The sequence below is a fragment of the Diadema antillarum genome, unplaced genomic scaffold, assembly GCF_040938485.1.
Source record: "Diadema antillarum isolate AM-2024a unplaced genomic scaffold, OU_Dant_1.0 scf00000103, whole genome shotgun sequence".
In the NCBI taxonomy this organism is placed as follows: Eukaryota; Metazoa; Echinodermata; class Echinoidea; order Diadematoida; family Diadematidae; genus Diadema; species Diadema antillarum.
The window spans coordinates 118101-262279 of NW_027270992.1; the positions used below are offsets into that span (position 1 = coordinate 118101).

Sequence of the window (144179 nt, forward strand, 5' to 3'; positions counted from 1 at the left end):
AAACTGAATTCGGTTCGAAATTTAATTTCAGTTCCAGAGTACGATTTGGATGGATCAGCAGGTAATAATGAGTTAAATGCACCAATTGTAATTGATGAAGTCATTAAGATGGTTCAGAAGTTAAGGAACAATAAGGCATGTGGTATTGATTTGATTAGAAATGAATTTTTAAAACATTGTTCAAGTCGTGTTTTGGATTGCATTACAATGTACTTTAATATAATTTTGGAAAGTGGTTTAGTTCCAAAAGACTGGTGTCTCGGCACTATAGTACCAATTTTTAAGAAAAAGGGAAGGGATACAGACCCAGATAATTATCATGGAATAACACTTTTAAGCTGTTTGGGGAAGTTATTCACTTCTATTTTGAATCATAGGATAACAACTTACCTTAACAATCAAGGTATGCTTGGAGAAGAACAAGCTGGCTTTCGGGCTGGATATTCTACAATGGATCACGCCTTTGTTTTGAAAACTTTAATTGATATATATTTGTCTAAACGCAAACGAATTTATTTGTGCATTCATTGATTTTAAGAAAGCCTTTGATATGGTTGATAGGGTTTCACTTTGGCATAAAATGTTGAAGTCTGGGGTGGATGGTAAGGTGTTTACAGTTATAAAGAATATGTATGCTCAAGCCAAATCTTGTGTATTAGTAGATGGTCAACATTCTGAGGCCTTTCAGTGTAATGTTGGTGTACGGCAGGGTGAAAATTTATCGCCTCTGCTTTTTGCATTATATCTCAATGATTTTGAATCCTTTTTGAGTTGCCGTTTCAAGGGACTGCAGTTTTTGTTTGAAAAAGTTTGTGTTGATATTTTAGACAAAGAAGTCAATGAGGATCTTTTCATACATTTATATACATTGTTGTATGCAGACGACACTCTTATTTTAGCCGACAGTGCAGAAGAGCTTCAGTTGGCTTTGAATGCATTGCATGGATATTGTATAGATTGGAAGTTAAGTGTCAATACTACAAAAACTAAAGTCCTGATTTTCTCAAGAGGCAAAGTACGTAACTTTCCATTGTTCAGTTTTGGTGAAGACAAACTTGATGTAGTGGATGATTTTGTTTATTTAGGTATTCAATTTAATTACAATGGAAGTTTTAAGAAGGCTATTTCTAAACAGGTGACACAGGCAAGGAAAGCACTTTTTTCTATGTCACTAAAGGTTCAGAAACTCAAGCTTCCTGTGGATATTCAATGCGAACTGTTTGATCAGTTAGTGTTACCAATACTATTGTACGGGTGTGAAGTTTGGGATTTTATGGATTTGAGTCAAATCGAAATTTTTCATAGGAAATTCTTGAAATCGTTGTTATGTGTAAATAAATTCACACCAGATTGTATGGTATATGCAGAAACCGGGAGAACACGACTGGCTAATACTGTTAAATATCGTATGGTTAGCTTTTGGCTGAGGATCATAAAGGGTTCTTCTGCTAAATATTCATTCAGGTTTTATACACTCCAAAGATTAATAAGTCAACAGGACACGACTTTTGTATCTAAGTGGATATCTCATATTGAGGAAATTTTAAACAATGCTGGTCTTGGTGTTGTATGGTTAAGAAAAGGGGAAGGATTTAGTAATAACTGGATATTGAGCACCTTGAAGCTGAGATTAAGTGATATGTCTAAACAGGATTTGATGGCAAATGTTTGGTCAAAATTAATGGAGTATGTTTAAATTATAGGATTTTTAAGACGAATAGTCTCTTTGAATGGTACTTAGTCCAGTTGAGTAAGAGGGATAGAATTTCATTGAGCCGTTTTCGATGTAGGTCAAATCAGTTGCCAGCTAATAATAGAAGATTTGTACAGTCATTTGATGAAAGGGATGTTCAATGCCCTTGTTGTGATAGGCATGAAACGGGTGATGAATTTCACTATGTTTTCGTATGCCCCTTCTTTGAAAAGGAAAGGCAGTTATATTTAAGCAATCATTATTTGGTTAAACGTCCTTGCTCATTACACATGTCCAGATTATTTTCATGCTCGCATTTAGGACAGCTTAAAAGATTAGTGTTATTTGTAAGGCTGATCATGTCATATTTTGCAAATTTGCAGAAGCCTGAACAAGTTGAGTGTACTGTAGTCAGGAAAGAAAACATTGTAACTCGTAGTGGTAGAAAAATTAAGCATCCAGTGATACTCGATCTCTAGTACATATTTTGTAGTTGTATGTCACGATTGTTTGGTCGTATGGTTCATACGATTAGTTAACCTTGCTTGCCAATTTGTATATATCACTGTATATATGTTTAGTAGGTATAGACTATTTTATATACATCATTGTAATATATCACAAACATGTATTCTTTGATATTGTTATAACCATTATCTTGTATTTATGTGTTGTACTCTCATACCCCGGAATGGGGTCGGAAGAGTCGAATAAAATCTAATTCATTATCCTAATTCATTCAATTCATCACAAACAAAAAAGAACTGAGAGTAGGTCTATGTGATGTGGGGTATGATGTAATGAGGAGGGAAATTCAAAACTTTTCAACCACCGCTTTCTTCCTTCTTCCATGCAGTTTCTCCATACCCTGCCACATTTGTTTCACGGACATGGGAGCACTGGAACACAACAAAACAAAACAAAAACAAAAACATCTCACGTGCCACCCATTTCGCAGCCGCACTACACTTGTAGTCCGTAGTGTAGTCAGATTTGGCGGGAAAATTACAATCGGCTGCGGACCATCGGAACCCTCCTTCAATGCCCGGCCGACCCGAGCCCTGAGGATTTGTGCCATCAAACCCAACAAACTTGGGAGCCCAGACCACAGCCAGCTGAAGCAATATAAAGTGGATACTTCTTGCTGATTCTGCTGAGGCACTTGTGGAGAGAGTTATTGGTGGACGGACTTATACAGTTAAGATTCGGTTACTTAACCTCATTAGTTGAAGGCCAAGGTAAGCTTGTTATTGTTGGCAAACTCCTTCTGCACCATTCTACTAATAAAAGCCGTCACTAACAAAGTAAGCAACCTTTTTAGGCGGGAAAAAAATGAATCAAAAGTACATCTGAATATGTTTGCAGATGAAACCTCATCCAGCGGCGAAGAGGCCTACCATCAGGCCGCTATGGATGTGCGTAGTTCAATATCACCTAGACCTAGCAAGCATATTGAAATAGGAAAGGGAACAGAAGACAGCGAAGATGAAGACAATGGCTGGAGAGTAGAAAGGAGGAAGAGAAAAGTTAGACCTAGATCTAAATCCACAGTGGAGACTCAGGAGGAAAAAAGAATTAGAAAAGAAAGTGTGTGTAATGAGACAGATAGATCTACTTCTAAAATGGCAACTACAGAAACGGGACAAAATCAAAGATCAAATATGGCGGTAACCATAGTTGGATTAGGTGAGCAAAATGTTTGTCAGATCAGCCCCGTCAAACTAGTACAGCACTTACATAAACAAATCGGGGAAGTTGAAAAAATGTACAAAGTGAAAGAAAAGAGGGTACTGAAAATCGTATGTAAAGACGAAAAACAGATGAAGAAAGCCTTAGAAATGAGTGAGTTGGCAGGGGTATCTGTGAAAGTTGAAAGAATACAATCAAAAGTGGTGGGTAGCAAAGGAGTCATCCATAGAGTTGATGAGCAGATTACTGAAGAAGAGCTGCATTAATTGTTGAAGGACCAAGGAGTCATGCAAGTAAAGCGTTTCAAAAAAAGGGTCGAAGGAGTACTAGGCCCCACACCTTCTGTGCTACTGTTTTTTGACACGCAACAAATGCCCGCATCTATCACCTTTTTGTATCAAACATACAGAGTGCATGAATACGTAGCTCCCCTCACACGATGTTTCCAATGCCAACAATTCGGACACGTAAAAAGCCAGTGTAGGGGGAAAATAAGATGTGTGAGATGTGGTGATAACCACCACTTTGAGGAATGTCAAACAAAGGACAACCCAAAGTGCTTTAGATGTAAAGAAAAACATTCAGCGGCTTACCAGGGCTGCATCTACTACAAAGAAGCTAAAGAGATACAGACGCTCAAACTTGAGAACAAGGTGTCGTACGCACAAGCTGCAAAACAATATAAGTCGCAGCAGTCTATAAATGAATCGACAGAGTGTGTCGAACACCCAACCCTCACAACAAGTAGAGACGACACAACAGGCCAGTGAAAAAAAGCGACAGAATTTACCCCAAGAGAATGAAAAAAATAGGACCCCCCAAAGCACACAATCAAATACAGTTGAAAGTCCGCCTCTGAAACAGAGAATAATTATGGTACATCAAGGAACCCAAACGGAAAAAAGAGAACCTGCTGAGGAAAAAAAAGAGCAAACAGGGGAACCAGAACAACCAGCCGCGTCATCTCTCAATGTCAATGTTGATTTTTTGTCATTTGTCACTTTCATCATCAATAATCTGGATAAAGAAACAACTCATTCGAACAGAATTAGACTCGTGGTTGAAGCAGCCAAACGATGCTTAGATATACAAGATGTGTCACCCGAACTCATTCATGAACGTCTTCAATGAGTCAAAATACTCAAAGCGAACAGGATAGTTCCCGTCGCACATATCATGTATTTAATATCCTTCAATGGAATGCCCAGAGCATGAATGCTCATGGAACAGAATTTTACAAAAAGTTGATAGAAGGTAAAGAACGGACAAATTTACCAGATATTATATGTATACAAGAGAGTTGGTTTACAGATTATAATGTTTTCAATATACCTGATTACAACTCTGTTATTAAGAATAGAGGTTCAGGAGGTAGAGGCGGTTTGGTGATTTATATTCATAAATCTATCATTTTTCAAGAGATACAAACCCCATCTTCTGAAGAGTATCAACGAATAGATGTATTTTCTTTTAATAGACCAGTTTCAATTATAAATTATTATAATCCATGTAAAAAATTAGATATATGTAAATTGGAAGATATGATTCAAAATTGTTTTACCGATTTCATATTGTTCGGTGATTTCAATGCCCACAGCGTAGTGTGGGGTGGAAGAAAAGAGGACAGTAATGGAAAAGTGGTGGTTAAAGTTTTAGAAAAGTATAATTTGGTTTTATTAAATGATGGATCAGCAACTAGACTGGACCCGCATACGGGTCTTTGGTCATGTTTAGATCTGACCATTGCTTCGCAAAAGTTTGCGCATGAATTAAATTGGAAAGTATTGGAAAGTAATTTTGGTAGTGATCATTTGGTTTTAAAATGCTCATTGATTCGAAAATATTCTAATGTAAAAGGAACAGGAATTAATGAAAAGGTGTGGTCTTTTAAAAATGTTGATTGGAATTTATATAAGAAAAGAATTGCTGATAAATGTTTGCATTTGGATATATTACAAGTGATAGAAGATATGAGTATTCAAGAAAAATATAATTTGATTGTAAGTTTGATTAATGAGGTAGCAGAAGAAAATATTAAAAAGGTATATATAGGTGGAAGAAAAGGAAAGGATCCAGCGCCATGGTGGACAGAGAAATGTGAACAGGTGATCAGAGAGAGAAATCGGTATAGAAATAGAGTAGGAAGGCATTATAAGACAGAAGATTTGGTAAAGTATAAAGAAAAGAAAGCGTATGCTCAGAAAGTTATAAGAGAAGAAAAGTATAAATACTGGCTCAAATACTGCCAGTCGTTTAATCGAACGACGGATGTGGGTAAAGTTTGGAAAAAAGTGAAAGGATTACAGAAAAGTAAGGAGAATACTAGTTAGCAGTAATTTATTTGAGATGGATAAGATGGCACCGGTAATAGATATATCACAAAAAGCAAATCTTATTGCTATGGCGTTTCAGTTGATCGAAACAAATGATATATGTAATTCAAAAGAAGAAGAAAAAAGGACACATATTGAGAATGAAGTAATGAAAGTAAATTCATATGAGCAAGTTGATAGTCCTTTCAATGAGGAATTCACAATGAGAGAGTTAAAGAATGCGTTGAAAGAAATGAAAAGTACAGCGGCAGGTAAAGATGGTATTAATGCTATCATGGTACAATCGCTACCTGAAATTATGTATAAATGTTTATTACAATTGTATAATGATGTATGGATTAAAGCAATTTTTCCAGTTGAATGGTATCAATGTATACAAATTCCTGTGTTGAAACCGGGAAAAGACCCCACGAATCCTACGTCATATCGCCCGATTACTTTAATCTCAGTGATGTGTAAGATCATGGAAAGAATGGTGAAAAACAGATTAGTATGGTATTTGGAGAGGAAGGATATATTAAATCCGTTTCAAGCGGGTTTTAGAAAAAATAGAAGTACTATGGACCAGTTGGTGAGATTAGAATCTGATGTACAAAAGGAATGGCGAATAAAGAATATGTGGTTGTTGTGTTCTTAGATTTAACTAAGGCTTTCGATAAGATCTGGAGAAAAGGTTTACTTCAAAAGATTGAAGCGATTGGAATTAAAGATAGAATGTTAGGGTGGAGTGCTGCATTTTTGGGAAATAGACAATGTGTTGTAAAGTTAGATGGTATATATTCTGAAGAATATGTGCTGAAAAGGGGGACTCCCCAAGGAAGTGTTATGAGTCCAGTTTTGTTTAATGTTATGTTGAGTGATTTAAAATTGAAAGAAAATTGTGTTAAATTATCAGTATATGCTGATGATATAGCGTTATGGGGTATGAGTAGAAATTTATATTATTTGCAGAAGAAATTACAAAGAGCAATTGACGAAATTATGTCATGGTGTAGAGACTGGAAGATAGATGTTTCTGCCGATAAATCAGCTGTGATGGTATTTACTAATAAACGGAAAAATAATGTTAAATTATTTATTGAAGGATATGAAATTAAACAATATGTGGAATATAAGTTTTTAGGAATGTGGTTTGATCAGAAGTTAAACTGGAAAAAACATATTGATGTTATTAAAGACAAGGCTGTAAAGCGATTGAATTTGATGAGATATGTTGCTGGTACACCATGGGGCAGTAATGGACAAATATTACTGACGGTATATAAAGGTTTGATAAGATCAATTTTAGATTATGGATGTGAATTGTATGATGCTGCAAGTAGTAGCACAAAACGTAAACTTGATTGTATTCAATATCAGGCTTTGAGAATAGTTACTGGTGCAGTGCGTAAGACATCTCTTGAAGCTTTACAAGTAGAGTGTGGAGAGATGCCCTTAAAATTTCGCAGAAGTATATTTGTCGATAAGTATAGATTTTATTTAATGTCTTTTGAAAGGAAACGGCATTCTACAGTTGAAATATTACAGCCATGTTGGTATTACGACCGATTTCATTGGAAAACCGGTCAAGGCCCGCTTGTTATGAGGGCATGTACTTTGAATACAAAAGTTGAACAAATTTATGATTGTATATTAAAAGAACCGTACTGGTATTATGTACCTCCGAGAATATCATATTTTATTTTTGATAACATTAGGAAAAGAAGTGATACTGAGATAGAGGTAGCAAATTATGTAGAAGAAAGATTATTAATAAGATGGAAAGGGTATTTGAAAATATACACAGATGGATCAAGGCAAGACAATAACAATACTGGTGGTGCTTTTTATGTTGATCAGTATGATATAGGTAAAGTTTTTAGATTACCTTCAATATGTATTATGAGAGCAGAATTAACTGCAATTATAATGGCATTAGAATGGTTAGAGAATTTTCGTAGTATTTCAGTTGTTATTTTAACTGATTCTCTAGCTGCGTTACAGGCGCTAGAAAATTTGTTCTCTATTACTAATGTTTTAGTTGTAGAAATTTTAGAGAAATTGAAATGTTTACAATTACAGGATATAGATGTACATTTTGAATGGATACCCTCTCATAGAGGAGTGAAAGGTAATGAAATAGCTGATAATTTAGCAAAAAGGGGGTCTTTTAAAGAAAATATAAATGTAGATATTGCTCATACGAGACAAGAACTTACCAAATATATGGTGTCGTATTATAGAAATATTTGGCAAACAGAATGGGAAACATCAGAGAGAGGAAGAGATTTCTTCGGAATACAGTCACAGATATCTAAGGGAATACAGTTACAAGGAATGAGTAGAAAGGAAGAAGTGTTAGTACATCAAATTCGTCTGGGGAAATGTAGGTTGAATTATTATCTTTATGATATTAATTGTCACGAAAATGGATTATGTGATTCATGTCAAGTATTAGAAACAATAGAACATTATTTATTGGAATGTAAACGGTATAAAAATGAAAGAAAATTGATGCAAAAAATGTTGAAAATAAATGTATTGAATATTAGAAATATAATGAAGGTTAGTATAGAAGATAATTTTAGGGCTTTGTGTGTGTATCTAAATAATACAAAGCGTTTATAAAGATTGATCATTGTTATTGATATTGTTAGTATTTACTAGCAATACGCACACCTTGTGTGCTCGTATGTTTTGTTAAAAAATATACACACACAAAAGAGTATATTTATGTATATAGATGCACTGCACAAACTACACTATTAACGGTGGAGGGAAATATTGATCTCACACACTGCCACTTGACAGGTGAGCCGAAACCTAAAACAGAGTGAGTGTGACGTGGATCAACCGAACTGAGCTCATAGACTCTTTCATGGACTCCTACTATAGCATGGAGAAGACGTGGCGCAGATAATCAAATTGATTGAAAAGCGCCAATAAACACCACCACCAACCAACCAACCAGTGAGTACCTACATGTACTGTACGTCGCGTCGAGGTCTGCTGCTGTACTACAGAGTGTAGAGGCGCTTAGCTAGCTAACGCTGTAGAGCTAGAGTAGCATTCACTAGCGGATACAACAGGGGTTGAACAAAGGCCGTGAAAGCTCAGAAAAATAGTCACAACTGTACTGTATGCCGATCGATTCAGTAAGTTTGGCTGGTAGTACATCGTAGACCCAGCCACCATGAAATACGTAGGGACAAGAACTGATAAGTTCGGTAAATTCTCTTTCGAAGAGGCGATATTTACGCCGGGCTATCTGCCGGACGGTGGCTTGCTCATCCCCGAAGAAGTCCCGCAAGTCTCGCGGGGCACGCTGCTAGAATGGTCCAAGCTCTCGTATCCCGAATTGTGCAAAAGGATCTTCCCTTTGTTTGTGGGCGAGGATGAGGTACCACTGGCAAACTTGGAGGGTAATGGAACTTTCGTCTAGATCCGTCATATATACACTGTTATTGCCTGCTTTTTCTCATGTTGATAATGGGACAGAATGGAGATTGATCCCCATTTTTGTTGCCAATGTTGGTTTTCGATGATGATGATGATGATGATGATGATTGATGATGTAGCTGATGATGATGATGATGATGATATTTGTAAAAATGTGAATTAACCATAGACATACAGTGAGACAGTGACACTGTACTTATGCATGTATGACTAATGGAGGAAGCAGGGAGGTGCATTCATTCCCACCATTATGATTATGAAATGTGCTCCTCAATGTGTACACTGTAGCATGCCTCATGCAAATTCCTCTATGAATAATTTTTAAACAATTAAGTAATGAGTATCTCTGTGACTCTGGTTTCCACATCTAACATCTAGTAATGTTTGCTCCTCTATGCCGCCTCTATTATTCCAGTGTTGTTTTCTTAGCTATTCTTTTTCATGGGACCAAAACATGTCGAAAAATCTTGTAGAAAATACATAGATCTATACGGTACCGTATCACACATGAATTTGTTGATATTCAAGTTAGTTGTAAGTGCCCAGCGATTCAAGTGAGTGAATGTTGTATATTGTTGGTTCCCAATGTCATAAACTGAAAGGTCAAAAGGATGTGTTTAGAGGGATGCTGGCGTGCAAAAAAAGAATACCTCAGGAGCAGACTTGGGACATTTTTCTGTAACGTCATTTCAACAACAACAACTACAACAGCAACAACAACAAAACAAAAACCTCTGCTATGGCCAACCCTTCCCAGTAGAACGAGCACACAGTCTTGGAACAATGACAAGAAGAGTCAGGTGTACTGGTAAGTTCTCCAATCCGATGGACGGAGCATATGACACGAACTTGACGCATACTGTGGGGAAGGGGAAACTGCACATGGTTGGTAGGGTCAATGACCCCATCACCCCCCCCCCCCCCCCCCATTTGGGAAGAATCTTTGATGAGGCCCCTGATATTATCAGCCATGATACATTTTATTCCAGATATTGTGGATCGAGCCATGGCCAAGCTGAAGATCCCGGAGGTCCTGCGCGTGGCGAAACTCTCCAACAATCTCAACGTCATGGAGCTCTTCCACACCAAAACGCTCTCCTTCAAAGACCTGTCCATGGTGTCACTGGCCCAGTTCATGCAGTACTTCTTAGCAAAGAGAAAGAAGAATATCATCCTCATTGTTGGTGAATATTAATGTTCACATTTTGAGTTACTTTGTCATATTTTTTTAGTTATTACTGTAAACATTCAGTACACTGATTATCATTGTCATATTATGTTCAATGATTTGACTATTGATTAATTGGATACATACTGTATTATTATTATTGTTATCATTATGATTATGATGAGTAAGTTATTATCATTATCATTATCACCATCATCATCATTACCATTATCATCATCATCATCATTACCATCATTATTATTAATTATCTATTTCACCAGCAGGTAAATAGCATAGGATACATCCTTATTATGATAGTCAAACAATAGGATCTACAGTGATAATGGAATGCACATATGCTAATAGTATATTACAAATATACCAGGCCTGAGAGGCTCTGGTTGAAACTATGCGCATGAGGTGACTTCAGTAGCACTATTTTCTGAGGGGCGCAGCCCCGAAGAAAATAGTGCTACTGAAGTCACCGAAGGCACATAGTTTCAACCGGTGCCTCGAAAAATTGGCCTGGTATATTTGTTTTATATCCCTCCCAATGAATTTAAAAGTATTCGACTGCTGGTATTCTGTAATTTACCTCTTTTTAAAGGGCATCTTGCTTTACTTTTCAAGAAGATTGACTAGTCATTCACGCTCGGGAAAGCAGCTCAGCAGGAGGGCAGCGCGTACGCGTACTATGAAGAGACAACTGCGCGCTCAGCCGCTGAAGTGTACTCGGTGCATTGCTGTACAACGTACTGGTAAACATGCGCATATTGCAAAGTCACTACGCGCTTCATACATGCAATACGCCTATCCGATCTGTCAACAAGTACGTTCGGTTGCCAGTGCGGCGATGTGCGTGCTCGAGCTGATCAACGATGTGACTGTGAGCTGCAGTTGATTGTGTTTTCTGTCGTCTTTCGACCTAGCTGTCATGTCTGTACATGAATATGGACTATCATTTCCTGTTAAAATGCAAGTATACATTGTAAATTTGGGTAGCATTCAGTAACAGCGTATAAGGTTAGATTAGGCACTGGAAAAATTCTAGCAATTAAAGCATCGAGTGCCACTGTAAATTCGTGTGATTCGTATGGTGTTCTAACGTAAACAGTGAACAAGTTAGACTCTATAACTTACTCGTTAGACACTCTAAAAAATAATTACTAGTATTAGGAATGAGATTACGGGAAATAGGGCCGGAGTCTGAGTCTGTCTGTTAGACAGGTAGAACTAACGTTAGGCTTAACTAGCGCTAACGTTAGAGCAGGCCTACTATCTACTGCAGTTTCGTTTGTCAACATCTTTTGGGTGGGTCGCTCGAGTTTAATAGTGAACTGTGAGACCAACTTTCAAACGGCGAAGCATGAACTCCCCAAAGGCCTACGGTACGTCGAAGAACCCTAGCGTGCTTATTGTTGTCTAATTATAGATCTACGATATAGCCTACTCTGTTGTAACGTAGAATGAGGGCTTTATAAGAGTCTGAGTCTGAGTCTCTCTAACGTAACCCGTGTCGCATTGAGTGTATGCGTGCCTTGTGGTTCTCGCGAAGTGCAGTGATCTAAGGCGCCGCGATACCCATTCATTTGTACATGAAATCTCTCGCGAAGCGAAGGTGCTGCGATACCCATTCATTTACACGTGAAATATTTCGCGTCGCGACGCGAAGCAAAAAAGGCGCGAAAATCACCAGCGTGGTATAGTTTTTACCATTTCCCTAGGGAGTATAGTCTTTTTCGCGCACTTGTATGGTAGAATTATGTTTTGTTGTTTACAGTGCTCTCGACCAATCAGAGGACGAGATGCATTTTGTGAGGGATATAATAATAAATATTATATACCTCATAAGTGAGATTCGTATCACTGATTGGTCAAAAGTATATCATGTGACAAGGTGTAGTCCCGTCTATCTTGCCTTAGGGTTTTCATGTAAGTGATAGAAAGGCAAAACCCTCGTGATAGAAAGGCAAAACCCTCGTGATAGTAAGTTAAAACCCTCGTGATAGAATTCGTAAACCCTCCGCGACTTTTGTACACATAACAAGTACACTAGACTTCGCGCACGGTGTCCGCAACCCCTCCAAGGACGTTCACTACGCGCATCGTATACAACACATGCACAATCATCGCACTCAGTGAGCGCACAGCAGGCATGTTTCAACATGGCATGATGATCGAGCGATCTTCCGTGATTTGAAGTGAGCTGAATCAAAGATCGTACACTTTGTCTTTAGGATTTCTTAGGATCCCGAAGCAGAGACAAATCTCAGCATGTTTGAATTATCGAATTAAAACACGAGCGACGGGAAACTGGACATATACTGTAATCTTCTGCCAAGATTTTATGCAGGAGCTCGCCGAAGGCCGTGTGACTTACCCACTGTGAGTGATTACCGTGCGTTTTAGGTAGTCTACGAAATGCACGAAAACCATGCAAGCGAGCGCTGTGGCCTGATTTTAGGGCTAACGTTAGGCCTAACAGTTAGAATTTACTTCGTATTTGCCTAGCCCTAGATCTTGGTTAAGTCTTAAACGATGAGGTATATAAAACAAATATTAACTGCTCTGTATTCGGATGGTGGTGGAAATTATCACTCCCTCGGTGCTTTTCATACCGACCCCTCCATCACCCCTCGGCTAACGCCTCGGGGTGATAGAAGGGTCGGTATGAAAAGCACCTCGGGAATGATAATTTCCACCATCATCCTCATGAGCAGTCAATATTTGTATACTATATGTGAGCAATATCAATGTTCATGTGCATTATAAGTATTGGCTGCCAGGGTGGAAGAATGGCTTACTTGACCCTGTATGTGTCCAGGCACTTGCCAAGCTTTTATATTTGCATTCAGTGATACCTCCAAACTTTATACATGTATTGTAGATTAGGAAGCGTGCTCCAAGGTGTAGCAATGCACCTCGGTCCAGCAGAAAGGACATGGTGGGACAAGGTTGTCTCTATTCATTGATGATTATTGAAAGATGTATAAAATGAAATTAATTCACAAAGGGAGGTATTAACCCATTCCTCTAAGAGCCTTCAATGCCCCAACCGCGATTCTTTTTGCCCATCGACAGACTCTTTTGTTATGTTTACACAAAACGAGTCTTCTGAATGGGGTCAGTGAACACTTTAATATACTGAGCTCAGCCTTGATTGCTGTTTACATCTTCATACAAGTTTTATAGCCAAACAAGTGCAAACTACATCAGAAAAAAAAGTAAATGATACTGAGATATAGCAGTCTCATACAGAAAGAGAACAGATGCTCATAGAAGAAACTCTAATCTTTCTATTAAAGCCATATTATGTTGGCAGTATAACACAAACATGAATTTAGGCCACAAATGCAGGCACTCTTGTCTACATTTTGGGAACCTGGTATACCAGGTTCCCATCAAGAATGGGTTAAGAGGCGTATAGTGTGAAAAATAAAATATGAGACAAAATCCGTACTATATGCCTCTTATGGAAGATGGGAGGAATAATTTTTTTTCTTGATGATTTTTTTTACACACTCTTGTGGGAACTGTTTTTTCTTTCCTACTTTTGAGCCAAATCATCCCTATTTTTTAGTAAGAAAGGTTAGGAGTTTGTCGTGAGGTCAAATGGTACCAAGTTGTCTCCTCTACTAGGGGAGACGACTTGGTACCATTTGACCTGTAGAACTTCTGTCTGCTGCTTCAGACTGTGTCAGGACGGGTAGCTGGAGATTCAGTGCCCCAAGAAGAATCATGTCACTGATCACTTGTATCTTATTTCCTTTTCTTTCGCCACATCACATATAGTTTGGTCCCAGTAGCTCCCTCCCCCCCCCCCCCCCCCACTTCACTAATTCTGCTGCTATTCTTTCACACCTTTTTATACCCATCATCACTGTTTTGTTCCTGATAGTGTTTGATGTTGCCTCCCCATCCAGCTTTATCCTTTGCAGGTTGCCCACCCTTGAGCTTAGGGATCACCACTGGTCAAACAAAACTATTCCTTTGTGTTTACTCACTCCATCCAGTGTATTCCTTCTTCAATGTGGCTTCCTGCTTTTGACTTCCAAGCTACCGCCTTTTTGTGCACATTGTTTTGTATCCTTAGCCCCTTCCAGATAGTGAATTGTTATGTTGTTACTGTCTATATTTTAAGTGTTGGTTCAGTTTTTATGTTTGTTAGGTTGCCCCTGCCAAAGATTCTGCTAGGATAGGTACATGTAGCTCAGGCTCCATTTCACTCATTTTTACTCCATGCATTGCTTTGCTTTTATTGGATAAGCAGTTTTTAGCACCTTTTTTTTTTCTTAAAAGAATTGTATGTAAACACACACACACCATACACTTACACCATACACTCTCTGAAATATTTTGAAGATGGTGATTAATTTTGTTTGCAGAGGTCCAATTAACCAGCTTTAAGATTATAAATCAACAATGTCTGATAATCTCTCATGTACTTCTGATGTTCCTGAATGTAATTCTCAAACAGCTGTAGATGATCAAATGCATTCTGCAACCATGGAGCTACTACTTACACATGTAGCTCTATGCTGCATCAATAGTCAAATGATCCTTTACATGATACAATTTACTTTTTTTTTTTTTGGAGTGTCTCATGCTTTATATGTCTTGATTAGAATGCCCTTTTACATTTTTTTTTTTTGGGGGGGGGGCGGTTGTTGACTATACATTTCTATATTTATTTTGTGTGCTGTGTTAGATGTAGAAATATGTCTGGTCCTGTGTCGGAGAGTAAATGAGAATATTCCTATAACATACTGTCTATTCACAGGAACATCGGGTGATACTGGTAGTGCAGCCATAGAAGCTGTGAGAGGTCTCGACCACATAGACCTGGTCCTTCTTGTCCCTGAGTGTGCTAGGCTCCAGAAGCTCTCCATGTTCACCGCCATTGACAAGAACATCCATGTTTTCTCAGGTGAAGGGCAATGATGAGTGGATGTCGTCATCACAGCCATCTTTCCTTGCGTCATTTTATGTAAAATAATGAATGATTATTAGTGAATAACTTGAATAACTATTATTTAAAAGGGACTGGGCACTTTCTTGCAGTCATTCGTAAGCTCCGTATTGTATCCCCCGAACAGAGTTCGGAGGATACCGTACTATGGATTTGGCCTCGTCGCACCCCGTTCGCATCCGCCGCCGCCGCAGAGATTTCCCTGTGAGCACTCTTCCAGCTGCGTTTCTTTTCCGATCATCTTCAAATTTGAAGGTGTATTACAGTTAGACAAAGACGCCTATTGTTTTTGGTGTTGGCGCCCTTGCTTGTTCCATCTTTATACATGAAAAGGTAAATTCAATAGGGTCTGCTTGTGAGCACTCTACTGGCTGCAGTTCTTCTTCGATCATCTTCAAACTTGGCATGAAGGTGTATTATGGTAAGATGAAGAGGCCTATGGTTTTTGTTGATGTCGCCCTTGCTTGTTCCGTCTTTATACATGAAAAGATAAATTCAATAGGGTCTGCTTGTGAGCGCTCTACTGGCTGCAGTTCTTCTTCGATCATCTCCAAATTTGGCATGAAGGTGTAGTATGATAAGACAAAGATGCCTATGGTTTTTGGTGATGGCGCCCTCGCTTGTTCCATCTTTATACATGAAAAGGTAAATCCAATAGGGTCTGTTTGTGAGCGCTCTACTGGCTGCAGGTCTTCTTCGATCATCTTCAAATTTGGCATGAAGGTGTATTATGGTAAGATGAAGAGGCCTATGGTTTTTGTTGATGTCGCCCTCGCTTGTTCCGTCTTTATACATGAAAAGATAAATTCAATATGGTCTGCTTGTGAGCGCTCTACTGGCTGCAGTTCTTCTTCGATCATCTTCAAATTTGGCATGAAGGTGTATTATGGTAAGACAAAGATGGCTATTGTTTTTGGTTTGGGCGGAGACATCGTTGCCATGGTAACAAGAATTTTTGTGGAAATAGCAGAGATTTCCTTGTGAGCGCTCTACCAGCTGTGTTTCTTCTCCAATCATCTTCAAATTTGGCATCAAGGTCCATTATGGTAAAGCAAAGCCGCCTATTGTTTTTGGTTTGGGCGGAGACATCGTTGCCATGGTAACAAGAATTTTTGTGGAAATAGCAGAGATTTCCTTGTGAGCACTCTACTGGCTGCATTTCGTCTATGATCATCTTCAAATTTGCTTGAGCTCTGCAGAGTTACACCGCTGCATCATATTATTGTCATCAAATTTGGTACCCAGAGGCAAAATGTGAACAGGATCATTGTTGCCATGATAACTGTATTCATTTATGGAATTTCTGTATGAGCTCTATATATTGCGATGATGTATGATGCTGTGGGTTCGGGGGATACATGTGCTCGGCTGTGCGACCCGCCGAGCACCAATTTCTAGTTTTTTATCAAATTTCAACTAGAAATACGTTTTGTAGCACGGTGATGAAATTACTAGCTTATAGAAATGATACTGATGGACTCAGCCTAAGGGAAATATATATTCCTTAATATTTTTAGAAAAGTTTGTAGAATGCCTGCAGCACCTTTATTATATTTTGCTCTATAATTCAATGAAAATGTAGACTTGCTGAGCTGTACATTATTATGACTGTGAGTCTTGTGTTATAACATGCTTTCTTGGGAAGATGACCACATTACTGGGATATCTCTGATCTACAAGCAAGTGCTCATGCCAAAATCTGTCAACTCTAATCAAACTTTAGTTGATGGGACATCCGACGACACCGACGTGGTTATCAAACCCGTGTGCACAGATGTTCCGTTCAGGGACCGACATAACCTGGGAACGCTGAACTCCATCAACTGGGGTCGGGTCATGGGTCATATCATCCACTTCTTCTTTGGCTACTTCAATGTTTGCCCATCTTGTGACAAAGAGGTCGAAGTTGTCATCCCCACAGGGGCTGGAGGAAATATGACTGGTAAGTGGAAAATTTACAGAATTCATTTGAAGAGATCTCAGACTGTTCATGGTTGTCAGTCCGTTGGCAGTAGCTACTGTAAGCTGCTACTTTTGCGACGGTTTAATTTTCATGAATTTCGTGAATCACTGTTGGATCGCGAATTTAACAACATGCAAAAACATTGTTGTGAGCTAGGCTACAAGTAAAGTGGGTATCTCACCAGGCTTGAAAACTAGTTCGCGACTCTGGATTTTGCTAGTTGCAGAGACGTCTCCACGACGTCTCCGAGACGTCTCCTGAAAATTACAGAGTGTCCGATTAGTCCGCCAGTTAGTCACAAGAAATTTGAACATGTTCGATTTTTTGCGAAGTCTCCTCGACGTCTCCGAGACGTCTCATCAGTCGCGGAGACGTCGTGGAGACTAATCATATCCGCGACGTCTCTGAGACCTGCTGGAGACCAGAAAAACTGGTGAGAGGTCACGGAGACGTCTCCACGACGTCTCCGCAACTCTATTTGACGCAGTTTGACCTACTTAAAAACCATGTGACCTATCTGCGTGCTGACATCCTGCCTAGATCAAGTCAGGTGATCCTGCACCGGCTCCATTATATTTGAATTTTTTTGACACCTGCCATAACTCATCTCAGAGACGTCTCCTTGGTGAGACCGTAAGACATTTTTATGTTGGAGACGTCTCCGCGGACTGCTGCGACTGATAAGTTGGAGACGTCGCGGAGACGTCTCCGTTGGTGAGATACTAGCTTAAATGTATGTAGAGCCTCGTTGTCAATTCGCGAAAACAAAAGTCTCGTGGAAATGTCCTGTGACCTGCTCATTCGCAAAAATATCTGCACACGAAAATAACAGCTTATACAGTATGCTGCCTATATTATGTGTGAGAGGTACAAATAGGTTTTATGAAACCTATTTGTTCCTCTAACATTAGCAGTTACATAACTGTAATCTATCATGTCCCAGAGAATTATGTTGATATTTTGCTTGCTATTGTGTTTGTTTTTCTTCCCTGCTCTTTTATGTTTGTACATGCATTTTTTGTGAAGGGCCATGAGCACTGAAAGGTGGACCTGTACTTGTGTGAGCTGTATAAGTAGCCACTGTTAATTTGATATTGCGCAAGGCACTTTATCCTCACTGAATAGAAGTGCATAGAACTGAATAGAAGGATTTCACCAATTAATATATATTTTCTGTTGACAGATAATGTGCATTCAGTGAACCTTTTTCACTTAATCTGTGCATGAATATAAGTCATGCTATTCTTCAAGTTCTGATGCCTGGTATTTCATGGACCAAATCTAAATGGCAGTGTGCTCACAACCTGTATGTCTTATTTGCAATGTACTTTGATCCTGTAGCTGCTAGCATTGCTAAGCACATGGGTCTGCCTCTCAAGATTGTGTGTGCAGTCAACAGCAATGACATCGTGCACAGAACACTGAACAACAATGACTACTCCATGGGCAAGGTCGTCCAGACTCTCTCACCTGCCATCGACATCCAGGTAAAGTTCATTAACCCACCCAGAGCCACCTCTCAAATTTTGCCATCGACATTATATGCAGAGAACTTGCCAGTGAGTACAACAGGGTGAAAGTTGTCCTTGTACTTCCACATTGATGCCATCATGTTTCATTCCTGTCCATCTATCCAGCTTTTTCTTTTCTTTTTTGTAATCAATGTGAAATTTCAGTTGGTGTCATGCCCTTTTTCATCAGAGTTTTGCTTTGCTATTAAGGATGAAGTATGACAGGGCAAATTAGTGGCTGAAAAAAAAAGAAAGAAGGAGAAATAAGTCAACAATCGTTAGCATCAAAGTTTAAGGTCAAATATGAAATTTGCAATTTTGTGGGGCAAGTCTATGTGTGTATATTTATACACATGTGTGAGTCCATCAGCCTAATACACTATGTTTTGGAAATAGCCTACCCATTGTCCATTATGTCCAGGATCATGTAATTTACATATTAGTGAGTATGGTTCTGTGTAACACCTAGGATAATTACCCCTTTAAAAAGAGTTTCCTATCAACAACTTATCTGTATTTTGTAACTGCCCAACATAAATTGCATTTGGCGATCAAAGTCCACTGTCCATATTCATTCAATCTGTAGACTGAACTAGATTACAACCTGTTATGTAATGACACACATTCCTTGCCTGTCCCCTCACAAATTATGTCAGTGTACCACTTACATATACCCATCAGAGATAACTCAATAGACAGCAGCCGAGGGAACAACCTTAACCCATTCCATACTGAATTCTGAAATACCCATAGACTTTAATACACGGGCTACCAGGTTCTTGTATGGAATGGGTTGATATGATTACTGTAAAACCTGAAAATTTTGCAAGCATGAAACTTCACAAGGAGCCAAGATTCGTAAAAGTAAAATGCACACAAAAGTTTTTGTCTACACAATGCATTGAATGCCAGTTCGATCATACCAGGGAGGTGGAAATATATAAGGGATAATAATCTTGCCTTCAAGTTAGAACACATTGATTTTGCCCACATCATGCTGCAATAGTTGTGTCAGCATTTTCATTTCACTTTGCAGCTACCATACAACTGGGAGAGAGTATTGTGGTTGTATTCAGGCGGAGATGTGAACCACATCAATGATGTCATGAAGAGGTTTGAAGATGAAGGACACTCATCTATAGACACCAAGCTCTGGAAAAAGGTAGGCATGGTCTTCTCGGGGCAATGCATTGGCTTCTCCTTTCTTGACTTTTAACCCACATGAAACAAAACATCCCCAATTAGAAACAAAAACACAATAATATTATCAATTGTTTCATAATAGATTTGATATGATGATATATTTGACAAGGTTTAGTATAAGGATCTTCTCAGTCAACTGATCTACTGTAAAAGTGGAAATTTTTGCGGTGTGGAAATTTTCGCGCATTTGGCGCAACCAGAAGCTAGCGCGAAAATAAAAGCTCTCAAATATTTTTGTATACCACACGTTCCAGTTGTTAGTGTCCCAATTCTTCGGAATCAAAAACATGCGAAAATCATCTTACCTGTCGGAGCGCGAAAAATTACTCGCTTGAAAATATCCACCTTTAGGGTTTCCCAATTGCCCTGGACTCTATCTTGATACTTGTAATAGAATTATCAGTTAGCTCTCCTAGAGGGTCAGTGCTAGCTTGTTAGGTATGATGGCTTCAGCATTTAAGGTGATTCTGTATTCAGTGCGCCACATTAAACATGCCCAGTTCACAATAAAGTTCCTTTTGAGTGGTAGTTGTGAAGGAAATAGGAATGCCATACAGTTCATTCACTTTTGAATAGAAGTATGCATATTTGTTGCACATTTGAGAATTAATTGTTTGTGAAGATCAGCGTTTCAGAAATATGTGGCTGCTGCTATTGTGAAAGCATGCTTGTGCGTGAAAATTAAAGGATTTGAATCGCAAAGGTTTTCTTACAGCCTACTAGGTGTTGGAATAAAAAAAGTATGGAGGGGTGTTTTTGAAATTTATATCTCTGATGAATGCAAGAGAATATTAAGTGGAGGGATGAAGGTAGAGGTTTGAATTTTCTTCAGTTTGTTTCCCTCTAACTAAGGAAATTTGTAAAATTGCAACTGCTGATCTGTAATTTAACAAACCTGTCGGGGAAAAAATATCTACATCTCTCATGTTGTAATGAGCTGATATTGTGGATCATGGACATCAGTTCACGCTCTGTGTGCCTAGAGTGCCAGTTTGCACCGAAAACCGCATGGCATTGTACACACTCTCAAAAGTCCCCGGCCCAGAGAGGGTTGACCCTATTTTAAGGGCTATTTGTGACCAAGGTTTTACTGGGGGGTTTCAATTTGACCCCCCTTCAGATCTCGGTTGCCGATCGTGCGATCGCTGCAAAATTTTGCCTAAAGATAGAGCCGGATGTCAACTATAAGATTACATGGTCATAGAATAGAAAAATATTGGCTTTCTATTTTTAGTAAATCAATTATGCAAATGTATGCATGAAATCATATTTTCACCTATAACTCCATTAAAAGACTGAAGGATTGCTAAATTTTTTTGTCAGAGTTCCTCAAGACACATCAAACAATATTCTTGTAAAAAAATAACACAATCAAAATCAATTTCTTTTGTTTTTTATTGTTTTGTTAATTTCTTATGTATTTCATTGTTTTTTCGACCTTTTGTTTTCTATCGTTTTTTGCCAAAATTTGTTGCAGGCACTTTTTCAAGCTTATCTACACTAGAATCAATTAATTTGAATGGTTAAAAGTTGAAATAATCTAATTTGTATCAATTTAACCAAAAAACACAATTTGCATTGGATTTGTACACAATATCATGAATTTGAGCCGTTTTCGGGTTGACATGCATATGCAAAACATTACGTAACTTCAGAACGGTGTACCTGGACGTCGCAAATTTAGTCTCAAAATATGGGGGAGACTTCAATGAAAAAAGTCACAAAACGACCCGGCAAAATCTTTGCGCGTTGTGGAATCGTGGCGCAAAATGTCGAGGGGGGGGGGGTCAATTTGACCCCCCCCCCCCCCCCAGTTGAAATAGGGTTAAGCAGAAGAAGAGGCTGCACGACATAATTTACACACTTTCTCTGTATGTGCTTTCCTCTCCTAAGATAAGAGAGACAATCAGTTCGTATGCAGTGGATGACTCCGTGGTCCTGTCCACCATGCAGCGATGCTGGAAAGAGGACGCCTACTCACTCTGTCCGCACTCGGCTGTCGCTGTTTCGTACTACTTCAACAGGTGCAAAACTCAATATTATAGTTTACAAAGTTCATTCATGTATGATTGCTAGAAGCATTAGAAATACAAAGTTTAGACTCGTTTTGCAGTTTGATTTTTGTAGAGTATTCATATCGATATAATTCTTATACCAGTGACTTAAATTGAAGACATCCCTTTGTAGTGTGTCTCTTTATGTACATTACAAGAAAATGCAACTTATGTACTTCCTTGCTTTCACCCTGTCGACTCAGTAACTTAATTCAATTAACTGCTCAATGAAATGAAGACAAATAATGCTGTCTTGGTAAAAGATTGGCATGAAAGGAAACAAAAATCATGACACAAGAAAGCACATTTACTTTACACTGTCTTTTGCTAATCTCTGTAGGAGTGCACTTGTATTGCAGAATTAATCTGTACTGGTGCTAGGAACTCTGAAACATTAAAGTATTTTCCTCTTTGATGCAATTGTATGATGTTTTTTCTCTTCTCTTTTTCTGAAACAATAGACTTTCCAACCCCAGAGCAGACCTTCCACCCATCTCGCTCTGTGTGGCAACAGCCTCTCCTGCAAAGTTTCCCGAAGCAATGGGGGCAGCACACCTAGCGACAGTGCCGTCAGAGGAGGTAGACCGGTGGCTTTCGCTCCCAACCAGAGTCTCCAGGATGGACAAGGGTGAGGACTGGGACAAGGTCCTCAGAAATCGAGTCATCGCCATAACAACAGCAAGGGAGGCGGGCAACCGTGGCGACCTGTATGAGGGAGGTGTTATCCCTTTATGATTCCAGATTACTTATGGTGTTCACATTATGTCATAACCTGTCTTGATGCCTAGATGACATGATTGAAGACTCAAGTTAGCAAATTATACATCTGTTCTTCCGTGAGAAATTAAGTAAAAAATTATGCAAGCCACATCAGTAAAATATTTTCATGTGGATGAAGTTTTCTAGAAATTCCATGTGACTTTCATAGAGAAGATGTGATCATTCTTTATCACGGGAATATCTAAAGTTATTATGTAGTGTGAAGAGTTTATTATGATAAATACCTTGTGGAGTTTTATTCTCAAAAATTTTATAGACCCATTTTAAAAGCACTTTCACTCAAACTTGTGCCCTTATACAATATACAGTATTACAGCAGTTTGTCTTTTTGCATCATGTTCAGATTACAGGATGTGATTCAATGCCACATGATAAAAAGAGCTTGAATAGTTTTCAATGAGAACATTGAAAGTGAAGGTATTTTTACCATTGTAAAGCTGCCCCCACCCTAAGTTTCCAATGTTCTCAGGTAAGAGTCTGCAAGAATGCATGGAAGGTGAACTTGCAATACTCAAATGAGCGCGAGACCCCAGGTCTCTTGTTTAATTTGCATCAGTATATATTTTGATGTACTGAGGTTGGCAGCCATCTTGTGAGGGGAAGCAGAAATTGTATGACTAGCTTCAGCTCAACTGCCAAAAAGGGCTAGCAGAAATTATGAATAAGTGATGTGTCATCACATTAGCCTGATAAGCGACAGACATCAGAACTAAGAAGTATGAAATTTAAGGTGACTTAGTGTCAAAAGGAGGAATATAGTATGTATTTGTTCAAAGGTGATAAGTTTGACATTTTATATACCGCATTCACAAAGTCAGAGAATGCCTGAACTTTAAACTCCTCATCTATTTTGTCTTCGATGTATAAAGATTGCCAAAAAAATTGTGTGTTATTGGTGTCACTGCAGTTCACAAATTTGTAATATTAATGATATGTCAAAAAAGAGTACATTTAATCAAGTGCAATGACTCCAGTACTATATGATGAATCCAAAAGGATTTTACTTAAAATAATGAATGCTTCCTATACTGCCATGGCATGGGCTAGAACCCAAGGACTAATATATTGCTCCCTAAAGTATACGAGGCAATAGTCCTACTACATGAGATTCACTGTTGAGTTTTATGTCTAATTTTTTTTCACATGTTAGTAATATTACATACATTCCCCATCAGGGTAAGGTCTGTTCATGTAACTGTGACAAAATCAGTTGCAACATGAATCAAGTAATGAGTATTATTTGTTTCTCAAGGTGATACTGCTGCCACTATTTTCCAAACCCACGTGTAGGTTTAGAATCAATTATGCATGAGCTGTCATCTTGTTCAGAATTCTTACAGTTCCCCTATTCATCAATATGGTATATTTGTGTGTGTATGTGTGTGTGTGTGTGTGTGTGTGTGTGCATGTGTGTTTAATGTGTAATAGAATATGGATAAACTTATTCAATGAATGTAATGTCTTTATTTGAAATCTGATACCTTATCTGAGTTCTTTAGCAGAATTGATCCAATGTGAGATGTTTGGAAGAATGCATTGCCTTGCCATATCAACATGAATAAAACCTTCTAATCATCAAATTATCATACATGATGCAACTTCTCTGGGTGTGTATTTCAAAACTTTGAAGTATATATGCACATTTTCTAAGTGCCTTCAAACACTGCCTAGTAGGAAGCACTTTGCCTTAAATCCCTATACACATATACCATGGATGTCGCCCAAAGAATGGCCAGTGTAGATATTTCTGGCTTTGCTGTGGAGAAATTATTCACACAGCACAGTATACTTGTGCCGGTCCCAGCTGTGTTTTCGTCTTAACCTCCATGTTATAAGATTGCAACACCAACACAATTTCCAGGAGAATAACTTTTGGCTAAAGAAACTTTGACTTGAAAAGCATGTTTAAAAAGCATGTGTGGAGGTGTTGCGGCCGAGTGGATCGATAAGAGCGCCCATTTGAACATTCCCACATGCAAATCAGGGAGATTCCACACAGCAATCAGGGAGATGATTATCTGTGTGTTAGATGCATTTCAGTGGGCGAAAATAATTCCCAAATCAGGGAGATTTTAATATTCTCTTATTCAGATATGAACAGATTTGGACATTTTCAGGGAGACTCCTGCACGCAGAGACTCCAACTCTCCTGTTTTCGACGGGAGATCTCCCGCCGAAAGCCCATTTTTGCACAAATCTCCCGTTCTCCCGTTTGAGATTTGATTTCTGCCGCCCTGGCTCTGTGTCTCCCAGTGGAAAGGATTTCGTACTTATTTCTATCGTATGTTGAAAAAATAAGCCTTAGATAGCACCAGAGAACATCTAGAATCCTAGGAACTTCGCGCTTCGCACACATCAACTTGGAGTCTCCCGTTTGCTAGGGGTTTCAGGCGGGAGAATCTCCAAATCAGAAGGTGCTTGGGGTTGGAGTCTAGGATCTCTGCTGCAGTATCAGGTAGATTTGATATGAATGACATGAGCGTGGTTTGGGTTCGTGGGTTCAAGCCCTGTGAAACCCTACACATTTGCCCTTCAGCAAGACACTTTGTCCACATAATTGCTGCTCTCCACCCAGGAGTATAAATGGGTAGCCAATAGGATGTGTGTGTCCACCGGATGGCGACTAGCTGGAATGTTCCCAGGGAGTGGAGAGTGGTTGGAAATAATCTAGGCCTATCCAGTGACCAGTATCCAGTGGTCTTAAGCACTCAACAGAGTGGATTTGGCGCAAAATAAGTCATATATATCATTATTATTATTATCTATGATCATTATTATACATACGTAAGATCATTGAATCGTGTTGACAAAAAGAAGTAGGTGTTTAACGTGAAGAACCATGTGATGGAAGACAAAACACACTCACACAAAACCGTATGAAACTGATGCCAACTTTATTTCTTCTTGAGCTACATACACAAACAAAAAGAATATCGACTAAATGGGGATACGATCATCGGTTTCTTTGGGGGGTTTTTATACCCCCGCCAAACGAAGTTTGAAGGGGGTATATAGGAATCAGCGGACGGTCGGGCGGTCGGTCGGGCGGTCGGTCGGGCGATCGGTCCGTTGCAAATCTTGCGTCGCGAACTACTTCCTCAGTTTTCAACCGATTCCCATAAAACTTGGCACAGATGTGTGCCTTGGGTTGTAGATGTGCAAGACGTATTTTTTGACAGTACCCAAAAGTACGTTGCCATGGTAACGGCATATTATGGGCAAAAATGGGTACAAATCTTGCGTCGCGAACTCCTCCCACAGTTTTTGATCAATTTTTATGACATTAGGTACAGATGTTCATCTGAATATGTTAATGTGCAAGACACATATTTCCGCAGTGGCAAAAAGTGCGTTGCCATGGTAACGGCATGTTATTGGTAAAATATAGGGCAAAATGCTTCATGGCAAAATAGCTTCATCAGTGTTCTTCCAATTCTCATGGAATTCATATTGAATGTTTGTCTTAGGATATAGGTCAGCATGACACATTTCTTGACAGTGACAAAAAGTATGTTGCCATGGTAACAGCTCACATATTATGAGCCAAAATGATGGAAAATTTTGTGTTGCAAACTACTTCCTCAGTTTTTGCCCAATTTCCATGAAACTTGGTACAGATGTGTGCCTTTGGTTGTAGATGTGCAAGACGCATTTTTCGACAGTACCCGAAAGTACGTTGCCATGGTAACGGCATATTAATGGCAGAAGATCAAGGAAAGATCTTGCGGATTTAACTACTTCCTCAGTTTTTTGACCAAAGCTTATGAACTGTGGCACACACCTTGATCTTGGTGGGAAGATGTGGAAGACATATTTTTCGGACGTGTCGGAAGCTGCGTTGCCATGGTAACGGCATATAAATGGCAGAAGATCAAGGAAAGATCTTGCGGATTGAACTACTTCCTCTGTATTCGACTGAAGCTCATGAAATGTGGCACACACATTGGTCTTGGTGGGAAGATGTGCAAGACATATTTTTTGGACGTGTCGGAAGCTGCGTTGCCATGGTAACGGCATTTAATGGCGGAAGATCAAGGAAAGATCTTGTGGATTTAACTACTTCCTCAGTTTTTGACAAAAGCTTATGAAATGTGGCACACACAATAGTCTTGGTGGGAAGATGTGCAAGACATATTTTTCGGACGTGTCGGAAGCTGCGTTGCCATGGTAACGGCATTTAAGCTCTGAGAACAAGAATCAAAACTATTTTTGCAAGAGCCCTAGAAAAAATATGAGACACAAGCTCTCAAAATGGTGTCAAGATTTACAGAGATTCAAAGCCAAGCGGATAGAAAGAAGCCAGAAGCTTTCAAGAAAACATGAGCTCAAAAGGAGATAACAGGAATCATTAGACAGGCAATAAATGAATCAGGAATCAACTAGAAAGAAATCACCAGAATCAGTACATTGATCATCAAAAGCCAGAAACTGCTCCTCAATGTTGAAGCAAAAACTCTGGTAAGATTACAACTTTTTGAGGAGTACCTATACACATTAACCTCTGTTATTGCATATACACTATTCTGTTTTTGAAATAAGTTTTCTCAGTGTGTGTTATGCCATGTCATATACTGTCTTCAATGCATGTTTTCACCAAGTGCTGTAATTTCCTTGGGTAAGACTGTCGTCACGGGGCGGGGGTATTAATCACCTTCAGTGATATTTCTAGTTTAGTGTGGGAAAAAACGAGGATAAAAAGCAAAAAAAAAAGTTCATATCTGTATGATTCAAATATTGATGGTGTTTTTACTATCGCTTATATCATTTCCTTTTACATGTATTTTCCTCTCTCTCTTATTTCCATTACACATCGGATTCCTCTACTTTCTATTAAACAGTTTGTTTCCTTTTAAAACTGTCTCCGTGTTCTCGTCAGTTGTAACTGATATTGTAGGCCCTACTGGTTGGAAGAAGCTCTCATTTGCCAAACTTGTTCTTAGCTTATTCAGAAGAAGTTAGTCACTTGTACAGCAAAAACAACAGTAAGGTGGGGACAAGTGGTCTTCCAGTTATACAGTGTACATCATATCCATGACGATTTAGCCTAGTGAAAGAAAGAGGGGATGTACTGGCGTGGGTCACGTGAGTCTCCGTGATCCTTGCTCTCGCTGTCTCTGTCTCTGTTGGATTTGCTGGAAGAGAGAAACCACGCACAGCACGCACGACAGCTGGGAAAACAAACAAACAAACAATCATACAAACATAATGTAACTCTTTTGTAGCTAGTGAAAGTACAATCTAATACGATCACTGGCCATGTTACACTTTCCAGTACTCTCACCAAATCCGAGAATCCTGACACTTTTTATGCCTCCGCCACGAAGTGGTGCCAGAGGCATTATGTTTTTCGGGTTGTCCGTCCGTCCTTCCTTCCATCCGTCCGTAATGAATATTGTGGACAGTGTAACTCCCTGTGTTTGCTATCAAAACCTTATGAGGTATCCTAATAAAATTTGGCATGTATGTGTATTAGGGGGTGAAGTTGTGCCTATCAACTTTTGGGTGCACATGCTCAAGGTCAAAGGTCAAAAAGGTCAAGGTCAAATACATACAATTTCCACCATATCTATGCAATGCCTGAAGATATTTTCTTGAAACTTAGTGTATACATGTATTGCCCAATTAAGATTCTCTGGTGAAAGTTTGGGGTCATGACGTCAAAGGTCAAAGGTCAAAAGGTCAAGTAAAGATATTAAAACTTCACTTTTTTCTCCATACCTTGGAAATTGTTCAAGGTATCTTCATGGAACAAAGTATATATACATGTACTGACTGGCAGTGATTATCTAGAGAATTTAGGGTTCATAGGGTCAAAGGTCAGGGGTCAAAGGTCAAGGGCAACACTTCAAAATTTTACTATTTCGCTCATGTTTATGCAATGCCAGCAGGATTATTTTTTTTTACACTTGGTGTATGGATATATAACCTAATAGAGATTCTCTTGAAATTTTTTTTTATTTTTTATTTTTTTGCCTCAAAGGTAAAAAGGTCAAAGATCAAGTAAAAGTGCTGAACTAACTTTTTCCTCCATATCTTGGAAGTGCTTCAAGTTATCTTGAAACTTACTACATATTTATGCATGTTCTGCCTGACAGTGATTATCTTATGAATTTTAGGGTCAAATTCCAGATGAAAATGGTAACAATTTACTAGACTATTCAATACAGAAATTGCACTTTTTCTCCATACCTTGAAAATTACTCAATGCATTTTTATAAACGTATGAAAGGGTCAAAGTCAAGTTAAAGTCCTTAAATCCCCAAATAATGCTCTCCTATTCATCCAATTAAACCTAGGTCAAGGAAGGTGAACACTTATTCAACACATTTGTGACAAACGTGTCATTTTAATATTTTGCCAGTTTTGTGAAAATGTAATCACACATTGTCCACATGCACTAGACCTACTAGGAGAATCATGCATTATGGCGGAGGCATACCAGTCACCATAGCGACATTTCTAGTTTTTTATATGATCCTCAAATGTGAATGATGCCAATGCTAAACTCGGTACATGTACTCACTTCAAAGGTGTAATTTTCAACGTGTGCTCTTGAAGAAAAATAGGTAATGTAAAGATACAATCGAGAGCACTCCACACAATTTCCTTTCTTTTATTTTATTTTATTTTTTTTTTTTTGCTGTCGAAATCACTTCGTCAAACTCTTTGAATCTGATTTGTATCAAACTGCCATCTTTACAGATCTCACATGTTTTCATGCCAGTGTGATCAGTATATTTGGGGATTCAATATGGATGCAAATTTTCCAAGTGCTATTAATATTTTTGTCAGTGTCCCTGATGGCATTTACAGATGATCTAACATGTCTAATGTGAATGTTGTACTCATTGCTAGATGGATTTTAAGACGCTATTTTAAGCAAACAAAAAAGATAACAAGAACAGAAAGAACTAGCACTGAATTAAGGCAGTTGTTCAATGTGTCAATTCATGTTGGCAAGAACGTCAGCCACAAACAAGTACAGTCGTACTTACATCAATGAGTGTTGAAGTGATGTGAAAGGCAAGAGGCAAGACCAGCGATATGCCCATAATAGACATCTGCAGCTGAAAAAAAGAACAACAGCAAGAAAGAAATAAGAAGTAAGGTGAAGATTATTTTACGCAAAGAAATAAAAGATTAGACATCTATTCGTATAATCAAACATAAATGAAATAAGTCACTTTTTCCCTTAAAACCTACCAGTGATGGCATATACGATCAAGACATCTCAAAATAACCTGTGGAACAGACACATCATTTTCTCCGCTTATCCATGCTCATCATGATTAATTACTATTTTAGAAATGCAAACTGATCTCTTTTGAAACGATGCGTGATATGGCTACAATCAAACATAGATAATATAATGTTATTGTATTTTTTTTTTGAACTGAACCACTCAGCGCTGCCTAATAGAATTATGTTAAACTTGTGGAATATCGATAGCATTACGACTTGACATGTATGTGAACGCATAGATTGGTCTCTTTCGCCATCAATCATTTGACAAAAAGAATCAGGTGTTTAACCTGAAGAAGGTCTTTAACCTGATTGGTCTCTTTCGCCTTTCAATTTTATGCGGAATTCAATTTTAATTTCAGCCTTTCATTTTAGCTTCTTTTTTCTTTTAATTTTAGCTTCACGACCAACGATGATTGTTTTTGTCGAGCCCACCGGAGGTGCGGGGAGACTAAGGGATCGCCTGCGGCGTCTGTCCGTCCGTCGTCCGTCCGTCGTCCGTCCGTCCGTCGTTCGTCTGTCCGTAATGCTACAAAAACTTCAATAACTCTTTACTCTGGGCTTCAATTGCAATCAAACTTCGAGGGAAGAGGGGTCATACAAAGTTTCACATTTTACCATATATGAAGGTCACTTCAAGGTCAAAGCTCACAGGCAGGGGTCAATGAACTTTAGGGCCCAATGTTAAGTCTTTGTGGTGCGTTTCTATTATGGGTCATAACTTTTGATCCATAGGTCCGTTTGTCATCAAACTTGGATGGTAGATGTCCCTTGGGGAGTGGATGGTCACCACAAGGTCAAAGGTCACAGGCAGGGGTCAACAAACTTTTAGAGCCCAATGTTAAGTTTTTATGGCGCGCTTCTATTATGGGTCATAACTTTTGATCCATAACTCCATTTGTGACCAAACTTGGATGGTAGATGTCCCTTGGGGAGTGGATGGTCAGCACAAGGTCAAAGGTCACAGGCAGGGATCAACGAACTTTTAGAGCCCAATGTTAAGTTTTTATGGCACGTTTCTATTATGGGTCATAACTTTTGATCCATAACTCCATTTGTGACCGAACTTGGATGGTAGATGTCCCTTGGGGAGTGGATTGTCACCACAAGGTCAAAGGTCACAAGCATGGGTCAACGAACTTTTAGAGCCCAATTTTAAGTTTTTATGGCACGTTTCTTTTTTGCCATAAATTTTTACTCTTTTATATCTCTTTTTATCTGTTATATCTCTTTTTTTATTTGTTATATCCCATTCGCGTACAATTTCTTGTACGCGAATGGGCGAGACACATTATGGCACTTGCCTTGTTTTTTTTTACCATTGCGCCGAAGAGTTCGACGACGGTGATGAAGTGGAGAACGATAAGGCTGCATAGGACGATGAGGAACGAACGGTAAGAGCAGGAAGCGGTATCTCTGCAGTCAGAAGAAAGAGACACACCTCCTTTGTTGAAAGAACGTTGTATCCAAACTACAATTACGTCCCCAGCAGCATGATCACAATCACAACATCTCGTCCGCAATAGTAGATAAATCCTGATTCCGTGAAATTTGGGGTAATATTTAAGATGGATATTGCAGAGACGTATCCAGTTTGTTTTGTTTTGTGTGTGTGTTTGTGTGTGTTTGTTTGTTTGTTTGTTTGTTTGTTTGTTTTTTGGGGGGGTTGGTATGGGAAGTATATTTCCACCTGAGGTGGTCTTATTTTGGAGGTAAATGGGGAATTTACCCCAAATAGATATTTCAATGAAGATCAATTTCACTATTGTGCACTACAACTTGAAATTCTTCTGCATTCACTGACTCAACATGTATACTTGAGATATATTCGCATTTGGGCCTCCTGTATTATTAAGGCTTTCTTCTGTTCTGAAATTACGCAGTTCTCATCTCTTTATTGCACGACCACTCTCTTTCGGAAGTGAAGTGAATGTTGTATGATTCTTTTCTACAGTTTTTTTTCCCAATTCAATTCAATTCAATTGATTCACTTCATAAAATCACATTCAAAATATTTACAGAGATGTGTGAGTCAAAGGAGGAAATTACGCTAAAGCCTGAGGCTTGGAAATGGAGATTTCCTTTACAATATACACTATAGTTTATCCTTTACATACAGTTTACAAAACTGATGGCTATGAGTGTCCTTTTAGGGGTTGCAAAATAAAGAACAAAAGGAACCGAGGCGTCCTCCACAACTTGGTAAGATATGAAAGACAAGAACTTTATAGGACACGAGGAGATGGTTCACCTTGCACGATGCGAAAACCAGAAGGATGGAGTAAAGAAGGAAGAGACCAAAGAAGACCAGGGTGAAGATTCTGCCGTAATACTCGGTCCGCTGGGTGTCCTCAATCTCGCTGATGATATCTCCTGCAAGATAAAAAGTAAGTCAATATTGGCCAATGTGATATATTTAAATATCACATCTTTCTCGTAGAATATTTTCCTCGTCTTTTTGTCCATTGTGCTGATGCAGTGATCTATACACCTGTATCACCATCGCCAGTGATTGCAATTCCTTTGAGACAAGAAACGAACCGACTATACTGTAATATATACTCCTATTCTCAGAGCAGGGAAGATACCGTTAAATATCGCTTTGCAGCATCAGAAAATAAAAAGGAATTGCCTTAAAAATGCGGTGAAACCTTTTTTCATACATCATTCCACTAACCAATGCCATTTTTATGACAAAAATGTGTTTCATTGTGTAAAAACCTGGCACAAATAAAGTTGGGTCGAGTTGTCCAATTGCAAACCTGACCCTGGACAACTCGACCCGGTCGAGCTGTCCAGGGGTAGGGACGAGTTGTCCAGGGTCGGGTTATCCCGCGGTCGAGTTGTCCAACTAGTCCAGCGGATATAGAAAAAAATCATGCACTTAATGGTAAAAGCACCATACTTTGATGCCAATACAAGTCATTTCTGATATGGAAGCCACTCTGATTCTCCCTTTGGCGGCCGTGGCGGCCATTTTTCAAAATGGCCGCCATGTGATATAGCAATGCTGTGTATTTTGGAAACTATAAGTCCGATTGTCGTGATTCTCGTACCAAAGTATAGGTTTTGAGGGTAAAGGATTCCAATAAAATCATTTTTAAGAGGATAAAACCATGGCAACCTACTTATTGGCGGCCATTTTGAAAAAATATGGCCACCATGCTAGATATAACATATGCTTAAAACGTATGGACAAAGGGTCATGACTCTGGTACCAACTTATATATTTTTGGGGTCAAGGATTCCGATAAATTCAACTGTAAGTGAATATGAATCGTTTCATCCTACGTTTTGGCGGCCATTTTAATAAATATGGCTGCCATACAACAGATAATGAATATTGTATATCTTCGAACTCAAAAGATATATAATCACGATTCAAGTGTATAAGTATAGTTTTGTAGTGAAGGTTTTCAATATAATGATGTTTTAGCAAAGTGAATAGGTTCATCACATCCTTTGTTTTGGCGGCCATTTGATAAATATGGCCTCCCTCCAGTTATATAGCGTACTAGTGTTAAAAAAGCGGGATGCCCATTGTGGATTGATTCTGGTGTAAACGTTTGTTTTAGGGGTCAACAATTACTTGTTCACTCATGTTTAGTATTCTAATATGGAACATCTTGGCATAGTTAACTTTGTAAGCATTTTGGAAAATATGCTCAACTTCCTTTATAGGATTTCTGTGTGTACAGTGTATGTGAAAAACATGATCTTTACAATTTCATGTCTGAAGTACATATTAATCAAGATTATACATTTTCTAGAAAAATGGACTCTCGCTTTCTCTGGTCCCTGGACCATGGAATGAAAATCATAGTTTCCAACCAATATAGTACATCTGTTTTCTTTGGAAACATGACACTAAGTGTGAGAAAACTTCTAAAACTTCTTGGGTCACTTACATCAAATGTAAACACACTATTATGTATGTCTACAAAATCCATGATTGACCAGGCTGTTCTGATACTTACAACTACACTGAATCTTATACATCAAAGGATAAAGTAAATATAATAGGTATTATACAATACATCTTTACGTTTACATCTAATTGCCATTTGCAGCGTAGTGGGTAAAGAATCGACCTCATGAAAAGAAATCAGATCTTCTGCCAAAGTTTTGTATCCTATGCCAACATCATTTCTTTTAGACAAAGCTGGACATGATTGGTTTTTCGTGTCATCATGTTGACATATGATGCACTTGGTCCAATCCGTTTCTTTCCTGGGAGCTGGTTTCTCGGTTGAAATGTGCTTTACTTTTGAAGCCATGTTATCCTACAAATAAACCCAATTACCAATTACTTAAAAAGATAACATTTTATGTAAATGTGCTTAACAGAGGTAAAGCAAAAAACTTATGTGTACATTTTTTTTCTAGAAATGTGACAAACGTTTTCTTTAAATGGATTTGTGGTTGTGAATTTTACCTTTTGATGTACAATAATTTGTAAAGAACAAGAACTAGGAAAAATCAAATTATCTGTTTCTGTGTGTAGTTCTACTCTGAATACATTAGTTGTTAGGGTTGATCTATGCATTAATTTTTATCAATGATTTTAGCCTCTTGAACTGAATTTCACCCTACCCTAACCCCAAAGAAATTATACAAACATATATTTGATGCATTTGCCATTCTCTTGTGGAATAAGGATTAAGGTTTCATAATTCAAAAGCAACTTCTACAGGTAAATGGACAGTGGGCATTTCAACACAATTTTATAACGTAACAGCGCCCATCCAAAATATTAACTACAAGAAAAATTATGCTATAAGAATGAATTTAAGGAAAACCTCAAAGAAATACAAATCTTTAGGTTCATGGATAATTATTGGAAGATAAAACTGCAGAATAAAATATTCAGTAAATCGATCATACTTACCGGCACCAGTAGAAACACTGAAGACGTTCTCTAAAGCGCACCTGCATCTATGCATTCACGTTCATCACCGCTCATCAATGGATGATCAGGAACAATAATTGTTTTGGATTGTCAGAGCTCATTCGATTCCATCATACAATGTCATATGATTCCTTATAATTTTGTGTAACAGGTTTGACAAGGTCATACTATGAAATAATGAAAAAGAACTGAAAACAAACTTTAGAAATCAGTAATAGGTCTTATAAGACTGCAATTATCATGTCTTTGTGGCTGGAAACTATGACAGTACACTAATTGTACTCTCCTGTCTATGCATCCAAAATTGGGGGGAAAGTCTTCTATTCCATTCTCACCATTTATTCTACCTTTGATATTCAACATAATTATCTTTAGTATTCCAGGTATGCAACAATTGTACTTATGTGATGTTCAATACATATATATGTGAATAGTAAATGTGATAGAGTACGTGTGGTCAATCAACAACAACCAATGAACAATAAAGAACTAAACGCCGCAACAACAAAGGAGGTTCATTTACCAATAACAGGTGAACGATTCTTGTCAATGGGACAATACATATGGCAAGTGAGGGTGTATATACATTGTATATATATATATATATACAGGGTGGCCCCTCAGAGAACGGAAACGAATATTTTTTTCAAAACCCGAACGAAATTGTCCAATTTGGTTGAGTACTTTTCTTTCTAGACATGTTTTTGTTGATCATTAATTTCTTATTTTATTTTATCAAAGCTCAGCAACGGAGACTACCCATTTGATTGAAGGTCAATTTTCGACAATAATCCTATTCAAGTATTCCACATTGTGATGTGCGGCCTCAATTCTTTGTTAGTCTCCCAAGGCAGTGGCTTTTGTTCGATGCTGAAATTTGTTGAATTGAGCTAAGAAATTTACGCTCGACCCGTCTTTACAAAAACATCTGTAGAATGAAAACTACTCAACCAAATCGGATGATTTTGGTGTCATTCTTCTTCTAGATAAATTCTCTATAACTCTGTGTCATTCATTTTGGCATCAAAGTAATGCAAATGTGCAAATATTTGCGAAAACTCGCGTTTCCCTTAATTCTAGGCCACACTGTATATAATGTGTGTGTGTGTGTGTGTGTGTGTGTATGTGTGTGTGTGCATATTCTATGTAGTTCGGCAGTCATATTTATCAAAATGGACATGAAAACGAAATGTGTTAGTTCTATTCATCAACAAATGCTTGTTTAAAATCATTGACCCCAATTAGTTTCAAAGACGTATGCCTCCAGTATAGTACATATTGCGGTGGCCATGTTTTAAAATGGCAGCCAAAACATAGGATGTGATGGTTGTATACACGAAAAGATGTATCCATTTAAATAATTGATCCTCAAAAACATATTTTTGTACCAGAATCATGAAGATGCATCCATTGGTTTTAAAGATATATGAATAGAATGTAGAGCGGCAGCCATGTTTTGTTTTTTTCAAAATGGCCGCTAATAAGTAGGTTGCTGTGGTTTTATCCTCTCAAAAATTATCTTATTGGAATCCTTGACCCTCAAAACCTATACTTTGGTACAAGAATCACGACAATCGGACTTATAGTTTCCAAAATACACAGCATTGTTATATCACATTGCGGCCATTTTGAAAAATAGCCGCCACGGCCGCCACAGGCAGAATCGGAGTGGCTTCCATATCAGAAATGACTTGTATTGGCATCATGTACATGTGTACCAAGTATGGTGCTTTTACCATAATGTGCATGATTCACCCTATGTGCTCTATATCCGCTGGACTAAACCCCCTCCCACTGGCGTAGCCAGGGGGAGGGGGGGCGATGGGGGCGATCGCCCCCCCCCCCCCCCCCTAAGATTTGGACCGGGGATTTGGGAGGCGGAAAAAAAAATGCGTGTATACTGTATGCATGCACATGAAGCGGGTCTCCTTTGCAACCTTTCATCAAATAAGATATTTTTTGGAATATTTCACTCAAAGTGTGCACCAGATCGTTGAATTTCAATTAAAAATATGCAAAATCTCTCGTGCTTGGGAGGGGGATACCCCCTCCAAAACCCTCCCCCTCTGTGCCTCTTTCCCTAGCTTAGTACACTTTTTAGATTTACAAAAAATTATGAATAATTCTGAGTGCACAAGACTTATCACTTATATTCCGAAAACTCAAGGTTCCCTCATGTATAAGGGGAATTTCCCCTTTTAATCGACCCTTTCCTCCCTCAGTCCCCCCCCCTCCCCCATCAGTTTTGTGTGTGTGTGTGTGTGTGTGTGTGTGATTTTCCAAATGTTGATTCCATCAAATGTGCGTAGACGAGATATCTCAATTTCAACCTTAAAAAGGCAAAAGCTCAATCGGAAGGGAAGGGTGGGGATAACACTCGCCCACGCCTTCTCCCTGCTCGCCCGCCCCTCCCCCACCCTTCCGCCATGCATAGAAGTAGACTGTGGCTATACCCAGATCGCTTTATTTCAATTCTAAAAACGCAAAAGCTCCGCGAGCGGGAGGAGGAATCCCCCTTCCCCTAAGCTCTACCTCACTAGACTTTATACATACAGTGTACACACAGATGGTGCACATTCAGAATAAGAGCTAAATTCCGTGATTTTATCGCTTCGATGAAAAAGTATTGCACCAAAACTTTGCAACAGATCGCTGAATTTCAGGTCTGAAAATGCAAAATCACCTTCGTGTGGGAGGGGATATTCCCCTATCTACACCCTCGTGTGCATGATTTTTCTGTTTGACTGCTGAACAGACAGTGTTCATGATATTCAGTGTAAGAATTAATACAAGAAGATTATTTAAATGATACCATTTTGTAGGCAAATTGTTCAATAATAATCTACACTAAAATATACTGCAACTTTAAACAAGTGGGACTGTTTCAACTCGTTAAAACACGCAAAAACATGCATCAAATTGCACCATTTGCAACATCAAAAATGCAAAAAGTTCTAACCGTGGGAGGGGGGACACCCCCTCCCACACCCTCCCCTCCCCCTTCGCTCTCTCCGCTCTCTCGGGTTCAGTCACGTTCATGATATTCAGTGAAAAGGATTAATACAAGAAGCGTATTTAAATGATAGCATTTTATAGGCAAATTGTTCAATGATAATCTACATCAAAATATACTGCTACCTTAACCAAGTGGGACTGTTTCACGTCGATAAAACGCGCAAAAACATGCATCACATTGCACCATTTGCAACATCAAAATGCAAATAGTTCTCACCGTGGGAGGGGGGGGGGACACCCCCTCCCCTCCCCCCTCGCTCGCTCCGCTCGCTCGGGTTCAGTCGCGTTCATGATATTCAGTGAAAAGAATTAATACAAGAAGTGTATTTAAATTATACCATTAAATAGGCAAATTGTTCAATGATAATCTACATCAAAATATACTGCTACCTTAAACAAGTGGGACTGTTTCACGTCGTTAAAACACGCAAAAACATGCATCAAATTGCACCATTTACAACATCAAAATGCAAAAAGTTCTTACCGTGGGAGGGGGGACACACCCTCCCCTCCCCCTTCACTCGCTCCGCTCGCTCGGGTTCAGTCGCGTTCATGATATTCAGTGAAAAGAATTTATACAAGAGGTGTATTAAACTTATACCATTTTATAGGCAAATTGTTCAATAATAATCTACACTAAAATATACTGCTACCTTAAACAAGTGGGACTGTTTCACGTCGATAAAACGCGCAAAAACATGCATCTAATTGCACCATTTGCAACATCAAAATGCAAAAAGTTCTTACCGTGGGAGGGGGACATCCCCTCCCACACCCTCCCCTCTCCCCTCGCTCGCTCCGCTCGCTCGGGTTCAGTCGTGTTCATGATATTCAGTGAAAAGAAGTAATACAAGAAGTGTATTTGAATTATACCATATTATAGGCAAATTGTTCAATGATAATCTACATCAAAATATACTGCAAGCTTAAACAAGTGGGACCGTTTCACGTCGATAAAACGCGCAAAAACATGTATCAAATTGCACCATTTACAACATCAAAATGCAAAAAGTTCTTACCGTGGGAGGGGGGACACCCCCTCCCACACCCTCCCCCCCCCCCCTCGCTCGCTCCGCTCGCTCGGGCTCGGTCGCTTCGCTCGGGTTAAGTCGCGTTCATGATATTCAGTGAAAAGAAGTAATACAAGAAGTGTATTTTAATTATACCATATTATAGGCAAATTATTCAATGATAATCTACATCAAAATATACTGGAACCTTAAACAAGTGGGACTGTTTCACGTCGATAAAACGCGCAAAAACATGCATCAAATTGCACCATTCACAACATCAAAATGCTAAAAGTTCTTACCGTGGGAGGGGGGACACCCCCCTCCCACACCCTCCCCCTCTCGCTCGCTCCGCTCGCTCGGGCTCGGTCGCTTCGCTCCCTCGCACACTAACCGCCCCCCCCCCCCCCAAGATCAAATCCTGGCAACGCCGTTGCCCCCTCCACTCATGTACCCATTTCGCAGCCGCACTACACTAGTCCGTAGTGCAGTACACGTGTACACTCACTTCAGCTATGCATGCGAAACACAGACGTAGCGTCTGCTGTAATAGAGTAGCATATAGCGGATACAAAGAACAGGGGTTGAACAACGGCCGTGAAAGCTCAGAAAAATAGTCACTCAGGGGCGTCACCAGCTCTTTTTCAAGGGGGATGCGTTTTGACCCTAATGTAACGAGATTTTTTTTTGGACAGACATTTGGAATATAGGAAGCTCTAAATCCTAGACTTTTACTGTTTTTGAGGGAAACCAAGCGGGGAAAGGGCACCGGCGCAGCTAGGATTTCATCTTGGGGGGGGGGGGGGTGTTAGTATGCGAGGGAGCGAGCAAGGGGGAGGGGGAGAGGGTGTGGAAGTGCCTGTTGTCCCCCCCCCCCCCTCCCACGGTGAGAACTTTTTGCATTTTGATGTTGTAAATGGTGCAATTTGATGCAGGCTTTTGGCGTGTTTTTATCGAATTGAAACAGTCCCACTTGATGGAATTTGTTGTTGAACAATGTGCTTATAAACTATATCATTTCAATAAACTTCTTGTATTGATTCTTACACTGATGTAATGAACGCGACCGAGCCCGAGCAAGCGGAGAGAGCGAGGGGGGATTTGATGCTTGTTTTGCTTGTTTTATCGACTTGAAACAGTCCCACTTGTTTAAAATAAACCAGTATATTTTGATGTAGATTATTATCGAACAATTTGCCTATAAAATAATATCATCCAAAATAAACTTCCTGTTTTAATATTTACACTGAATATCATGAACACGGCCAAGCAAGAGCGAGAGGAGTGAGCGAGGGGGAGGATGTGGGAGGGAGTGTCCCTATCCCACGGTGAGCACTTTTTGCATTTTGATGTTGTAAATGGTGCAATTTGATGCAGGTATTTTGCGTGTTTTATCGACTTGAAACAGTCCCACTTGTTTAAGGTATCAGTACATTTTGAAGTAAATTGTTATTGAACAATTTGCCTTTAAATGGTATAATTCAAATAAACTTCCACGATAGTAATAATTCTTACACTGATGTCATGAACGCGACCGAGCCCGAACAAGCGGAACGAGCAAGGGGGGGGGGGGGACGTTGTGGGAGGGGGTTGTCCCCCTATAAATGGATTATGAATGACGGTGTCAAACGACAAATTACTGGCAGCAATATCGGGAGAATGGCTTAACGATTACATGCGAGCGAGCGGAGCGAGCGAGCTTTGAAATTGTGTCATTTTACAGTCCCAAAAATGGCGTTTGTAGCCATATTTTTTAAAGGGGGGGGGGGCACCGGGCGCAACTGCTGGCAATTACTGGCAGCAACATCAGGTGAATGGCATAACGATTAAATGCGAGTAAGCGAAAACAGCGATCTTGAAAATTGTGACATTTTACATGCAGTCCCAAAACTGCCATTTGGAGCCATATTTTGCGCAACTGCCGGCAATTACTGGCAGCAACATCAGGAGAATTGCATAACAATTCAATGCGAGCGAGCGGAGCGAGCGAGCTTGAAAATTTTGACATTTTACAGTAAAAAAAACTGCCGTTTGTAGCTATATTTTTTCGCGCACCGGGCGCACCGGGCGCAACTGCCGGCAGTTACTGGCAGCAACATCAGGAGAAAGGCATAACAATTAAATGCGAGCGAGCTTGAATATGTTGACCCATTTTACAGTAAAAAAAAAAAAACCTGCCGTTTGTTGCTATATTTTTTCGCTTTGGAATTTAAGGGGGGCGCATCGGGCGCAAATCCTAGCAATTACTGGCAGCAATATCAGAACAGCATAACGATTACATGCGAGCGAGCGGAGAGAGCGAGCTTGAAAATTTTACATTTTACAGTCCATAAGCTGCCGTTCTTAGCCATATTTTTTCGCTTTGGAAATCAAGGGAGGGGGCGCACCGGGCGGAACCCGCTGGCAATTACTGGCAGCAACATCAGGTGAATTGCATATGATTAAAATGCGAGCGAGCGAAGAGAGCGAGCTTGAAAATTTTACATTTTACAGTCCAAAAACTGCCGTTTGTAACCATATTTTTTCGCTTTGGAAATTAAGGGAGGGGGCGCACCGGGCGGAACTGCTGGCAATTACTAGCAGCAACATCAGGTGAATTGCATAACGATTAAATGCGAGCGAGCTTGAAAATTTTACATTTTACAGTCCAAAAGCTGCCGTTCTTAGCCATATTTTTTCGCTTTCGGGAAATCAAGGAAGGGGGCGCACCGGGCGGAACCCGCTGGCAATTACTGGCAGCAACATCAGTGGCCCGTTGCATAAAACTTACCGTTGAATTTCAATGGTAACTACCGTCAAAATTAGGCATCACAGCCAATCAGCATCAAGGATTATAAAATTTACCGCTAATTTGAAGACTTACCGCTAGAAAGGAGCGGTAAGTCCAGCGGTAAGGGTTTTATGCAAGAGGGCCCTGGTGAATTGCATAACGATTAAAATGCGAGCGAGCGAAGAGAGCGAGCTTGAAAATTTTATATAAAACAGTTCAAAAACTACCGTTTGTAGCCATATTTTTTCGCTTTGGAAATTAAGGGAGGGGGCGCACCGGGCGGACTTGCTGGCAATTACTGGCAGCAACATCAGGTGAATTGCATAACGATTAAATGCGAGCGAGCTTGAAAATTTTACATTTTACAGTCCAAAAGCTGCCGTTCTTAGCCATATTTTTTCGCTTTGGAAATCAAGGAAGGGGGCGCACCAGGCGGAACCCGCTGGCAATTACTGGCAGCAACATCAGTGGCCCGTTGCATAAAACTTACCGTTGAATTTCAATGGTAACTACCGTCAAAATTAGGCATCACAGCCAATCAGCATCAAGGATTATAAAATTTACCACTAATTTGAAGACTTACCGCTAGAAAGGAGCGGTAAGTCCAGCGGTAAGGGTTTTATGCAAGAGGGCCCTGGTGAATTGCATAACGATTAAAATGCGAGCGAGCGAAGAGAGCGAGCTTGAAAATTTTACATTTTACAGTTCAAAAACTACCGTTTGTAGCCATATTTTTTCGCTTTGGAAATTAAGGGAGGGGGCGCACCGGGCGGACCTGCTGGCAATTACTGGCAGCAACATCAGGTGAATTGCATAACGATTAAATGCGAGCGAGCTTGAAAATTTTACATTATACAGTCCAAAAGCTGCCGTTCTTAGCCATATTTTTTCGCTTTGGAAATCAAGGGAGGGGGCACACCGGGCGGAACCCGCTGGCAATTACTGGCAGCAACATCAGGTGAATTGCATAACGATTAAAATGCGAGCGAGCGACATTTAGCCATATTTTTTCGCTTTGGAAATTAAGGGAGGGGGCGCACCGGGCGGAACTGCTGGCAATTACTGGCAGCAACATCAGGTGAATTGCATAACGATTAAATGCGAGCGAGCTTGAAAATTTTACATTTTACAGTCCAAAAACTGCCGTTCTTAACCATATTTTTCCGCTTTGGAAATTAAGGGGGGGGGGGGTGAAGCGCATGCCACCGGGCGCAACTGCTGGCAATTACTGGCAGCAACATCAGGTGAATTGCATAAGCCCTGGTCACAACTCGCCGTGCGTGCTTTTCGTCCGTACGTTCTTGGCGGAAGCCACGGCATTCACGTTTTTTCTAAAAACGTGGGGAGAGAGTGACTAGCGCAGGGAGAAAGAACGTCAACGCACGACACTCGCACGGTTGCGCAGGGTGTAAGTACGTGGCCCGCACGCCACGCCTGGCCATGAGGGGTTACGTGCATCGTATACGTTGTGCACGTGGTAAGTAAGTTCTACGTGCTTACAACTTACAATCTGCGTGCGATTGCCACGTTCTCTTGCGGAGGCTGTAATTACACGTGCTGCTCACGCACTGCTCACGCACGGTATCCCGACTCTGTCGCATGTTGTAAGTGCGTGCAAGTGCGATTATTTTTTTTCCCCCGTCAGATGCTAGGGGTATAGGCCTAACACTGACCACCTTCCGAGGTTCTTCAGATGTATAATCATACGTCTTCTCCATACGTGTAATGGTAGTTTAACCTTCTGCTTGTCATATTCATTTCATGTCTATAGGTTTTTATATTTTGTTGAAAGAATATGACATTGAAATAAATGAACTAAATGAAATATGTGAAATGTGTGCATATTTGACTCACTGACAGAGAAAGGGTTAATAGGCTATATCAGATATAGGACATAGGTTACATCGCGTATAAAATGGCATTGTATACCTGATGTAGGTTAATAGGCTACTATCAATATCAGGTATACAATGACATTGTATAACATTATTCTGGTTGAAACATCCTAACACACTGGCACTGGAGGTGAGATGCATATGATATGCTGTTATGAAGTCTACTATCTATATACCCAGTATCAGAGGTGGTGGCCTTTCAGCCATGGAGGCATTTTTGAGCTAGATTTATCATCATAGATTTATCAGCATATTACTAGAACAATGAATGTAGGCCAATGGTTTTGCAGTTTTATCCGAGTCTGAAGGTGTCACGTTTGCAATTAAGGCCCTATATAAGGTAATATTGTCATAGAAATTTCTTCCTTGCTTAATTTCAAAATATACACATTCTCAATTTCAGAGAATGGTACTGACTTTATCACTGGTCTGCATACACAATGATGGTCGATACCTTTTAACCACGCTTGTGCAGCTCTTAAATGTAAAAAAAAAAAAAAATCAAAACTCCAAAAACCTGGTCACTTCATGTACTGACCACTCAGAGCTCAAGATTTCTATATGCTTTGCTTCTTCAAGCAGTTTTTGACTGTGTCTTATGTGCCGCAAAATATGATGCAAGTGTATATATATATATATATATATATATATATATATATATAATAACTTCGAAAGAGTTTTGAAAGCCCTTTCTAGTGATATAACAATCGTTTTTCTGTGTATGCGATATCTTCGATCCCATAATCCTTACAGGGCATTTCTGCCCGGTAGGTGAAATAGAACAGTATAATTGCCAACATCAGGACATCTTGAAAACGAAATGATGATATTCTTCCGTCGGCTCGGCTCGTGTACATTGCAGAAATCACTGCGCACAACTTGCGTTTAAGTGCGGAGCAGGTGCTTATTCGGCAAGTTCGGTACGGTCTGCGTGCTCTATTGAGCAGTTGAACTCAGGGAAGTGTCGAATAAGTACGGGCTGCGCACTTATTACGTGCTCAACACGTACGTGCTACGTGCGCCGTCCGTCGAGCAAGTGACGGTGGGAAAATTTTAAAAGACGCACGGAGTCAGTGCGTTGTACGCATGTTCGCTGTAGAGGGCGCGTACGTTGCCCGCACTCAGGGTGAATCCGTAGCCCGAACGCAGCGAAAGTTCCTCGTGTCCTAAAAGTGCTACGGCGTGTCTGCGTGCTCCAAAATCCGTACTGAGGCGGTACTTACTACGTACGGATCCCCAAATTTTGCCCACGTTTTTGCAAGTAGACAGCACGCGCTTGCAAGTACGGCGAGTTGTGACCACGGCTATAACGATTCAATGCGAGCGAGCGAAAAGAGCGAAAAACAGTAGAAAAACTGCCGTTTGTAGCTATATTTTTTCGCTTTGGAAATTAAGGGGGGGGGGCGCACCGGGCGCAACTGCAGACAATTACTGGCAGTAACATCAGGGGGATTTTTTTTTTTGATTTTTTGTTTTTTTTTGTTTTTTTTTTGGTTTTTTTTGGTTTTTTTTTTTGGTGTGCGCCTCCATAGAGTGGTAGCCTCTCCCATTTAGGCTCTGAAGTTTCTCTTTTTAGGTAATGATTTTGTTTGTATTTTGTCATCTATTTTTGATGATTGATATCTTATTGGTCAAGGAACATTGTAGACAATTTGTAAGTATTACTTTGGTCTAATTGTTGTGTATTTTGGCAGACAATTTTGTCATTGGCTTTACATGATTTGCTCTGCACTGCCAATACATTTTGTACATGTAGTGCATACATGAGTGGCTCTGTTGTCAATCTTGTTGCACTCTCCATCACTCCATTGACTGTGTGTTCTTTGTATTCCAGCTGAATTGTCAGCTTGGCATTCCTGCTTCTTTTGTGCATGCCTGACATGGCATATCATGACAATGCTGGGTACTAGACTTTATGTGAAAGTGCTCATTTGCATTACACTTGTTACACCCGTTCTAAGTGTTGACAGTGATGTTGACCTGTCTCTTGTATGTAAGGAATGGTGGCTAAACTCACAGCCCGCTGCTAATAGCAGGTTGAAGTTTTGTAGTAAGCCAGTACTGTACTACAGCAACACAACAGCTTGTTTTCATCTATGTTCTTTAACTTCTGGTGATATTGAACCTAATCCAGGCCCACAACAACCCAGTGCTCATTGTTCTGATCTTGTCCACGACCCTACGTTTCATTATACACATACTGATGTTTCTTCAAATCGTACTTGTTATAATGTCAATACCCTATATCAGTTGAACAGCCAGCCTTACCAGCTGCTGCCTCAGCCTGTGTGGAATAGGATTTGCGAGCTTGGTATCGGCTGTCAGCGTCCAACTCACCGCGGACGTAGGCGTAGGATCCCAAGGTCGCAAACCCCGGTATCTACCACTGTGCCTCCAACGGGCCTCCAACTTGGCCTGTGGAATGCAAGGTCCTTGACCAATAAGATTCATGCAGTTACTGATTTAGTTGTGGACAATAAGCTTGATGTCGTGGTCATAACTGAATCATGGCTCTCTGGGGATAGCAGTAGAGATGCTTACACTTTGGCAGACCTTAGATCATCTTTGCCAAATTATGATTTTACTCATCAACCCCGTGTATCCTCTAGAGGTGGTGGCATTTTTGTACTTTATAGATCGACAGTACGGTGCACTGTTAATACAAACCACACTTTTTCTTCATTTGAGTTGCTTGATCTAACACTTAACCTTACTTCATCCTCTGCAGTTAGGTTATATTGTATTTATCGTCCTCCTCCTTCTACAAGTAACAGTTTCTCAAGTCGGACCTTCTTGGAAGAGTTCCTCACTCTTCTTGAAGGCGCAAGTGTTAGTGATTACTTACCTGTACTCTTAGGTGATTTTAATGTGCATGTAGATGATCCCAATGATAATTTTGCAAAGTTTTTCATGGATCGAGTTGATTCTCTGGGGTTCAAGCAGCATGTCCAAGGTGCCACTCATCGCGCCGGTCATACTCTGGACCTACTCTTCACTAGAGACTCGGATTCTGATATCATCCGCACTGTCAGCATGGTATCTTCGCTACCTTCAGATCATTCTGCAATTGTTGCCTCAGCGAACCTCACAAGGCCGCAGAATCCCAAGAAACAAGTGAGCTACAGAAAATTTCGCAACATCGACATGGACTCTCTACGTAGTGACATTGACTTGTTAGTCAGTTCTTCTCTTGATCTGACTTGTCCTTCTGAAGTTGCTGATCATTACAACACCTGTCTCCGTTCTCTGCTAGATAGGTACGCTCCTCTCCAGGTGCGAACTGTAACGATCAGACCTCAAGCACCATGGTTCAATGACGAGATTCGAGAGGCAAAGAGGAGACGCCGCCGGGCAGAACGTCGAATGATCAAGTCAGGACTTAGTTTTGATCAGGAACAGTATCGTTACGAGTGTGAATCATACTACGAACGCATCTTCAAGGCTAAGTCAACTTACCTTAAGAATCTCATCGCTGATGCTGACACCAAGAGACTCTTCAGTCTCGTGAAATCACTCTCCTCATCAAATCACTCACTGATTCTTCCTGAACGCTCGTCGGACTCTGAACTTGCAAACAAATTTGCAAAGTTTTTTGCTGAGAAGGTAGCCAACGTTATATCTGCCTTCCCCGACTCTGTTCCAGTGTCATCAACCGCAGCTTTGATTGGTCCATCTGAGTTTCAACTTTCAGAATTCTGTCCTGTATCTGATCTGGAAGTTAAGGAACTTATCGCATCACTACCACCGAAGTACTGTAAATTGGACCCAATACCTACCTGGTTGTTGAAGGACACGCTGGATGATATTCTTCCTGTCATTACCAAGTTGTTCAACCTCTCTCTGTCCACTGGTCTCGTCCCAGAACCATTTAAGTCATCTCTACTCCTCCCTCTCCTGAAGAAGTCTTCACTTGACCCAAATGAACTCAACAATTATAGACCCATCGCTAATCTTCCATTTTTGGGTAAGGTCTTGGAGAGGATTGTGTCATCACAACTCAAAGATTACCTTGAAAGATCTGGCATGTTTCCTATTTTTCAATCCGCATATCGAAATCATCATTCGACAGAAACTGCCTTGGTTAAACTTTTCAATGATCTTCTACTGGCCGTAGACAAGGGAAATGAAGCAGCGTTAATACTTCTGGACTACACAGCTGCTTTTGACACTATTGACCACAGTGTGTTACTTCTCCGCCTTGAAAAAGACTTCCTGATATCCGGAACTGTTCTTGACTGGATCCGTTCATATCTTCACAGCCGTACTCAACGAGTCATCATCAATGACACGCTGTCTTCACCATTCCCCCTGACCTGCGGGGTTCCGCAAGGTTCTGTGGTTGGGCCACTCCTTTTTCTTCTATATACCAGTCCATTGTCCAAAGTCATTGAATCCCACCAAGGCATTCAGCATTTGGTGTATGCTGACGACACACAGATTTATGTGACACTCAAACCAAATGAGACGGCTGAAGCAGCTCAAAAACTTCAGAACTGTCTTGAGGACATCAAAATCTGGTCCTCAAACAATAAGCTTTGCCTCAACGAACAAAAATCAGAGATGATCCATATATATTCCAAACATAGAAACACCAATCCATTCCCAGATTTAGTTTCTGATAATGTTTCTACCAAGTGTAGTGAATGGGTACGCGATCTTGGTTTGATCATTGACAAAAATCTTACCCTTCAACACCACATTAAGCACATTTGTAAGGCAGCATCTTTTGGATTGTTCAAAATTGGGAAGATGAGGAAGCTACTTGACCGACCTACAACTGCCAAATTAACTCACGCATTTGTTTCTTGTCATCTAGATTATTGCAATGCCATATTTTCTAACCTCCCTCAGACACATATATTCCCACTTCAACGGGTACAAAATTCTGCCGCAAGACTTGTCTCCCTCTCCAGGAAATCCGAGCCCATAACTCCAATCCTCCGTTCTCTCCACTGGCTTCCCGTACATCACCGCATATCTTTTAAAGTTCTTTTGCTTACGTACAAAATTCTGAATGGGCAAGCCCCCAGGTATCTCACTGACCTTGTTTCTTTACGTTCCATTACTTCCTCAAGATCCCTCCGTTCATCCTCTACAATGCAATTGACTCCTGGACCACGTACTTCCACAAAATACGGTGATCGTGCTTTTTCTACAATTGCCCCTTCTCTCTGGAATTCTCTACCCGCCTATATACATCAAGCCACTTCCGTTAATCAGTTTAAGATTCTGCTTAAGACTTATCTTTTTAGTAGATAGTTCTTTGGAATAGTCCAGTTGTGGGTCGGTCGATGGAGGTGCACACTGATTTTGATTTTCATTATTTATCGTAATTATACACTGTATCTATTTTTTTTTTTTTTTTTTGGTTTGTTTGTACTTGTATTTTGGTATTTTGGTATTATTCTGGTATAGATATTAATTTTTCCGGTAAACTGTGCGCTTAGAAACATCGGTATTAAGCGCCTTATAAATGTATTGCATTATTATTATTATTATTATTATTATTGCATAAAGATTAAATGCGAGCGAGCTTGAAAATTTTGACATTTTACAGTCCAAAAACTGCCGTTTGATGCTATATCTTTTTTTGCTTTCGAAATTAAGGGGGGCGCACCGGGCGCAACTGCTGGCAATTACTGGCAGCAATATCAGGAGAATCTAAATGCGAGCGAGCGAAGCGAGCGAGCTTGAAAATTGTGACATTTTACAGTCCAAAAACTGCCGTTTGTAGCTATAATATCTTTTTGCAGTAAGAGGGGGGGGGGGGGCACCGGCTGGAACTGCCGGCAATTACTGGCAGCAACTTCAGGAGAATTGTATTACGACTAAATGCCAGCGAGCGGAGCGAGCGAGCTTGAAAATTTTGACATTTTACAGTCCCAAAACTGCCGTTTGTAGCTATACTTTTTCGATTTGGAAATTAAGAGGGGGCGGGGGACGCCCGGTGCGCCCCTCCCCCTGGGTCCACCACTGGTAGTCAAGGGTGTCGGATTATGTTCATGACTGGGGGAGATATGACCAGCGAGGTGGCGTCGAAGTGACCAAGCATGGGAAGGATGTCCAAAATCTATCTAAATAGTAAACACTGTATTGACCGATTCTGTGACTCGCTATGTGTATTTTTGGCATGGGCAGCGCCATTACTCGGTGTCTCAGCCGACCCCCCCCCCCCCCCCCCCTTCCCACTCCCCACCCCTCTCCCTACATTAGCACGCGCGCAGAATGAAAAACTGCTTTAGCCAATGGGCGTCTCGTACTGGGTGCGCGAATGCTTGCTTAGTGCGCGAACCTTTGTTACAAGTGCGTGATAAACATGTTGCCCGGGGTGGGGGAGAGCAGGGGGGGGGGGGGGGGGGGGTTGGCTGAGACACCCACTATGGCTGCGCCCAGTGCCATGAAACAGAGCGGGTTGCCTGCCCGCTCTGCCATGAAATGTCTGCTGCCCTCAACGAACCCGAATCGGTCAATAGAATACACTTGTACTAGTAGATATATGTATAAAATCAGTGCTGCCAGAACCAGGGGTGCGAATTGTTTTTGCCCACGATTTTTTTTCTTTTTTTTTTTTTGTCCCCGATGCAAAATTTCAACAAAAAAAAAATAAATAGATAAAAAATGATAATCAATTAGGGTCCGGCGTTGAGGTCGCTCGCAGACTGAAGTAGTTTTTTTTTTTTTAAGGGTCTGGAGGGGGATGCGTTCGCACCCAACGCACCCCCCCCCCCCCCCCCCCCTGGTGACGCCCATGTCACTGTATGCCGATCGATTCAGAAGCCACTTTTAAGTTTGGCTGGTAGTACATCGTAGACCAAACCACCATGAAATACGTAGGGACAAGAACTGATAAGTTCGGTAAATTCTCTTTCGAAGAGGCGATATTTACGCCGGGCTATCTGCCGGACGGTGGCTTGCTCATCCCCGAAGAAGTCCCGCAAGTCTCGCGGAGCACGCTGCTAGAATGGTCCAAGCTTTCGTATCCCGAATTGTGCAAAAGGATCTTCCCTTTGTTTGTGGGCGAGGATGAGGTACCATTGGCAGACTTGGAGGGTAATGGAACATAATCTAGATCTATACTGTTATTGTCTGCTTTTTCTCATGTTGTTGATTGGACAGAATGGAGTTGATCCCCATTTTCGTTGGGTTTCAACGATGATGATGATGATGATGATGCCGATGATGATGATGATGATATTAATACAGTGGCGGATCCAGAGGGGGGGTGCACCGGGCACGTGCCCCCTCTTTATTTTTTGTTAAAACAAAAGAAATAAAAAGGAAAAAGTGAAATGAAACCTGGAAGTAGCACCAGAATTATTCCTTGTGCCCGCCCCTTTACCATGTTTACAGAATTCCCTGCACACTAACCCATTTTTTCTGCCTGTTCGACCTGTCTCTGTCGGACCAGTAAATGCCCCATTTTACCATTTTTTACTGGTCCGAACAGAACATTTACCGGTCAACAACGACAACCTAAAAAAACATTAAATGACTTGCAAACTTATTTTCTTGTTTTTTTTTATGGACGTACCCCCCCCCCCCATGTACATTTTACAGATTAATATTTTTTTTAACTTGCATTATTTATTGCACAAGAAATAAAAAAAAAATAGAATGTTTGTATGTGAATTACAGTGTAAAATGATTATGAACAAAATTAGATTGTATCAAATGCGTTTGTGACTTTTTCTAAACATCGGCGCACGAACTTGCTGCGTAAGCTGCTCTTGGTGCTCAGTTGGATTGCGATGATTAAATGAATTATTTTAGCTGTGATATTTTCTGATGCACGGGCTACAAGGGGTTCTTTATTTTTCTCCCGATAATCTCTTCGCATTTGTGCATGCGTTCTTGAAAGGTACACGACATGTAGGGCCGAATTCGCAATCCTTTTTGCGCCCATTTCTACCTCAAATATTAGCGGGATTGTGACGATTTCATGAATTACTTCGGCTGTAATATTTTATGATGCACGCGCCAAAAGGGGTTGAAAATGTGTCCTTTATGTTTTCCCGATAAACTCTTTGAATTTCGTAAGTGCGTTCTTAAAAGATGTACCACACGGCCGAATTCATGATACTTTTTGCGCCTATTTCTACCTTTATTATCAGCGGGATTGTGACGATTTTATGAATTACTACGGCTGTAATCTTTTATAATGCACGCGCCAAAAGGGGTTGCAAATGTGTCCTTTATTTTTTCCCGATAAACTCTTTGAATTTCGTAAGTGCGTTCTTAAAAGATGTTCCACACGGCCGAATTCATTGATATTTTTTGCGCCCATTTCTACCTCAAATATCAGCGGAACTGTGGCGATTTCATGAATTATTTCGGATGTAATCTTTTGTGATGCACGCACCATGCAGCTATACGAATGGTTGAAAATGCGTTCTTTATTTTTCTCCCCATAATCTCTTCGCATTCCGTACATGCGTTCATACGACACGGCCGAATTCACGATCCTTTTTGCGCCTATATATTTCTACCTCAAATATCAGCGGGGTTGCGATGATTTCATGAATTACTTCGGCTGTAATCTTTTATGATACACGCGCAAAAAGGGGTTGAAAATGTGTCCTTTATTTTTTCCCGATAAACTCTTCGCATTTCGTAAATGCGTTCTTAAAAGATATACGACACTGGCGGCCAAAAATCATGATTCTTTTTGAGCCTATTGTTTCCTCAAACTTCAACGGGATTGCGATGATTTTATGAATTATTATTTGGCTGTAATCTTTATGATGCACGCGCCAAAAGGGGTTGAAAATGTGTCCTGTATTTTTCTCCCAAGAATCTCTTCGCATTTTGTATACATGCGTTCTTAAAAGTAGGCCTATACGACACGGCCGAATTCACGATTCTTTTAGCGCCTATTTCTACATCAAATATCTGCGGGATTGCGATATTTCAGTAATTATTTCGGCTGTAATCTTTTGTGATACACGCACCAGAAGGGTTGAAAATGCGTTCTTTATTCTTCTCCCTATAAATCTCTTCGCATGTGTGCTTGCGTTTTCAAAATTATACACTGCATGCAGGGCCGAATTCGATATACTTTTTGCGCCTATTATTGTTTACTCAAATTTCGACGGGATTGCGATAATTTCATGAATTACTATTCGGCTTTAATCTACTCACATGATGCAAGTGCCAAAAGGGGTTGAAAATGTGTCCTTTATTTTTCTCCCGCTAATCTCTTCCCATTTCGTACATGCGTTCTTAAAAGGTATACGACACGGCCGAATTCACGATCCTTTTTGCACCTATTTCTACCTCAAATATCAGCGGGATTGTGGCGATTTCATGAATTACTTCGGATGTAATCTTTTGTAATGCACGCACCAGAAGAGTGAATATGTTTTTTTTTTTCTCCCAATAATCTCGTCGCATTTGTGCATGCGTTTTTGATAACCAACACGGCATGCAGGACTGGATTCAAGATCCATTTTGCGCCTATTATTTCCTCAAATTTCAACGGGATTGCGTTGATTTCATGAATTGTTATTCGGCTGTAATCTTTTGTGATGCACGCACCATGATTGTGTCCTTTATTTTTTTTCTCCTCTATAATCTCTTCGCATTTCGTACATGAGCTTTTGAAAGGTGTACGACGCGGACTAATTCATGATCCTTTTTGGGACGATTTCTACCTCAAATAATATGTAAGCAGGACTGTGATGATTTCATGATTTTTTTTTCTCCCTAGTGTTAGGGGAACGTGGGGCAGGATGGGCCACATTTTCACTAAATGTGCTTTATTTCAAATACTACGTCACAAACTACCACATGAAACAGGATTTCCAAAGATTGTGTAAGGCAATACAATCACACGTAATATCATCTTAATTGCCTTCTTTTATTTTACGTAATAGCCATCTCAAAATAGCCAAATCTGTCCCATCCTGCCCCACATAGTCTACGTGGGGCACGATGGGACAAACAGTGAAGACGCATATTTTCGTGTTCCACTTGAAACGGTCGCTCTTTCTTTTGTAATTCCGGACCATTCTGAAACTGAAAAAAGAATGAAACATATATATCAACCACATCAAATATGATGGGGCAAGATGGGACACCCGCCCATCCTGCCCCGAGGTGGATGTCCCATCCTGCCCCATGCACACACACACTTAACGTACACTAAAATACTAAGCTCTACACAATACATGCAATGACATACAGTCTGCCTACATTTTGTGAAATAAACTTGATGTATATACTATAAAAACCAGACGATATCAACGTTCTACCTTTCTTCATATTATGTCAGGGATACTATACATTTCTTGATTTCTTAACTGCAGAAATTCTGCCGTCATCAATATCATTTTTTTTTTTTTTTTTGCGTTTGTCCACCAAAGCTCAAGAGAATCTCAGCTTCACAGAGCGTAAAGATGGCTTCCTGACAGCGTGCTTTTTATCAGTGCAGATTATAGTGCCCTCTGATGCTTACTTAGATAGTTATCGCATGATTGTCCCATCCTGCCCCGGTGTCCCATCGCCCCACCTTGCCCTATCTCTTCACATTTTGTGCATGTGTTCTTAAAAAGTACACGGAAGGGCCGATTACGTGATCCTTTTTCTCTTCATTATGATAGTCAAGGCGCTAATTCCTGTAAGAGGCTTAATTAAGGAGTTCGTTCAACCCACCCCGCAGAAAAGGTTTGACCAGACAAGGTGGTAGATGGGACCTCTATGAACATCCCCAGGTAGTATGTGGTTCCAAATTGTGGTGTCAGTAGAATTTTACTGGCCACTTTTCATCATGATTTGTTGGAACAAACGTAAAAGAGTCTGCGCACGCCAAGACTATTACACGCACCACTAGCACTGCTACAGGCGCCAGTGCCAGTGCTGCGTGTAGTAGTCTTAGCGCGCATATACTTTTTCTTCGATAAACAAGGGTTTTGCCTGCAAACTAACTTTTCACGCCAAGCTGGGTTCGGTGTAGTGTAGTTTCTAGCCGTTTTTATTTCGTCTTTATTTCAAGAGTTCAAGCAAGCCGAGTGAGAGCGCATACCCGGTGATTGTGACGACCGAATCGCAATCACTGGGTGTGTGCTCTCACTCCACTTAGCGCAATATATACAGCGGGCTTCTGCATAATACACAAGCTGCAACTCAGAGAAATAAAGACGAAAAAACGGCTAGAAATTAAAACTAGGGTCGGTAAACGCTTGTCGCTATTTGGGGCACTGAAAACGACAAACTCACACAGTTTTTGCATTTATTTCATGAAGAATTCATCAAAACTGCATAAAACTATATATGTATATGTTGCTAGAGATGTCATCCATACAGTGGGATTCATTGTAAGTTATAATATTGTGCATGGTAACCATGGTAACCGGATGCCTAAAGGTGACTGGTAACCCCCAAAATGCCTCCTGCTGCTGCAAACATTGGTTTTTTTTATCTTATAGATGCAATAAAAAAAACACACAATTTTTTATTGATGTTCGTTAAAAAAGTTTTCCCTGTTGCCATGGCAACCAGTATTATCCAATCAGAATTTAGTTGTCAATAACTCGAAAACTAAAGCCCATAATTTCAAAAAGCTCAATAAGCATGTCCTTCCTTCTGCATAAAGTGTACATCAGGTATATGTGAAGAATATTTTGAAGCATTCTCAAGTTACAGCAAAATTTGTAAGCAAAGGCATAATAAACGGCCATTGAAAGAAAGATATCATTTTCGAATAGTAAAATGCATGAAAAAGTTGCATCCGTCGTACTTTCAACACAAATCTTACTTCAAAGCATAGGCAAATGTATATAGTTTTTAATAATGTATGGACACAAATTTCCCTTAAAAATAAGAAGAATACAGAAAGCAAAGCCAATATTCTATAGTAGCTCTTTCGAGTATTTACAGAGCGATGGTTATTCAAAATAATCCTGGAAAAGAGAAGAGGAAAGCAATTAGTTGTTTATGTTCTTAAAGGAAGTTTATTCAAGAATACCGATAAATTCCTTTCTAAAGAAGGAATATACACCTGCGCTGGATTTTCCATCAAAGAATTAATCGTACTTTTGTGTTCGTTAACTATTGTTAAGTATATATATATATATATATATATATATATATATATATATTGTTACGGTCAAGTTCACGCAAATGAATGCAAGGCGGTCACAGTGAATTGAAATGAACAAATCTTCCGGAGCTTTATTAGGAATTTACTTAACAATCAGTTTCCAACCGGAATAATGATAATTGTTCAGAACATTACAGTGAAATTAACCATAACAATTCAATGTTAGAAGGGATCGTTTCAACGAAAGATAATTTAAGACAGATTATGTGATACCTGGCCAGGGTTTTACCCTAACAGAACCAACGTCGGGGCCCAACTCATCTGCGACGTAACGGGGAGGCGACGCAAGACGCTATTACGTCGAGAGCGCGTCGATGTACGGGGACGTCGTCGAACCGGCGGGCGACGCTATCTCGGTACAGCTTGCCGCTCTGCGACTACGCCGGGCAGAAGGGCGTTGGCCGCCAGGTGCGCGTTGCCACTCACACAGTCTCGACGCCCTGGATCGACCTCGGCGTGGCTCCCACTAGTTGCCGTGTAGCAATCACATGAATCACAGGTGGGCGTTGGCTCCAGACCGCCAGGTGGTTCGCCTGGCCAAGTCAACGAAAACCTATCGACGCCGTCGTCGTCGAAGGAAAACGGGCTAGAAGCAGGTTGACTTCTCCTGGATTACCCTGCTGTTTAGCACTTTAACTCAGTCCGCAGGATACTTGTCTCAGGGAGAGCAATTTCTCCCAAGACCATGGACGGGACGTTGAGAAAGTTATAACGGTCCTCTCTAACCGGAGTCTGATTGTCGACTGACACGACCAATGTATTTTTAACATGAACATTATTACATACATGGAAAATTCCGTCAGGCACGCCCAGCTTAATATATTCATAACATTAAACTCAACCTGGGCGAAGTGTGTAAGGCTGCGGTTCAAAACGAATGACTCAAAAGGAGATTACATAACTGGTGGTGTTTATAAACATTCGCGATCGTGCACGTGTGATCGCATACACATGATCATAAAACATGAAGACCACATTGTTAAGTGATTACATGGGCAAATTCGTAACACCCCCACCCCTAAGAGAGAAAATATTGCTCTGAAGTAATATTTTCGTTGCTATAAAATAATATTTTCGTTATATCAAAACACGTTACAAATTTCAACTTCATCATCGTGCATAATTTGTAACAAATGACAAACATCGGCTATTTCTGAACTTCTTAGGGTATCCACTCACTATATAAGGCAACTACTCACAGAATGGCTCAAATACACAGAGAATACACATTATTTAACCAGTTCAGATTATGATAACACGGGAACATTATCGCATGTGTTTCACAACATCATCTCTTCGCTTTGCTATAAGTTTGGCATTCTGTCTGTATTGTGACAGACCTGTGGCTGTATTATAATCTTCTTTCATGTTTGCACATAATGTTTTCATACAATTACCGGTAACAGTTTGGGGAGTAGTTACTGTAAACGTTTCCTGTTAAAGGGAAACACCATAATATTTCAAAAGGAGCCATTTTATTTCTCCTTTACAAAATACTTTTGTTGGTATCGTGTCCTTCCACAAAAACAAACAAACAAACATTTGCACATTGTTTATCCATTCTTTGAAATTCATTTCAATCCTTCCAGCTTGAAATGCAACACATTTCTCATGGTTTCAATTATATCTTCCTCTTTTTCACTCACAAAAAAAAAAAAAAAAAAAATGGCGGGAAGGAAACTAGCCATGCGTCCAAAACTTGAGACGTTTACACAAAAAAATGAACATTCCCACCCTACTTCGAGCTTTAACGGGAAACTACACTCCTGCTTGAGTTTTCCTAATGCCAACGTGACCTCCCATGGGAATTTCCTGAGCAACTCTCAGTATCTCCCTACGATAGTACACTGGCAACACTATTCGCTATACCACTGACCAGCTTACACTGGCCGGTCTATCAGGGGGGCCGCCCCTTCCTCATCAACACACCGGATCTCCTGTGGAAGCACTCCGGCATACTAGCAGCTTCAATCTCAGTAACAGTAGTAAGAAGCAAACGCTCAAGTGTTGGATCTTTTTGCTGCGCTGCAATCAGGGAGGAACGACGACACTTGTCATCACTAGACTGAGCAGAAACATCATCGAAGTTAGCACAAAACGTGTCTGCCAACCGAACAGGGTCATCTACAGACCCAAAATCATCTGCCTCGTCTTGCTTCGCCTGACCTGACTGTGACCTTGTCACCACACAAACAGGAAATACATCCGGGAATTCTTCAAGCAACTTTTCAGTTTCATGGTCAACTACCGGATCACTTGACACAATTGGTGAGACTGAGACCTTTCTCCCAGCCAAATCGTTCCCCATCAACAAATCAGCCCCATCCATGGGTAGACCGGGAACCACACCAACCATAACAACTCCAGTGACTAAGTCACTCTTCAAGTGAATCCTATACAAAGGTACAGAAACGTAGGTTCCATCAATACCCTGTATCAGTGCACTAGCACAAGATGAACCATCAGCAGGCAATTTATTCACATCACCTACAAGGAGAGACTGTGCTGCTCCAGTGTCCCGCAGGATTCTCACCGACTGCACTGCACCGTCATCAGACTGCCAAGAAACCACACCCTTTGACATGAAGCCATGGTAACACTCAGACATGTTATCTACACTTCCAGGGTTAATATTTCTATACACTATTTCAAGACGGTCATGCACAAAAATAGCAGCACAAGTTCTTTCTCCTAAAACTGCAAGTACGGGTTTGGCACCCTGCTTTTTACTATCCCGTTGTAGCTTCCAACATTTTGTCTTAACCTTAACCTTCTTGGAACAATAGTGACATGCCACCTCTTTCAATTCAGCCTTTCTCAACTGTTTAATCTTTGGCAGAAAAACATCACCATCCAAAAAATCCTGCACTGAAAATTCCCTAGATATGGCACAGTATACACAATACTTAACACATCAATAAAAACTTGACTGCAAACTTTGCAACAGCAGAACAACAGGAGCACAAAAACAAGCTTATTTAGACCTAATTTGAACAATGTAATATACTGTATAAGGCTTGCGAAATTCGGTTCCCGGACAAGCCCCCACTTTGTTACGGTCAAGTTCACGCAAATGAATGCAAGGCGGTCACAGTGAATTGAAATGAACAAATCTTCCGGAGCTTTATTAGGAATTTACTTAACAATCAGTTTCCAACCGGAATAATGATAATTGTTCAGAACATTACAGTGAAATTAACCATAACAATTCAATGTTAGAAGGGATCGTTTCAACGAAAGATAATTTAAGACAGATTATGTGATACCTGGCCAGGGTTTTACCCTAACAGAACCAACGTCGGGGCCCAACTCATCTGCGACGTAACGGGGAGGCGACGCAAGACGCTATTACGTCGAGAGCGCGTCGATGTACGGGGACGTCGTCGAACCGGCGGGCGACGCTATCTCGGTACAGCTTGCCGCTCTGCGACTACGCCGGGCAGAAGGGCGTTGGCCGCCAGGTGCGCGTTGCCACTCACACAGTCTCGACGCCCTGGATCGACCTCGGCGTGGCTCCCACTAGTTGCCGTGTAGCAATCCCATGAATCACAGGTGGGCGTTGGCTCCAGACCGCCAGGTGGTTCGCCTGGCCAAGTCAACGAAAACCTATCGACGCCGTCGTCGTCGAAGGAAAACGGGCTAGAAGCAGGTTGACTTCTCCTGGATTACCCTGCTGTTTAGCACTTTAACTCAGTCCGCAGGATACTTGTCTCAGGGAGAGCAATTTCTCCCAAGACCATGGACGGGACGTTGAGAAAGTTATAACGGTCCTCTCTAACCGGAGTCTGATTGTCGACTGACACGACCAATGTATTTTTAACATGAACATTATTACATACATGGAAAATTCCGTCAGGCACGCCCAGCTTAATATATTCATAACATTAAACTCAACCTGGGCGAAGTGTGTAAGGCTGCGGTTCAAAACGAATGACTCAAAAGGAGATTACATAACTGGTGGTGTTTATAAACATTCGCGATCGTGCACGTGTGATCGCATACACATGATCATAAAACATGAAGACCACATTGTTAAGTGATTACATGGGCAAATTCGTAACAATATATATAGAATAAAATGAAATATCATGATATGTAAATTTTATTCAAAACGTGCAGTAATGAATTAATGCTGAGGAGAGAATGAGGGAAAAATCTTGGGCGTCTTTTCCCTTTTTATCCAGACTAATTTTACAGTGTAGAGCTCATCTACAGTGAGTGATGTGCACGAAAGGCAAAAGAAACAAACCTGTCTAAATTCCAGATATTTTTGGGAGTTACCAATCACCTGTAGGCATCCGGTTACCATGGTAACCATGCACAATATTATACCTTACAATGTATCTCATTGTATTGCTGACATCTCTAGCAACATGCACATATATAGTTTTAAGGCGTTTCGATGAATCCTTCGTGAAATAAATGCAAAAACTGTGATAATTTTGTCATTTTCAGTACCCCAATAGCGACAAGCTTTAACGACCCTAGTCTTAATTTCTAGCTGTTTTTATTTCACCTTTATTTCTCTGAGTTACAGCTTGTGTATTGTGCAGAAGCCCGCTGTATTGCGCTAAGCCGAGTGAGGGTGCATGCTCAATGATTACCACAAAAAACGGTTCGGGCGTCACAATCGCTGGGTATCCACTCTCACTTGGCTTGCTTCAACTCGGAGAAATAAAGACGAAATAAAAACGTCTGGAAACTACACTACACCGACCCCAGCTTAGCGTGAAAAGTTAGTTTGCAGGCAAAAACCGATGTTTGTCGCGGAAAAAGTCTTTGTACGCTAAGACTATAACACGCACCACTGGCATTGGCGCCTGTAGCAGTACTAGTGGTACGTGTAGTAGTCTTAGTGTGCGCAGACGCTTCCTCGAAGAATATGGTCATGTCGCAACTAAAATGGCCTGTAAAATTTCATTGATACCACAATTTGATATCACATACTACCTAGGGGTGTTCCAGAGGGTCCAACCGACCACCCCAGGCAGTCAAACCTTTTCTGCGGGGTGGGTTGAACAAAGTCATTTTTTCTGGGTCGCTGCGCCTGGACTAACGAGACCATTCTGAACGAATGAAAATATTCATTTGTGAAATGACTGTGTAAAATGAAAATGAACGTAATCAGATCCATTTACTGTAACGCTGATCATGAATATCGAATATGCTTTTACTTTTTCCAAAAATCGGCACAAGTATTAGTAAATTAGTTCTAACATGTCAAGCCGGGATCGGATCGATCTTGCGTTAAAAAAAAAATCATGAGTAATATGACCCAGTGCGGGCGCTTCTATCAATGCTTCTTGTCTCGCATGTCCCAGAGTTCTGTGGGCATGACCGCCGATCGCAAGCAAACGAACAAACAAAACGGGAATCGGGGAATTACATGCATTTCAACAGTTACATTGTATGGTAGGGGTACCACCTATCGGCAGGGTACCTTGGCATCGGCATCCCGCGTATCATGGCTGTTTGCGCGTAGAACGGGATTAAGTGTCATTAGCTATAAAAACAATAAAAACGAAGAAACGAAAATCAAACTCAAAATCAAAACTAACAAACCAAACTAAACACGTTTCAATTACACATCCGCTCGGTAACGACGCATGGCTGTGAAATTTACGTGTATTACCTATGGAGGGGAAGGGGTGCCGATCGCTAGGTACCCTTTTAAGCTGCGCGAAGAAAACGGATTGCATGCACTAAAATTGCGCTATTTTAAAACGGAGATTCATAATCAACGAGACGGTCACGACATTCAAAACTGCAGTATTTATGGCATATTTGAGGTAAGAATTAGGCGAATTTGTTTTATATTTGTAGAATAAACGAGCTACAGATCCTTAGGGTGACGATAGGTGGTACCCCCAATGCTACATGCTTTGCATGTATTGCATGCATGGCATGGCAGCGCGTGAGCAGCGCTGGCACGCGAGCGCGAATAGCTGGTCGACTGCTAGTGCTCAAAACTATTATGTTTACTGTACAAATTGCACCGGTAGACATAAACGAAAACTTGCGTAAAACTTGTTGAACAGTGTGATATCTTGCATTCCAGGCGCGCCGGAAGCAGTTTTGGATGGGGGGCAAATATTGGAGGGGGCTCACGATAGACCATACATTGTTACACATACACACACATACACACACACACACACACACACACACACACATATATATATATATATATATATATATATGTACACAATGGCGTACCGTGGGTCGAGACATGGGGGGGGGGGGGGCGGGCACCTTGTGGAAAAGTAATTTTGAGGGTGTGTATGCTTGTACGTGTGTGCGTGCGCTGTCAGTCTGCAAACTTAATGGGACTACAATACATAACGGAATGTAATATATTCCACAGCGCAGTCATTGAGCAACAATGTAAGTTTTCCTTACATGGATTATGGAATGACGGTGTGAAACGACAAGCACTGTCAGCAATATCAGGAGAATTGCATAACAATAAAATGCGAGCAAGCGGAGCGAGCGAGCTTGAAAATTTTGACATTTATACAACTGCCAAGTAGACCTTGATTCACAGATTGAGTGACGGCTGACAACTGTATATACACGTATATATTTTGTATACTATTTGTAAATATGTTCTATATCGTTATAGTATTATATTATGTTTATGTTATGTACGTTTAAGCCGTTATATGCCCCCACGGGGCCAAAAGGTGTTCTCAATAAAGTTCAAAGTTCAAAGTTCAAACTGCCGTTTGTAGCTATATATTTCGCATTGGAAATTAAGGGGGGCGCACCGGGCGCAACTGCTGGCAATTACTGGCAGCAACGTTAGGAGAATGGCATAACGATTAAATGCGAGCGAGCAAAGCAAGCGAGCTTGAAAATTTTGATATTTTACAGTCCCCAAACTGCCGTTTGTAGCTATATTTTTTTTTCGCTTTGGAAATTAAGGGGGAGGGGCGGCCCAGGCGCAACTGCTGGCAATTACTGGCAGTAACATTCTCTTTTACAATGGCATAACGATTAAATGCGAGCGAGCTTGAAAATTTTGACATTCCTATTTTTACAGTATAGAAACTGCCGTTTGTAGCTATACTTTTTTTTCGCTTTGGAAATTAAGGGGGGGGGACGCACTGGGGCGCAACTGCTGGCAATTACTGGCAGCAACATCAGGAGAATGGCATAGCGATTGAATGCGAGCGAGCGGAGCGAGCGAGCTTGAAAATTTTGACATTTTACAGTCCAAAAACTGCCGTTTGTAGCTATATTTTTTCGCTTTGGAAATTAAGAAGGGGGGGTGGCGGTGCGGGAGGGGGTTAAAACTATTTTCCGGGAGCGTTACCTACGTCAGGTGTCACGTTAGTAACAACTATACTATAGCGGTGGAAGAGGGACGTATGGAAGATTTTTTCTTTTCTCAAAAGGGGGGGGGGGCACACGTATAAAAATTACAAAACAAAGAAGAATTTTTAAACAGTTGCTTCAAAAGGAGAGTTGGCATGGGCCAGTTGTGCCCGCCTCTAAATCCGCCAGTGCTTAAAGCTAACATTTTTATATTTACACGATTTTCCATAGCCAAAGGCCTCTAAAAACTGCAACGGTTACCGTTGAATGCGGTTGAGATAATCTGTTCACACGCAACGAAAAATGAATGTCTAAACATTTATGAGAGTTAGAATTACTAGTCTTAGCTAATACATTTCCCTATTTGTATTCTATTTATATATATATATATTTATTTTATTTTGTTTATTTTTATCTATTTATTTTATCTTATTTTTTTTTTTTTTGGGGGGGGGGGCAAAAATGCGTTTTGCCCCCCCACTTCCGGCGCCTATGTTGCATTCTGTTTCTCCCTGATCGGGGCTGCTCTTTTTCTTTCTACTGACCCCGCCAATGCTTTTTTTTTTTTTTTACTGGTCATGTCGGACCGGTAACTTGTGGATTTCCTGAAAAGTTACCGGTCCGACAGTGACTTTTACCGGTCTTTGACCGTCGGACCGGCGCCAGTGTGCAGCCCTGTGTATACCCTGTCCATGGCCATGTACATGAATTTGTTGATATTCAAGTTAGTTGTAAATGCCCAGCATGCCAGTTCAAGTGAGTGGATGTTGTATATTGTTGGTTTGGTTCCCAATGTCATAAAGTAAAATCTAACGTCCAAAGGATGTGTTTAGAGGGGTGCTGGCATGCAAAAAAAGAATAAGTCAGGAGCAGACTTGGGACATTTTTCTGTAACGATATCATTTCAACAACAACAACAAAAACAACTACAACAGCAACAACAACATTGCAGCAATAACAACAAAACAAAAACTTCTGCTATCTCTTCCCAGTAGAATGAGCACACAGTCTTGGAACAATGACAAGAAGAGCCAGGTGTAGTGCTAAGTTCTCCAATCCGATGGACAGAGCATGACACATAACTTGAAAAAGTGGAAATTTTTGTGGTATTGAAATTTTCGCCCATTTTGTGCAACCAAAGACAAGGGTGAAAATAACAGCACGCGAATAATTGTGCTTGACATATGTTCCAGTAGGTGATGTCTTGATTCCGCGGAATTAAAAACATGCAAAACTCTTCTTTACCAGGCCGAGCACGAAATATTAGTCATGCAAAGATACCACTTTTACAGTATTGTGGGGAAGGGGAAGGGGGTAGTGCACACGGTTGGTAGGATCAAGGTCAATTCCCCCCCCCCTTTGGGAAGAATCTTTGGTCACTCATAATTCAGTTTTCTTGCATTTGTGTGAACCCAAGCTCCCCCCCCCCCCCACTTAAAGGCATGATTTACCTTTGCAGAAGAAACAAAAACCCAGCAATAATGCTTTGAAATAGTTCTAGGATATGAGTTATAGGGAAAGAAATAACCACTGTGAAAATTTGAATCCGTATAATCGATGTTAGGTATTGTTGAATACATAAAATGTGAACAATAGTTGTAATAAAAATGTTTCCTGACTAAACCGTCTACAGTCATGGTTTGATGAGAAAAATACTGAAAAAATCTCCTTATATTTTAGACTTGATTGCAAAAAAAATTATATGGTACACGTAGGATGTTTTGTGATACAACAGACCTATACATATGCATCAAATGGTATATCTTGAACATTTTTTAAATCACTGCTCACAAAGGTAAACGAGACCTTTAATGAGGCCCCTGATATTATCAGCCACCGTACATTTCATTACAGATATTGTGGATCGAGCCGTGGACAAGCTGAAGATCCCGGAGGTCCTCCGCGTGGCGAAACTCTCCAACAATCTCAACATCATGGAGCTCTTCCACACCAAAACGCTCTCCTTCAAGGACCTGTCCATGGTGTCACTGGCCCAGTTCATGCAGTACTTCTTGGCAAAGAGAAAGAAGAATATCATCCTCATTGTTGGTGAATATTAATGTTCACATTTTGAGTTACTTTGTCATACTTATTTTAGTTGTTATTGTAAACATTCAGTACGCTGATTATCATCGTCATTATGTTCAATAATTTGACTATTGATTAATTGGATACATACCGGTACTGTATTATTATTATTATTATTGTCATTTTTAGTGTTATTATTATTATTATTATTATTATTATTATTATTATTATTATTATTATTATTTATTAGTGTTGTCATTGTTGTTGCTGTTGTTGTTGTTGTTGTTATTGTTGTTGTTATCATATTATTATCATCATCATCATCATCATCATATATTTGACCAGGTAAAGACCATAGGATACATATCCTTATTATATGATAGTCAAACAATAGGACATACAGTGAAAACGAAATGCACATGGCAGTAGTAAAAATACTGTATATGAACAAAAAAATGTAGGACCTACTAGTATAAATTATGTGTTAGTTTTGGCTGCCAGGGTAGTCCACATCCTGGACTGTATTCGTAGTGTGCCCGCGTACGTGCGTTGATGGTGTGTGTTTGTGTACACTGTATTACACAAAATCACCCCTCCTGAATGATTTTTTTCGGGAGTACCAATCGGTGGAGTGTCGCAATCAGCGGTTGGGCGCGTTGTGTGGGTGCATGCATGTGTATGCGTGTGTTAGTGTGGGGAATCGTCCAGTATCTGGACTAACTCAGGTGTGGCAATGCACCTCAGTCCAGCAGAAAGGCCATGGTAACACAATAGGCATGAGGGGACGAGGTAGTCTCTATTCATTGACAGTTGAAAAATGTATAAAATAAAGATATTCACAAAAGGAGGTATTAACCCATTCCTCTGAGAGCCTTCAATGCCCCCGACAAGATTCCCCCCCCCCTTTTTTTTTTGCCTGTTGACAGACTCTTTTGTTATACCGGTACACAATATGAGGCTCCTTAATGGGGTCAGTGAACACTTAAATCTACTGAGTTCAGCCTTGATTGCTATAGATACATCTTCCTACAAGTTTTATAGCCAAACAAGTGCAAACTACATCAGAAAAAAAAAGTAAATGATACTGAGATATAGCAGTCTCATACAGAAAGAGAACAGATGCTCATATAGGAGAAACTAATCTTGCTATCAAAGCCATATTACTTGGCAGTATAACACAAATAGATATGAATTCAGGCCATGCAGGTACGCTTGTCTTTATTTTGGGAACCTGGTATACCAGGTTCCCATAAGGAACGGATTAAGAGGCGTTGTGTGAAAATAAAATATGAGACAAAATTAATACTATAGGATGCCTCTTATGGAAGATGGGAGGTAGAAATGCAGTTTTTTTTTCTTGATAATTTTTTTACACACTCCTATGGGAACTGCTTTTTCTTTCCTACTTATGAGCCAATTAAATCATCCCTATTTTTTAGTAAGAGAGATTGGGAGTTCTTCATGAGGTCAAATGGTACCAAGTCGTCTCCTCTAGAACTTCTATCTGCTGGTTCGGACTGTGTTAGGACGGGTACCTGGAGATTCAGTGCCCTGTAGAATCATTTCACCGATCACTTTTATCTTATTTCCTTTTCTTTTGCCACATCACATCTAGTTTGGTCCTTCCCTTCCCCCCCCCCCACTTCACTAATTCTGTTGCTATTCTTTCACACCTTTTTATAACCATCATCACTGTTTTGTTCCTGATAATGTTTGATATATGTTGCCTCCCCATCCAGCTTTATCCTTCGCAGGTTGCCCACCCTTGAGCTTAGGGATCATCACTGGTTGAACAAAACTATTCCTTTGTGTTTGCTCACTTTCAGATAGTGCATGTCATGTTGTTACTGTCTATATTTCAGTTTTTATGTTTGTCAAGTTGCCCCTGCCAAAGACTCTGCTAGGATAGGAAGCTCAGGCTCTATTTCACTCATTTTTTCTCCACTGCTTTGCTTTTATTGGATATAAGCAATTTTCAGCGCACCATTTTATTTTTCTTCATAGAATTGTATGTAAAGAATGAGCAGAGAGAGAGAGGAATCACTACCACTGAATTCTTCATGTTGACTTGAAATCACAAATTATCTTGTAGTTGCATAATACACTTGTTAATCTAAATGAAGAACATGTTGAATACTGCTACCAGGTTGAGTAATACACACACACACACACACACATACACTTACACCATACACTCTCTGAAACAATTGAAGACAGTGATTAATTTTGTTTTCAGAGGTCCAATAAACCAGCTTCAAGATTATAAAGCAACAATGTCTGATAATCTCTCATATACTATTGATGTTCCTGAATGTAATTCTCAAACTAGATGATCAAAATATCATTCTGCAACCACGGAGCTACTACCTAGCTCTATGCTGCAACAATGCAATCAAATGATCCTTTACGTGATGCCGTGTACTCTGTCTTTGTTGAAATCATTACATTTTGGGAGTGTCTCATACTTTATAAGTCTAAATTAGAATGCCCTTTTACAATATTTTATTTTGGTTTTGTTGACTATACATTTCAATATCTATTTTGTGTGTTATGTTAGATGTAGAAGTAGAAGTAGGCACCTATATCTGGTCCTGTGACTGAGACTAAATTAGAATATTCCCATAACATTATGTCTCTATTTTTGCAGGAACATCGGATGATACTGGTAGTGCAGCCATAGAAGCTGTGAGAGGTCTCGACCACATAGACCTGGTCCTTCTTGTTCCCGAGTGTGCGAGGCTCCAGAAGCTCTCCATGTTCACCGCCATTGACAAGAACATCCATGTTTTCTCAGGTGAAGAGCAAAGACGAGTGGACGTCATCATCACAGCCATTTTTTCTTGCGTCATTTTATGTAAAATAATGAATGATTATTAGTAAATAATTTGAATGACTATTATCTAAAAGGGATTGGGCTCTTTCTTGCAGCCATTTGTAAGCTCCTTATTTTTGATCAAATTTCAACTAGAAATACGTTTTGTAGCACAGTGATGAAATTACTAGCTTATAGAAACGATACTGATAGACTTGGCCTAATGGAAATAATACATTTCTAGATATTTTTCGAAAAGTTTGTGGAATGCCTGCAGCACCTTTATTATATTTTGCTCTATAATTTAATGAAATTGTAGACTTGCTGAGCTGTACATTATTATGACTGTGAGTCTTGTGTTATAACATGCTTTCCTGGCAAGATGGCCACATTACTGGGATATCTCTACTCTACAAAGCAAGTGCTCATGCAAAAATCTGTCAACTCTAATCAAACTTTAGTTGATGGGACATGCGACGACAACGACGTGGTTATCAAGCTCGTGTGCACTGATGTTTCGTTCAGGGACCGACATAACCTGGGAACGCTGAACTCCATCAACTGGGGTCGGGTCATGGGTCATATCAGCCACTTCTTCTTTGGGTATTTCAATGTTTGCCCATCATGTGACAGAGAGGTCGAAGTTGTGATTCCGACAGGAGGTGGGGGAAACATGACAGGTAAGTGGAAATTTACGGAATTCATTGTAAGAGATCTTAGAGTGTTCATGGTTGTCATTCTGTTGGCAATAGCTGCTGTATATATAAGCTGTTATTTTCACGAGGGTTTAATTTTCGCGTATTTTGTGAATCACTGTTGGATCGCGCATTTAAAGGGGGTGTACAGTCTGGTCGAGGTGAAGATTTAGCTTTAACGTTTTGTGAGATATTCAGAAACCACTCTATGAGATGTCAAAGAGCGTGCAGTTCTAAGGAGTATCAAAAGTTTATTCAATGAAAATCGGTTTTGAAATGGCTGAGATATCCAAAAACAAGGTGAAACAAAGAGATACTAATAAAGTTGGGGCATGTCGCCTTTTATTACTAGCACTTTTTTGGATATCTCAGCCATTTGAAAACCAATTTTCATCAAATGAATGTTGAATCCTTCTTAAAATTACATGCTCTTTCATATTTCATAAGAGGCTTTTCATTATCTCACTTAGGAATGTTCAAAACATGAATCCCTACCTCAACCAGTACTGTACAGTCCCTTTAACAACATGCAAAAATATTGTTGTGAGCTAGGCTACTAGTAAATGTATGTAGAGCCTCACTTTCAATTGGCGAAAACAAAATCTCGCGGAAATGTCCTGTGACATGCTCATTCGTGAAAATATCTGTACACGAAAAAAAAAACAGCTTATACAGTATACTGTGTATCTTATGTATGAGAGGTACAAATAGGTTTTATGAAACCTATTTATTTCCTCTCACATTAGCAGTTACATAACTGTAATCTATCATGTCCAAGAGAATTGTGTAACTTGATATTTTGCTTGCTAGTGAGCTTGTCAATTTTTACCCTGCTCTTTTATGTTTGTACATGTATTTTTCTTGAAGTGCCATGAGCACTGAAAGGTGTACCTGTACCTGTGTTTGCTGTATAGGTAGCCACTATTATTATAATATTGTGCAAGGCACTTTATCCCCACTGAATAAAGTGCATAATGAGCTTGAAATGAACTTGATATACTATCCAGGATATCACAAAATATGCATTTTCTGTTAACAGATAATGTGCAATCGGTGAACCATTTAGCTTTGTCTGTGCACGAATATAACTTGTGCTATTGTTCAAGTTCTGATGCTTGGCATTTCATGGACCAAATCTAAGTGCTCACAACCTGTATGTCTCATTTGCATGTACTTTAATCCTTTAGCTGCTAGCATTGCTAAGCATATGGGTCTGCCTCTGAAGATTGTGTGTGCCGTCAACAGCAATGACATCGTGCACAGAACGCTGAACAACAATGACTACTCCATGGGCAAGGTCGTCCAGACTCTCTCACCTGCCATTGACATCCAGGTAAAGTTCATTAACCCACACACAGCCACCTCTCAATTTTGCCATTGACATTACAAGTATATGCAAAGAACTTGCCAGTAAAAATGACAGGGTGAAAGTTGTCCTTGTACTTCCACATTGATGCCATCATGTTTCATTCCTGTCCGTCTATCCAGCTTTTTATGCCTCCGCCACGAAGTGGTGCCGGAGGCATTATGTTTTCGGGTTGTCCGTCCGTTCGTACGTACGTCCGTCCGCTTTCGTTTACGCGATAACTTGAGTAATATTTACTGGAATTTTACCAAACTTGGTCCAAGTATGAAGTATGATGGGGCAATTACTTTATTAGATTTTGGTTGAATTCGGTTAAAGGTCAAAGGTCAAGGTCAAATCATGACATTGTATCCGTTTACGCGATAACTCAAGACTGGATGGAGCAAATTCCACCAAACTTTGTTGGAGGATGATGTATGATAGGATGATTACTTGATTAGTTTTTCAGTGAAATTGGACAGAGGTCAAAGGTCAAAGATCAAGGTCAAATCCTAAAATTTATCTGTTTACGTGATAACTCAAAACTGGATGAAGCAGCTTTCACCAAACTTGGTCCAAGGATGATGTATGATGGGACAATTAGTTGAGTAGATTTTAGTGACATTGGCAAGAGGTCAAAGGTCAAGGTCAAATGCTACAAATGTTGCAATTTCCCCCGTATCTATGCAATGCCCAAAGGTATTTTCTTGACTAAACTTGGTGTGGACATGTACTACTGCGTAAAGATTCTCCAGAGAGAGTTTCATGTCATAAGGTCAAAGGTCAAAAGGTCAAAGTAGTTAGGTGAAAATGTTGCAATATCACTTTTCTCGCAAATGGTTCAATGTATCTTCGTGAAACTTGGTACATACGCATGTACTGTCTGGCAGGGATTATCTAGGGAATTTAGGGGTCGTGGGTCAATAGTCAGGGGTCAAAGGTCAAGGTCAACTCCTCAAAATTTTACTATTTCCCTCATAGTATATGCAATGCTTGCATTATTAGTTTCAAAACTTAATACATGCATTACCTAATGGAGATTCTCCGGGAAATTTCGAGCCAGAAGGTCAAAGGTCAAAGATTAAGGGTCAAAGGCAAGGTTTCAATATCCCCCCCCCCAAAAAAAAAAAAAAAAAAGAAATTATTTTGTACCATCATCACACTCTTTCTTCATACCTTGGAAATTACTCCATACATAAACTTCCCCAAAATTCCCCAAATATGTGTACCTGCACTCTTAGAAAATTATAGCAAACCCAGTTCAAGACATTTCTGACAAACCTGTCATTTCAATATTTTGCCAGTTTTGTGAAACTGTCATGGATTACACATTGTGAAGACATTGTACTATATGCCTATTGGGAGAATCATGCATTATGGCGGAGGCAGTCAGTCGCCATAGCGACATTTCTAGTTTTTTTTTTGTTGTTTTTTTTTATCAATGTGAAATTTCAGTTGGTGTCATGCCCTTTTTCATCAGAGTTGTGCTATGCTAAATGGATGAAGTATGACAGGGCAAATTAGTGGTTGAAAAAAAGAAAGGAGAAACAAGTCAGCAATCGTTAGCATCAAAGTTCAAGGTCAAATGTGAAATTTGCATTTTTGTGGGGCAGTTACATGTATATTTATACACATACATGAGTCCATCAGCCTAATACACTATGTTCTGGAAATAGCCTACCCATTGTCCATTATGTCTAGGATTATGTAATCTACCTATTAGTGCGTATGGTTCTGTGTAATATGTAGGATAATTACCCCTTTAAAAAGAGTTTCTTATCAACAACTCGTCCGTAATTGCAACTACACAACATAAATTGCCATTGACGATCAAAGTCCACTGTCCATTTCCATTCAGTGTATAGACTGGACTAGATTACAACTTGTTATGTAATGACACACATTAATGTCAGTGTGCCACTTCAATACACATCAGAGATAACTCAATAGACAGCAGCCGAATTCCATGCTGAATTCTGAAATCCCCATAGACTTTAGTACACGGGCTACCAGGTTCTTGTATGGAATGGGTTGATATGATTACTGTTAAAGCTGAAAATTTTGCCAGCATGATACTTCACAAGGAGCCAAGATTCGCAAAAGTAAAATGCACGCGAAAGTTTTTGTCTACACAATGCATTGAATGCCAGTTTGATCATACACCATAGGCCTACAAGACTGTACTACTACACATGCTAGTAGGGTGCAATCACTTTTTTAAGACGTTTGTTTAGTAGAGCACATTCGGTTCTGTTGTGTGTTTTTTATTCAGCAGTGTGTGTTCAACAAATAGCTGTATTAGTTTGTTTGTTTGTTTGTTTGTTTGGTTTATTTCTGCATTTTCTTTCTCCGAATACAATTGCAAATGAAAACAAAATGATACAGATACATACAAATCAATACAAAAAAAAAATCATTTGCGTAACAACTTTCAGTCTGAAGTGGCATAATTATGAATCAAAATAACATATTAAGGCTTACGCTGTATCTAATAACAAAGGAGAAATCAATACAGGGGACCGTCATCATAAGCAGAGCTTGACGTGGATGAGGCCCTATCTGAATATGTGATACCAATGTAATACAACACCAATTATATATGTACACTGTACTCATAAAACTCTTAATCTTAATACACAAAACAGTATATTTAGTATATGTAGTACAGATAGTATACTGAAATACTCTTAAATTTTTTCATGGTCTGCAATTCGCACGAGTTTCATACCATGAATGTTTCTGGGGGGCAATTCATGAAGCGTTTTGGTTGGATATTTTTCTGACAAACTGTTACAAGCTACTGAAATCATTGCATCTGATTCTATGGCTGAGAGCAAATTTGTCTGACAACTTTGTCGGACAAAATGCTTCATGAAATGCCCCCCCCCCCCCCGTTTTACAGTATTCTAGCAGTCTAGCAGGTTAGAATACCAAAAGACAGTATTAAAGATGATATTATTCATGAACTACCCAAGCTCCCATCAAATAAATAAAGGGTGTTCGCGCAATGGCTTGAATGAGGCTTTTATTTTGACTCTCCTCTCCACCCGTTGGAACTTTGTTTATGAATGCAGAACACTACACATCAATCACATGATGCATTAGAAAGATTCCATGTGATTCGTTTCACCAGGGAGGTTCCTCCCTGGTTTCACTGCTTGTCCCAGATTTCTGTGTGCAGTAGCCATTCAATAGTGAATCATATGTCCGTACATGTTGGCTCCGTTAGTGACACAATGCAGCTAGATATGGGAGATGATTCCCTTGACAGAATCGTATCTGAAATATGAGCTTTGAAATATTATTCCAGAGCAGTCATTAATTATCTTTGTTTACTCAAATCTCCCTATTTTTGGAGTTTTTGCTTTTTTCACAGTTCCTGTTGTATTTAAGAGTGCAGCTAGATTCTCACAGGATTTTTTTTTCCCGTGACTTAAATGCAACATGATGGAAATTTAAAAAGATATTTTCTGACAGAAACATTTGAGCAGTTTAAGTTCAGGGATTCATTCATACATACATACATACATTCATTCATTCATTCATTCATTCATTCATTCATTCATTCATTCATTCATTCATTAGGGATTCATTCATACATACATTCATTCATTCATTCATTCATTCATTCCTTCATCTTTATTGATCTATGATTGGACATAGAGATTTTTTTTTTCCAGTGACACCTGTACAGCAATCATGACAATACACACTTTCAGGAAGTTGTTTTCAATTGTGTATTAATTTGTTTGTTTTTTGCATTAACAAGTGGCTTCTTTATGTCCACGTCATATTGTTTGTGCTGAATTTCAACCCATTTCTGATCTCAACTGTGTGTGAGATCACTGATTTGTCATCTGTAGAGAGTGTGGTGTAAGAGTGAAGCTATATCTAAAAAGAGCTGAACTTCTTCCATTCCACTGAATCTAATGTATTTCCCAAATTTCAGTGTTCAAGATTAAAGTTTGAATCTATGTATGGCAGCAAGCCAGCATTACAGAAAAATTTGCTCGTGAGAATTTATCAGATGTTAAACCCTATGAGATTTATTTTTAGTATTATTGCAGTCCAATCCTAACATCAAATAAAAATATATTTGTTTTGCCCACATCGTGTTGCAGTAGCTGTGCCAGCATTTTCATTTTGCACTTTGCAGCTACCATACAACTGGGAGAGAATATTGTGGCTGTATTCAGGCGGAGATGTGAACCACGTCAATGATGTCATGAAGAGGTTTGAAGATGAAGGACACTCATCTATAGACACCAAGCTCTGGAAAAAGGTAGGCATGGTCTTTGCGGGGCAATGCATAATTGGCTTCTCTTTTCTTAACTTTTAACCTACATGAAACAAAACATTCCCATTTAGAAACAAAAACACAATAATATTATCAATGGTTTCATAACAGATTTCATATGATGATATATTTGACAGGATTAGGTATGAGAACACCAAAGGCTGTTCTCAGTCAACTGATCTAAATCTTTCTGAAATGTAAGGGTTGAAACATCCCCATTTAGAAATGAAAACACAATTATCAATTGTTTCATGATAGATTTGATACAATGATATTTTTGGTTTCATTTATTCAATTCAATTCATTTTATTTTCATACTTCTCATTTATGAACATTACAACAGAAACCAGACAAGTTCTTTTACCTTGTGAACAATGTGCAGAAAACAAACAATATACATGGTGATAACACAGTAATTACATGTAATGATAACTGGTCAAAATCGAAAAAATTTATTATGAGTTCACCTAAGACTTCTGTAAGTCAACTGGTCTAAATCTTTCTAAAATATAGAGGTTTCTCAATTGCCCTGGACCCTACCTTGATAAATGTAATACAATTACAGTCAGCTCTCCTAGAGGGTCAGTGCTAGCTTGTTAGGTATGATGGCTTTAGCATTTAAGGTGATTCTGTATTCAGTGTGCGACATAAATATTGTGCCCAGTTCACAATAAAAGTCCTTTTGAGTGGTAGTTGTGAAGGAAATAGGAATGCTAAACAGTTCATTCATTTCTGAATAAAAGTATGCATATCTGTTGCGTATTTGAGAATAAATTGTTTGTAAGGATCAGCGTTTCAGAAGTATATGGCTGCTGCTATTGTGAAAGCATGCTGGTGCATAAATATTATAGGATTTGGATCACAAAGGTTTCCTTGCAGACTAGGTGTTGGAATAAAAAAAGTATGGTGGGGTGTTTTTGAAATATATATCTCTGATGAATGCAAGAGAATATTAAGTAGAGGGATGAAGGTTGAGGTTTGAATTTTCTTCAGTTTGTCTCCCTCTGACAAATGAAATTTGTAAGATTGCAACTGCTGATCTGTAATTTAACAAACCTGTCGGAAAAAGATGTCTATATCTCTCATGTTGTAATGAGCTGATATTGTGGATCATGGACATCAGTTCACGCTCTGTGTGCCTAGAGTGCCAGTTTGCACCGAAAACCACATAGCATTGTACACACTCTCAAAAGTCCCCGGCCCAGAAAGGGTTAAGCAGAAGAGGCTGCACGACATAATTTACACACTTTCTCTGTATGTGATTTCCTCTCCTAAGATAAGAGAGACGATGAGTTCGTATGCAGTGGATGACTCCGTGGTCCTGTCCACCATGCAGCGATGCTGGAAAGAGGACGCCTACTCGCTCTGTCCGCACTCAGCTGTCGCTGTTTCTTACTACTTCAACAGGTACAAATTTCAATACTATAGTTTTCAAAGTTCATTCATGTATGATTGCTAGAAGCATTAGAAATATAATGTTTAGACTCGTTTTGCAGTTTCATTTTCGTAGAGTATTTGTATCAATGTAATTCTTATACAAGTGACTTAAATCGAAGACATCCCTTTCTAGTGTGTCTCTTTATGTACATTACAAGAAAATGCAACTTATGCACTTCTTTGCTTTCACCCTGTTAACTCATTAACTTAATTCAATTAACTGCTCAATGAAATGAAGACAAATAATGCTGTCTTTGTGAAAGATAGATGAGGATGGAAACAAAAATCACGACACAAGAAAGCACATATACACTGTACTTTACACTGTCATTTGCTATCTTTGTAGTAGTGCACTTGTATTGTAGAATCAATCTGTACTGGTGCTGGGAACTTTGAAATATTAAAGTATTTTCCTCTTTGATGCAAATGTATATGCTATTTTTTCTCTTCTCTTTTTCTGAAACACTAGACTTTCCAACCCCAGAGCAGACCTTCCACCCATCTCGCTTTGTGTGGCAACGGCCTCTCCTGCAAAGTTTCCCGAAGCAATGGGGGCGGCACACCTAGCGACAGTGCCATCAGAGGAGGTAGACCGGTGGCTTTCGCTCCCAACCAGAGTCTCCAGGATGGACAAGGGTGAGGACTTGCACAAGGTCCTCAGAGATCGAGTCATCGCCATAACAACGGCAAGGGAGGCGGGCAACTGTGGCGACCTGTATGAGGGAGGTGTTATCCCTTTATGATTCCAGATTTCTTATGGTGTTCACATTATGTCATAACCTGTCTTGATGCCTAGATGACATGATTGAAGACTCAAGTTAGCAAATTATACATCTATTCTTCCATGAGAAATTAAGTAAAAAATTATGTTAGCCACATCAGTAAAATATTTTTATGTGGATGAAGTTTTCTAGAAATTCCATATGACTTTCATAGAGAAGATGTGATCATTCTTTATCACGGGAATATCTAAAGTTGTTATGTAGTGTGAAGAGTTTATTATGATAAATGCCTTGTGGAGTTTTATTCAGAGGAATTTTATAGGCCCATTTTAAAAGCACTTTCACTCAAACTTGTACTCTTATACAATATACAATATCATAGCAATGTGTCTTTTTGCATCACGTTCAAATTGCAGGATGTGATTCAATGCCACATGATAAAAAGAGCTTGAATAGTTTTCAATGAGAACATTGAAAGTGAAGGTATTTTTACCATTGTGATGGAATATGCAAATGGACACCATGCCCCCCCCCCCCCAGCTCTCAAAGCTGCCCCCGCCCTAAGTTTCCAATGTTCTCAGGTAAGAGACTGCAGGAATGCATGGAAGGTGAACTTGCAATACTCAAGTGAGCGCGAGACCCCAGGTCTCTTGTTTAATTTGCATCAGTATATATTTTGATGTACTGAGGTTGGCAGCCATCTTGTGAGGGGAAGCAGAAATTGTATGACCAGCTTCAGCTCAACTGCTGCCAAAAAGGGCTAGCAGAAATTATGAATAAGTGATGTGTCATCACATTAGCCTGATAAGCCACAGACATCAGAACTAAGAAATGTGAAATTAAGGTGACTTGGTGACGAAAGGAGGAATTCAGTATGTCATGTATTTGTTCAAAGATTATAAGTTCTACATTTTATATACCTCATTTAGGAATTTTAAAGTCACAGAATATCTGAACTTTATACTCCTCATTTATTTGGAACCGTCTGATTATTGTTTTGAATGCCTCATCTCCCACAGTTTTAACTTCTTATATAATACCATATTATGTATAAAACTGTGTATGATCTCCTTTAGTTGCTGGTCTCTCATATCAGCTGTGAAGGAGGGCCAATTATATATCACTGGAAAGCTTACAGTCATAAATTCAATGATAATGACATCAAAGAGTCAGTGTTCTGAAACTTAATCAGGCTTTTGCTGCAGCCTTTCCACTTGGACTATCATGAACTACCTCAGACAATTTGTCTCATGAACTACCTCAGACAATTCGTCTTCAGTGTGTAAGGATTGCCAAAAAAAAAGTGTGTTAATGGTGTCACTGCAGTTCACAAATGTGTATATTTATGATATGTCAGAATAAAGTACATTTGATTAAGTGCAATGATTCCAGTACTATATATGATGAATCCGAAGGATTTTACTTAAAATAATGAATGCTTCTTATACTGCCATGGCATGGGCTGGAACCCAAGAACCAATATATTGCTCCCTAAAGTGTACTAGGCAATATACCTTCTACATGAGATTCACAGTTGAATTTTATGTCTATTTTTTTTTCACATGTTAATAATATTACATACATTCTTCATCAGGGTGAGGTCTGTTCATGTAACTGCAACGAAATCGGTTGTAACATGAATGAAGTATTGAGCATTATGTGTTTCTCAAGGTGATACTGCTGCCACAACTGTATTTTCAAAATTCACATGTAGAGATCAGTTATGCACGAGTTGTCACCTTGTGCAGAATTCTTGCAGTTCCCCCATTCATCAGTATGGTGTATGTGTGTGTGTGTGTGTGTGTGTGTGTATGTGCGCGTGTGTGTGTGAGTGTGTGTGCGTGCATGCATGTGTGTGTAATATGTAATGGCATAGGGATAAATGTATTCAGTGAATGTCATGTGTTCATTCTAAATCTGGTACCTTATCAGAGTTCTTCAGTAGAATTGATTCAGTGGGAGATATTTGGGAAAATGCATTGCCTTGCCTTTGATCAACATGAATAAAACCTTCTAATGATCAAAATTATCAAACATTACGCTACTTCTCTTGGAGTGTGTATTTCAAAACTTTGAAGTATATAATATGTGTGTTTTCTAAGTGCCTTCAAACACTGCCTCAGTAGGAAGCACTTTGCCTTAAATCCCTATACACATATACCATGGATGTCGCCCAAAGAATGGCCAGTGCAGATATTTCTGGCTTTGCTGTGGAGAAATTATTCACACAGCACAGCATACTTGCACCGGTCCCAGCAGTGTGTTCGTCTTTACCTCCATGTTATAAGATTCCAACACCAACACAATTTCCAGAAAAATAACTTTTGGCTAAAGAAACTTTGACTTGAAAAGCATGTTTAAAAAGCATGTGTGGAGGTGTTGCGGCCGAGTGGATCGATAAGAGCGCCCATCTGAACATTCCCACATGCAAATCAGGTAGATTCCACACAGCAATCAGGGAGATAATTATCTATGGACGTGTTAGATGCATTTCAATGGGCGAAAATAATCCCCAAATCGGGGAGATTTTAATATTCTCTTATTCAGATATGAACAGATTTTGACATTTTCAGGAAGACTCCTGCAGTATCAGGTAGATTTGATATGAATGACATGAGCGTGGTTTGGGTTCATGGGTTCAAGCCCTGTGAAGCCCTACACGTTTGCCCTTCAGCAAGACACTTTCTCCACATAATTGCTGCTCTCCACCCAGGAGTATAAATGGGTAGCCAATAGGATGTGCGTGTCCACAGGATGGCGACTAGCTGGAATGTTCCCAGGGAGTGGAGAGTGGTTGGAAATAATCTAGGCCTATCCAGTGACCAGTATCCAGTGGCCTTAAGCACTCTACAGAGTGGATTTGGCGCAAAATAAGTCATACATATCATTATTATTATTATCTATGATCATTATTATACATACGTAAGATCATTGAATCGTGTTAACAAAAAGAAGTAGGTGTTTAACGTGAAGAACCATGTGATGGAAGACAAAACACACTCACACAAAACCGTATGAAACTGATGCCAACTTTATTTCTTCTTGAGCTACATACACAAACAAAAAGAATATCGACTAAATGGGGATTAGATCATCGGTTTCTTTGGGGGGTTTTTTAGTGTGGGAAAAAACTTGAGGATAAGAAGCAAAAAAAAAGTTCATATCTGTATGATTCGAATATTGATGGTGTTTTTACTATCGCTTATATCGTTTCCTTTCACATGTATTTTCCTCTTTCTCATTCTCTATTTCCATTACACATCGGATTCCTCTACTTTATATTAAAAAGTTTGTTTCTTTTTAAAACTGTCTCCGTGTTCTCGTCAGTTCTAACTGATATTGTAGGCCCTACTGGTTGGAAGCTCTCATTTGCCAAACTTGTTCTTAGCTTATTCAGAAGAATTTAGTCACTTGTACAGCTAAAACAACAGTATGGTGCTGACAAGTGGTCTCCTTAAAAGTTACAAACACACTGTACATCATATCTATGACAATATAGCCTAGTGAAAGAAAGAGGGGATGTACTGGCGTGGGTCACGTGAGTCTCCGTGATCCTTGCTCTCGTTGCCGCTGTCTCTGTTGGATTTGCTGGAAGAGAGAAACCACGCACAGCACGCACGACAGCTGGGAAAACAAACAAACAAACAAGCATAATGTAACACTTTTGTAGATAGTGAAAGTACAATCTAATACGATCGCTGGCCATATTACACTTTCCAGTATTCGCACCAAATCCGAGATTCCTCATACTTTTTTTTATATGATCCTGAAATGTGATTGATGCCAAAGCTAAACTCGGTAGGCCTACATGTATTCACTCCGAGGGCGTAATTTTCACCATGTGATCTTGAAGAAACTAATGTAAAGACACAATCGAGAGCACTCCACACGATTTCCCTTTTTTTAATGTCGAAATCACTTCGTCAAACTCTTTGAATCTGATTTGTACCAAATTGCTATCTGCATGGATCCCACGTACTTTCATGCCTGCATCAATTGTTTGGCGAATATGGATGTAGTACAATTCAAATGCTATACAAGTGTTTGGCTACACAAACAGAGTATAGAGCGCAAAAAAAAAAAAAAAAAAAACCCAATTGTTTAATGAATCAATTCGTGTTGGCAAGAACGTCAGCTACAAACAAGTATACATGTAGTTGAACTTACATCAATGAGTGTTGAAGTGATGTGAAAGGCCAGAGGCAAGACCAGCGATATGCCCATGATAGACATCTGCAGCTGAAAAAAAACCACACAAAACAAAACAAAAGCCAAAAAGAAGAATAGGTAAGGTGAAGAAGATTATTTTGCGCAAAAATAAGAAATACGGTATAAGATATTTATTCCTATATGATCAAATACTGTATATAGATGAAATGTATTGCTTTCCTTCCCTGAAACATCCAGTAAAATCAAGATATGTCATACCCATGGAACAAACACATCATTTCTTCCTCATACATTATTGTAAACATACATGTGAACTGATCTCTTTCGAATCAATACATGTACTAAATATATTGCTATAATATTCAAACATATTTCTTTTGTACGTTCTTGTGTGTATGTGTGTGTGTGTATTTTACTGAACCACTCGATGCTGCCTAACAAGAACATGTCAAACTTGTATAAAATTGGTGTCTTTCGTCATCAATATAAACACGACCAACGACGACGATTTTCCTTACCATTGCACCGAAGAGTTCGACGACGGTGATGAAGTGGAGAACGATAAGACTGCATAGGACGATGAGGAACGGTAAAAGTAGGAAGCGGTATCTCTGCAGTCGGAAGAAAGAGATTGTTGAAAGAACGTTGTATCCAAACTACTACAATTACGTCCCCAGCATGATCACAATCACAACATCTCGTCAGCAATAATAGATAAATCCTGATTCCGTGAAATTTGGGGTAATATTTAAGATGGATATTGCAGAGACGTATCCAATTTGTTTTGTTTTGTGTGTTTGTTGGTTGTTGTTTTTTTTATAGTGTGTGTGGGAAGTGTATTTGCACCTGAGGTGGTCTTATTTTGGAGATAAATGGGGAATTTACCCCAAATAGATATTTCAATGAAGATCAATTTGATTATTATGCACTACAACTTGAAATTCTTCTGCATTCACTGACTCAACATGTATACTTGAGATATATTCGCACTTGGGCCTCCTTTATTATTGAGGCTTCTTAACTCTTCCGAAGTTACGCAGTTCTCATCTCTTTATTGCACGACCACTCTTTCGCGGAAGGGAAGTAAATGTTGCATGATTCTTTTCTACAGTTTTTTTTTTTCAATTCAATTCAATTTATTCATATCATAAAATCACATTTAAAATATTTACAGAGATGTGTGAATCAAAGGAGGAAATCACGCAAAAGCCTGAGGCTTGGAAATTGAGATTTCCATCACAATATACGCTTTAGTTTATCCTTTACAATACAGTTTACAAAACTGATGGCTATAAGTGTCCTTTTAGGGGTTACAAAATAAAGAACAAAAGGAACCGAGGCGTATTCACACCTTGGTAAGAATAGGTAAAAGACAAGGACTTTTATAGGACACGAGGAGATGGTTCACCTTGCACGATGCGAAAACCAGAAGGATGGAGGAAAGAAGGAAGAGACCAAAGAAGACCAGGGCGAAGATTCTGCCGTAATACTCGGTCCGCTGGGTGTCCTCAATCTCGCTGATGATATCTCCTGCAAGATAAAAAAATAAGTCAATATTGGCCAATGTGATATATTTAAATATCACATCTTTCTCGTAGAATATTTTCCTTGTCCTTTTGTCCATTGTGCTGATGCAGTGATCTGTACACCTGTGTCACCATTGCCAGTGATTGCAGTTCCTTTGAGACAAGAAACGAACCGACTATACTGTATATACTCCTACTTTAATGACGGGAGATGCTTTAGCGGTTGGCAAAATATTAGTGGTGTTTAAATATTGTCAGTGTGATGGAGGACGTTAAAAAAACGGCACTGAGGGAATTTAAATATGACCATATATAAACAAGAATATTTATGATACACACCTAACTTGTAAAACTGCTTCACGGCGAAATGCGGCTGGATCTTTCCTCGTAGATCTTGAAGATGAAGAGACAAAATACATGACAATAAGCAAATGTTACATTCGTCACAAAATATGAAAACAGTTTGTTGTTTTTAACAAGTTAATGAATTTATTCGTTGTTATTCTTGACTAGATTTTAAAGACACTACGAAATAAATCATTACCATGATTATGATTACTCGCTAATGTATGCATTTGGTATAGGTGCGTACTGCATGCATAATCATCGTCAAAACCATGAATAACTTATACCCGAATAAGTTTTATTTAGTATGTACCACTCTGAATAACTTTAATTTAGTTTCTAATGTGCCATTATATGATAAAGAAGTCGGTCTACTGTCACACTGAAGGGATACAAGTTGTAATTTTGATTTGACTCGCTTTTGAGTCGGTCGTCATTATATTGTAAGTAGATTGTCATCTTGTGAAATCATAATTTTTATCATTTGGTGTACCAAATCATATAGGATCAGTCTACCATTACATGGAAGGGTATGTAGTTCTGAATTATCTCACACTCCTTATTGCCATTGGTCACGAGGTTGATTTTTTAGGGAGATCTCCCCATTATTTTTTTCTTTCTTTCAAGGTCACAGTTTGCTTATGTCTGAAACAAGAAGAAAAATACCTTCATATCACATGACTATGCATTTTGCAAAAGCACGTCGATTTTTGTAAGAAGTTATTAATACGCTTTACATGAGCGGAGTTCATCAAATTTTTAATGTATCTTTGTTGGGAGAATGTTGTAGATTCGAAATGAACAATTTTGAAATAAACTGATGTTTTAATTATTTTATTTTTCAGCGTGGCGCCCCGAAAATGTGATGTATACTTATTATACTGCTACAAAAGCACGTGCAGATACGGTAACAATTTCAGCGATTTGTATTTATTCGAGCTTTTTTGCTGTGAGTGAATTTTCCATCACTGAGAGACCACTATCATTGACGGGCTGGTAAAACTCACCCCAGATGGAGTCGGCCTTGAACATGAGTGATGTATGGGCGATGATGATGACTGAATACAACTAGAATGGAAAGAAAATACAGACGAGGGATATATGGAATATAGGGATGAAGCATATGGCAGATGACTTTTAGAATCCTACACTGCAAAAACTAGGGTGTTAAATATCTAACACCAGCACAGAATCGAAAAATATTAACACTCTTGGTGTTGATTTTAGGTCCCGTTCAGAAAGAATCACACCAACTGGTGTCGAAATATTCAATTACAGGTTGATGTTAGAGTTTTTAGTCCAGGCTAGGCTCCATAGAAAGTGCACCTAACCTTGTTTTTTGATATATACAATGTTTTTTGATGGTTTCTTGTCAATTCGAGGGTGCTGATTCCAAATCCGATTGATGCCACTCGCGTAACCTTGAGCATTTTCGGCAAAATGCAAAAATCCAAAATGGCCACCAGATATGCTAATTTGGCCATGATAATCCCAGTTATGTCAATTTTATGACCAATTATTCCCTCAAAGTTTTTTAAATTGTTGTTCCTTGAGTAATTCTACTTGCACTTGCAAGAAATTTTTCATTTGAAGAGGTTCATTTAGTATTTTAAGCTTATTTTCAATCCAAAATGGCCGCCACTCCTATACTCATGTACTATATGAATGGCAAAAAATATGCATAGAAATAGAAGGCGAATTTTCAGTCACATACCTACGCCTTTATCAAATTTTGCATATGCCATGCAAATCTGATGAGTGCCACTAGCAAAACAAGCAAACAAACAAACAGAAAATGTATTGTTTTTAGGCTTATTATATTCTTCTTAATACAAAACCTCAAAATGGATGCCACTCATATACCCCTGCACAATATGAACGGCAAAGTGTACATGGAAAAAAACCCAAAATTTCTTTTTTTTTCTGTCACCCGGGTACACTGTTTATCTATTTGTGTGCTGATTATAAATCAGAGGATTGTTCCTAACAAAAGCTGTTTTATTCTTTGATGCAAACATCCAGATTTACTACCTCAATCTGAATTCTTCCCAAGAAATTTGGAAAAACCCACCAAAGCTTCAATTGACGCCAAGATCAAGATCGTTTATCAGGAATTATTAGACATGAACAATTTGATACTTACTTGCCTTGATATGTTCAACATCATAATATTCACGCTGAATTAAAAGGCTGAATCCTAGATGATGACACAATGAAATTTCCAATTACCTGCCCTGTTCTACATTATCTAAAAGCGATATTACACAAACTTTTCAGTCCCCTCACCCGAGAAAGAACATGAGGCAGGGGAAAGTGGAAAAAAGGGACCACCTCACTTCCTGTTGTCAAATCTCTGAAATGAAAACAATGCCCAAAAGTTTTTCATGTTAACCCAGATATATGGTAGATGAATTCTACCTCCATTTTTTTTTCTGAGTGAATGTGTTTGCGTATATGATGTCAAGGGAGACTCTGAGATCTGTAAAGTGCTGCCTCATTCTGAAAGTAGTGTTATAACAACTTCACACTGCTTGTCTTTAATCTTCAGCACTCAGAGACTCCAACTCTCCAGCTTTCAACGGGAGATCTCCCGCCCCCGTTTTGCAAAATCTCCCGTTCTCCCGCTTGAGATTTAATTTCTCCTGCCCTAGCTCTGTATCTCCCACTTGGAATGATATCTTACTTTGTGTGTTCGTATGTTGAAAAATAAGCCTGAGATAGCACAAGAGAACATTAAGAACCCTATTAGAGCTTCCAGAGCTCAAGCGGGCCCTGGACCCCGGCCGCAGGAAACTTCGCGCTCGTAATATGCGCTTCGCGCACATCAAGTTGGAGTCTTCCGTTTGCTAGGGGTTTCAGGCGGGAGAATCTCCAGATCAGAAGGTACTTGGGATTGGAGTCTCTGAGCACTTGCACATTCAGGATTGCTCTAGGTAACCAGACCAGCAGTGTTAGGACTCTGAATGATGGCCTCCTTAATGGTGGCTGTAAACTAACTCCACTAGAGCTCTTTTTACCATACATGGTGACATAACATTCCCTTCACTTAGGAAGTTTCCAGATGATCTTGCCTTTGCGTCTCATAGAAAGTCCTTGGATGGCATGAGCCGAGTACTGACCCATCTCAAGACAATAGAGGAGTTCTTCACGTTCTTGAGACTTTGCCCCAACCTTTATAAGATTATAATCCGACCCATGCCCTCCATCTTAGTAACCACCTTGCCAATGCTATGTTCAAGGTAGTCCTCTATGGCAAGCCTTCCAAGCATAGGCTAAGGAAGTCTATCCTCCTTCACTGGCACTCGATCACTCTCCATCACGCTGGAAGGAAAGGATGGCAAGTGTCACCAGTGCGGTCAACGCATACCCTGACCTTCCAAACGCGATAGAATGGGGGCATTTCATGAAGCGTTTTGTCTGACAAATTTGTCTGACAAATTTGCTCTCAGCCAATCAGATGCAAGGATTTTAGTAGCTTATAACAGTTAGTCAAAAAGAAGAGATCTGACAAAACGCTTCATGAAATGCCCCCTTGAACAATCTGCCATCAATGCGTCTGAAATCCCACAAGCCTATAGATTTCCCTCCCGTAACTAGAAAGCTTTGACCCCAAAACCGGTTGGTGAAGATGCTGGTCTAATGTCATCTCTGACACCACCTAAGTTACCTACAACACTGTCTCTGGCCTGGCAACAAAGCCATAGGGCTTCAACTGGTGGTGATCAAGCAAGTCTTCATGTCTTCAATGGCAAATAATCGCCCTCTGACCCCTGAGGAAGTGCTGAACATCACCAGATGTGGTTGCAATTAAAGGAATTGCAGGACTAATATGCCTCTTTAACCTAAGAATTCTGCAAATTTGGGGCTGATGTCACCTGCTGCCAAACGTCCAATTAAAGGGTTCTTTAAAGACAATAAAAATGACAGTTTTAGTTTCAAGACAAGACTGAATGAGATCATGATGTCAAAGTGTATATTATCAACACCTGGGAACTGTGAGAGAACTGAAAGAGGTATCTCACATTGCTACTTGGTTGATGTTTAATGAATAGTTTGTACGGTATTGCGTTTAGACAGTTTCGTTTATGCCTTCACCAGTTTTTGTCGTTGTTTTAATTCAAGTAGAAAATCAAGTTTGCTCTATAATATCAAGGCGGTACTTCTAAATTATATCATACCAAAGTGATGGAGGTTATGATCCATTTCAAACTCGCCCCCCAACTCCTTGCTGGAAAAAAATCTACAATGTAAAGGGTTTTTAGTTGTGTCATTAATGTCCGGTATTTTTTGGCTGCAACTATGTATCTCTGCACTTCCTGTATAGGATTTTTTCTGTACTTTGTTAACATGGTTTTAGGGGAATGTATATTAGAAGCTTTGCTTTCTAGCTTCCCCTCCATTTTCAACATTATTTGATAAATACCATGCATCTAGGCTTCTTAATATATTGTGTTAGTATTACATTTTCATATTCAACATGCGTGTAAAATAATGATGGTATATTGATTTCTTGCGAGACGTTTGGTGAACTTATATTCGTTGTTGAGACAAAATTAAATAGACAAGAAATTGTGTTAAACATAGTAAGGTTTATGAATATTAAATGCTCAAATATACATGTAGGCCCTCTATATTGTAAGTGACACCCAACATATTTGTATTACACATGCAACACTTTATGACAGCGTAGGTACGGGACTGGAAATACAGTAAATTCGTTCTATATTCTATGCATTGTGTTTTGCCATTCATATAGTACATAAGCATAGGAATGGCGGCCATTTTGAATAAAAAATGAGCTTTAAATACTAAATGAACCTGTATGAAAGGAAAATTCTCTCGCAAATGCAGATGGAGTAACTCTAGGAACAGAAATGTACAAAGTTTGGTGGAATAATTTGTCATATAATGCACACTATTATGTTTAGCACGGCCGAATTAGCATATCTGGCGGCCATTTTGGATTTTTGCATTTTGCCGAAAATGCTCAAGGTTACGCGAGTGGCATCAATCGGATTTGGAATCAGCACCCTCGAATTGACAAGAAACCATCAAAAAACATTGTATATATCAAAAAGCAAGGTTGGGTGCCTTCTAGCCTGGACTATTTGGTGTCATTAATTGGTGTTGAAATTGCACATGCGCATAAGTCAGAGAATTCGAGCAAAATCATTGGACGAAAGTTGTCATGTGACCTCGCTCTGCGCTCGCGCTCTCGGATCGCGCTGCTGGCCGGCATTTATGGCTAGCTCCTGACTTGACTTGAGACTTGATGGTATATTGTACGGTATAGTACAATAGAAGCTTTTGGTATACGATATTGATGAAAAGACTTGAGACTTGAGACGGTTGGACGTGTATTTGCTGAGCTCCGGCAGATTGGACTTTATTTTCACTATTGGTGTCTGGTCACGGCTATTTGTACTTCATTTTGAAAAGCTCAGCGAGGTAAATTCGATCAGTTCATAATTTTGTAGATTGCCTTATTCTTTGGGAACGTTTACAGCGGATTTGGTCAATTTTTTAGCGATTCTACGTACCTTAACATTTTGATTTTGATTGCCTATTTGCGCAACTCTGCATCATTGGCGCTCACAGCGCATTGACTCGACCTTGGCAACTACGCCGTCTCCTTAGCGACAGGAGACTGGACAAGACTCTGCGCACCCCTTACAAGTGCGTATATCACACATCTCCAGAAGGAGCGCTCCACATAGCAACACCGAGCAACGCATCTCACGCGCTCTATTGTTACTCCTTTGTGACGTCATGGCCAACTTCAACGTTCTAGATGATGAGGTGTCTATCAAGGAGGAGGATCCCAGCCGAGCTATTAATGATGCTGTGTCCTATGCAGTGGTAGCTTCCATGGGTGTAGATGCGGCGTCCATGAAAGGTGTGGGCAAGGGCTCCGGAAGTCAAGGACGTGGTGCAGCAGGTGGAGGATCTAGGTCTACCAACACCAAGGGAGGAGACACCACTAGCCCTACAGTGGCTGGAATTGATGATGCGCTGATAGCCAACATAGTCGCCAAGGTTATAGTTGCTATCCAGCCTATCATTGTCCAAGCCGTATCTTCCGCTGTTACCGCTGCAATGAAGACCTTGCTTGAGGAACAGAAGACTTGGAAGGAACAGAATGATGAAGGAAGGGCTAGTGGGAGAATGAAAAGGTCTGTTCAAATTGGTCATTTCGAAGTAGAACGACTCGAACAATACACAAGGAAGGAGAACGTGAAAATCTACGGTCTGAAGGAGGAGCAGGGTGAAAATACGACAGGAGTGGTGCTAGACCTAGCGAAGCAAATGGGAGTAGACATCAAGGCCACGGATTTGAGCATCTGCCATCGATTGGGCTCAACATCGGCGGATGACCATCAAAGGAAGAAAGCGCGCACCGTCATTGCTCGTTTCACCAGGCGTGAGGCAAAGGCAACCTTCATGCGAGCCAAGAAAGGCCTAAGAAAGAGAGAGGATCTGAAACATGTTTACATCAACGACGACCTCACCCGTCTCAGGAGCAAAGTCGTCCAAGAGATGAGGAAGGACACAGGCATACTACGCGTCTGGACAATAGATGGAAAGATCCATTACATTAGTAAGTCTGATGGGAGGCAGAGCATCAGAGTTCTAGATTCGCTGGACAACCTCCATGACATCGGATGGGACGAGGACCGCATCAAGAAGTTGGGGGTTTACCTTGACATCTAGGAACTCGCGGCACATGCCTGCTCCGATGACCATAAATATCATTGCTCATCGATTTCAAGGCTGAAGATTGCAGGGCTAAATGTTTGCGGTATTTCTAAGAAATGTGATTATGGCTTCCTACAAGATTTTGTCAAAAAGCATGATATCATTTGTCTCAGTGAAACTAAAACCGATTTGAATTATTCTGAGTATTTTCCTGGGTATCAATATGTGACGGCCCAGAAAAGAAACGTCTCTATCCCCCTCAGTGGGACTCATGGGTTAGCAATAATTGTTTCTGAGAGATTCAAGGGCTGTTATGAAATTTTGAATCAGACTCAGTCTGATTCTATTTTGTGGATTAAACTCGACTTTTCTGGATTCTCTATTTTGATTGGCTCAGTGTATATTCCGCATGAAGGGTCAAAGTACTATACTGACGATATTTTTGACATAATCTTAAATGATTGTACGACTCTGCGGGCTAAATACGATCTCCCGTTTTTGTTGGTAGGAGACTTCAATGCCAGAACAGGGATACTTGGTGATTTTCTTACAGTGGAAGATGATATTCAAAATGAAATTGGTTTGTCATTCATATCCGAGAATATAACTGATTCTCAATCTGAACTTGAATTGCTTGGTATTTGTACTAAAAGGTTCAACAATGATCATCATGTTAATAATAACGGTCATAGATTATTAGATCTTTGCAAAAGTATGGATATACATATAGTGAATGGCAGATTCGGTGATGATTTCGGTATTGGTCGTTTAACATGTGGCAGTGCCAGTACTGTTGATTATGCTTTGGCATCTCCCGAAGTGTTCACAAAAATTGAAAATTTCTCCATCGGTACTTTTGATAAATTTCTATCAGACAAACACTGTCCGATTTCACTCGAAATTGTCAATAAATTTGCTCATGCTGTAGAAAGATCTACTGAAAATTATAATGTTTTTAGAACAGACGTAGGTAATTGTAATGATGAAAAATCAATCAAGATCAAATGGGAGGATAAGAAAAGAAATATATTCGTTCAAAATTTTGATGATGCAGAAATACTTGCATCAATAGATTACATAGAGACACTTGCTAAAGGAAACATCTCTCAAATAGAAATTGATAAGATCACTGGTAATCTACGTAATATCTATTTAGATGCTGCAGATGCGTGTAATATGGTTATTGAGTCTAAAACAAAGAATTTCAAGGCACGCCGAAACAAATTTCACGCAAATTCTTGGTTTGATAAGGAATGTTCTGATGCAAGAAAAGATTTTATACGAGCAAGAAATGTCTTCCGTCGAACTAAAACTGATCACAGTGAGAGTGAAATGAAACGTAAAAGTAAGCTGTACAAAAATGTTATCCGTTTAAAGAAGCAAAATCATACCTGGCAATTAAATTCAGCGTTAAGGAATTTAAAAAGTTCAAATCCGAAAGATTATTGGAAACTGATTAATAGGAAGAATAGATACTGTGAAACATCTCAAGAATTATCATCGCATGATTTTTATGATCATTTTAAAAGTTTGGGTAGTGGTAACGTACGATCTTATGATGCTGGTATTGAAGCACTGCTTCATGATATGTCAAATGAAGAATTAGACAGAGAGATTGAAATATCGGAAGTTGTCAATCAAATGAAACGACTTAAGAATAACAAGGCACCAGGCCTTGATTTGATTTTGAATGAACTTCTGAAGAATAGTTCAAAAAATCTGGTCAAGTTGATAACCAAATTGTTTAATCTTATATTTGACAGTGGCATTGTCCCAACAGATTGGGTAAACGGTTTGATAAAACCATTGTATAAAGGGAAGGGCTCACGAGATTGTGTTGACAACTACAGAGGTATTACATTATTGAGCTGTGTTGGGAAGCTATTCACGGCAGTATTAAATGATAGAGTAACTTTGTTTGTAGAATCACAATGCCTGTTAGGAGAGGAACAAGCTGGTTTTAGATGCGGATATTCAACTATGGACCATGTATTTTCATTACATGCTATTCTTGATTTTTATTTACAGAGAAGGAAAAGGGTGTATACAGCTTTTGTTGATTACAAAAAAGCATTCGATTTGGTTGATAGATCTTCACTGTGGTTGAAATTGTTTGACCATGGAATTAATGGTAAATTACTCCGGGTCGTTAAGGATATCTATAGAAAGTCAAAATCCTGCGTTTTTTATAACAATTCTAAATCAGATTTTTTTAAGAGTAACATAGGTGTAAAACAAGGTGAGAATTTATCACCAATATTATTTTCGTTGTATTTAAACGATTTTTCGTCATTTCTGTCTCAGAGATACCCTGGCCTGGATTTTCTTTCGTCAGGTATCAATGAAACGTGTTCTACCGAAGAAGTGAATATGTTTGTTGATTTATTCACATTACTATATGCAGATGATACGATTGTGTTGGCTGAAAATGCTGAGGAACTCCAGTTAGCTCTTGATGCTTTATTTGATTATTGCCAATTGTGGCATCTGACCGTTAATACTGCTAAGACTAAGATAGTTATTTTTTCCCGTGGAAAAGTTAGAACAGCTCCTACCTTTCTTTTCGGAGATGACAAAATTTGTGTCTGCGATGATTATGTTTACTTAGGAACGACGTTCAATTATAATAATAATTTTAAGAAAGCTATAAACAAACAAGTAACCCAAGCCAAAAGAGCGTTGTATTCTATGAAAAGTAAAATTTTACCTCTCCTCCTTCCAATCGACGTAAAACTAGAGCTATTTGAACGTTTGATCATGCCTATTTTGCTTTACGGCAGTGAAATTTGGGGTTTTGAAGACCTCGCCCAAATTGAAACTTTCTTTTGTAGATATTGTAAGGAACTTCTTGGATTACATAAGCGAACTCCGAATTGTATGGTTTACGGAGAAATAGGTAAAGATAGATTACAAAAAACAGTGACCCTTCGGATGTTAATGTTTTGGTTTAAACTTGTTAACAGTAATATGTCAAAGATAGCGCATATTTTGTATAATTTTCAATACGTTTTATCGGCGAGGCAAGAAAATTCGATGACATGGGTAATTAGGATAAAAGAAATATTTAACAACTTAGGTCTAACTGCAATTTGGAACAGCCAAGCAGCACATCTCACTTTAGCTGGCTTCAAAAGTTTAGTTAGTACCAGATTAAATGATATTTATAAACAAGAGTGGCATAGTAATGTAGACAAAAATTCTCAATGTTTAAATTATCGAATTTTTAAGCAGGATTTTCATTTTGAGAAGTATTTTCGACACCTTAATGATTCACAGGCAAAAATTTTATGTAAATTCCGTTGCGCTAATCATAAACTGCCAATTGTTTCTGGAAGATACAATCAGATTCCAAGAAACGAAAGATTTTGTACCCATTGTAATGAAGAGAAAATTGGTGATGAATTTCACTACCTTTTTCAGTGTAGACTCTTTAATGAACAACGAAAGAAATACTTAAAAAAATATTACTGGAAATACCCCAACACTATGAAGATGGATCAATTATTTAATTGTCAAAAGAAAACAGTCCTTTCCAATTTATCCAAGTTTTGTAATTATATAATGACACATGTTTAGATTATTAGTATTTTTTATCCTTTTTGCAAATACTACATGCCTTTTTTACAGGCTGTGCCTTCTTTACAATTGATTTGTAACTTATTTGTCTTTTCATTCTCTCCTCCTTTTTTCTTCCCCTCTCTACTTCTTCTTCTTCTCGTCCATATTTCCTTCCTTCTTGTTCACTTAGCGTATGAATTCATTTCCATATGTCTTTGTGTGTTTTCTTTTTTTTTCTGTTTCTTTTTTTTCTTTTTTTCCTGAACCAAAAGTCACTCGTATATCCTTTGTTAATTCACCAGTCTTGTGTCCTTCTCACTCTCCCTCTTCACCTCCATATATCCCTTCTTTCTCTCTCCTCTCTCTCTCTCTCTCTCGTCATATTTCCCTTTCTTTGCTTTTTTTTTCACTATATATAGTGTATATATTGTATATTTCTGTACATTTTTTTTCTTTTCATCAATCGCATTTCATTCTTATTTTGTTTGTTATAGTTGTTTTGTACACTTTTCAGAGTTATTTGCAATTATTATTTATTGATATTACAATGTGCTATATGTTTTTCATTGGACTCCGATACCCAGAGTTTGGGTTGTGAGTAAATAAACTTTCAACTTTCAACTTTCAACTTTCAGCTAGCTAGCTGTGTGTGCGCGGTGCATGCATATGTTATGTGTATAGTATGCATTATCAAGGCCATTTTTTATCGATGAGGTTTTCTTCGCCTTCGGGCCGCGGGTAATGAAAATTCGACTCAATAATATCCTTATTAATCAGCAGTTAAACAGCACAATCATGCCGATAAGTGTAAAGATTTGTTCTGGAGATCGCCGAATTAGAAAGTTGCTGCCACTAAATCCAGAAGACATCGTAGGATTCTTTGAACTGAGTAAGTGTACGGTACCTGTTTTTCAGGTGTTTGTCATGAGTCGACTGTACAATACTGCTAATGCATGTGGAGCAGTGCAATATACGGCACTGATGTGGAGCATGTGGAGCTGCAGCTAGAGTGCGTGCGACAGACTAGACGCCATCTAGTAATTTATACAGAAACCGGGCGCTAGGTGCTAGCGTCCGGAGTGCGGTGCTAGCTCTTTCGAACCGTTACTTACGTAGCTGGCCTAGCTCTAGACTCGGTCTTATTCGTACTATACAACTATAACGAGTTAAGCTATTGGCATGCACCCATGATATAGTCATTCTATTACCCGAGGTCTGTTCAAAATGACCACTTACCGAGACGTTAGTCTATACTCGTAGTCTAGTCGAAGTTTACCGGTACTCTTACCAATACAAAGCCATGGCCCTTGGCCTTTTTATGAATGCATGGGGGGGGGGGGGGGGGGGGGGGGGGGGGGCGGGGGGGCGAGAGCACTTGTGTAGATTATAGTACTGGGATGTGCTGCTTTGACCGCCTCCTTTTGTGGGCTCTGATACACAAAAATCACCATCTGTTCTGGTCGGCTTCCGTGATGACCGTTCCCAAGATACCTGAAATTGACAACCCAGCTTCTCTGTGTACTGTCCTAGCCCCGGGACCGTCCCGTGATTATCGAGCTCATTTGGTGAGCTGCCTGATCACAGCAATGTTCGTCTGATCTATAATTGCTGTTCTCACGATTCCCGAACTTCTCTCTTCCTTTCTCTCTGTTTCCTTTGTTCACTCTCGGCTCACTCACACGCACACGTACGTCCAGCATGCACAGAGTACATGCACTCATCGACTACGCTTGCTTCGTAACGTGCAAGGCATTGCCAGACCGGCCGGGAGGGGAGTCTTTACTGGCCTACGTACTCGAGTGATAGTGATACTCAGTGACAGTGCCTTTTGAATTGCGTGTATTGATTGTAATGTTATGTTCATCGGGATAGTGACATCATGCTAATCAAGGGATCTCCAAAGGGCAGGGTGTGGGGTTAAAATGATGGATTACAGAATTCTCCAAATTAATTAATTTGGAGCTCTCTAATGATGTAATTAAGGAATATTAGTTGGCAGCTCTGGATATGGGTCTTAATAAAGAACTGCTATTTTAGGGTTAACACTTGAATTTTGATGCACATGTTCCCTAGTTCACTGAAAAAGTTCTAAGGGCCAGTGAATTAATAAAACTTCAGAAACATTCACGTAAAAGGATTAACAGACTATTTTTCTTTCTGAATTCTAAGTAAGATGAAGGTATTCATCTCAAAATATATCTACTTTTCAATGAATGTTGTACTTTTCCTTTCACTCTAGGAAGCTTTTTTTGATGCACGAAGTAATACAGGGTTCCTGGCTGCTAGAATAAAGAATGTGAACCGCACAACAGATGAGAAAGCATCCATACCCAAGCCGTCAAGGACAGATGGTGGTCCGGGGAAGGTCCGAGAAGGTACCCAACAACCTGCTGCAGGCTGCAGCTATGATGAGGACCTCAACTGGCTACAACACTGCCCGACATTAGCACGTGATTCTAGCCTGGTTGTAGAAAAGATGCAGTCTACTTTCCCTGTCAGACAACATATGGTCAAGGAGGGACGCACTGCATCAGACATCTTGGAACAGTTTCCTTGTTTTGAAACTGTTCCTGGTTTGGTATGTATTTCAAAATATTTTACCTGTCTTTTAACACTATCGGGCCCATGGGCAATCTAACATGGCTAGCACACAAAATATTTTATTTATAAGCCATTGATAAAACATAGGCATTCAAAGAATTAAGACATTACTATCATAATCATTATTGTTCATATAAAACACCTCTCAGCTGGACTGCTCCACTTTTACATTGCCCAGCAATTAGGTTGAAGTAAACACTAAACAAGGTACTTAAAAGCTAATGAACTCCTTTGTAGCACCTTGATTGTAACTCTGGCTAGACTTGACCTAATGAATAAAGTGTGAACACTTCTTTGTGCATGGCACTTCTCAATACAATGGACAATGTAAGCTTGGTTAGTGAGTGGCCATCTTAATACAATGCCAATGGCTTTTACATAGGTTTAGCATGTAATGTATATACTGTACAGTAACATATAGCAAAAACCTGTTTAAATAAGATACTTCTGCCCTATGTAATCAAGATGGAATACTAAATTTGCCAAATCAACTTGAATTCCCAAACTTATCAATGTCGTAAAATAAATGAAATGTGCAACTTTGTCAAGTTTTGTAATGCAAGAGTGACTATGATTTGGGGCATTACAATAACAGCTACACTCTCTGTGTCGAATTAAACTTTATGTGTACAGAAATTTCATAAATTTCCTCAAGACTGGCAGGTACGTGGGCAAGTACATGGACTGTGATTCTCCTGTTGTGATGGTGCCTCTTTCCAAACGAGGTGGTCTTAAAAAAATGTTATGCCTTTTCTAGAATAGAAAGTTGTGTTGTAACAATGGAGTCTGCTTTTTAGACTGCAGTGTCTTACTTGCCCTAAAATCAGAATCAGGCCTGGACTTGAATATTCCTGCTGTGAAATTATGGATAGCTGTTGATTTTTTTTTTTTCCTCTCTCCCTCTCCCCTTTTCCTTAAAATATATTCCGGCAGATTGAAGAAGATTTTCGAAAGATGTTTCCTGAGAATCACTCACGTTTCCTGACCAAGTGGCCTGAATTGAAGCCCAGGGTTGTGGCACTTGCTCGACAACTTCTGAAGCAGAATGGAAACTTGACAGTCATGGAGCTCCTGTCATCTTTTGACAGTTCTGACCAGAACAAAGAAGGTATTTTTGCACATTCCCTGGAATGCACCCTCTAATTTCATAAAGAGTCTGAAGTGTCATCAGAAGTTAAAATTAAACCAACCTTATCATTAAACATTCTAGTGATGGTCAATTTTTCATGGAGCATAATCACACTCCCACATAAACACAACACAAATGTGGGCCAGGAAGCTTATTTTCGAGTAGCCATACAAAATTTTCCCCACCTTGAGAGGGGACTCCCTCCCGGATCATCCCCTCATCTAGTTATTTCACTCCATAGGATTTTTTTTACAAAAAACAATTTCCAATACTCTGAAAGTATATTGTACTCACTTAAATGTGCATCAGAAAAAGTTTATTTCTAAGATGCCAATTGCTAAATTTTCCCTACCCTTAGATGGGGCAGTCCCTTCCAAACCTTCCCCTGCATTTTACCCATCTAACTTTAACTTTTAACATTTTTAAGTCGTCCAAAGGAAAGACCTTATGCCGTCATATTTGTCCGTCTGTCTCTCCGTCTGTCTGTCAACAATTTGGTATCCACTTTTTCATCGATCTATATCTTGGCTCCGAGTTAACCAAACAAGTTCATATTTGGTATCGGTATCCTTTAGGACTTTCCTGATATTAAGCTCATTTTTGTGTTGAGGTTGAGCTTAAAGGCAAAGATCAAAGGTAATTCAATGTCACATGGGTTATATAAAACAAATGAAAATAGATCTTTCTCGCAATATCTCAAGAACGGTTTGGGCAAACAACTTCAAACTTGGTATATGTATACCTATGGAGGTGACAATGATCTTTGACCTCAACCTTTGACCTTGACCTTTGACCTTGATTAAACATGAAAATAGCTCTTTCTCGTAATATCTCAAGAAAGGTTTGGAGAAACAACTTCAAACTTGGTATATGTATACCTATGGACGTGGCAATGATCTGTGACCTCAAGCTTTGACCTTGACCTTTGACCTTGATTAAACATGAAAATGGCTCTTTCTCGTAATATCTCAAGAAAGGTTTGGAGAAACAACTTCAAACTGGGTATATGTATACCTATGGACGTGGCAATGATCTGTGACCTCAAGCTTTGACCTTGACCTTTGACCTTTGCCCTTGATTATTTGTAGACAACATTTTGAATACTGTCCATATCGGCACGGTTTTCAATTACTCGACATTGGACGACTGCTTTGGACGTCGTCCATATTATTATACACTTGGCTTGATTTCTGCTATTCTGATGGCAGAACCCCTTCCCACACACTCCCCCTGCTTTGTCCCTTCACTCCCTCACTCAGTGCCCCCCCCCCCTCCTTTTTGTCTCACCTGAACAAAGTTCTGGCAGAGATTGACATAGTAATCACTTTTCCTGTTGCTGTGTTAGAAAAATGTTAAAGGCTTTTGTTGAACTTGCTCTCATTTCTCTATTTCTGCATCAATTTTGTTCAAACTTGGAACAAATAATCCTTGGGTATTACCAGATGTGAGTTGATGAGGATGATGAGGTGAAAGGTCATCTAGGGGTCAAAAGATCAAATGATGCGAGGCCATGTGCATCATTTTTAGCTCACCTTAGCCGAAGGTTCAAGTGAGCTGTTGCCATCCGTTTTTGTCTGCCGTCCCTTGTCCGTTGTGCGGTGTGCGTCATCTGTAAACTTTTATATTTTCATCTTCTTCTGCAGAACGAATGGTCGGCTTTTAGTCAAACTTGCAGAGAATCATTCTGTTGGGTAGAGTTGTTCAAATGATAACTGTAGCCCCATGGGGGCCCAGGGGGAGGGCCCCCAGGGTGCAAAATTCTCAAAATTTCAAACATCTTCTTCTCCAGATCCACAAGAAGATCAGTCAAGTTGTTTTGTGTGTAGATACCTTTATAAGTAAAGAATGAAAGTTGTTTATGACAAGTCCTGTTGTGCCCCCTCCTTGGATTATTCTGTGTCAGTTTTCCTAAGAGTTTTCCCATTCAAATCTCAAAATAATTATATTGCTATAGCGCCCTCTAGACAACTACTGAAACTCCCCTTTAAATGAATGTTGAGTAAAAGTTGCCTTCAATGAGTTTGTACAGAAATTACCAATGAGATTGATAACTCAAAGTTTAATTCATGTCAAAATGAACAGAGCCCATGGAAGTACAAGAATTGTATATTTATTAAAGGAAAAAAAATATTTTAATCTTTTACAAAAAGGGAACAATTAAGCTGTGATCATTCAGAGCATTACAAGTTACATTTCAGTGATCACAGCAAGTTCCGAAAATGACCACAAATTACTCACTGGACCATCTCTTCATGCATGAATGATCAAGGTTTTTAATTATAGACAATCAATGACTACTAATCTGATACATGTGATTGTAATAAAGTATCTGCTCACCATGCACTTGTAAGATTTAGGAATAATCTGCATGTGTATTGTTACTAATTGTTTTGCCAGAGTGTCCAAATGGGGGGGGGGGGGGGGGGGGTAAATGATTTTACATGCAACTGTAGTAATTCAGTGAGTAATCATTTCAGGTGTTCACAGTGAGTTTGACTCTTCATTACAAGGTGAGTATTGATCGAAAACTCACAAAAAAGTGCATGTCCTACTTTTCTCCTACTTTTACTGAAATTTAGCTCCTATTTTTTTTCTCCTACTTTTTCACCATGATCTACTAGAAAGCCTGCTTGATTTTATTATTTTGCATTTTGAAATACAGGATGGAATTCTGGTACATCTGCCATCCTCCTCCTCTTGTGCCTGTTGCCTCCTGCAAGCCAAGGGAGGTCTAAAGCTGCCTCAGCAAAAGTATCCATTTCCTCAGCAATCTCAAGGATTATTCAGTTTCAGAAGGTATGTAGCTTTTCAGTATAAAAGTGGACTATAAATAAATAATGTTATTAGTACCCTCGTCACACCTTGCATGTTCTCACTGCATTCTAGAAAATGTTGCCAAAACTGACGAAATGTGTGTACACAGGGAGTAGATGTAGCAATGGTCTATCTAAGAATTTCATGAATGTGCTTAGACTGGCTTGGACTAAGAGGGTGCTCAAGAACTTTGGGCCTGTTCAAAAACTGAACCTATCCTAAGATTATTAGGAGTGACAATGCGCTAGAACGAGATGGACCTACTGCAAACAGGGTTGCCATACTTCAATCCTACTAGGAATATGTTTCAGCGTGACATTTTCACAGCCCTAAATGTAGAGTTATATCAATAAACAAAAGGTCAGTACTTTTTGCCTCGATATTGGAAATTGATTACAAATTTGCAGCAAGAAAATAATTGTGAAGGAAATTTTAAAATCCTTATTTTCACAGTGTCTCCTTTTGTGTGAGTTGAAATGACTCAACCATATTAGAAAGACTCTTCTCAATCAGATACTTAAAACCTGCTTTGAAAATACTTGCATTTTTTACCAGGCCTCTACAGCCTACCTCTATACGTTTATAAAATTTTCTGTGCAAAGTCCTGGTTGAAGAATGTAGCTACAGTGTATATCTCTGTTCAGTTCATTAACCATAAAGTGAATTGAGCGAGATACAAGTTATAGGGGAGACTACGCTGCACATGGATGTCACCATCATGCACAAGCCCTGTGATTTATGCACTTTTCCTATTTGCTCAAGAGTTATGATGGAGCATCACTTGCAGCCAAGCCTTGATAGTCTGCAACATGCAGCCTGAAGGCCACTGCATATCATACAAATCTTTGGTCGCACAACTTGCCGACTATCATAAAATTATGAAATAAACAGTGCGTATATTCTGTTTTATTTCAGATCTTAAGTCGCTGAGTTGTGTGACAGAAAGTCATATCGAATGCGGTGGCCTTTAGTCTAATCAGGCCTCTTAAATTGAGAAAAAAGTCAGAAAACGTTGTGCTACTTTGCACATTGCAGACATTTTCCACAAAACATCCAGATCCCCCCACTATATATGTATGTATGTATGATGATGGTAACAGTGATGATAAAGATAGAGTTTTGATAGAATTAACAAGTGGGAAAAGGGTAACTGCTAGTTTCATCGTTTACTAGTACATGTAATTTGTTTCAAACACAGAGTGGAGGGAGCATTCAAGATTTTCTGGATGGCACCAAACAGACCCAGAGCCAACCGTTCCTTCTTGGAATTGGAAATTCTAAGGCCTGTATCAGCAGTTACTTGCTCATTGTCGATCACAAGGCCATTCCATGTGGTGCCCGTACGGTGGAAGGAGCAGTAGATGAACTCTTCAAGACGCACTTTGTCTTTGGCTTGCATTACTGCCAGTCTCTTCATCAGTTCTGGACCTTCATCCAGACAGCTGTTTTCGAGATTGATGTTGGAGTTTCCCGCGAATCACCGAGAGTGCGTGAACTAAGATCCAAATTATTCACACCATGATTTGCTTCAAATGCAAGAGAAATTTTGCAATACCAAAGTTGGTGCAACATTTAAGATTAAGTCATGGACTAAGTGAAGGAGGAAAAGAGGTGTTAATCTGTGGACAGGGAGCTTGTGCAAGAACATTTTATTCTTTTCGTGGATTTCGAGGGCATTTGCAGACTCACCTTAAATCTGGTTTGCCAGATAATCAAGAACAGTTTACTGAAAATGAGAAAGCTGGTGAATCATTCGAAGAGAGCTTTGCAGGAAACAGTAATGATAATGACGACAGTGATCAAGATCAGGATATAAATGCAGAAGATGACATTTTATCCGCTGAAGATTTGAATAGGCAGTGTGCAAAAGTAATTTCAAAATTTTCAGCAAACAGTGCAAACTCTGGAAAAGTTGTAAATGACATCGTGGAATCAACCAGTTTGATTGTAGGTGATGTAGTAAAAAGTGCATCAGCGGCAGTTAAGGCTACTTTCTTGAAACATAAACTGCCCATTGAGTCCGAAGCTTATAGAGAAATACAGACGCATTTTGCTATGCTTGAAAAGCCATTTGAAAATTTGAACTCAGAATATAAGCGGATGAAATATTGTGCAACACTTGGACTTGTTGAACCACAAGAAATAAAGTTAGGCATCCGGTATGAAAGTCGTCTAAATAAAAGAAGTAAGCAGTATGAACAGATTGCTATTGAAGATACCTTTGTTTATATACCCATTTTAGAATCTTTAAAGCAACTTTTGAGCAATGAAGATATATTGCATTTTGCTACTCATGACCATAGGAGCACTGATGGTGTAATGAGAGATTACTGTGATGGTGCACAATTTGAGAAAATCCCTCTTTTCCATGAAGATGAAAATGCCCTACAAATTCACTGTTTTTATGATGACTTTGAAACTGTAAACCCCATCGGTTCAAAAACAAAAATTCATAAGTTAGGTGCTTTTTATTTCATTTTGAAAAATCTGCCACCAAAGTATAATTCTATTCTTTCCAATATCAATCTTGTAGCTCTGTGGTATGCTGAAGATGAAGATGCCAAAAAAATATGGATTTAATGCTATTCTCAAGCATATTGTGAAAGACATTAACATTCTGTCAACAGTTGGCATTACTCTTCCTAATGGCATTGTGAAGAGGGGAACCATTACTCAAATTAGTGCTGATAATCTAGGTGCAAATGCCCTGTTTGGTTTTGTACAGAGCTTTTCTGCTAATTATTACTGTCGATTGTGTGTGACAAGCAAGGAAGAGGCGCAGAACACATTAAAAGAGGTGTTAATGGAAATGCGCACCAGGCAGACTTATGAGCAACATTTACAAGAAGCTGAAGCTCAAACTACACTGTCACATGTGTTTGGAGTTAAACAAAAAACTGTATTGAATGATTGTATTTACTTTCATATCTTGACAAATTTTTCACTTGATATAATGCATGATCTGTTGGAAGGCATAGTTCAGTATGAGCTGAAACTTGTACTAGAATATTTCATCTATGAAAGGCAACCACCACTCTTGACCCATGATGAACTGAATCAGAGAGTTGCCAGCCATTGCTTAAACCGTACAGATAACTAGAACAAACCATCCTACATTAAACTGAGAACAGCTGGCAATGATGTGGGTCAAAAGGCAATGCAGGCTTGGTGCTTGATAAGAAATCTTCCATTCATCATAGCTCATGACATTGAAGAAGGAAACGTCTACTGGGAACTGCTGCTAAGATTACTAGATTGTATGGATATTATTTTTGCTCCCCAATTAACAGCAGGCTTGATAGCCCAGTTGTCTGTTCTCACTGAAGAACATCACACACACTTTCAAAAAACATTTCCTGCCAATAGGTTGTTGCCAAAGCATCATTTCATGGTGCATTATGCTACATGTTTGAGAGAAGTTGGGCCACTCGTACATGTATGGTGTATGCGGTACGAAGCGAAACATCACTATTTTGGCCGTGTTGCAGAATCTGTACGTAATTACAAAAACATATGTAAATCACTTGCAAAGAAACATCAGACAGCACTAACGTTCCATCTTCAGTCAAACCATCCTTTGGAGTGTCTCGAGGTTGGGCCAGGTACTTCACTTTTATTGTCAGATTTAGATGAAAATATTAGACAGACTGTGCAAGAGAAACTCCAAGTAGAGGAACTCTCTTCTGAAGTCTTTGATGCCAATTGGGTTAAAGTGTATGGTACACATTATCAGTTGTCTCTTTTGGTCTGCCATGATGTCGATGAGCTTCCACTGTTTGGTCAAATAGAACATATCATTGTACACAACAATGACATTTTTTGGTACTTCTCTTGCTAGATACATTGCATTATAATTCACACTATCATGCCTTTACAGTAGAAATAAGTTTTCCACGTGGTCATGTTGTCAAGAATCAAAAGGAACTTGTTGACTACAAACCACTAGATTTAATGACAAATTTGTCAAACACAGACTCGAGGAAGTACGTGGCACCAAGGCATGTTCTTTTCAAGTAATTTAGACCTGTAGAGCCGATGTTATGTATGGTTTTGGTAAATGGTAACAAAATGTTCAAAAATAACTTCAATCAATAAGATATTGTGGACTCTTGTTAACCCTATGTAGCCCGGGCTATATTTATCTGTAGCCCCCCCCCCCCCCCCCCCCCCCAGATCTTGGCCGCCGATCATTAATTTAATCTTAAAGAATGCTAATTTTTGGTACATTTTTCCTTTTGAACATCTGACCAAGTGTGCACTGAAAAATTTTATATTTTTGTAATGTAATATATGTAATATTTTCCATCTTTTTTTCTTTCGGGAAAAGCAAATTTATGATGCATGTGCATGAAAGCCAAGGATTTCGAAATGCACAGATTGATTTGTTGTTGCTTATTTCCTGGAGGAAAAAGAGAAAGGAAAATGCATGTTTTGATGTACAAATAGCTTTTTGTTAACTTGAATGACAAATTTGTCAAACACAGACTCGAGGAAGTACGTGGCACCAAGGCATGTTCTTTTCAAGTAATTTAGACCTGTAGAGCCGATGTTATGTATGGTTTTTGTAAATGGTAACAAAATGTTCAAAAATAACTTCAATCAATAAGATATTGTGGACTCTTGTTAACCCTATGTAGCCCGGGCTATATTTATCTGTAGCCCCCCCCCCCCCCCCCCCCCCCCCCCCCCCGATCTTGGCCGCTGATCATTAATTTAATCTTAAAGAGTACTAATTTTTGGTACATTTTTCCTTTTGAACATCCTGACCAAGTGTGCACTGAAAAATCTTATAATATTTTTGTAATGTAATATATGTAATATTTTCCATCTTTTTTTCTTTCAGGAAAAGCAAATTTATGATGCATGTGCATGAAAGCCAAGGATTTGGAAATGCACAGATTGATTTGTTGTTGCTTATTTCCTGGAGGAAAAAGAGAAAGGAAAATGCATGTTTTGATGTACAAATAGCCTTTTGTTAACTTGAATGACAAATTTGTCAAACACAGACTCGAGGAAGTACGTGGCACCAAGGCATGTTCTTTTCAAGTAATTTAGACCTGTAGAGCCGATGTTATGTATGGTTTTGGTAAATGGTAACAAAATGTGCAAAAATATCTTCAATCAATAAGATATTGTGGACTCTTGTTAACCCTATGTAGCCCGGGCTATATTTATCTGTAGCCCCCCCTCCAGATCTTGGCCGCCGATCATTAATTTAATCTTAAAGAGTACTAATTTTTGGTACATTTTTCCTTTTGAACATCCTGACCAAGTGTGCACTGAAAAATCTTATAATATTTTTGTAATGTAATATATGTAATATTTTCCATCTTTTTTTTCTTTCGGGAAAAGCAAATTTATGATGCATGTGCATGAAAGCCAAGGATTTGGAAATGCACAGATTGATTTGTTGTTGCTTATTTCCTGGAGGAAAAAGAGAAAGGAAAATGCATGTTTTGATGTACAAATAGCTTTTTGTTAACTTGGTTGAGGAAAAAAAAATGAGAAAGAGACTCAAGACAACCAAGTACCTACATGGGTATTTCTTTTCATATGGGTACCAGGAGTAATTGTGTGATATCATGTGATGTCATGTTCATGTTACACATGAAACATTTAGGGGCTAATTGTGAATGAACATGTTACCAAAGAAATATGCGAGTGTTTGTGAGTGTAATGATTATTGGCTTTTATCTTAGGTATAAACAGTACAAAACAGCTTAGTTTCATTACGTATTAACCAATTTGAGGTCATACTTTGGTACCCATATAAATAGAAATACCCACATGCATATTTTTTGCCTTTAACTACTTTAGTATACAGGGTGGCTCCCAAATTGGGCAAAACTTTGTACATTTTAACATTTTCTTCTCTTGATCCAGATGTAGAATACAAGTTGTATTCTTTAGGTGTAAGGTGTGTATTGTTCATCATGATAATTCCTTTTTCCAGTTTCTTGAATAAACAAGAACCAAGTTTTGTTTATCAAGATAATTTGGTTTGTTCCTTTTCCCTTCTCTATGTGTAATGTGCAATGAATTTTTGTGTTTGATTCTAATGCATTGATAGAGTGAGTTGGATTGAATTGTTGGTGCTAAATCGTTGGTTTTTGTTTTAACAACAATTTGGGGTTGAATTCTGCATATCACTGTTGTTAAAATAATGGTGTTAAATTTTATCACCGAAAATAGAATTGAATTGCAACACCAAAGATTGGTGTTGGAATCTTTCTTTTTTTTTTCTTTTTAACACCAAAAATAGAATTGAATTGCAACACCAAAAATTGGTGTTGGAATCTTGTTTTTTACACCAAAAACAGAATTAAATTGCAACACCAAACATTGGTGTTGGATTTTTTTTTAACACCAAAAACAGAATTAAATTGCAACACCAAAGATAGGTGTTGGACTCTTCTTTAACACCAAAAACAGAATTGAATTGCAACACCAAGAGTAGGATTGAATTGTTTAATTCCAGAACTTGGTGTTAAATAACACCAACCGGTGTTTTCCGATATAGATACCGGGAAAGTGTTAAAATCAACACCCATGGTGTTGGATTTAACACCATTGTTTTTGCAGTGTGGGACCCTCCTTATAGGACCCCTTTTTTCAGTTTTCTGATATCTTAACCATTTCAATTACTTTATCATTTTTTATCTTTATCAAATAAACATTGAATTCCTTTTCTTTTTGGGGGAATTTCATGCTTTGTTTCATTTCATAAAGTGGTTTTTAAATATCTGGCAAAAAGTTAAATGCTGAAATCTCACCTAAATCAATACTATGCCGATGAGGACGAGTCCCGAGAAGACTCGAGCAGGTGTCTATTCATTGGAAATGAGTGTTGTAGTAAAATCATTCCGTCATCAATGGGTTAAAGCTATTATATAATGTCACAAAGAGAAGAATAATTGACTCTCTCGGCATAGCATAGTATGTAATGCGGCCAATAGTCATCAGCCATTTCTTAGCTGTCGCCTCGTTCTGCCCCTTTGAAACTATATGCTTGATGCATCTTATGTAAAGTTATTCACGTTAATGAAGGCTTTTTAGAATGCTTGTTTATCATGGTTTGATTCACACGATTAGATGTGGAACTACAGTGTAAAATAGAGCATCATAGAGCCATTTATTCTTCTTTTTATCTCTCTTATTCTTTTTCGAGCGTGAAATTGTGTGAAATAAGCTATATCGAAAGCGTCCAGCGGGCTGACGACAGTGTTATGCAATTAAAACATTCACATGGAACATGCTCGGGTCATTCCAGCTGATTAGTCTCAGCCAAAGAATTTCTTTGCAATATTCTTGGAAGAATTCTTGTCATTGCTTTTATTTTCGCTATTTTTATGACTGGTTTTCTTTTTTTTTATGACAGTGGCGTCATTTCTCGGAGAGACGAATATAGATGGCTAAAATAGTATAAATGGCGGAAGATTCTTTCGTTGAGAGCACAGGTCCCACAGCATCGAGATCGAAAGAAGCACTGATCGGCTGCAGTTTAATATAAGACATCAACAGTAAGTATGGCATCTGTGAGAAATGTCTCATGTTTGTAGGTAGATTTAGGTAAACACGTATATTTCAAAGGGTTAACAGTACAACTCTACCTCTTAGCACTTGCTTCTAGCGGGATGGGGTGTGTGGGCCCACAATTATTATTTTTTCTGTCCCGATCGAAATCATTTTGTTTCCACTGTAATGCCATCTATTTCCCGTATCCTATAGAAGACTAAGAAAAAAATACCAAAGAAACAAACAAACCCACAAATAAAATCACTTTGGCTTTTGGTTTTTGGGTATTTGGTTTCATTTTTTTCTTCCTGTGTTCATTTATTGCTCTTTGATTGTCCCGCAGTGACCTCCTAGAAAGTTCTTAAAATCTGGTACCATCATAATATGCAATGTGAATGAAAAAATGAATACTGTGAAATCGTCTGTATATACTCGGGGTACTGTTGGATGCATAATACGTATATAGTGTGTAGTTTATGTTGAGATTTTCAAACTTTAGAGAACTCTTTTCATAACGTTTATATCATGTTGGCTCACAGGAAACCATGGCGACCAAAGTTTTCATCGCACTCATGGCCCTGCTGGTGGTAGCCATGGCCTTCGAATTCGACCCTACCGACGAGGAGGTCGCAGCCGACGTCGAGTTCATGAAGAGGGACCCGGTCATGCAGGACTTCTGGCTGGCGGAGAAGAGAGGCCAAAGCATGAGGAAGTACAAGGGTGAGTGTTACGTAATCCCCCCCCCCCTCCATCGTCCTGTTGTTTACTATGGTATCTCATTGCTATACGTATCCAGCCCCATGCAAGGCAGTGTGTTTCTTGTGTCATAAAGTACTACGCTGGTTTGCCAACAGTTGAATTGCAGGCATATGCTTATTTAAGAAATTCTTTTTTTGATAATCACAACGCTTTATTCAGGATTGTACGTGGTATAGCTCCAACTAAAACATAATGAAACTAATAATAACCAAGGAAATGTTGCATTTATTTTGATATGAGTTGTAAATCTAAGTTACAAATGCTCGGAGAAGACAAAATGTATAATCTGCAGATAAGATAGCTTAATACAAGATACTTGAGAGGTAATCTATATCTTGCAATTCTAAGAAGCTATACTGGGCTGAACTACTTATGTATATGCTGTCGTGGGAAGATGCCACAGTGATGATCTCTGTTTAGTAAAAATAAAAAAGAGAGAAAAAAAAGAGAGTGAAAATATCATTCCGTTCGTAGAGTGTCCAATGATTCATACAAAACTGTTTTAAGTGGTTTTTACTAATCCTCAAAACTTAGGTTATTGATACGTAACTCTATTCTATATCGGCGTTTGCAGGCTATTAAGCAAACTGTGCGATTTCGTCACCTATTACAATACTGTGGATGTGTATTTTAGTCTGCCATAAGATAAATACTCTCATGGCGCATGGTTCTTAGAAAACGTATTTAAGTTAAACCTGAAAAGATAACCATTCATGATACTAAGTCTAAATCAGCGTGACCTCCGAGAAAGGCTCTGATTTGTTCACATCTATTTGTCTAATTATAGTATAGAGATACATTTTCCTGGCTTATTCCGTTAATTTACAGATAAGAACTTAAGTAAACTGACATTGGAACATTCACTCAAATCCTAGACAGCATTATCATCTGTATTAAACATATTTTTCATGCAGAAGGAGAACAAGAATTAGGAGAAAAATTATGCTTTTTTGCAGCATAGAATAATATCGAACCATTGATATAGTTACAGTATCAAATAAATTGTTAAACTGCTATAAGTGGGTCTATCAACTAAGTAATGTCTAACCATCAGAGTATTCTTTGTCAAGACAGTATAAAATGGGCATCCATTAGGATGTTAAGATTGAGTTTCAGTGTATGATACCAACCTATTATAATCAAAACGGGCAGACTTTGTCATTTGCTTGTGTTCATAACAATATCTATAAGAGAAAGCCTATAAAAGTCCATAAGAGTCCATATTTTGAAGTTAGGGGAATATTGTGTAATACAAATTTAATGAAATGAAAAAAAAAATGAATGATTGCCATACTGTATTTGCATTACATCGCAGGGAGTTGCCAATAATGTGATAGCCGAATTCGGACGTGGGTGGATTTTTCATTCAAGTACGTGTATTTAATTTCCAATGATGGTTTGAACACTGTCTTTTTCTCTCCCTCTCTTCATTTTTCGATATTAGCTTGCGAAAGCGCCCCCGGCTGTTGGTGCATGAGGCGTGGTGGCAAGGTGGCATACTGCGGGGGTAAGTCCACATCTTCAGCCTCGATTATTGTCGATGGCCCCCTGTTGGAGTTCGTAGAGTATATATCGAGTCGAGCATGCGCGCAAGAGCCTTGGTTTATCTGGCTCGCGTCGCTCACCATCAGAATTTTCTCCTAGATCATGACGATATCGACTCTACGGACTCCAACAGCTCCAGGGCTATCGCCACGCAGAGGCTTCGATCCCACCAGGTCAAGTTGCCGTTGCATAATACAACTCCTCTTTTCCCCTCCATCTAGATGTTTCCTCGTCAGTCGAGGGGCTTCCCCATTTTTAGGGACTTCCCCTTTGTCCAGGGACTTGTCCCTCTCTCATTCCACCTATTCAAGGCCATTGCTGAGAGAGTCCTACCATGGTTGGGACCGTCTCAGCTCGTTTTTTCATGTCTTCCCCATTCCTCTTTCCCCGACAACTTCCTCCTCCTCCTCCTCCTCCTAATCCCCTTCAGCATCATTTTACTCAGCCTTTTAGCTCCCCTACCCTGATTTATAATGATTATACAGACATACAGAAATAATGCACGTCCAATTTGTGCATTTTCTCTACAGTATACGTACGTCTCCATGGCAACTGCAAAAGAATCTTTCCCAATTTTTTTGTAAATGCTCAAGCCTTTAGAGATTGATAAGAACGATGTCAATCTGAATGATGATCTTATTTCTTTATTTGCCTAATTGTAAGTAGGCATTATAATCATATAGGCCTACATAATTATTGTCGTTTTGTTTTGTTTTCCAAGTTTGCCTCTAAACACATTAGTCTTAAATCAAACGTCTTTACTCTACCCAGGTGCCGGTGGTGGAGCCATCTAAACACCCTCACCACTCCGGACGGCCTCCTTGATGAAGGGAAACTGACAATGTACAAATCAGACTTGAGTGGAGACTATGCACGACACCATGCACTGCGCAGTGCTACATATTGATTTGACGGGTTGTTATTGCTCTTTTCCGCTGCCTTACAAGGGTTATGCATTTCCCTGAGAAGACAGCATATTCATTTGAGAGATGAATAAAGATACGAAATGATTATGCAAAGCTCAGAAATCATGGTACTGATGTCTTTTTGAAACTTTGTGCAGTGTCGGAAAATAGTTCAACTGTTTGGATGCTGATTGCTGACGACTTGAACACGGTAAATACAAGAAAAAAGTTGAAAAGTGTATATCGGTTATAATCGTGTTACAAGGTGGAAAGAGGACCCGAACTATGTTGTTAAAGAAAGTGGGTGTGACTGTGTGTGTGTGCATGTATGTGTGTGTGTGTGCGTGCGTGTGTGTTCGTGCGTGTGTGTGTGTGTGTTCGTATGTATTTGGTCGTGTGTGCGTTTGTGCGTGATAGCATGTGACAAAATTCGCAAAACGATTGACCAAATAATATGCATTGAGTGATGTGAAACAATTTAAAGTTGTGTCTTTCTCAAAATGTTTATATGGAGAGTGGCACTGTGCCTCACAATATGAACACTGCTAAGATTATTCCAATGATTATATCATATACATTTGAAGAAATGGAGACAACGAAGACACTAATGATTATTGACAAATTTCTTTGTTATGTGTTCAGTTTAAATTAAAAGAAATATAATGAACTAGAACTGAAATATTTTTAATCCCATAACATTTTTTAATCAATTTAAGTTTAGTTTCGTGAAGATCTGGGTAGCGCGCGCCTTGTGGATGCCCGCCCACACTGCTCTTGCTTTTGTCTTATATTTTGCTGATCTTGTATAACGTTTGTGCTTGTGCTGTGTACCATCTGGTTTCTGTTCGTGTAGAGAATCAACTAGACAAATTTGTGGCTCTGGTAAGCTTATTTTGTTACAGTGCCGTCACTGAATTATTTGAGGGTTGCCTCACTCTGTATGCATAGCTTGTACAGCCATGTTGGGTGCATTGCACATGTAGCTACAGGTGCCTTGCTGTTCAGTCAAGCTCGAAGTATTTTTCACTGATCCTGTCACTGCTCAGTGCTATTGTTAATCTACTGAGTACCAGCTGTATGTCATTCACAATGAAGCCAGTCACCTCTATAGCCTTTGTACTTACTGTGATCCTGTTGTGTTATTGCTGTCAAGGGTACTGCCTAGATGCATGTACGCCTAGTATCTGCCTTCATAATGTTAGTGCACATTATGCACAAGCCTATCCATTAATGGGGAAATACGTTGGTACCCCTGTACGCTATTACGCCAACTCAGAGGCCACTTTTCAGAGTTTGTTATTGATATCTGGAGATATAAATCCCAATCCTGGCCCTGAGAGTGGTGGACTGCATTTGTCGACAATCGAAAACTCATCGAATTCTAGACATTCATTATCATATGATACACAAACCCTTCGCTCGTTTAATTCAAGCCATTTTTCAACTAGATGGCGCAATGATAACCCCACTGCCTGGAATCGGATTGTCTCTCTCGGTATTAACAGAAGGCGGAGGACACATAGGGGAAAACGAGGTGGTCATTTTTGCTTTGATAACAATTTGAAGTTAGGTGTTTTAAATGCCCGTTCCCTACGTAATAAATCTTCGGTATTCCAAGATTTTGTTACCGATCACCGTTTAGATTTCACATGTATCTGCGAAACCTGGTTGTCCTCGTCTGATGATGCAGCTATTGCCGATCTTCGTCCGAGCGGCTATACCTTCCATCACTGTCCAAGGGTCTCCAAGCGCGGAGGCGGAGTTGGGTTTCTCTACAAGGACAATCTTCAAGTTGTCATAAACCCATCACGGAAATACACTACCTTCGAGTCAATGCATGGAACTGTTTCGTATGCACACTCCTGTGTGGACATCGTCGTTGTGTATAGACCTCCTGGAAATCACTCTTTCTCAACATTTCTCGACGAGTTCTCACAGTTTCTTGATGAGACTATGTACAGACCATCACCTTTGGTGATCACGGGGGATCTGAACATCCACTTTGACAATACTTCATCCCCAATTACGCTGAGGTTCAATGATCTCATCAGTGGCCATGGCATTTCCCAGCTCGTCTCATCTCCTACCCATGATAAGGATCATATTCTGGATGTCATCATGGTGCGAAACTCTGACAATGTTCTCTACTCCAGCTCCAAGGTCTTTTCCGGTATCTCAGACCATTCTGCAGTTTCCTGCTTGCTCAAGTTTGTAAAGCCTTCTCGTGTTATGTCTGAATTCACCTGCCGCAATATCAAGAAAATCAACAGGACAGCATTCGCCGAGGATATTGTCAGCTGCAAACTGATGTCTTCCCCAACTGACAGTGTGGACTGCGTTGTGGAAAATTACAACTCAGCGCTCAGCAGACTCCTCAATATACATGCTCCTGTAAAGACTCGAAAGATCAGGAAACGCACTGACTGTCCTTGGTACAACTCTGACATTGCAGCGGCGAAGCGGAAACGTAGGAGACTCGAGCGCAAATGGCTTTCCAACGGTAAAAGTGAAATTGACAGGAAATTATTGTGTGCTCAGAAGAATGTGGTAAACTCCCTGCTGAAGAAGGCCAAACGATCTTATTACGTGGGCCTCATCGAAGACTGTGGCGAAGATTCCAAACGGCTCTTCTCCGTTGCCAACCGCCTTCTCAATCGAAAGCAATCTTCACCATTACCGTCCCACACGGACAGTTCTGCAGTGGCCGAGACTTTCATCGATTACTTTCGGAAAAAGGTAGAGACTATCAGTAACAGTCTCTGTCCAGACGAATCGGCGCAGGAGCCCCTCACGACAGCTTCCCTTGAAACCCTGAAGCCCACTGATCCCGACGAGGTCCAAGCTCTTCTTCGCAGATTACCTCCCAAGTCATGTTCTTTAGATCCAGTCCCCACTGTATTGATAAAAGATTGTTCATCCATTTTCGCTCCTATTATTTCAATGATTGTGAACCTAAGTATTGATCAGTGTTACGTCCCCTCATGTTTGAAATCTGCATACATAACACCTCTTTTGAAAAAACCTTCCTTAGACCCAGATTCACTCCAAAATTACCGCCCCGTGTGTAACCTTCCATTTTTGTTTAAAATTTTGGAAAGGATTGTTTTCTCCAGACTTACAGATTATCTCTTGGTTAATACTTTATTTGATCCTTTTCAATCCGCATATCGTCCTTACCATAGCGTAGAAACCCTTCTCCTCAATGTGTCGAATTTCATCCTACAGGAAATGGATCGTGGAAATGTCACTGCTTTGATTTTACTTGATTTGTCCTCCGCCTTCGATACTGTTAATCATGCAATTTTGTTAAACACCCTCCAATCTCTTGGTGTAAAAGGTCAGGCATACGAATGGTTTAAATCTTACCTTTCATGCCATTCACAGGCAGTGTATGTCAACAGCTGTAAATCAAATGCTATGCCTCTCAAATGCGGTGTTCCACAGGGCTCTGTGGGCGGGCCCACCTTGTTTTCCATCTATCTTATTAGCCTGGGACACATATTGCGCCAGCACAAAATTAATTATCACATATACGCTGACGACATTCAATTGTATTTGTCTTTCAAACCTAACCAGGCCGATGCCTTACATGCTTTGAGTCAGCTTGAGAATGCAATGAACGATGTTTATTCATGGCTGAACTCACATTCTTTGAAATTGAATACGGATAAATCTGAGTTTTTAATGTTTGGTTCGAAGACACAATTAGGTAAACTTGACATTAATTTCATCTCTTTTTCCGGCATGTCAATTAGTGTGTCCCAAACCTGTCGCAACCTGGGTGTAATGCTAGATTGTAATATGACTATGTCTCATCAAGTTTCTAGCATTTGTAGATCTGTAAGATACCAACTTCGTAATATCGGCTTCATTAGAAAATATTTGAACCGCTCTTCTACCGAAAAATTAGTCCATGCCTTGATATCCTCTAGGCTCGATTTTGGAAACTCTGTCTTATTTAACTTACCACAAACTCAGCTCTCCATGCTACAGAGGCTTCAAAATGCGGCAGCACGCATCATCACACTATCCAAGAAGCACACTCACATCACCCCTATTTTGAGATCACTTCATTGGTTACCAGTCAAAGATCGCATTATTTTTAAGATTTTACTTTTGACTTTTCATTGCATTCAGGGCGCTGCTCCTCAGTATAACATTGACTTACTCCATAATTACATCCCTGCTAGATCTTTACGCTCATCCAACTCCGGTTCTCTGATAATTCCAAGATTCACTACAATATGGGGCACACGTGCCTTTGGCCATGCTGCTCCCACCTTATGGAATAACTTACCTTCAGCCGTTAAAAATTGTTCTTCATCAGACTCCTTTAAAAGCAGTCTAAAAACTCACTTGTTTAAAGCCTCAATTTGATTACTCATTACATGTACTTGATATTTGTATGTCTTTTACTTCGTCACTTTCTCTTCCTTCCGCGCCTAGAGCACTCTGCAGAGTGGATTTGGCGCTATATAAATCATATCAATTATTATTATTATTATTAAAAACATACCTCTCATGCGCTACAAAACCCTCAAAGAAAAACAAAAACACTCCTTCGAACATGTCTCTCACACAGGTTGAATCTTCCTGAACTTTTCCAAGGCCTTCAAAACTATCAAGTATAAATTACAAGTATACTATACCTATTGTATACGTGCTATGGATATGGCATTTACATTGGTTCAGGGGTTACATGATTTAAAGACAATCGTAGGCCTATGTGCATTTGAATAATAACAAACGTGATCTGACGAATATGTTGTGGAATTCCAACTACAATCTTCATACGTGTAGACCATGCAATCAAGTTACAGGGACTGTACAGTACTGGTTGAGGTAGGGATTCATGTTTTGAACATTCCTAAGTGAGATAATGAAAAGCCTCCTATGAAATCTGAAAGAGCATGTAATTTTAAGAAGGATTCAACATTTATTCGATGAAAATTGGTTTTCAAATGGCTGAGATATCCCAAAAAGTGCTAATAATAAAAGGCGACATGTCCCAACTTTATTAGTATCTCTTTGTTTCACGTTGTTTTTGGATATCTCAGCCATTTCAAAACCGATTTTCATCGAATAAACTTTTGATACCCCCTTAGAACCGCATGCTCTTTGACATCTCATAGAGTGGTTTCTGAATATCTCATAAAACGTTAAAAGCTAAATCTTCACCTCCACCACAACTGTACACACCCTTTAAGGCTGCAAAAAGAACTAAAAAGAACGAATATTATTTTGACACTGTAATGATGTAAGATGTTGATAATCAAGGAAACGAAAGAATATGCGAAAACGATGAAAGAAACAAAATTTAGAGAGAGAGAAAAAAATGACTTAATTGGTATAAACCTGTCTAAGCAATGTAAGGATTTGTATTTCTAAATGTATGACTAAAGGTGACAGAGAAGGGCTGCCATATGTTTTCCACGTTTGTGTTGTTTTATCATGTCTGTTAATTTCCCGTCGTTAATACGCATTGATAAGCTGATGATTGATCCACCTCCACTATCACTCTACTGTATTTTCTTTTTTAATATAATATGTCACCACAAGTAAGGCTCATGTGGGGATTGAGTTGGATTGGAGGTCATAAATAAAAAAAGAATAATATGTCTATTCGATTTTCCTTGTTGTCGTTTCGTCCCATCACCTGAGAAAGAGAGATAGAGAAGACCGAATATTACCAGTGAGTTTCTGCAGGGAGCCCTTCAGGGGTTCAGTAACGGTCATTAATTTTGATATCTCGTTACAATTCAAAACCTTCAGGTTAGATTAAAGCGGTGACTCTGGCGTTACCTTTCCGGTAATGAAATCATGACATTTCCTCGTAAATTAAAGTTTTTCTCCGGCTCCATTGGTCAAGAGGTGACTGTCAAAATTTGATTGGAAGGCAGACAGGGCAAATTGTTCACGTGACCCGTAATCATTCTTTTTAAAGATGTTAATATCTAACCTAAAAAAAAAACCCAAACACGAACCTAAACAAAGAACAATAACAACAAATGCAACAATAACGGCAAAACAAATAGGCGACCTCATCATTTGCGGTTCTTTCTTAGAGGTAATAAAGGAAAGCGGATGATGTAAAATGAGTTGAATTTCTCCCCTTCTCCAGAGGATTCCGCTGTGATTGTAGTTGTAACCAAGACAACTGTCGACAGTTTATTCCACCTGCTGGGAAATATAAACGGTAAGTGCAATTTTCATTTACGGTATCATCACTGCGTTTGATATTCTTTAGCATGTTCATTGAAAGAAAATACAATAACTGTGTAAGATACAGTCCGTGGTGAATGGAAGATTTTCATTCATGAACAGTTCAATACCATATTTTATAGAGAAAACGATCGATTTTAGCAACTTATATCAAGGACGTCATTTTTGTATTCATCTACGTCCATAACACCATTATAATAGCAGATGATGATTAAATCTTGTCAAACTCCGTTGGAAAGTAAAATGCATGTTTGTAGTTACAAGAACGAAAATCATCTTAATTTCTAATTCGACTCCTTGTTTAATACAGTGTACTAAATAAATCGTGACTCTGAATGTGTCATGAAACCATGCATACACGTTATTACTTCAAACATTTTGCATGAATTGGCTGGAAAAATAACAAACAAGAAACAACTGCATTTCCTTTATGTTCATGTATTAATAATGATATGTCTATATGTACAAATATATATATATATATATATCTAAATATATATGTATACATATATTATATATATATATATATACATATATATATATATATATATATATTCTATACACAAACACACACATTTATAGATACATATCATAGAACCCTATACGTAGAATGCGTAATGTCTGAGATATTGTAGCAATTATCTCTATCTTGTCTATAATTTGTTCACAGAACCAAACCAACATGCTATCTAAGGTATTCTGCGTCTTCATGGCTCTCATGGTGGTCACCATGGCGCTCGAGCTCGACCTAACCGACGAGGATATTGCGGCCGTAGTCGAGTTTTTGAAGCGCGACCCAGCACAGCAGGAAGAATTCTTCCTGGACGAGAAGAGGGGAGCAAAGATGAGGGAACTTAAGGGTATGTCACAATCTCAACCAATTTTAGGGGCGGATCCAGGAATAGAAAAAAAAGAAAGGGGGGGGGGGGGGCGCCTTTGCAAAATCAAAAGAGAGCGCAAGCACCCCCCTTTTATTCTTTTTATCAAGATTTGACTAAAGATACAGAGGGGGCGCGCACCCGGTGTGCCCCCTCTGGATCCGTCACTGAATTATAAGAAATTTTCACGTGATTTTTAGACTTTTGCATTGAACATCAATCAATTGAGTGTACTGGATACCGAGTTTCAGAATTTATACTGATTGTGATGAGGAATATGACCGTTTTCCAAATTTGTAACAAATCACAATGAACGAGGATGATGACATCACAGCAGCTTCACACAAAATGCGTGATTGGATGCTCAGGGAAGCAAAGAAGAAGAAGAAGAAAAAAAGAAGTAGAAGAAGACAGAAGAAGAAGAAATAAAAAGCATGAATAAATTCTACACAGGTGAATTTTTTTACGCAAGTAGTGTTTTAATTGTATTACAATTCTACAGTACAGTACAGGAATATGTAAGCCTCGTATGTCATCATGATACTTGTTCATTGTTATATGTTTAGTATTTTTTTATCATATTGGTTTATCTGCTCAATGAAAACAATAAATATCACAAATACAAACATGACACTATCGGTTGTATCGATGTATAACCTGATATGAAACAATATAAATCGTCTGGAATTTCGGTAGCAATTCTCTCTTAAATAGTCCTGCCTTTATGGAAATCTTTGCACAGTATGGGTGCACATCACGAGCTGAGCCCCCACAAGAGTTATACAGTTTTTCAACGAAATCAGTAGACCTCAATGTTTCCTTCACCGTCTCTTTGAACAAGTGACAAACATGAAAATAGACTTCTTTACTTGACCAAGATTAATGGTAACAATCATGAGCTGCTCCATAGCCCCTGGATGATTTCTGCACATTTTGTCCTTGTTATATTTTTCTTGTTGATAATACAATAGCGGTGTTCATTTATATATACATTTTGTAATCATAATCATTATAGGAATATGGAACTTGGAACTATTTGTATGATTATGATGATGATGATGTAGAAAAAAACAACCAACAAATCAATAATCATATCACATGAAACTCATCCAGTGCAGTGCGGATCCAGGAATTCCACAAAGAGGGGGCGACTTTACAAACTTAAAGGGGGCGCACGCACCCCATTTTTAAATTTTTATTTCTTTTCTTTAAAAAAAAGGGGGGCGCCCGATGCTCCCCCCCCCCCCGATCCGCTACTGCAGCGGAGGTAGATTCTATTTATAGTCCATGGGCCAGGCCAGATATTGGTACCATCTGAGGTGGCAATACCTTTTTGGTGTCATTTTGTTTGTCGGGCATAGATATGCTTATCAAGCTATGATAGCATTTCCAAATGAGTAGCTTAGTTATAGTAAATGAATTTTAAATCAATTTGGTCTCGTTGTTATATCCCTGTACTTCTGAATCGAGACCAACCGCTATACAAAGAAGAGCACTGTCTTCTTTATGTTCACAGGTGTTCTCTTGTAAACGCGGTGCGCTTAGTCTTTATTCAAGGCAGCAAAGGGAATATCCAAGGGTTATGATGTCCACAGCGCTTAGTCTAATAATCAAGACTGCGAAGGGAATATCCAAAGCTTATAATACAGTGTATATCCCTTTATCTAAAAACAACAACAACAAAAAAGCAATTTCTAGTGAATTCTAGCGTATTTTTCAATTATTTATCATTTTCCGGTGAAAACGCTATGGTGAAAACGCTAATACCACGCCAATGTCGCTTATTTCCATCCAACAATGAAAGATTATGCAAAAACAATGTACCGGTACACTACAATATATTATGATTAATAATGTTGTAAATGAACAGAGTGATTTTTGTTTAAAACTGATGTATTTGTTGAGAGGGTGGTATAAAAACAGTATAGATAATCCCTTTTATTAGGAACTTTAAATATGATTAACGGTACATTGGTCTAGATAAAGACTAAGCGCACCGCGTGACAGCTGTGGACATCATAACCCTTTGAATATTCCCTTCGCTGCCTTGCAAAAAGACTAAATGGCACCGCGTTTACAACAGAACACCTGTGGACATACAGAAGGCAGTGCTCTTCTTTGTATAGCGGTTTAGTTTCGATTCAGAAGTATAGGGATATAAAAACGAGACCAAATTGGTTAAAAATTCATTTATTATGACTAAGCTACTCATTTGGAAATGCTATCATAGCTTGATAAGCATATCTATGTCCGACAAACAAAATGACACCAAAAAGGTTTTGCCACCTCGGGTGGTACCAACAACCCATTTTTCGGCTCTTGGCCCATGGACTATAAATTTGTTTGGTGATTTGTTTTATATGATTAGCTTGCAACCACGCCCCGGGCTGCTGGTGTACGCGGAGGGGTAACCATGTCGTCTATTGCCAAGGTAACGTTTCTGTTCTTTGATGGCTACGATGTCAGTTTAATGTATGACAACATTGTTTATCAACCAAAGTCAGTCACATTTTGCGCAAAGTATGTAATGTAAAACATTGAAGGCGGAAGCTGTTTGCTTTTGCAGGCTTGATTCTCACTTATTGCGGGTATTTTCTTTCTTTTACAAATTGCAATTATTCTTTGAATTAAGGAATAAATAAGAGAAATATCAAGAAAGAAAACAACCTTATGAGTATCGGAGTTTCGTGATAACATTGTTTGTTGAAACGGGATTGCACTGCACAGCAAATGAAGCTCAACTGAGAGGAAAAGAGAGAGTTAAGTTACACTGCAAAAAGTCCGGTGTTAAATAGTGAACACCGAGCTGGTGTTAAATTTTCGGTGCTCATTTATGGTGTTAAATTAACACCTCCGGGTGTCATTTCCAAATTTTAAACTGTTTTTTGAAGAGTTTCTTAGTAACTGCACTTCTTGTTGATTTTTAATTTAAACAAGACGATCAAGAATTTTACATCAAAATACTAGATTTTTGAAAAAATGTGAAAATAAATTTACATCAAAGTAACACCAGCTGGTGTGGTCTCTTATTGAAGCTGGACGGGTGTTAAACCACTGATATTAACACCAACAAATATCAAATCAACACCATGTGGTGTCATTTTTAAATTAACACCAGGTACAGTGTCAAATTAACACCACGAAGTGTCAGGTGAACACTTTTCAACACCATCACAGTGCATTTTCAACACCTGTGGGTGTGGTCCTTTATTGAAGTTTGATCGGTGTTAGATTTAACACCCGTGGTGTTAAATCTAACACCGATGTTTTTACAGTGTACTTGTTCGAGTAATTCTTACGCATATTGGATGAAAAAGAAGCATCCCCCCCCCAAAAAAAAAGAAGAAAAGCAGCAGCAAAAAAAAAGAAGAAAGAACTGTTTATCTAACTGGATAGATTCGGCTTGTTTATTTGTTCGTAGGCAGATGATTCCGTCTAATTCTAACGTGTTTAAAAGTGTGATCATGAGATGGATTTATGTGTGATTTTCCTCTTTGCATCGACGAGGTTCTTTATTATCAGTTGTACAACCTCTTAGTTACATTCATCAAACTCAAGAAAATAAACAGAAAAAAATCTCATTATTTTTTCAGGTGCTGGTGCCGGCGTAATCTAAGATCTATCACCTGCTGGAAACTGGAGGCTACTTTTTTAGTCATGGCTGAATGAATCATTAACACCTACCTACCAAAAGAAGAAGAGCAAAAGTGACTTTCTGTTTTCGTTTCTTAGATATTTTTGAAAACATAGACTCTTGGCACTGTAGTTGTTATGGTAACATTATGTGACGACACTTGCACTGACAAGTCTGACGTATAGTCACTGATCACCTCTTGTTAAAGTAGGACTTTATTTTTCTTTAATTCTCAAAACCCAGTAAGCTTTCCAATGATTTTGTCATGTACAGGCCACTGTAGAAATGACGAGAAATCAGGCGTGAACATTCAATACAGTTTGAGAAAGTCGGTCTTGATTTTTAAACGCACCTAAATATTCAGTTTAGATTTCGCAACAGTGTAGGATCGGAGAGGTGATGTTCTCTTAGATTCTATTGATATTATATATATCTTATTGTTACTTTGCGAATGAATAATGTTACTTTGTAGTTTTCTAGGCTTCAGTGCCTGCGACATTATCAAGGTAATGTAATTAATTTGCTGCACATGATGGGAAAGTGGCATTTGCTCTTTGGAAAAGGGTTTTTCGAATAAATTAGATGAGTATTGATGCATTAATTGGTGAAGTATTTCATGAAACTTCATTGAAGTGGTGGTACGTACATCCGGAAAGAAGTAGAAGAGAGAGAGAGAGAGAGAGAGAGAGAGAGAGAGTCCAAAATATAACAAACCAAATAGCCAAGTTTGTCTTTATTGTCCTTGTTGACTATGTTTTGTTTTATTGTTCTTTGAAAATCTGCGGAGTAACACTGGTGAAGTTCTGTATTTTTTTTTTCTCTCTGTCGCCAATTTATTCTTAATGGAGAGTACACACTTTTTATAGGTATGAGAATCTGTAGTCCTGTCTGTGTGGGTGTGTGGGTGTGTGTGTGTGTGTGTGTGTGTGCGGGCGCGTTTGTATGCTTTTTATTGTCTTTTATATATAGCTTGTATCTTGTTTAAGGAGCAAATCTTGTTTGGAGCAAAGTTGGCACTCATATATATATATATATATATATATATATATATATATATCAGGGGCGTCACCAGCTTTTTTTCAAGAGGGGTGCGTTTTGACACTAAATGTTTACGAGATTTTTTGGACAGACATTTGGAACATAGGAAGCTCTCAATCCCTAGATTTTTACTGTTTTTTGAGGGAAACCAAGCGGGGAAAGGGCACCGGCGTAGATAGGATTTAATCTGGGGGGGGGGGGGTAGTATGCGAGGGAGCGAGCAAGGGTGGGGGGAGGGTGTGGAAGTGCCGGAGGGGGTTGTACCCCCTATAAATGGATTATGGAATGACGGTGTGAAACGACAAATTACTGGCAGCGATATCAGGAGAATGGCATAACGGCTACATGCGAGCGAGCGGAGCGAGCGAACTTGAAAATTTTGACATTATGCCGTTTGTAGCCATATTTTTTTGCTTTGGAAATTAAGGGGGGCACACCGGGCGCAACTGCTGGCAATTACTGGCAGCAACATCAGGTGAATGGCATAATAATCAAATGCGAGCGAGCAAAGAGAGCGAGCTTGGAAATTTTGACATTTTACAGTCCAAAAACTGCCATTTGGAGCCATATTTTTTCGCTTTGGAAATAAAGGAGAGGTGGGGGGCGCAACGGGCGCAACTACCGGTAATTACTGGCAGCAACATCAGGAGAATTGCATATCAATTAAATGCGAGCGAGCGAGCGAGCGAGCGAGCGAGCGAGCTTGACAATTTTGACATTTTACAGTTAAAAAAAACTGCCGTTTGTAACCATATTTTTTTGCTTTGGAAATTAAGGGGGGGGGGGGCACACCGGGCGCAACTGCTGGCAATTACTGGCAGCAACATCAGGTGAATGGCATAACAAATAAATGCGAGCGAGCGAAGAGAGCGAGCTTGGAAATTTTGACATTTTACAGTCCAAAAACTGCTATTTGGAGCCATATTTTTTCGCTTTGGAAATAAAGGAGGGGTGGGGGCGCAACGGGCGCAACTGCCGGTAATTACTGGCAGCAACATCAGGAGAATTGCATAACAATTATTAAATGCGAGCGAGCGAGCGAGCTTGAAAATTTTGACATTTTACAGTCCAAAACTGTTTGTAGCCATATTTTTGTAGCCATATTTATTTTTTTTTTTTTTTTTTTTGCTTTGGAAATTAAGGGGGGGGGGGGGGGGGGCGCACCGGGCGCAACTGCTGGCAATTACTGGCAGCAACATCAGGTGAATGGCATAACAATTAAATGCGAGCGAGCCAGCGAGCGAGCTTGAAAATTTTGACATCATACAGTAAAAAACAAACAAGCTGCCGTTTGTAGCTATATTTCTTCGCTTTAGAATTTAAGGGGGCGCATCGGGCGCAACTGCTGGCAAATACCGGCAGCAATATAAGGAGAGCATAATGATTACATTCGAGCGAGCGGAACGAGCGAGCTTGAAAATTTTACATTTTACAGTCCAAAAACTGCCATTTGTAGCCATATTTTTTTAGCTTTGGAAATTAAGGGGGAGGGGCACCGGGCGGAACTGCTGGCAATTACTGGCAGCAACATCAGGTGAATTGCATAACGATTAAATGCGAGTGAGCGAAGAGAGCGAGCTTGAAAATTTTACATTTTACAGTCCAAAAACTGCCGTTCTTAGCCATATTTTTTCACTTTGGAAATTAAGGGGGCGCACCGGGCGCAACTGCAGGCAATTACTGGCAGCAACATCAGAGAATGGCATAAAGACTAAATGCGAGCGAACGGAGCGAGCGAGCTTGAAAATTTTGACATTTTACAGTCCCCAAACTGCCGTTTGTAGCTATATTTTTTCGCTTTGGAAATTGAGGGGGGGGTGGGGGGGGGCGCACCAGGCGCAACTGTCGGCAATTACTGGCAGCAACTTCAGGAGAATGGCATTACGACTAAATGCGAGCTTGAAAATTTTGACATTTTGCTGTCCAAAAACTGCCGTTTGAAGCTATATTATTTTTCTTTTTTCGCTTTGGAAATTAAAGGGGGGGGGGGGGGGGGAGCCCGGTGCGCCCCTCCCCCTGGATCCGCCACTGGTAGTCAAGTGTGTGGTTTATGTTCATGAGGTGGCGTCGAAGTGACCAAGCGGGGAGAAGGGTCCAAAAACTTTACTTAGAGCATCCCCTAAACTATTGTGCGTGTTTGTTTGTGTGTGTGTATATGGAAAAGTTAGGAATTAGCCAGGTCAAGGTCTTTTTATTGGCAATGCAAGATATTTTTATATAGACTAGTATGTAAAGCAACACTGCAAAATCAATGATCTAGCTTTGATATAACGAAGGTACAAAGGTGTACATTCTATACATCACATTGCGCAACATTGTAGCGACTCTTCGTTTCGGATGTACTGAGTACACTGCGCACATCCTGCTTATAATTATGCAGAATGCCAACCAGGAATCACGCTGAATCACAATGTTTTGTCGGGTCCGGGCTTTTTGAACAATGTTTCACACTATATACCTATTTAATTATGGTTAAAAGAAATCATAGAAAAAATCTTATTTCTTGATCACCCTTTCATTCAAAAGCAGTTTACTAACACTTGAACTACTATTTTTGTAAGTCTTTTTTTTTTAAACCAGCGGATTGGGAGGGGGGCGCACCCCCCCCCCCCTCCGTAGTTACGCCACTGCTTTTGGGTGAAATAATTGGACAGATTTCTTGAATTCTAACAAAAAAGCAAGAAAATCTTTTCATCGCGGGAATTATGATTATGTGGGGTGGGGCAATTGGTGCGCTTGCCTTCCAATATTTTATGGGGGCAACATTTTTGTTTTCTTTCAAAGCAAGAAAATCTTACTTCGGGAATTATTAATTATGGGGGGCAAAAAATATGCTTGCCCCTTCCAATATTTTTATGGGGGTAACTTTTTGTTTTTCTGTCAAAAAAAAAATAAGAAATCTTCTCGTCTCTGGAATTATGGGGGGGGGGGGGTGGTGGGCAAAATGATATGCTTCCCCCTCCATCTTTTTTCCATTTTTTTTTTTAATGAGGCTAAGGCTCGTTCTAGGGCTGGCAATATGGATTGGTCAGAAGTAACGTACATAGACCCTACATACTTGTATATATAAGTAGCTCACGTACATGCAAACGTGTATAAGTGCTCCGTATCGTACGGATGTACAGTACGGTCGATAAATAGTATAACACTGTAGAATACAGTGCTGCAGAACCAAGGGTGCGAATTGTTTTTGCCGACGATTTTTTTTTTGTGCGTGTGTGTGTGTGTGTGTGTGTGTGTCCCTGGTGGAAAATATAAAAAAAGAAAAAGAAAAGAGTAATTACTAGTATTTAGCGTCCGGCGCACAGTGGGCCAGGTGTGAATGAAAGTGCGCCAAAATAGGGATTTAGTCACTGGAAGGAAATTTATTTTTTTCATATCCTAGGCACAGATTACATCCTCCTGAACACCTCTGATCAATAGTTTTTCTTGAAATTAATTTTAAGTGGATTGTTTATCTACAAAAAGACTCAAAATTTGTGAATACTAGGTAAAAAATGAGTAAATGCAATATTTTAGTTTTCAAAAGGTTTCCGTCGAACAAGACGTTTGACCCACTTCAAATTTTCAACACGTGTGTCAAATAAACTATTTTAAATGATCATAAACTCTACAGGCCAAATTTTATTCCCCCTGAAAGTAATTTGGGTCAAAACAAGGATTTTTTTGGCTAAAAATAGCAAAATTCTTTTCATGTGCAAAAATGGTCAACATTCCTGCCGATTCCCGCGCTAAAAATATCACAATCGCCTTGGCTGTAGTTCCCGCTTTACAATGATACCAAACTTGGCTGCAATCTTCCGCAATCTTGTGAAGAAAACCCAATTTTCCATTCGCATGTTTGCCTGGTTTTTGCCAAAATCTCGCGTGCGGTGGAAGCACGCACCCAATGGATCCTCATACGCAGGCAAGACACACAACAATTAGAGACCACAGAGTTGCAAGAGAGAGAGAGGGGGGGGGGGGGGGGGGGAGAGAGAGAGGGGGGGGGGTCTGGGGAGGGGCGGGGTGTCATGTTCATCATGATTGATAGGTGTGCATGGTTTAATGTTTACATCAAGCCAGTGAAATTACATTATATTTTGATGCCAGAGTTTCTTCTTTGAAGGTAATAGTAGGGCAAATTATGTAGCAAAAATTGGTCGAGATGCTCACATCCGGCGGAAAGTATGAAATTTTGCATATTGGGGTATTTTAGGGTGCTGATTTCAAAAATTGCCGGATCCAAGAGATCTGACCACGGGGTCGGCCGCCATTTTCAATTCCAATATGGCCGCCATCACAAACAAGTTTAAAGAACCCTATCTTTAGTTCTGAATGACCTGTGGCTCCAAAATTTGGAATACAAAAGCGTTTTGACATATTGAATTTGCTGAAAGATTAATTTAAAGTGTCTGACAAACATGGAATGGCCGCCATTTTGAATTCCAATATGGCCGCTTCTACAAAATGTTCAAAATCCCTATACGAGTTCTAAGTGGTGAGTGACGCTGAAATTAGGCGCAAACAAGTATTTTAGCATAATGAGTTAAAAAATTGACTAATGCGATGTGTCAGACAAACGCAATGCCCGATATTTTGAATTCCAATATGGCTGGGAAGACAAACATCACGACTTACATTCACGGGCATGCCAAAAAGTGCAGCACAAATGAAACATCATGCACTTTTCACTGACGTCACAATGTAAATACAGCAGCGCGCACTCAATCAGCTACAAACGCGCACTCAATCATGTAGCCTAATTCACAAAGCCGAGATAGAGATTTTCAACACTGCAACTTGACAACTATGTAGGAAAATTTAAATTGGCTGCCGTGCAGCTTGTCAGACATATGAAATAAGTCTGTTATTGATGTTATCATTATTATCACCACGCTTTAAAATATAAAATTTCAATGAATTATGTCATTCAGAACTGAGTAGGGATCTTTGACGGCGGCCATATTGAAATTCAAAATGGCGGCCGACCCCGTTGTCAGATCTCTTGGATCCGGCAATTTTTGAAATCAGCGCCCCAAAATACCCCAATATGCAAAATTTCACACTTTCCGCCGGACGTGAGCATCTTTTTCACATATCTGCCCCACTATAAGGAATATCCTCTTATCATAAATAATCTTAAAGTGTCGATAAACAGTTCATGTTACTTTGTTTTAGCATGATGGTTTCGCGGTACATATCATAGGCTTCTGCTTCTGTTATTGTGTAGGGTTATTGAGATGTAAGGTTAGTTTCCAGTGTGGGTGTCAATGATCTTTTTTTTTTTCCTGTATTGAAATATGCATTCGTCCGAACCAGAATTCTTCATGCCTTATGCATGCCTGTAGACGACTGCACGCGAGAAAAACATCTCGCACTGACAACATCAGCGATGTTTTTTTCACAGACTGATGGTAACGGGTGACATATATAGTAATCAGTAGCAAATCTCTGCGAGTACAGAAATCACATCCGCTTCCCGCTGATGTTCAGAAAATGTTGAAAGATCCAATAATCCAGGACATTGCTGCGAGTGACGCAGTAGAGAGTGACTGTGATTCAGAGTAATTTCAATATTTTGAACAGGTTGCTTCAGTGATACAGGTATGCGGTATTTTTTTATGTTTTGTTTTGTTTTTTGTTTTCCGGGCTACAGAGGGCGCACTTAACATAATAAATCTTTCAAATTTCCTTTTCAATTTGTGTACAATGTTTGTTTCTCACTTGTCTCGTATTTGCATTGTTAACGCATGCATTTTCAAGAGAGGACATCATATACAGCAAACTATTGATTAAATATACCAAAAAAAAAAGTCCTGAAGGGCGCCCCTCTAAGTGTGACCTAAGTCTGAACCTTTGACGTCTTTCCTGTATTTTTTCTTTTGTTTTGTTACTTTTCATGTTGTTTCTGCACATGCGTTACAGCTACAGTTCGCAATATCAATTTTCTGACATGGGAAAACTGTTGTAACGTGAGAAATATTATATTTCTCATTGGATGTTCACAGCCAATCAGAAATCGCTATATAAATGACGTCATAGCTGTTGAAAATATTTTCATTGCATTCTACGGGTCTGATTACCCCTAGATACTACACCCCCTCCAATTTAGCATACATTTTAAGTTGATCTCGGTGAATATGAATTTTGGCGCACTTTGGAGCCATTCTGGCCCACTGTGCGGCGTTGAGGTCGCTCGCAGACTGATTTTTTTTTTTTTTTTTTTTTTTTAAAGGATCTGAAGGGGGGTGCGTTCGCACCCAACGCACCCCCCCTGGTGACGCCCATGTATATATATACATAATATATATATATAAAAGGATATGAATATAATTGTATGTATGCATAACATACATATTATATACGTACTCCACTAATAATATTCAGGATCAATCTCGAAAGCGCTAAACGCATAGTACTATAATGTCGGTTTTCTATATTGAACTCATTCATGTGTTTTGTTATCACCAGAATGGGAAAACGTCTTTGATACAAGGACAGTAAATCTTATAGAAAATGCTTACATGATGTATCAACCAGCTGTATTTAATCTATTATCCCGACGAACAGCATTAAACAAAAAAGACATTGTATCCACAGTCCTAATGATAGCTATTTTGTCCACTGATTCGACACGCAAAAGCACAAAATATAAACATGGCACATACACTCCACACGCAAACACAAGGCACACACAACATGCAGAAACACGTGTACATGCACAAACAGACACACAACCAAAATCAGTCAAGCGCAAGCAAACGAACTGCACGTACAATTTTAGATGCCATAATTTCTATCGAGAATGAGACACAGATTCCAGAGGAATAATGTTCTCAAGATCTAGTTTATTCGCACTCTCAGTATACCGCGGTACATCTTATACTTGCAAGTTTTCGAGATGTCATCAATGCACTGCTTCCGGAAGAGTTCATAAAACTACTGCAAAATATTCCTGATATCGTGTCCTGATTACGTCATCGTTGCTGATTCTGATCGGGAAAGTCCAAAGGTCAAGGGTGAGAGTATGCTTAGATGGCGGCACCATTTCCGGCTCCTGGGATTCAAAGTTTTCAAGACATGGCATGGGATGAGTTGTTGGTTTATTCAGTGAGAGCAAACATAAATGATAGAAAGAAACAGACAACATCTTTTAAGATTTAAAATAAACGATCAAGTTTAATTTTATTCATGGTGCGTTTTCAGACGTGTTACACAGATACAAAAAAAAAAACAGCTATGTTATGGTTATGTCTGTTACCTATTGTTCCGTTGAAAGTAAATGTATTTAGTTTCCTCTTTTCAAATGTTAGGCTCCGTTACACCTTAGATACACATGATCCAAAATGTATAAATCGATTCCATTTTTAAGAAATAATATGTGTATAGAATCAAAATGTCAGGCATTCTTTCGATTTAGTTTAAGTGCATGACTCAAAAACAAAATGTACGTGTATTTGTTTTTACTGGTTCAATGGTGAAGAATTAATCTGGTATGAAGTTTCTGTGTGATTACTCGGGTGATTACTAATAGCGATGAAAACCGCATTCCACACGTTAGCTATGGACTGATGGAGGTCTATCAGTTTCTTTTTTGACGCCTGAACTTACCTGAGCAGAAGGCAAACTTTCCTCCTCGTCGGCTGCACCAGCAGGTCTGGCTGGGGTTGACCTGGGTGTCACAAGCTGGAGGGAAGCGATTGTCAAAAAAAAAAAAAAAAGTGGACAGAAATCTTGTTAGTGGTTGCAGTGGCAAAAATAAAACTATAAACATTCGAGTTAAACTATCTCAGTGAATTCGAGCATATGAGTGTAATAGCTGCATCCCCAGGCCTACTGTGATACTTCCTCCGTGGACTTCGTTATTCGTGCAAATGTGATGTCTTTTTGGCTTATATACATTAAAAAATGTGTAGCTCCTTCATTAATATCAAATGGCGCTGATGGACCAGGAGGAATACAAGCTGCACTAAGTGATGGAAGGAAGCAGTTTTTGACGACTCGATTATTATTCTGGATACTTATGCGTTACGAATCAAGGCAGAGAGAAGGAGAATCGGGGGGGGGGGGATATATTGGTAGGGCGTACAGTTGTAGGGTTCATATTGTCACCTTGTAGACATTGTGCTCTGATGGACGCACTGATGGACCAGAAAGAATACAAGCTAAGCTAAGTGTTAGGAGGAAGCAGTTTTCGACGATTCAGTTATCATTATGGAGACTCATACATTGCGAATCAAGCCAGAGAGCAGGCGAGGTGGCGCGACGGGAGTATTTTGCTACTTTCGTATAGAGTTCAAGTTGTCGCTGCCACCTCAGCTCACCTTGTAAAGATTGTGCCCTGACAGTATAATTGCCTGATAACAATTTCCCTGGATAGATTGGTTCCTATACTCACACTGAGCTACAGCGTGAAAATTCATTGTGGTACACTCTGCGAAAAGGATACTTAATGATGATATTGATAATGATTTGTCATTCATACAAATGCAGGCACATCTGGGCAGAGCCATGTTCCTTACGCTTGTACTTCCTCATGCTCTGGCCCCTCTTCTCGGCGAGGTAGAACTCCTGCATGACCGGGTCCCTCTTCATGAACTCCATGTCGGCGGCGAATTCCTCATCGACCTCCATCTCGAAGGCCGAGGCGACGACCACGAGGGCCATGAGAGCGATGAGGACCTTGGAAACCATGGTGATTCTAGGAGTGAACAAATATTGCAATTTTTAGTTACAGTATGACAATAAGCACTTCTCAATGAAGCAGCGAGACGTCGAATCAACATAGACACAATAAATAAAGAATCAAAACTCATTCCTTTTTCGGAGGAGGGGATCTCTTTGGAAATTTTCGTCTAAGAAAATGAAGACAACATGATAACGCACAGAGAAAAAAATGCTTCAGATTATTTTGAAGAACCATACATGATTTTTCAAAATGTATTACTACGTTTGTGATTTATATTTGTAAAGATTTTGTTGTAGCAGGTTTACAAAATAATGTACATTTACGGAGACCCCACCCGTCAGTAACACTTTGGACAATTCTTGTTACATTCTTCCACATGCAGGAAAGAAAGGTTCTACAGCACGTTGACAGTATACTCACACTGCCTAGAAACAAAGGTCCTTTTACACATTTTATTATGCTTATTTCATTCATAGGCGAATTAAAAGAATAGCTAAATCGATTGAAATGTCAGATTAAAAAAACAAATATAAGACTGCACTGCGCGATACTATCACTTTGTTAACAAAGAAGCTGCTTCATATACACATTTTATGGAATTTCATTCTTTAAAAGTACTCTTTGCTCATGCATCCAGCTCTTTCGACATCATCTTTGTAGTCATTGGATCTTATAGCTTTATAACAAGAACAGGGTTGGTTGCCATGACTCAAAAGGATATAATCGATACCCCTGTCTTACCCTAACATCATAGCTATAAATTTTCTCTGCTTCTAATACATAACAAGCATCATCATTCTATTCAGGAGGAGTTCACGCAGCGTTTCAGTCAAAGTCACTGTCTTTGTTAACATGTAGTATAACGTAGACGAAATTGAGTATAAAGCATGCAGGTAACCCCACCTCACGACCACTTCCCTTATCTTTATTTTATATAGTCTGTCTCCCTAGATTTTTGTTGTGTTCAGAATAAGTCTTAACGGCTGCTTTTAAAGCTAGGAAGCATCTTACACAACTAGTCAATATAGACATGGAATGAAACCAAAGCTCTGTTTGTTACGAGAAGGTGTTGCTCTGCTAAAGATGGAGGAATAGAATAGGAAATTCATCGTGATCCAGTAAACATGATTTCAAGTGACAGTTGAAGCGGTTTACATTCGGAGTGAAGCAACACTCTACAAAATATAACTTTTCACGAGGTAAAAGTAGGACCTTGTGATAGTAAAATCGTGTTAAGTTCTCACTGGAACAGTATTTTAACTGGCTGCAACCATCGCATAGGAAGCTGAAGACTGGAAAACTCCTGCGCTGAGACAAATTAATGCTATACGCCCAAAATTTAGGAGCAAAATGCATACTCACGTGCTGTGGACGAGGGTATAGGAGCTGCGAAGATGTCTTGTGTTGAAAGATTCTTGTCGTCTGGTGCTGTTTGGAGATGGGCCCTTTCACCCTTATATAGAATTTTCTCTCCCTATCCAAGATTTGTTAAATGCAAGTAGAGGGGAGAGGTCACACACACACAGAGGTTTTAGGAAAATAGGAAAATCCTAGTTCTGAAGACTTCCTAATGACGTCATTATCCAGTCAACGAGTACGAAATGAAAAATGAACGGACCTTTAAAAACAAGTTGAATACCCCGCTGATATAATCACCTTAGAAAATGTGATTGAAGAGAAGATGATTAAAGGTAATAACGACAAAGTAACCAGCAGAGAGAGAGAGAAATAGAGAGGAGAAGAAAGTTGTAGTAGTTGTATTTCTTTAAGAAAAAAGTACGGCAATATTGGACTTGAAGCAGATACCGTGAAAACCAGATCAAATAAAGGCAAAAGGTGCCTTTGATCTTGGTGTATCTTAAAAAAAGTTCTTGCGCGACTTATTCAACTATCCAAAGGCAGCCTGCGCCGCTGCACGCTTGGGCAGCCATGTTCATTACGGTCACATTGTAGTGATCCGTTCATAATGACCTTCCTGTATTAAAGGGGATGGCTAGTAACTATCAGTGGGAATCAGTGGGAATACTGGGGGATGATTGTTCCAATTCTTGTGGGATTTATCTAAGAGTACATTATATATATCTATTGTGTGAAAATTATTTGCTTCAGAATGGTCTCATATTGAAGTAATGTGCAGTTTAATGTTTCCAGGTTAACATGCAGTGACGGGGCGATCGTTAACGGCCCGTTAACATGAAACTGCACATTACTTGAATATGAGACCATTTTGAAGCAAATAATTTTCACACAACAATAGATATATAATGTACTCTTAAATGAATCCCACAAGGATTGGAACAATCATCCCCCAGCATTCCCACTGATTCCCACTTATCAGTTACTAGCCATCCCCTTTAAGGTTACTGTAATGTTATGGTAATGCATCAACAGCGAGGGGCCTGCCGCCAAATGATATCCGCCGCGAAAATATCTTACAGTCCATGTCATCAAAAAATGAAGAATATTATACGACCTTTAATTACAATCTCATGCGCATTTATTACAAAATGGGTCCCTTATGTTCACTGTAATCTATTTCTGCATGATGAATTTATGATGTTTACATTAATGTGCACTCATCGTTGTGATGCTATGCTTGTAGGAAATTAAAATAATCATTTGTAATTTATCATTGATTCATACCAGCAATTGGTGTGCTCTTTTATCACACTTAAGAGCAGCCATGACACTGGGATTGCAAAGTTAAGGTCCGGTATGGTATGGCATGGTACGGTTTGGTATTTCTTTGTGTTTAATCTAGATGAAATAAAATATAATAAACAACGATAAGACAAATTCACACTGTATACATGATGAATGCGGGTGGATTGCGTCACTCGGTGAATATATGGCCACCATGGCACCGCCGTATTGCAGGGAGACAGGTTTAGATATATTAAGCAAATTAATATGAAACATAAGACACTTCGAGGGGAGAAAAATATTTTGATAACAAAGTAAGTTCGCACAAAGGCCAACATTAAAGTACAAAAGTACATTTTTTCAGCTAAGTTAGCTTAAAGAATAAGACCAATATTCTGCGAGTTATGGTAACTAACACGTTTCAGAATCTACATGCATGAACGTATTTTCTGTCTTATATCATTCTCTCCAAAACACTTAAAATGAAAATAGTCTGAGAGCTGGCTGCTGGTCAAGTTACTTCACCTTTGATCTTTTATTTGAAATCTTACAAGATGTTGACTGTCTCTCTGTATTATTTTAATTCACTCTCACTGAATAAACCACCAACTCATCCCATGCCATGTCTGAAAAAAAAAGCAAATTAAAAGAAAAAAAATGAGAGAGAAAAAGAGATTGTGTACAAAATCTAACAAACTTAACAGCCAAGTTTGTCTATTGTCCTTGATGACTAAGTTTTCTTCCGGTTGTTTTCTGAAGAACTGTGGAGTAACACACAAGTGAAGTTACTGTAAATAAAAATATTTCTTTGTGTTGCCAATTTATTCTTAATCCGCAATACCCAGGTATGAATGTATCTACGTATGAAGATATGCGTGTATTTTAGTCTGTGTGTATGTTTGTGTTTGTGTGCATTTGTATGCCTTTTAGTGTCTTTTTGATGTAGCTAATATCTTGTGTAGGGATGGTTTGGAACTAATTTGGCACACATGTGTGTATGTAGACACACACACACACACACACACACACCCACACACACACACACCCACACACACATATATATATATCATACGTATGTACAGTATGTGAGATACGTATACTCCACTATTCACATCTAGCGAATAAATATTGAAGAGCAATCTCACAAGCTCTGAACTAAAGAACTGTATCTCGGTTTTCTAATGAACTCATTCAACTCAGTCATTTGTTATCATCAGAATTAATTGAATTAATTATATGAATTAATGGTACCAAACATGGCACGTACACTGTACATGCAAACAGAAGGCAAACAAATGCAGAAACACGTGGACATACACACAAATCTTATTGTGTATATTTATATAAATACATTATGCACTTATATCTTGGAATGCCATTAAAATGACATAGCCAAAGGGAGTACAGTATGCCAATGAAATACGCAGAAAATCATGTACAACGAACAACGTTTTATATCATTTATCGCATGTTTGAGCAAAAATCCACGACGAATTTCTTTATTGTATGGAAGAGCTTTCTTTTATCGTTGCTTTGTCTCCCCCCCCCCCTCCGTGAAACAAATCAAAGTCAAAGGGGCAAAACCAAAAATAACACATTTCTTTTCTCTTTCTTAAAGAGGTCTTCGTGGATTTACGCCCACCACATCATTCCATTTGGATTTAATGAAATATAATTTTATTATTGTCATATTACTACTTAGAATGCATGAACTTTGTCACAAAGTTTCTTTCCGTTAGTGCACAGTCGTCGGCAGGGGTTAAGCAGCATGACTCAGTGATAGCAACTGAGATATTCTTTTTTTATCTTGTTATGACCCTTTCGTCCGAATGCCGGGCCCTGCCGGCGCCGCTGCATTAACGGAGAGACTTTCTATTTACGTGCATATCTGATTATACCTAAACTGCACTTACCTTTCAACCTTGATATTGACAATGACATCAGTTGGCCGCATCTTGGTTTGTTTGTTTGTTTGTTTGTTTTTTTAACTGAACTTCTTCACCATAGAGCACTATTGATCAGCAGAGTATAATTTATTTCCGCTTCTGACGAATTAAACAACATACCAGCTTACATTTAAATCAGATTCTAAAAATTTCGTATAAGATAAACAAACGGCTGATGTTTTTGACGATCGGGACAAATTCAATTGGTCTGGATTTTCCTAAACTACCAGTAGATAATGTATACAGAATGAATTCTCTATTTTTGTCAAGACAGTGTCCGTGCACAGTTATAAATCACTCAAGAATGTTCCGTTTGCACTCTTGTAAACTTGTGAACCCTTTCATTGTAGTTTGACACAAGAATTTTCATCCAGATGTACATTCCTCCTTCATGTCTCACCTTCACAAACTATCTCTACGTAAATGCATAGACGTTCGAAGGGGCTTGTCAGCATGACTCTGTAAAACAACCAATCTAATTTTTTTACCTTAACTGTTAGAACATTTCGTTCGTATGCTATTATTGGAGTAATTATATTTCTGTTATTACCATATAAGCGCCTTGTCTTCTTTTATAATCATTGTTATTTCATATTACGCATACGAATTTACCTCACCAACGTTAAGTGTAGGAGGATTCCATTTACTTTTGTAGACATAAATTTAGCGAGACTATATGATGTAACATTTGTTCTATTGTATAACGTAATAATGTATCAGTATCATTATTGTTATTATCAACTCACATGCATTGCACACCCCAACACATGCACACACTCACATCAACATTCACGCACAGACATTGCAACGTACTACACAAAAATACATGGCCCCAGAACAACCATTCTCAACTTTCCACTCAAATCCTCATAATGGCTCATAACAACGATCATCCTGACCAGGGTATCATAAGTAATCACAGTAAATACTACATTATTTCGGATTTCAATAATATGTTCAAATCTTCACTTGATTCCACTACAAGTCATGTTAATAATTCCCGTAGTAATTCCACAAATAGGAATGATGACACTAATTATAACCCCATTAAAGATTTAAGTTTATTCCACTGGAATGCTAGAAGCTTAAACAAAAATTTTGATTCATTTGAACTACTTCTTCTTTCTTTACAAAATTTTCCCTTTTCCGCAATCGGTATAACTGAAACTTGGCTAGGGCACACGTCTCCAAATTTGTTTAGCCTTGATAGATATAAAATATTTCGCTCTGATCGTAAGAGAGGTAGAGGGGGAGGGGTAGCCCTATATATATATAACGAATTGCGAGTAAAAAGAAGAACTGATATTGATACTGAAAGTTGTGAAAGCCTGTTTGTGGAAATCATCAATGATAAAATGAAAAATAAGATAATTGGTGTTATATACAGGCCACCAAATCATAAAACCGAAACGTTTTTAGAAAATTTTGATGAATGCCTCAACACGATTGCACAAGAAAATAAGGAAATTTATATTATGGGCGACTATAATATTGACATGACGAAAATATATACTTTAGCGGTAAAATTAAAAACTATTCTTTTTTCATATGCTTTCCATTCCCATATTGATAACCCAACAAGAATATCCCAAACATCTAAAACCTTGTTGGATAATATTTTTCTAATAACTTTTCTGTAAATAAATTCATTAATGGTATCTTATATTATGATATATCTGATCATTTACTGATATTCATTATTCTTCGTTATTCTGAAAACGTCAAAAGTATTTCAAAACCCAGGCCAATAATGTACAGAAAAGAATCAGACGAGAATATTGAATTACTTAATTTTGACTTAGTGAAGGAAGAATGGCAAGAAGTGTATCTTCAAAATAACGCCGATAAAGCTTATGATATTTTCCTAGATAAACTTTTATATTACTATCGAAAAACATTCGTTTAGTTAAGAAAAAAACACGTAGAAAGAACAAACATCCCTGGATTACAAAGGGAATCATCAATTCAATAAAAACCCGTAATAAATTGTATAAACTGGCGATTACTACCCACAATACAAAACATTTTACAGATTACAAAAAGTATAGAAATATACTCAGTAACTTGATTCGTATTTCTCGTAAAATGTATTATTCCGATAAGTTTGATAATCAAAAGGATAACGTAAATGGCTTATGGGAAACTATATATGAAATAACAGGTAAAAATAATAAGGAAACATCGTCCGTTTTTTATAATGACAACAAAGAACTCACAAACCCTGATGAAATATCTGATGCTTTTAACTCATACTTTGTAAATATTGGCCCCCAATTAGCTTCAAAAATAAAGAAACAAACATGTTCATTCAAACTTTACTGAATTTCTTCCACCAAACTGCGACAAATCCCTTTTCTTTACCCCAACAGATGAGGAAGAAATACTGGAGATTGTTAACAGATTAAAGCCAAGTAGATCTAGTGGCCATGATGAAATAAGTGTTTATATACTGAAGAAAATCATCAAACAAGTACCCACACCTTTATCTTACATTTTCAATCCTTCCTTGTCTTCTGGAATATGCCCAAACTCATTAAAAATTGCGAAAGTAGTTCCAATTTTCAAAAGAAAAGACGATCCTACTCTTTTAACAAATTATAGACCAATATCGTTATTACCTAGTATTTCTAAAATTCTGGAAACATTTATTCATAAACGCCTGTACATTTTTCTTCATGTAAATGACCTACTTATACCTAATCAGTTTGGATTTAGAAAGGGCCATTTCACCGATTTAGCTATAATTCAATTGTTAGATAAGATTACTGAATCTTTTGCAAATAAAAAACACTTTATAGGAATTTTCATGGATTTATCAAAGGCTTTTGATACCATAGATCATGATATATTAATTTACAAATTAAAAAGATATGGTATTCGTGGTTTAGCACTTTCTTGGATTATTGATTATTCATCCAACAGAAAGCAATATGTACTATTTAAGTCATCTAAATCTCCGAATTTTAATATTGTATGTGGTGTTCCCCAGGAATCAATTCTTGGCCCCCTACTGTTCCTTGTATATATCAATGATATGATAAATACATCAAAAACTCTTAAATTTATACTTTTTGCGGATGATACCAATATTTTTTACTCCCATGAGAACCTCGAAACACTGTTTAATACTCTGAACACGGAAATAGACAAAGTCTCCCGATGGTTTATATGTAATAAATTATCCCTTAATGTCTCTAAAACAAATTTTATACGTTTCAAACCTACTGCTTCACGAAACATTAACAGCAGTTATAATATTAATATTGATGGATTATCTTTAACTGAAGTAAGATCTATTAAATTTTTAGGAATCATAATTGACTCGAGTTTAACTTTGAACGATCACATTCATAATATCCACACGTCTGTCTTAAGAACTGTAGGAATTTTATATCGACTGAAAAACTTCATTTCTCAAATTCCCTGACTATTCTATATAATGCATTGATCTTACCACATATCACATACTGCAATATCGTTTGGGGAAACTGTGGCTCAACTAAATTAATCCAATTCTTACCCTCCAAAAACGTGCTGTACGTTTGATTACCAATTCCCGTTACTTATCCCCATCCAATCCCCTATTTCGTCAACTAAAAACATTGAAAATTGAGGATCTTCACACCTTTCAAACTGCTGTTTTTATGTATAAATATACATTTAATTGTCTTCCAAAAATTTTTGATGGCTTCTTCACTCCAAATTCCACCGTTCATTCATATCCAACACGTCAGTCGTCCGATTACCGTCTCGAAAACCCCAGAATCATTTTAGTTCAAAAATCATTAAAACATAATGGACCAGATATTTGGAATTCTTTACCCCCTAATTTAAAACAATGTACGTCGTTGAACATTTTCAAACGAGAACTAAAAAACACCCTCATAATCCAGTATACTTCTGACATATAAATATTTATACCACCTGGTCAACAAACACCCTAAACAATGAGTTCACGGCCATAACTGAAGCAACATTCACCTCATCACACTGATACACAAAATAACACTCAACGTACAAACCAAGATTCATCCCAACACAATGCACACCGCACTGCACCGCACGTCCTTCGCACAATTACTTCCCACTCAGTGAGTGGCAAGATTTTCTTTATGTATCTCTTTTATTGTGCCCTTCGCACAATTACCCCCCACTCAGTGAGTGGCAAGATTTTCTTTATGTATCTCTTTACCTGGGGCCATCTTCCTCGTCAAGCTTAGCTTATGATGATGGTCCCCTGCATTTCATTTTTATCATTTCCTATTGCTTCCTTTCATATATGATATTCGTTCTTGAAAAAAAAGAAAATGTATGTAAGATCCAAACGTTACGAATATTAGCTGTGTAAATGACTATGTAAGTATTTTGTTGATTTGTTGATTTGTATTGATTTTGAAATGCAGAAATAAAAACTGAACTGAACTGAACTGAACTGAACAAACAGACACACAACCAAAATCAGTCAAGCGCGAGCAAACGAACTGCACGTAATATTTTAGCTGCCATAATTTCTATTGAGAATGAGGCACAGATTCCAAAGGAATACTCTTCTGAAGATCTAGTTTATTCACACTCTTTGCATACCGCGGTACATCTTATACTTGCAAGTTTTCGAGATATCCAATGCACTGCTTCCGGAAGAGTTCATAAAACTATTGCAAAATATTCCTGATATCGTGTCCTGATTACGTCATCGTTGCTGATTCTGATCGGGAAAGTCCAAAGGTCAAGGGTGAGAGTATGTTTAGATGGCGGCACCATTTCCGGCTCCTGGGATTCAAAGTTTTCAAGACATGGCATGGGATGAGTTGGTGATTTATTCAGTGAGAGTGAATTAAAGTAGTACAGAGAGACAGTCAACATCTTTTAAGATTTCAAATAAAAGATCAAATTTAGAGCTTTTCATCATGTGTTTTCAGAGGAATTACAAAGATAGACAAACAGCTACTGATGTATGTGATGTCTGTATCTGTTTACTTATTGTTTAACTTGGAGTAAATGTATTTCATTTCCTCTTTTCAAATGTTAGGCTCCCATACACCTTAGATACACATGATCCAAAATGTATAAATCAATACCACTTTTAAGTAATATGTACAAAATCAAAATCTCAGGCATTCTTTCAATACAGTTTAAGTGCATGCTTAAAAACTAACTGGTTCAAAGGTGAAGAAATGAAAATAAACCAAAAATTGAGCAGACCTGAGCAGAAGGCAAACTTTCCTCCTCGTCGGCTGCACCAGCAGGTCTGGCTGGGGTTGACCTGGGTGTCACAAGCTGGAGGGAAGCGATTGTCAAAAAGAAAAGGGGACAGAAATCTTGTTAGTGGTTGCAGTGGCAAAAGTAAAACTATGCATTCGACTTAAATTATCTCAGTGAATTCGAGCATATGAGTGTAATAGCTGCATCCCCAGGCCTACTGTGATACTTCCTCCGTGGACTTCGTTCTTCATGCAAATGTGATGTCTTTTTGGCTTATATACATTAAAAAAATGTGTAGCTCCTACATTAAAATCAAATGGCACTGATGGACCAAGAGGAATACAAGCTGCACTAAGTGATAGGAGGAAGCAGTTTCTGACGACTCGATTATTATTCTGGATACTTATGCGTTACGAATCAAGGCAGAGAGAAGGAGAATCGGCGGGGATACATTGGTAGAGTTGTAGAGTTCATATTGTCACCTTCGACCAGAAAGAATACAAGCTAAGCTGAGTGTTAGGAGGAAGCAGATTTCGGCGAGTCAGTTATTATTCTGGAGACTCATACATTGCGAATCAAGCCAGAGAGCAGGCGAGGCGGCGGCGTAAGACGGGAGTATTGTAGTACTTTTATAGAGTTCAAGTTGTCGCGGCCATCTCAGCTCACCTTGTAAAGATTGTGCCCTGACAGTATTGCCTAATAACAGTTTCCCCGGATAGATTAGTTCCTATACTCACACTGAGCTACAGCGTGAAAATTTATTGTGGTACACTCTGCGAAAAGGATACTTAATGATGATATTGATAATGATTTTTCATTCATGCAAAATAAATGCGGGCACATCTGGGCAGAGCCATGTTACTTACGCTTGTACTTCCTCATGCTCTGGCCCCTCTTCTCGGCGAGGTAGAACTCCTGCATGACCGGGTCCCTCTTCATGAACTCCATGTCGGCGGCGAATTCCTCATCGACCTCCATTTCGAAGGCCGAGGCGACGACCACGAGGGCCATGAGAGCGATGAGGACCTTGGAAACCATGGTGATTCTAGGAGTGAACAAATATTGCAATTTTGAGTTACAGTATGACAATAAGCACTTCTCAATGAAGCCGCGAGACGTCGAATCAACATAGACACAATAAATAAAGAATCAAAACTCATTCCTTTTCTGGAGGAGGGGATCTCTTTGGAAATTTTCGTCTAAGAAAATGAAGACAACATGATAACTCACAGAGAAAAAATGCTTCAGATTATTTTGAAGAACCATACATGATTTTTCAAATTGTATTACTACGTTTGTGATTTATATTTGTAAAGATTTTGTTGTAGCAGGTTTACAAAATAATGTACATTTACGGATACCCCGCCCGTCAGTAACACTTTGGACAATTCTTGTTACATTCTTCCACGTGCAAGAAAGAAAGGTTCTACAGCACGTTGAAAGGAAAGTACTCTTACTGCCTAGAAACAAAGGTCCTTTTACACAATTATGCTTCTTTCATTCATAAGAAAAGAATACCTAAATCGATTGAAATGTCAGATTTGAACCGCAAGAGACTGCACTACGCGATACTGTCACTACGTTAACAAAGAAGCTGCTTCATTATACACATTTTATGGAACTTCATTCTCTAATTGTACTCTTTGCTCATGCATCCATTTCACATCATCTTCGTTGCCATTGGATCTTAGAGGATTATAAGAAGAACAGGGATGGTTGGCATGACTCAAAGGGATATAATGTTGATTACCCCTACCATGTTTCATTCAGAGTGTCTTACCCTAACATCATAGCTATAAATTTTCTCTACTTCTAATACATAACAAGCATCATCATTCTATTCAGGAGGAGTTCACGCAGCGTTTCAGTCAAAGTATCTTTGTTAACATGTAGTATAACGTAGACGAAATTGAGTATAAAGCATGCAGGTAACCCCACCTCACGACCACTTCCCTTATCTTTATAGTCTGTCTCCCTAGATTTCTGTTGTGTTCAGAATAAATCTTAACGGCTGCTTTTAAAGCTAGGAAGCATCTTACACAACCAGACAATGATTATAGACATGGGATGAAACCAAAGTTCTGTTTGTAACGAGAAGGTGTTGCTTTGCTATATAGATGGAGGAATGAAATAGGAAATCCACTGTGATCCAGTAAGCATGATTTCACGTGACAGTTGAAGCGGTTTACATAGGGAGTGAAGCAATTCTCTACAAAATATAACTTTTCACCAGGTAAACGTAGAACCTTGTGATTGTAAAATCGTGTTAGGTTCTCACTGGAACAGTATTCTAACTGGGTGCAACCATCGCATAGGAAGCTGAAGACTAGAAAACTCCTGCATTGATACAAATTAATGCTATACGCCAAAATTTAGGAGCAAAATGCATACTCACGTGTTGTGGACGAGGGTGTAGGAGCTGCGAAGATGTCTTGTGTTGAAAGATTCGTGTCGTCTGGTGCTGTTTGGTGATGGGCCCTTTCACCCTTATATAGAATTTTCTCTCCCTATCCAAGATCTTTAAAACGCAAATAGAGGGAGAGGTCAAGTTCTAGACTACATTACACAAACACACACATACACACACACACACACACACACACACACACACACACACACATCCTTTCTCATACGCACACCGCGTTAAATGATTATCATTATTTCATACATACACACGCACACACGTTTTATTCAGATAAAGAAGTAAATAGGTAAATCCTAGTTCTGAAGACCTTCTAATGACGTCATTATCCAGTCAACGAGTACGAAATGAAAAATGAACAGACCTTTAAAAACAAGTTGAATGCCCCGCTGATATAATCACCTTGGAAAATGTGATTAAAGAGAAGATGATTAAAGGTAATAACGACAAAGTAACCAGCAGAGAGAGAGAGAGAGAGAGTGAGAGGGGGGGGGGGAGAGAAAGTTGTAGTAGTGGTATTTCTTTAAGGGAGAAGTACGGCAATATTGGGCTTGAAGCAGATACCGTGAAAACCAGATCAAATAAAGGCAAAGGGTGCCTTTGATCTTGTTGTATCTTAAAAAAAGTTCCTGCGCGACTTATTCAACTATCCAAAGGCAGCCTGCGCCGCTGCACGCTTGGGCAGCCATGTCCATTACGGTCACATTGTAGTGATCCGTTCATAATGACCTTCCTGTATTAAGGTTACTGTAATGTTATGGTAATGCATCAACAGCGATGGGCCTGCCGCCAAATGATATCCGCCGCGAAAATATCTTACAGTCCATGTCATCAAAAAATGAAGAATGTTATACAAACTTTCATTACAATCTCATGCGCATTTATTACAAATTGGGTCCCTTATGTTCACTGTAATTTATTTCTGCATGATAAATTTATGATGTTTACATTTTGCACTCATCGTTGTGATGCTATGCTTGTAGGAAATTAAAATAATCATTTGCAATTTATCCTTCATTCATACCAGCAGTTGGTGTGTTCTTTTATCACACTTAAGAGCAGCCATGACACTGGGATTGCAAAGTTAAGGTCCGGTATGGTATGGCATGGTACGGTTTGGTATCTCTTTCAGCAGCGTGTAATCTAGATAAAAAAATGTAATAAACAACGATATGACAAATTCACACTGTGATGAATACGGATGGATTGCGTCACTCGGTGAATATATGGCCACCATGGCACCGCCGTATTGGAGGGAGACAGGTTTAGATATATAAAGCAAATTAATTTGAAACATAGGACACTTCGAGGGGAGAAACAAAGTAAGTTCACACAAAGGGCAACATTAAAGTACAAAAGTACAATTTTCCTGCTAAGTTAGCTTAAAAAATAAGACCAATTCTACGAATAATTATGGTAACTGACACGTTTCAGAATCTACATGCATGAACGTATTTTCTGTCTTATATTATGCTCTCCAAAACATTTAAAATGAAAACCTTCAAAAGAATCAGAAGAAGTGAACTAAAAACATATCCTTACACCTGGTGTTCCTTGTTTATGGCTAT

The 144179-nt window shown here is 39.1% G+C and overlaps 7 protein-coding genes and 2 pseudogenes across 7 annotated transcripts; 5 read left to right on the top strand and 4 right to left on the bottom strand.

Moving 5' to 3' along the window:
- Positions 1–550: 550 nt before the first annotated feature.
- LOC139718977 (uncharacterized) lies at positions 551–2841 on the top strand (annotated as a pseudogene).
- Positions 2842–8886: 6045 nt separating this feature from the next.
- LOC139718924 (threonine synthase-like 2) lies at positions 8887–22954 on the top strand. The gene is made up of 8 exons (XM_071630374.1): positions 8887–9116; positions 10143–10337; positions 15102–15248; positions 17014–17232; positions 18595–18740; positions 19801–19926; positions 21861–21991; positions 22483–22954. The coding sequence occupies exons 1-8, from the start codon at positions 8888–8890 to the stop codon at positions 22754–22756; spliced, it is 1467 nt and encodes a 488-aa protein (XP_071486475.1). The 5' UTR covers position 8887; the 3' UTR covers positions 22757–22954.
- Positions 22955–27879: 4925 nt separating this feature from the next.
- Positions 27880–33644, bottom strand: LOC139718978 (uncharacterized; annotated as a pseudogene).
- Positions 33645–50463: 16819 nt separating this feature from the next.
- Positions 50464–76674, top strand: LOC139718923 (threonine synthase-like 2). The gene is made up of 8 exons (XM_071630373.1): positions 50464–50692; positions 64911–65105; positions 67732–67878; positions 68358–68576; positions 69779–69924; positions 74093–74218; positions 75510–75640; positions 76140–76674. Exons 1-8 carry the CDS (start codon positions 50464–50466, stop codon positions 76411–76413), a joined length of 1467 nt encoding a protein of 488 aa, XP_071486474.1. The 3' UTR covers positions 76414–76674.
- Positions 76675–79926: 3252 nt separating this feature from the next.
- LOC139718980 (uncharacterized) lies at positions 79927–87672 on the bottom strand. Its single transcript, XM_071630420.1, has 7 exons — positions 87634–87672; positions 83441–83501; positions 82428–82481; positions 81971–82092; positions 81081–81173; positions 80560–80631; positions 79927–80016 (listed from the first exon to the last, which is right to left on the bottom strand). Exons 1-7 carry the CDS (start codon positions 87670–87672, stop codon positions 79927–79929), a joined length of 531 nt encoding a protein of 176 aa, XP_071486521.1.
- An 8584-nt stretch (positions 87673–96256) lies between these two features.
- Positions 96257–102270, top strand: LOC139719053 (uncharacterized). The gene is made up of 3 exons (XM_071630495.1): positions 96257–96396; positions 99080–99213; positions 100430–102270. Exons 1-3 carry the CDS (start codon positions 96351–96353, stop codon positions 100751–100753), a joined length of 504 nt encoding a protein of 167 aa, XP_071486596.1. The 5' UTR covers positions 96257–96350; the 3' UTR covers positions 100754–102270.
- A 5021-nt stretch (positions 102271–107291) lies between these two features.
- Positions 107292–117820, top strand: LOC139718981 (uncharacterized). Its single transcript, XM_071630421.1, has 5 exons — positions 107292–107466; positions 108950–109012; positions 111646–112850; positions 116848–117037; positions 117798–117820. The coding sequence occupies exons 1-5, from the start codon at positions 107292–107294 to the stop codon at positions 117818–117820; spliced, it is 1656 nt and encodes a 551-aa protein (XP_071486522.1).
- Positions 117821–128579: 10759 nt separating this feature from the next.
- On the bottom strand, positions 128580–131822 carry LOC139718925 (uncharacterized). Its single transcript, XM_071630375.1, has 4 exons — positions 131761–131822; positions 130232–130410; positions 129321–129395; positions 128580–128766 (listed from the first exon to the last, which is right to left on the bottom strand). Exons 2-4 carry the CDS (start codon positions 130401–130403, stop codon positions 128741–128743), a joined length of 273 nt encoding a protein of 90 aa, XP_071486476.1. The 5' UTR covers positions 130404–130410; positions 131761–131822; the 3' UTR covers positions 128580–128740.
- Positions 131823–139731: 7909 nt separating this feature from the next.
- On the bottom strand, positions 139732–143438 carry LOC139718982 (uncharacterized). Its single transcript, XM_071630423.1, has 5 exons — positions 143432–143438; positions 142310–142331; positions 141056–141243; positions 140190–140264; positions 139732–139757 (listed from the first exon to the last, which is right to left on the bottom strand). Exons 1-5 carry the CDS (start codon positions 143436–143438, stop codon positions 139732–139734), a joined length of 318 nt encoding a protein of 105 aa, XP_071486524.1.
- Positions 143439–144179: the final 741 nt, after the last annotated feature.

What these genes read in the sequence shown, in the direction of transcription:
- LOC139719053 (XM_071630495.1), top strand. Translation starts at nt 96,351, where the DNA reads ATGGAGCTCCTGTCATCTTTTGACAGTTCTGACCAGAACAAAGAAG. An exon ending in TTCTGACCAGAACAAAGAAG is followed by an intron (nt 96,397 to 99,079) that starts GTATTTTTGCAC and finishes TTTGAAATACAG; the next exon opens with GATGGAATTCTGGTACATCT. An exon ending in GGATTATTCAGTTTCAGAAG is followed by an intron (nt 99,214 to 100,429) that starts GTATGTAGCTTT and finishes TTTCAAACACAG; the next exon opens with AGTGGAGGGAGCATTCAAGA.
- LOC139718925 (XM_071630375.1), bottom strand. Translation starts at nt 130,403, where the DNA reads ATGGTTTCCAAGGTCCTCATCGCTCTCATGGCCCTCGTGGTCGTCGCC. An exon ending in GAGCATGAGGAAGTACAAGC is followed by an intron (nt 129,396 to 130,231) that starts GTAAGGAACATG and finishes GCTTCCCTCCAG; the next exon opens with CTTGTGACACCCAGGTCAAC. An exon ending in AAAGTTTGCCTTCTGCTCAG is followed by an intron (nt 128,767 to 129,320) that starts GTAAGTTCAGGC and finishes TTTGAATCCCAG; the next exon opens with GAGCCGGAAATGGTGCCGCC.
- LOC139718923 (XM_071630373.1), top strand. Translation starts at nt 50,464, where the DNA reads ATGAAATACGTAGGGACAAGAACTGATAAGTTCGGTAAATTCTCTTTC. An exon ending in GAATATCATCCTCATTGTTG is followed by an intron (nt 65,106 to 67,731) that starts GTGAATATTAAT and finishes CTATTTTTGCAG; the next exon opens with GAACATCGGATGATACTGGT. An exon ending in CACCTGCCATTGACATCCAG is followed by an intron (nt 69,925 to 74,092) that starts GTAAAGTTCATT and finishes TGCACTTTGCAG; the next exon opens with CTACCATACAACTGGGAGAG.
- LOC139718982 (XM_071630423.1), bottom strand. An exon ending in GATTTCCTATTTCATTCCTC is followed by an intron (nt 141,244 to 142,309) that starts CATCTATATAGC and finishes GCAATATTTGTT; the next exon opens with CACTCCTAGAATCACCATGG. An exon ending in GAGCATGAGGAAGTACAAGC is followed by an intron (nt 140,265 to 141,055) that starts GTAAGTAACATG and finishes GCTTCCCTCCAG; the next exon opens with CTTGTGACACCCAGGTCAAC.
- LOC139718981 (XM_071630421.1), top strand. Translation starts at nt 107,292, where the DNA reads ATGGCGACCAAAGTTTTCATCGCACTCATGGCCCTGCTGGTGGTAGCC. An exon ending in AAGCATGAGGAAGTACAAGG is followed by an intron (nt 107,467 to 108,949) that starts GTGAGTGTTACG and finishes TTTCGATATTAG; the next exon opens with CTTGCGAAAGCGCCCCCGGC. An exon ending in CTTTAGATCCAGTCCCCACT is followed by an intron (nt 112,851 to 116,847) that starts GTATTGATAAAA and finishes ATTTGTTCACAG; the next exon opens with AACCAAACCAACATGCTATC.
- LOC139718980 (XM_071630420.1), bottom strand. Translation starts at nt 87,672, where the DNA reads ATGCCGGCCAGCAGCGCGATCCGAGAGCGCGAGCGCAGA. An exon ending in TCCGAGAGCGCGAGCGCAGA is followed by an intron (nt 83,502 to 87,633) that starts GCGAGGTCACAT and finishes TTTCCATTCTAG; the next exon opens with TTGTATTCAGTCATCATCAT. An exon ending in GAAGCAGTTTTACAAGTTAG is followed by an intron (nt 82,093 to 82,427) that starts GTGTGTATCATA and finishes TTTATCTTGCAG; the next exon opens with GAGATATCATCAGCGAGATT.
- LOC139718924 (XM_071630374.1), top strand. Translation starts at nt 8,888, where the DNA reads ATGAAATACGTAGGGACAAGAACTGATAAGTTCGGTAAATTCTCTTTC. An exon ending in GAACATCCATGTTTTCTCAG is followed by an intron (nt 15,249 to 17,013) that starts GTGAAGGGCAAT and finishes ATCAAACTTTAG; the next exon opens with TTGATGGGACATCCGACGAC. An exon ending in ACACCAAGCTCTGGAAAAAG is followed by an intron (nt 19,927 to 21,860) that starts GTAGGCATGGTC and finishes TCCTCTCCTAAG; the next exon opens with ATAAGAGAGACAATCAGTTC.